Below are 143,093 nucleotides of genomic sequence, written 5' to 3' on the forward strand. Positions count from 1 at the left end.
ATTTAAATAATCTGATTTCAGAAATAAATTTGAAAGGGATGAGGGAGAGGGAGGAACTCCAGGAACAGGAGGATTTACAAGTTAATTCTGTCCAATATTGGGGGAAAAATTCCAAAATCAGATAACCTGTTAACAAAAATCAGGACACTACTAGACTATGATAAAAATACAGTTTTGATACCTAAAATGGGGAGAGATGAAGCAGAGAAAGAAACCTATAGACCACTATCCTTCATGAATATTGACACAAAAATAGCTTTTTAATAACAATATCCCAAAAGAACTTTGAACCAAAATTCCAACAACTTCTAGTTATTTAGATATTTGCCTGCACAACATCTCCCTTTTGCAAATTGACAGATGGTTGGTTTTTAGAAGATGAGCAGAGAAAAATCCCATTTCACTTTTGTGGGGAGCCATTTCAACGTGGTGGAAGCAAAGGTTTTCCTCATCATGTCACCTGGAGCAATGCACCAACAAACCATAACCCCCCAAAGACTATATTGTCCAGGTATCAGTTTTAAAGTGGGAGGCATCCTTATAAGAAGGCTAGCATTTAGACAGGGTAATGACTAGGGAGTCAGATTTTGTTGTGTTTGACATCTTGGAGAAGTAACTTTCCTATTCATGAATCTCACCGAGTGTTCTCAGTTCGAGTTACTTAAATAGACAAAAATCATGAACAAGTTAGGGTTTGAACCATGCAAAAGGAAAAATGCTTACCTTACCACTTTTAACATCAGCTTGTATTAATACTAGTAGGGATTGGGTGGAGGCAGGGAGAGTTGGAGCCCTGTCAATTATTTTTGAGGTTTTCGTGTCCTTTATTTAGATTCAACCCTAGAACAATGGAAAGAAAGCCATGTTTGGAATTAGGATCTAGGTTCAAATTCCAGATCAGCAACTAACTAGTTTTGTTACTTCATGCTTCTGTCTTTAACCTCTCTTGGCCCCAGTTTCCTTATTGGAGGTAAGAAGGGCTTGGAGTAGTTCAAAGTCAAGTTCAACTCCTATGACCTTAAAAAAAGAGGCTGAGAATCCAGTTACCTCTACTGAATGCCCCCATCTCATTCACTCACACATACACATACACATACATACACACACACATACACACACACACACACACACACACACAGAGATTACACCAGAGATGATATTCTAACACTGATACAAGTCGCTCATCTTTGCCCAATATGTTTGCTCCTAATATTTCCATGATGAGATTTGCCCCTCCTCTCTCATCCATGTTTTCTGTCTTATTATGGACTTGCTGTAACCATACTCTGCCTCATTTTCCACCAAGACCTTTTCATTGTATTCATGTGGTCGGTCACTCTGAAACCCTTATGAGAGTGATAAGAAAAATGGCTCTGATTTCCACCAAGGTCCATAAACTTGCTAAAATATCTTCCAAACACCTCATAGGCTCAAAAACATTTTCCACTCCACCCCCCAGCTGGTGTTCTGTAGTTTGTGAGGATAACCCCATCAGTGGGTGGGGAAGTAGGGAAGCCAGCATTCTATACTTGCAGAGTGTGATCTCCTTGGTGGCAGGGATAATCCCTTTGCCTTAATTTTATCATGAGCCCAGGAGAGAAACTAGTAAGTTTGGGGTCGCTAAGTGAACACTGTTAAACCTTTGTTAGTACAAAGAATCCATTTTAATCTTGCTTTGTCAACACCAGACCTGTTCTAAAATGCTGTGAGGTTGCCACATTTGTTCACCTCTACAGAAAATGTTCTCTCTTTCCATAACTGGAGAAGGGCTTTCATGAAGGTCCAGTCTAATCGATTCTCTTACCTAAAAGAAAAAGGCTTTCTATGGCTTCCTTCTTGAATGACTCTTCAGACCCTGTTGGGCTTCTAGTAACCGCGGGTTGTGATCACACCCTCCCTCCAGCTTTTCTTCCCTGGGTTTGACTCTGACTCTGCTGCTTCAACCTCTTTCAATAGCACTGAAGCTCCCGATCTCAGGCTTACTAGGTGCCCTCCCCCACAACAAGTATTTGAAATGCCCCCCCTCTTCGAGACTGGTTTTTTTACATTTACTCCAGAATGACTGAGTCCGGCATTAAAAGAGAGAAACAGTTTAGACCCAAGTCATTCTGAATGAAGAGAACCTGGGCCCTAATCCTGGCACTCATCACCTGGGGAAATCAAAGTGATTTGGGAGCTCCCAAATCTCGTTTCTCATTTGTGAAATAAAAGCTAACCACCCCTACTAGAACCTTCCTTGCAAGCAGTAGTCAGTCAGATGATATAAAATGACAGGTTGTGTCAGCCAAAAGCTCTGTGGTCATCCAAGTCTAACCTAGCATCAAAAGGGAGAGGAGGGGAAGGGAGAGGGAGCAGAGAGACAGAGACAGAGGCAGACAGAAGAAACGAGACCAGAGAAAAGACAATATCTCTCCTACAGTTAAGGTTCACAAAGCTTTAGTCATTTTTTTATTCTGAGAACTCCCTCTCACCCAGACATTTCTTCAGCTTTTCAGATTTATAGCACCTTTTCATCAGCTCTCCCAAGGGGCAGAAAGTGTCGCGTTGTATTGAATTCTTTACAAAAGAGCAATTGGAGATTTGAGAAATAACCTTAATTAGCAATACTTGGGCTCTCAAGATTTACATCTCAAAAAAAATGGCAAGGTTTCATTTATCATTTTTAAATTGAAAGTGAGAAAACGTAAGATCTAGAAAGATGTGTAAGGTGAGGCCTCCCAGTAGCAATGCTTCTGTGGCCCCCTCAGTCCTGATTTCACACCAGGACTCCTTCCCCCATTCCCTTACTATGTCCTCTGGAAATGCAATTATTATGTATTGGGGGGAAAAAAGAACATTTTTGTAGGAGAAAGCAAAAACATGGAAAGTTTTTTAAAAATAGAAATCACTTGACAGGACTAATCTCAAGGAGAGAAAATTCTTTAATATTTCTGAAAGAAAAGAAAGAAAAATAAACAATTTAAAAAAGATATTTTGTCCATAATTAACTTTTCATGCAAAGAGAGCATAAACCTAATCCTGCCCTATAACTAAGGAGCTCATCCAGCTTCCTTCTATCTGGTGGGGAAGGCTGGAGCATGTTCACTGGGATCTGCTGACTCAGCACAACAGCCTCCTCAGTGTCAGCCCCTCCCCCTCCCACACCTGAAGTGGCTGAGCAGGGTGGGTGGAGAGAGGAGGGGAGGGAATGGACATCACCTGAGGACAATATACTGGATCTTAATTTTTTTTAATTTGTAAAAATTCCTTCCACACTATAAATCAAGCCTCATTCAAGCTGCCTGGATCACTGCCTTGTTGTGGTAGAGCAACTCAGGCAGCTCAGTGAGACAAAGAGCTTTGTCCTCCAGGGTTGCCCAAGACAGGGCACAGGGGAGAAGTCTGCCAAAAGGTGACCCACGGAAGAAGGAAAAGGCAAGTCTCTCTATCTTTGCCAAGAATGCCCTATTAAAGGCTTATTAGAATGCTAAAAGATATGACAACAGGAGAAGGTGATGTGGACCAGGGGGTAATGAAGAGTCAGACATGACTGAATGAATAAGAAGTTAATTCAAGCTCTCTCAGAAATGAATGGCTCTTGAAGGTCAGTTTCTTAGTAAAATTGAAAAAGAGAGGGTGGGAGCTTGGCTCTCTCTGGGGGCTGTAGCCAAGAGTGATGCCCTTGGGGCCCAACTTTGAGGAGCTAGGCTAAGCAGCTCAGTAGGCTGGAGGGAGAGGGCATTTTCCTTTGTTTTGGCTGTCTTGGGGATACTGTGGGGGTCGCTTCTCTCTCCCATTTTTAGGGACGTGAAATGAGGAGTTTAGAGGGGGAAAGAAAAGTGCCCCCCCCCATGTAGTCATCAGATGGTCCCTTTCAAAAGGAATGCTAGAACTGGACTGAGTGGTGCATGCCCAGTAGCTTTCTGGAGGGTGGGTGAAATCACCCAAGAACACAGACTTCTGACTGAAGTCACTGCTTGTTAGAAAAAATAGCATTTGATGCAATTAGGGTTTAAGTGAAAGTTAGCTTGAAGGTGGCAGTGTCCACAGGGGCTCTCAGGATCCTTTTCATATCCTAAGACTATAGACTTCAAGTTGGGAGGGGCCTGAAAACAGGTACAGTTATGTTACAGAACAAGGAGTCTTCAGTTGGCAAGAGACCAAAGAGATGATGTTTCTTTTTATTAGAGGGTAAACTGAGGCCCACAGAGTTTAAGTAGCTTGCTCTGACATAGAATACTGAACTCAAAAACAATATTTCTTCATTAGAACAATATGAATGGAGAAAATATCCAGCATTCAAACTTTTCAGACAAACTGAGGGCAAAATGTAACTTGACCAAGTTTGTCTTTTTTAAAAGGCATTTTGGAGGAAGATTTTTTTTTTTTAAGTCTCTTAAGAAATCAAAACATGGGTTCAATAGATGAAAAAAAATTTATCTTACTTTGCCCTCCTGTTTCTCTGCTTGATGGCAAGGATTTTCTTGTACTCTTGGCTTTTTTTTCCTAATGAAATATACTTGTCCTTCTGCACCTTGTTCCCATTAAAGTGCTTCATAGGAGGTCAAAGGCATCTGGTTCCAGGAACAAAACTAAAGCTGGGGCTTTTCAGTCAAGCACTGGGAGGAGGGGAGGTGCAGCAGGTTGGGGAACATTTTGTCTTGACCTGGAATTAATCTGGTTCAAGCAAGTGCTTAACTGGTCCTTTCAATGAACGGAATTTTTGTCCAAAGATGCAAGCTGGGAGGTATCCTGGAGCCAGACTTTGTCAGTGTTTATGGCCAGGAAAACTGGGATCCACCAGTCTGCACCTTGTTTCCATCTCTCTATTAGCAAGTAATAGCCAAGTCCCTGGAAGCCAGGGCTTCAACAGTTAAGAAGGTTACTGAAAAACACTGGCTAGGACGGTAGACCAGCAGTCTTATACCCAGGCTTTTTCTTTCAAAGCCGATCACAAGAGCAAAGTTAAAAGCACTTTCTTTCTGACTACCTACACTGTTTTATTTATTTATATGTATGTGTGTGTGTGTATGTATGTATATATGTATGTGTGTGTGTGTATATGTATATATATGAAAGTGATTGCAGAACACTGAAAACAAATTAAATAATTTAATTTAAAAAAAAATCTCTGCTTCTGCCTAACAAAGGGTGACCAGAATAGGGCCAAGCCTTGCTTAGTTTCTGTAGAACTCCTCTAAGAAAAGCATGTGGCTGGTTGACTTCAAAGGGTGGGAGTGGGAATGAGAGTTGAAGTGCCTTGGGCTGTTTGGCTCCCATGCGGCCAAGCTAGAAACCCTGTGGTTCCAAACCAGTACTTAAACATGACACCGGGAAAATCTTTGGGAGCTATTTCAAAGTGGAATTAGTTTCTTGGAGAGGTGGAGTCTCCCTCCCCTGCCCTCTTTCCTTTGATTTGCATGGGTCTCCCTCTTCCTTCAGGCTTTCCTCCTCAAGCTTGTCTGGCTCTTACTTTGTCTTTACCTATGCTTCCCCTCTCTGCTCCTCTGGTAAATCTCCCTGTGCATTTCTGTCTATGTTCATTTGCTATCCAGTATTTCTCTCTGAAAGGTCTTTTTTTTCCCCCCAAAGTGTGCCTTTAAAAAAAAAAATAGTAATGAGGTCTAATGGAAGCCTTTCTTTTGCCACAGGAAGCAATGGTGACCCAAGACTTGCTCATTTTTTCCCTTGATGTGGGACCCAGAACAACTCTTTCCCAGACTTTACAATGAACCTGATGTGGAAGAATTTGCAAACTGGCAAGCATCTAAACAATGTTCCAACTTGGACAGCGAAGAGGGAAGTTCCAGAATCTCAAGAGCCAGGTAGGCATTCCTCCAATGAAGCCTCTTGTCCAGCACAGGGAAGCAAAGCTCCTGGGTCCTTTGGACTTCCTGCCTGACTGGTGTCTTTCTTTCTTTCACACATCCTTGGTTTTCTCCCTTCTCTGTGGAGCTCACAATTCATGGAGGTGAATGAGATGGTTATTGCTAAACACTGGGGATACAAAGAAAAGGCAAGAGTCAGCCCCATCCCTTAAAGAGCTTACAATCTACCGAGAGGAACAGGCAAACAAGTATAGACAAAGCAGTCTATAAACAGGAAATAATTAAAGAGGGAATGCACTGGAGTTGAGAGGTTGCAGAAGAGTTCTAGAAGAAATTAGGATCTTAGTTGGAAGTTAAAGGAAGTTAGGGAGGTCAGTAGCCAGAACAAAAGTGACAAAAAGAGTAGAATTTAAGGTTGAGACTTGGATGGGCGTACTTGGGAATATGGATAGGGGCTTGGGATTCAAGACAGGAGGACAGCGTAGAGGTGAATTGTTTCACCAAAGAGTCAAGCAAGAAGAGAGAGTGGCTAATGGAGGAGAAATGACCTCAGAGAAAATTGAGGAGTCAAGGGATTAGAGGTCATAGTACAGATGAAAAGTAGGGTTATATAGGCAGAGGGAATGGTGAAAAGCCAATTAATTATGGGATTTCAGAGTTCTTGAACATGAAGGTGGTACATTTGTGGGTGATGGCAAGAGCAAGGGTATGACCATCTTTGTGTGTGGCTATGATGGGGTGGGGGAGTAGCTCATGGTAAGTGAATAGATTGAGGAACTGAGTAGTAAGAGTATTTGAGGAAGAATCAATATGTATGTTGAAGTCCCCTAGGATGGTGTGTGTTAGATGTGAAAAGAAGGCTAACAATGAAGTGTCTCAATTCACTGATAAACCACTTATAGCAGATATCTACAAGAGCACTGAATATATTTAAACAAACACTGATCTTTCACCCATCTGGTCCTTAATATCTCTTGGTTCTTTCAAATACCAAATAGTAAAACATTTGGTGACATAATACATCTTGATAACCTCACCCTCTCAAAAATAAATAAAAATAATTTGGCTAGATATCCCTGAAGGTGAAGCGGAAGCTGGCAAGAAATCTCTCAAAATTATTGGCATTTTTAAAAAAATAATTAGTCTATTTTTATCACCTTTGTTTTCTAACGTCTTTCCTCTCTAACCCAGAGAATTTCCCCTTATAACAAAGAATAAAAGTGGGGAAAAAGTCACTAAAGTTAAAAGTATCCACTGAGTCTGAAAACATAATACTAAGTGCTTTAAAGTTTACCAAAGACTCTAAATATTTTATTTCCTCCCCCCCCCCCCAACAACTCTTTGTGGGTGGTATTCATATTTTACAGATGAGGAAACTAAGGATGAAAGGTTAAGTGACTTGCCTGGGGTCAAACAGCTATTTTGTTTGGGGTGATGTTCAGATTCGGGTTTTCCCAACTTCAAGTCCAGTCATCTATTCTGACACTATTTCACTCTCCAAATTGTTCAAAAAAGTGGTGAGGGAAGCAAGTTCTATTCCTTCTTTGGGGCCAAGTCTGGTTATATTAATATTATTCCATTTCTGTGGTGTTTTTCCGTTTATATTGTTCAAGTAATTGTGCATTTGGTTTCTCAGATTCTAGTCACAGTATTTCTAGAAGTAAAGGACATTATTCCTTAGAACTGGACCTGCTCTTGCTCACTCCCTCTGGTCTTCCTTTTTTCAGGCTCCGGACTTCTGCCTCACTACAAGTTTACTCTGGTTACCCTAAAAATTTGTGTGAAGTTCCAAACAGGACATAGAGAAGGCCAAGGGCAGAAACTTGGGGAAGGCTCAACTGAAGGGCTTGGGGAAAGAAAATATTCATTAAAAATCTACTTTATGCTGTTTCATACATGAACTATTTGTGCTCGATCTGTAGTAGGATATTCCAAGCTCATGTTGGTCTGACCAGCAATAGCCACGCTGAAACTGGACTCTAGCAGTGATGTCATCTTGCTGCTTTTCGAGAACAAAGGACAACGACCACCGTATGCCATGGACTGTGCTAATAACTTTGTCAGTATTCTCTCATTTGATCAAGACAGACCCAGTAAAGATATACTAAACTATGAGGAAGGAAGTGGACAAAGCATGATGTCTTGGAAGATTAAGGCGAGGTATGTAAAAGCCTAGAGCGGTCAAAATACTTTAGAGAGGTGCCTATGCACCTCGGTGGTAAAGGGGATAGAATATTGAACCAGGAGACAGGAAAAAGTTGAATTTGAGTCTCATCTCATTTACTGAGACCTTGGCAAATTACTTAAACTCTCTCATACTTCTCTCATCTTTCAAATGGAGAGCATTACAACACCTGGATCACAGGGTTACTATGAACAGCAAATGAAATTTCGCAACCTTGAAATACTATATAAATGCTATTATTATTTTATCAGGTAAAACAAAGAGACTGACTAATGAGGGCCCAGTCCCTGAAGCATGTGCAAATATGCTCTGCCTTCAGTTAAACCAACATTTGAAACTTTGGATGTGGTTGAAGCCATGGTGACCCAGGATTAGTAATATGTGATGATGAAAAAGGCTTCTAAATGACCTCAGCTGGAAGGACTGAGTCCAAGAACCTGAACTGAAAGGGAGTGTGCACACAAAGTCCCAGCGGCTGATCTCTCTCTCTCTCTCTCTCCCATTCACCTCTCATGAAAGTAAGGGCAGTTGGAACAAGGATACCTGCCCTATCTCCCACCTGGTTACTGTGTGTCCAAGAAGACATCTGTTTATTCTTTCCTGATTTTAAATGAATATCCTGAAATGGAAATTCATGCCTGATGAGACAAATCTATTAGGGGTCCCACTGACAACCTGAATCCATAGCAAAAGTCTGCTACAAAAGTAGTGGCTGGTGACAGAGGAAGTGCCTACAGATGGAAGGTATAAATAGTGTCTCACACAGGAAGGTAGCTTCAGCAATTATGATCCCTCAGGCCAAAGAGAAATGCTGGCTATGGATTCTTGGAAGGATCCACTGAGCTCAGAGACCTACACTTAAGGAGGATGTTGTGACTCCACAAAGGTATAAAAGGATTTAAGATAAGAACTGAGAGGTATCTCTTGGTTACATGTGTACATCACTCCATTTTACTTTTAAGATTGGGCCCATTTCACAAGGGATTTGATGGGTTTGCAGGATGGTATACCCTGAGATTGGGGGGATCTTTCTCAGTAAAAACCATTTTCTATAGGTTAATCTATTTCTACTGGTTGACATGTCAGGGTAGGGTGAGCACCCTGAATGGGGACTTGGATATTAAAAGAGACTTCTATATTGCCACCTTATGTCCCAGCAGAAGGAGTTGAGCTTCACCTTCACTTGCCCCAGCCTCCACGCTAGTTTCCCATCATGCTGCCTGTACTCTGACCATCATCCTCATTCCCTGTACTCTTACCTCTGAGTGCTCCAGCTCTTATAGGTGAGACTTTGCCTTCCTTTGCCCCCAGAACAGTCACTTCCTGCCCCTGGCTCCTCCATACTCACTTTCCAGCTCTGCTTTATGTACCATCTTTCCCATTAGAATAGAAACCTTGATTGCCCTTGTCTATGTCCCCAGCACTTAGCACAGTGCCTGAGACAGTAATCCATTAATATTGTCTCTCAGTCTGCTTTCGAAGGCAGAGCAGCAGCAGGGCAAACAGAAGGGGTGGAAGCATAATGGCTATGTTAAACAACTGAAGGGTTGCCATCAAGAGATGAAAGGACTAGATATGGTCTGCTTGGCCTCAGACAGCAGACCTAGCAACAACAGGTGGAAAAATTTGACTTGATGGCAGGAAAAGCTTCAACAATAGACTGGGCTGCTTCAAGAGATGTTGAGCTGGAGAATAAGCTCCTCTAAGATTATAAGTTTCAGTGTATAGTTTGGGGGAGAAAGCTGATGAGAGTCTTGAAGAGAGAAGAAAAAGTTTGCAAGTGCTACTGTTAAGAATTAAATAGGGATCTATTTAATTGTAGGGTTTCCCTTCTATTTGAATTCTCTAGCTGAAATTCTCCTCGTGGTAAGGCTTTACCCATCAAAGGCTTCGATATGAATTCTACAGCGTCAAATGAGGCATGTGCTCTAACCATAAGGCTTGCCATCCTCTTTACATTTATAAGGTTTCTTTCCAGTATTGAGCATTATGAACTGAATGAAAGCCTTACCACTGTATAACATTCACAAAGTTTCTCTCCAGTGTGTTTTCATGTAGAGTAAGTTGGGAGAACTAGCTAAAGACCTTTCCACAATTATTGTATTCATTATTTCTTTATAGCATCAATTTTCTGATGTTGCATAAAATCCGATCTGGGCAAAAGCCTTTCCACATCCTTACATTAATAATATTCTTCCACAATATGAATCCTCTGGTGTAGATAAATATTCTCTGACTGAAGGTCTTCTCACATTCTTCATATTTATAAGATTTTTCTTCAGTTTGTCTCACCATCAAACAATGCAGTTGTAAACTGTCAAGGCAAGATGGTCTTGCCATATTCGTTAGGCATTAATAAGGTTTTTCCTCTACTCTGACTTCTTTTGACATTGAGTACGTTGGGAATTTTGGATCACAGCTTTCCTACATTCAACTGCTTATTCTCCAGTAGGAATACTCTGATGTAAAATAAGCTGTAAGCTTTGGTGAAAGGTCTTTCTAAATTCATTGTATTCATAAAGTTTCTCTCCAGTATGAACTTTGATGCCAAGTAAGCTGGGAAGTCTTATGGAAAGATTTCCCATGTTCAAAATACTCATAAGGCTTCTCTCCATTATGCATTCTGATGTTGAATAAAATCTGTGATGTGGTTAGTCTTTTCTACACATTCAAAACACTCAAAGATTCTCTCTCATATGAATTCTCTGATTTTCGAGTAGGATCTGAAATTCGACTGAAAGCCTTCCCACATTCATTATATATATTTAAGGCTACTCTCCTGTATGACTTCTCTGATCACTGAGCTCTCTACTACATTTGAAGGATTTTCTACATTCATAGAATTTGAAAGGTTTCTCTCCAGTATGTATTCTGACACAAAACAAGTTGTGAGCTTTGGCTGAAGGACTTTCTACATTCAATACGTTCGTAAAGTTTCTCTCCAGTATTCTATGATGTCTAGTAAGTTGTTCATTCTCATGGAAGGCCTTCCCACATTCATCACATTCATAAAGTTTCTCTCCAGAATGAATTCTCTGATGCCAAATAAATTGTGAGCTCCCATGGAAAGTCTTCCCACATTCAAGACATTTGTAAGGTTTCTCTAGTAATGTTGAATAAGAACTAGGATCCAGCTAAATGCCTTTCTACATTCACTACATTTATGAGCTTTCTCTCCAATGTGACTTCCCAGATGTAAAATTGTGATGCCCCTCAGAAAATCGTCCTATATTCTTTACATTCAATGAGGTTTCTCTGAAGTGTGAATTATTTTGATGTCAACTAGGTAAAGATCTTCATGTATCCATTACATTAATAATTTTTTCTCTCCAGTATGAAATCTCTGATGCAGAGTAAGCCCTATGATCTGGTTGAAGGCCTTTCCACATTCATTACTTTTGAACCCACACAAGAGGAAATTTAGAGGGAATGTGAGATGCTGGAATGCAAAGGAAGGCCCATACTTGATTTTCTTTGCTTAGACGGCATAATTAGAAGCAATGGATGGAAGTTACAGGGATGTAGATTAAGGCTGGATGCTGTGGAGAAACACGGTTATAATTAGAACTACCTAAAAGTGGAACAGGAGGAAGAAGTGAAGATCTCTCATTGGTGGTCTTCAAATGCAAGCTAGACAGCCTTATTTCAGGGGTGTTATAGAAGGTGTTTTTGTTCATTTATGAAATATTTATAAATTTTTAAACATAAAATCACCTCCAATTCTTGAATTTTGTTGAGTAACTTTGCATGTGTCTCTTAAATCTCACCTCATGAGATTTGAACCAGTGTTCCCACTGTCGAGATCTTTTTGGAACTTGGCCCTCATCCAATCTGTGAGCTAATCCCTCAGCCTTGTGTCATCTGTACAATTCCCTTGACTTCCCAATTCACATCACTGGGGGGAAAAACATTTTAAATACAAAGCTAAAGATGACAGATTCCCAAGGACACTCCATCAAGAGTCTTCCTAGAAGTTGACACTATCCAACTGATGACCTTAGATTAAGTCACTCACCAGCTTCAAACCACCCAACTATACTATCATTAAATCCATCTTGTCCAAAGAGCACAAAAGACCTGTCAAATGGCTTACTAAAGTATAAGTAAAGTAAGCATTCATCTGACTTACCAGCCTTGTTATGTTGGGGGGAGTGGGGGGAAGCAAGAGAGAAAGGAGGTAGACTGAGGATGACCTGGCCTATTCTTGATAAAACTATGCTTCCTTTTAGAGATTGCTGCCTTCACTGATAATCTCTCACCAGGATTCCTACAGGCAGTTCTTATGGGTTTCCATGCCTTAAGTGTCCTTCCCCTCTTCAAACCATCCTCCACAGAGCTACTAATTTCTTCCTAATGCTAAACATAGTGCCTGGCACATAGTAGATGCTTGATAAATATTTAACTAACAAAACACTAAAGAAAAGACACCTCTAGAGACAAAACTGAAGCCATTGAGTTTTTTTAATCACTTCTGCTTTCTATTTAATATTTATTAGTATTTTTTTAATTTTACATCATTTTTTTCCTCAGTTGATCCTTTCTTCCACCAGAAAACCATGTGTTATAACAATATATGGAGCTGTTTCACAGAGGGAAGGGGAGTGGTGCATCCTTGTGTCTCTTCTTTAGGGCCAAACTTGGTCATTAAAATTGTACAAGTTTCAGACTTGATGAATTTTTCTGGTTGTTCTTATTTACATTATTGCAGTCACTGTATAGTTTTCTTAGTTCTACTAAAATATTCTCTAAGAGTAAAGGTGATTACTCTGTAGAATGAAACTTACTGTGACTCAAACTCAACCTATCCTTTCTTTTTCCAGACTCCTACTTTCTGTTCTAATTTTAATTCCCTAGGATGTATTGTTGTAAATAACACATTAGTTCTATCAGGGTTTCAAAAAAATTCTCAATAGGAGAAAGCGGGGGAAAAAGGCCAACAGCAAAACCGTTAGAAGCAATCAATTTAAAAGTTTGGAAAAGGACAAGCCCTAAAGAAGAGAAAAAGATAAAGCTATGGGGAGGGGAAAGCCTGAGTTCTGAGAAGGAAAAATGTGGAGAGGATGGGGGAGGAGAGGTGTGACACCATCAAATACTAAATCAAAAGGAAAAAGGAGTAAAGGAAAGCATGAAATGCCTGGAATTTTCCAGGAAAAAAAGGTCTATGCCATTTGGAGATTTGGGGAAGGGAAAGCAAGGAGAGCTAGAGCTAGCCCTTGAGGGGTAGTAGCCTTGAATGGTATGTGGGAGAAGAGTGCTAGTGAGATCTAAGCATGTTTAGAGGAAGCTAGATTGAACATGCATAAAGAGAGGAAATGACTGCTCCAGCTAGGTCCTAGATGGGCAGAAAGGGAATAGATAAACAAGGGAAGACAGAAGATTTGCAACTTAAAGGAGAAAGGATATTCCTTCCTCAGTAACTGGAAGAAAGTGGGTAATGATTTCTGAGCATGTTAAAAGGGAGTTTGAAAGACGAAGCTCTGGTTAGATTGCCACAATATTCTCAATGAACAATTATAAGTTTCAATGTGAGACAGAAGGGGAGTGGCTAGGAACTTAAGGAGAGCAGGTAAAACCATTATGAGAAATTGTACATGGAGTTCTTTCATTTATAGGGTTTTTCTTGAGTTCTGTTTCTCCAAATTTCAGTACGTTATAGATAAAATCTTTCTCATTCATTTCCTTCATAAGACTTCACCTGTCAAAGGCCACTCTCCAGTGGGAATTATGTGATTGTTGATTAAGTTGCATACTCTGACAAAGGGCCTTCTCATGTTCTTTGCATTCATTAGGTTTCTTCCCAGCATGAATTCACTGATGAGTAAATCTAGCAAACTGACTAAAAGTCTTCCCACATTTATTGCATTCATAAAGCTTCTCTCCAGTATAAATTCTCGGATGCAGAATAAGTTCTAAGTTTTGGCTGGAGGAATTGCCACACTTGTGGCATTTGTGAGGTTTCTCTCCATCACAAATTCTTTGATGTATGGCAAGTAGTTCATTCTCATGAAACACTTTTCCACATTCATTGAATTCATAAAGTCTCTCTCCAGCATGAACTCTCTGATGTCTAGTAAGTTGAGAACTCCCATGGAAAGCCTTCCCACATTCATTACATTCATATGGTTTCTCACCAGTCAAGTAAGATCTGTGATTTGTGTAAAGGCCTTCTTACATTCATTACATTCAAAAGATTTCTCTCCAGTATGAATTCTCTGATGTCTAATAAGATCTGGGATCCAGTTGAAAGCCTTCCCACATGCGTTACATTTATAAGGTTTCTTTCCAGTGTGAATTCTCTGATGATCTGCGAGTCCTGTGCTCCATCGGAAGGCTTTCCCACATTCGCTACATTCAAAAGGTTTCTCTCCTATGTGAATTCTCTGGTGATCAGTAAGTCCTGTGCTCCTTCGAAAAGTCTTCCCACATTCTTTACATTTGTAAGGTTTCTCTCCAATGTGAATTCTCTGATGTAACGTAAGATGTGTTATCCAAGGGAAGGCCTTCCCACATTCGTTACATTCACAAGGTTTTTCTCCAGTATGAATTCTCTGATGTTGAGTAAGTTGTGAGCTCTGGGTGAAAGCCTTCCCACATCCAAGACACTCATAAGGTTTCTCCCCTATGTGAATCTTGTGACATAGGGTAAGTTGTGAGCTCCCTCGAAAAGCCTTCCCACATTCTTTACATTCATAAGGTTTTTCTCCCATGTGAATTCTTTGATGTAGAATAAGATCTGTCATCCGGGTGAAGATCTTTGCACATCTATTACATTCATAATTTTTCTGTCCAGTATGAAATCTCTGATGCAGAGTAAGATCTATGATGTTTGAAGGCCTTCCCACACTCAATACATTCATAAGGTTTCTCTCCAGAATGAATTGTATGATGTAAAAAAAGTTGTGAGCTCTGGTAAAAAGCCTTCCCACATTCATTACATTTGTAAGATTTCTCTCCAGTATGAATTCTGTAAAGGGAAGTAATGGATGAAATGTACTTAAAAGCTTCCCAACATTCATTACATTTATAAGTTTTAAGTATATACCTATAATATTGAATTGGGTCTGAATTTTAACTTAATGATTTCACACACTCATTATCCATAGAAAATAATTTTGAAGAGATTCTGCTGTAGTCACAAAGAGCTCTAAACAGACTCTGAAACTTCCTAGATATCATTTTTACAGAGAGCTTTCTATAAAATACTCTGCTGTGGGAAAAGGATTGGCCCTAGGCTCAAGATTCTACCAGATTTACTCATTTTTTTTCAACTTTATTTTTTGTTACATTTTAAGTTTCAAACTATCTCAGTTTTATAACTCTTTGGCCATAATTCCATATTGTTCTCCAGAATGGTTGGATCCGCTCATGGTTCCTATGTTTACTATTTCATGGTCTCTCACTTCATTGGGTTTTTATCAGGTGACTTTTTAAAATTACCTAGAATGTGTATCCTCATTGTTCTGCAGTCTCTTTAACACAGCCTCAGCTTCTGAAGTTTCACGCAAGTTTGAGACACAAGGAAGTTCCCTTTTGATTCTCTCCAGAGATGATTCTTCCATAGAAATACTGAGCTTTGGAACTGACTCCTTGGTTTCAAACATCACCTCTAAATCTGAAAGACATAAGGTGTAATAATCCTGTTTCCCTTGCAAGAAAAAAGGTAACTTCTGCTTATTTTGGTCAGCCTTCTGTCTCCTCTATGAAGAAAAAGGATTGTAAAAATGTATAGGGCCAAATAAAGAACACTACCTTAGGTTTGTAAAGCTATTTACAATTCCTAAAGACTGTGGGCACTGATTCTTGTATCCATTTTGTGAGGGAAGGCAATCCATTATTCTTTATCCAAAGAAAACAAGGCTAAACGTGAGTGACTTACTCAAGGCTACCCAATAAGTATCAAAGCTAGGATAGAATCAAGGTCTTTGACACCAATTCAGTGCTTATTCTACTGTACTACATCTCTACAAAAAGCAGAAATCACTTCTATTAAGTTCTATGATGTAGAATGAGGACAACTTTGAAAAAGCTCTATGAAGTCTACTTTCTGTTTAACATAACTCCTATTCTATCAGAAACTGAGAGGATATCCATCAGTTGTGGAATGACTGAACAAAATGTGGCATGTGATTGATCGAACACTATTGTGCTATGAGAAATGACAAGCAGAATGCTTTCACAGAAAACCTAGAACTTTCTGAACTGATGCCAAGTGAAGTGAGAAGAATCCTACAATCACCATACACAGTAATACTGCACAGTGATCAACTGTGAATGACTTAGCTCTTCTCAGCAACACAATAATCCAAGGGAATTTCAAAGGACTCATGATGAAAAATGCTATCCACGTCCAGAGAAGGAACTGATGGAGTCTCAGTGCAGATGGAAACATATTGTTTTTCACTTTTTTTTTTGATCTGCGTCCTCTTTCACAACATGACTAATATGGAAATATATGCTACAAGATTGTACATCTATAACCTATATCAAATTGCTTACTATCTCAGGGAAAGGAAAGTTGAGGAAGAGACCAAAAAAATTTTGGAACTCAATTTTTTTTAATGGATATTAAAAATTGTCTTTACATGTAATTGAGGAAAAACATTATTTTAAAAACCTCATTCTAACAGTGAGCACTGTCTGTTGTAGGGCAGAAGAGAACTGAGATCATCTAGTCCAACATCTTCATTTTACAGATGAAGAAACTAAGACCCACATGAGGTCATACAATTAATTTGCAGCAGATTCAGGACTCAAGCCTTTCCAATCCAACAGTCATTTCACCACCCCATTCTGCCATCCCCTTTTATTCATTTCAATCATATGGGAATGAATTTACTGTATGTGGACATATTTAAGTAGACAGAATGATAATCAGTTCAGGAAAATGATGAGAAAATTATACTGTTGCATCAGTCAATATGCATTTAAAAAGTACTGTAATGGTACTTTTAACTGGGAAGACCTTTCCCATTCATTAGGCCCATGTGGAAGTCTGAGTCACAGGGAGCCTATGGTGGGAGGAATTTGCTGAACCCGTGGAACAGGAAGGGTGGAGGAGAGCTGAGAGGAAGTTGGTCAGAGCAGTCAGAACTGAGGGAGAGAGAAAGGCAGACAACTAGACTTGTGAGTGTATGTGAGAGGCCTGATAACCTGTACACTTCTTGGTTACTGTGATGGATTTCTCTGCTATGATGGATTTGGCTTTCTGGTGTCTGAATAAATGTTTTGCTTCTGTCTTCAAAGTGGAGAGTCTGTCATGTTTCATGATTCAGAATTGCATCAGCATGTTCATGGCTGCTGTTGAGGCTGTGAATATCGGGTTGGCACTACAAGTCCCTACTATGTGCCAAGCACTTCTGCTAAGCACCGGAAACATAAAAAAAGGAAAAATAGTCTCTGCTTCAGAGAAGCTCACAGCCTAATGAAGGGGAAAACATGAAAACACCTGCATATAAACAAACTATAGAAAGGATAATAAGAAAATCTACAGAGGGAAGGCACTGACAGTAAGGGGGATTGGGAAAGGCTCCTTGAAGGTAGAATTTTAGCCTCTTCTCTGATAACAGAATCTCTGAAGAAGAGGTGGGGATGAAGGAAAGAATTTCAGAACAGGGGGACACCTAGTGAAAATTCTTGGAGTCAGGAAATGGAGTGTCCAGTTCAGGGATTGAAAAGTACAGGCCTGAAGCTAAGAATGGTTTTTATATTTTAAAATAAGGTTGTATTACATACATTAATAAGGGGCTTATATCACTGGTATTCTTATCCTTTTATAATTGTGTTATGGGGGTGTATAGGGTTTAAGAAGGACTGGCATCTCCAGTGTGATGATGCTCGTCCACTTTTGGCATCCACCTATCACCAACTCTCACCTGTGCCTCCAAGAAATGCAGCAGCCACACTCTGTTAGAGCCATCTCAGGAGAGAGCTAAACTAGGCTGAGGGTAACTGACAGGCCTCAAACCCATTACCGTTACCCCCAAGAAAATGAAGACTTCCCCCAGCAGAATGGGCAGATGAGAACAATATTCCAATGGCCATGAAGGTGGCTGAAGCAGGCACTGTGGAGCACGTAGAGTTTGGTCAGACATCCAAGTCATCAAGGTCATCCACCGCATCCCAGGCCATCACCACTCTTGTCTTTTGTCAAGCGACTGCCTGACTTAGATCCAATTCCCTTGCCAGTCAGAATATAATCTGTGATGTCATTGGCCCCCTTCAGAAATGAAGGATGAGCAACAGTTGTTGCGCCTTTGCCGAAGCAGAGTTTACATCTAAGAAGCTCATAGTCTTGAGAAGCATCAGTGTCAACAATTAGGACTTTTACCCAGCCCTACTGATGACGTTTTTCAGACAAGCCAGAGGTCCAGTCACTTCCCTTAATTTAACTATTCTATCATGTGTTACCCTAACGGTGCACAAACTTTGGTTTCTTCTACTTCTTCCGTTAATCCCTCCTGCATTCCCATTGTGTCGAACTTCTTGTGGTAATTCAGGCAACAAGACTTGTCTGCGTCCTCCCATCCTGAGGGAGAGTTTTGACTTGCCTCAGATTTCTTTCCTTTCTCAAGTTCTTTATTCATTTGGGATTGCCTGTTTTGCTCTCTGCACTCCTTATATCACGTTAACTTTATGCTTTTAATAGCTGATTAAAACAATCTAGAATTTTTAATAGGTTTTTTTTTAAGATTCTTTTCTGAATTTCTTTTTAATTGAGAAATGGGACATTCTATCAAGTTTCCCCACATTATATTGATATAATCTTCCAATGCCCTTCCACAAATCTTCAATAGCTCTCTTAAGCTGCTTCTGCCCTGGGGAGTGGGGGGGGGGGGGCTTGCTATCTAACCTGAAGAGTATTCCTTACAAGTCCCCCTTTCCTCCTTGAGTTCTGATGTGCAGGTCTCACAGTGCGATTACACTTTCTGTTAAACTTTGGGAGAGGGTGTAGGCAGTCATGATGGTGAGAGCAGATGCAATTTTTTAATTACTGTTTTATCATAATGGGTCCACTAGTTCAATTAATGCGATGTAAGTCAAAGAAGGCTTTTTGTAATTTCAGTTAAGGCATCTCCTTTTCAAAGGATCCGAGTGCTGTATTCAGTGCTGAATTTGCCTTGTTTCATTACTAGGGTTAATTTTTTTCATTAAGTATAATTTCCAGAGCTTTTACTAATGGAAGATTTTCAATGAACTCAGTCTTAAATCTTTCACTCTTCAAATATGAGTCACCATTTGATTTCCTTTCTTATTTTGTCTAACCTCAGTTTAGAGATGTTTTTTGTGCCTGTCCTAAACGGCAATATGTTACTGTGTGAATTACAGCAGGAGACAGTCCTAACAGAGAGTAATATGAAGCCCTTGCTTTCAAATGATAAAATATTTGCCATCTGATACGTAATAGAGTATTAGAGCCCTGGTTCTGGAGTCAAAGGAACTGAGTTCAAATCCCACTTCTGATGCTTACTACTTATATGGTCTTGGGTAAGTCACTTATCTTCCCATTTCCTCAAATGTAAAATGAAGGGGCTGGATTAATTTCCAATTTTAAATCTGTTTATTTCCAAGAGCTGTGAGGAAAAGATGAGGTGTGGTAATGAGCAAGGCCTTGATGTAGTATAAAAAAAGAACAGGCACTTGTTAAAATGCTTGTTGAAAGACACCTAAGATGTACTGATCAGGAATACACATAGTTCAGCTCACAAAGATAAGCCCGGGCTGGGTACAGAGACTACCTATTCCTTCTCTTCACGGAACATGGGCAGCATTAGCATGTGCTATGTAGATACTGCATGGTAGCTAGGTGGCGCCATAGTGAATAGAGTGCTGACTCTGGACTCAGGCAGAATCCTCTTCCTGAGTTCAACTCTGGCCTCAGACACTGTGAACCTGGGCAAGTCACTTCACCCAGTTTGCCTCAGTTTCCTCATCTGTAAAATGAGCTGGAGAAGGGAATGGCAAACCAATGCAGTATCTCTGCCAAGAAAACCATAAAAATAGGGTCAAGAAGCGTGGATGTGACTGAAAAAGACTCAGAAACAAACAATGCCCTGAGGATAAATACTTAGCTTCTAAGCCATTAAATCTTTCACTTCTAGTTTCCTCCAGGACAGAGGCCTGGCCACATCTCCCACACAGTAAACTGGTGAAGTTGATTCTTTGACCTTTAAGAGAATTTGTATTCATCTAGTGCTTTTAGAGTTACCAAGTACCTCACATGGATTCTCATGTGATCCTCCCATTAACTCTTGGGGGAGCACTCTTATGCTCTTCATTTTACATATGGGGAAACTAAGGCAAGCAGTGGTGAAGTGACTTGCAGGATCACAATCACGGTCATAGTCCAGGTCCAAGACTCTCCAAAGGGGAAGTTGCCTACTGATGATTCATGTACTGAAGTTTCTTTCACTCACCTGCACAGCTGTTCTGGGGAGCATCTCCCTCTGACTTCCAAGGACCTTGTCCTCTCTCCAACTGGCAGATAACATCTGTCTTGGAAATTATAAGTCCTATTCATTGAATATGGAAAATTATTGTAGTCATGGAGCCACCTCTGAACTCCACTAGCCCTGCTCTTTTAAAAAGCAGGCATGCTGGGAAAGCCTCAGGAGGATGCTGCCCAGAAAGACGACCAGCTCATCCCAACTATTACCGCCTAAATGGATCGGGGTTGTGGGTGGGTTTAGATCCTGGAGGTGAAAGCGGAGGGTCTTGGGACAGGGGGTATATGAAGTGGGGGAGGGACAGCGGGGGTGAGAGGGGACAACATGCCCAAGCAGCCAAAGACCCTTCACTTCGTAGCGGGAGAGGGACAAACTCTGCTCGGGGCAGAATGGGGGGGGGGGGGGGGGGGGCTGGGGAGAGGGGTGGACCTCACCCAGGCAGGCCAGGTGCCCGAAGTTTTCTAGCATCACCTCCCGATACAGCTCCTTCTGGGGAGCGGCCAGGCGCTCCAATTCCCCCGCTGTGAAGGTCACAGCCACGTCCTGAAAGGTCACGGAGCCCTGGAAGACCAAGAACACCGGGACTCGCCCAGAGGCCATCACCCACCAGGCTGGGAAGTGACACCAGCTGGCAGAAGCTGCAGCGAAGCAGGGATTCCGAGAGGCAAAGGCGCGGAGGGTAGGCACTCAAGGCATGAAGACGCCACATACGGAGGGGATGGGCAATGGGGGTCGGGCTGGCCGGCTCGCTCACCTCTGGCCCGGGGGCCATGCCTCGCTCCGCTCCAGGCTAGGAGGGCCGAGTTCTCCCGGGCGGAGCTGGAGACCGAGAAGAAAAAGGACCCTTGACCATGTGACAGGGGGCGTGACCGAAGGAGATCTGACCCCATCCCGGGGCTGTCCAATGGCCACGTTCCCTCCCACAGGGGCGTGGCTTCAGCAGGCCCGGAGACTACTGCGCGTGCGCACACGCCTGAGTTGCTGTTCTCCTTCCCCAAGTTTACACTCTTTGGAAGAGGCTTCGGCCCCTCCGCCCTCCTGGCCGCCGACTTTCACCCACCCAAAACTGGGACGTAGGGCACCGGGCTCGGCCCCGATCCCAGTGATAGCTGAGGACAAAGCAGAATCGAAGAGGCAGCGAAAGAGAACCCTTAGGCGCAGCGTCCCCATGGAAATCGCGCCGAAACCCCTCCTGGAGCCGCCGGACCCTGCCGCAAGTCCTTCTGGGAAGTGTAGTCGTGAGACCGGGATGGCTCATCCGCATGCCCAGCGTCTCCTGGGGCAGCTATGGCTTATCTGGGGAGACTGGATTGGAGAGGGGGCAAATTGAAGACCCAGAGACCAATTAGGTCCTTTTATTAGGATATTATTCCTGATAGTACCGGGAAGAGGTGATACGTTTCTGAGGAGGGGTAAGCGAGAGGAGATGGCAAGAAGCATTTATTATGCACCTACTGTGTGCCAGTTCCCTGCTATGCTCAGTGCTAGACTAGGAAGAAGTAGGGGAATGTCGCTGCGTCCAAAGGCGGGTGCTGATGAGAGACACTACAGGCAACCACCTGGGTCTGAACACCTGACCCATACTACCCTGGCTGGGAGACTTTGGTCTTGGCCGGTTAGAAATAACCAAGAATCCTAGCTGGCCATGAGTGAATTTAGAAAACAAGAGTTTTATTTTATGTCCAAGGAGACAGGGGCTCTTGGCCTCCTAGCAGAGCCCGGCCCAAGCCCCTGTAATGCTGGTTACAAGAGACTTATGATTCATCCAGAGTTGAATCTCACGCCTTGAACCCCATTGGTCAGAATTCCAGGGTTCACTTAACTTCACCCCTTGATAACATCTTTAATCTTTATATTTTTAGTCTTGTTGTCTATGCCTGAGAGCAGACAAACGGAGAGGAATTTTCAATTGCCAAGGGAATTGACAAAAACGGTGAGTCTGAAGATATATCAATGACAAAGGTGGGGTTTATGACCCTTATCTCTATCATTTGTGAATTAGGTCAGGCCTGGCACCTGCCCCTGACGTACAGGAAGAGGCCTTCTCAGTAGCCAGCATCTCCTTCTGCTCTCTCTCCACAAGCAGTTTTTTTGTCTGTCTCTGACATTAGCCATATACATATATACATATATCATACATAGTATATATATTATATATAATAATTTTATATAATTTCTGTGGAAACAAAATTCAATCATATCTTACATGCTGACCAAAGGGATGGCTTGGAAGAACCCCAGACATCCACCCGCACAAACTCTGTTAGGTCTATTCTCCTAGGATTGAACAAAAATTCCTCTGTGTGGCTTTTTAGCTGCTCTTTCCTCCCTTGTTACATAGTATCCATGCCCTTGCTACATAGTGTCTACCTGTTGTTACATGGGGGGAGGGGCTGTGCCCTTGTTACATAGTATCCATTCCCTTGTTACATAGTGCCTACACCCTTGTTACATCGGTCTGCACCCTTTTTACACAGACTGTGCCCTTGTTAAATAGTATCCATACCCTTGCTACCTAGTATCTATACCCTTGCTATATAGTGTCTATACCCTTGTTACATGGCGGGGGGCTATACCATTGTTACATAGTATCTATGCCCTTGTTACATAGTATCTATACCCTTGTTCCATTGGGGGTCTATACCCTTGTTATATGGTGTCTGTGCCCTTGTTACATAGTGACCATGCTTGCTGAGTGGGGGGGGGGGGTCTATACCCTTGTTACATAGTATCTATGCCCTTGCTACATGTATCCACACCCCATTCACACACTGCAGTCCAACTAAATTAGCCCTCCTGCTCTCCCTCACACACAAGATTCTCATGCCTTTGCACTGGCCATCCACTATGACTTCTCCCCTGTGTCTTCCAGTATCTTTGGTTTTCTTCAGGGCTCAGGTGCCACATATAAAGAAGCCTTTCCTGATACCCTCAGTTGCCAAGTATCCCATGCTTTAGAAATCTTTCCCTCTTTGCCTCCCTGGCTTTCTTCAAGTCCCAGCTAAAATCTTACCTTCTACAGAAGGCTTTTCCCACTCGCCCTTAATTCTAGTGCCTTCCCTCTCAATTATTTCCTTTTTATCCTGTATATAGCTTGTTGGTACATATTTATTTGAATATTGTCTTATTTGATCAACCTCAAGGGCAGGGACTGTCTTTTGCTTTTCTGTATTCCCAGAACTTAGAACAATACCTTATTCATAGTTGGTGCTTAATAAATGCTCATCTGACTAGTACCTTTCCTCTAAAATAAGATTCGAGCTTGTTTTTGTGCCATGGATCCCATGGGCGTTTGGTAAAGCCTATAGACCCTTTCTCGGATTAATGTTTTCAAGTACAAAAAATAAAATTCATAGGATTAAAAAAAAGCCAATTATATCAAAATGGTTATGAATTTTTAAAACCAGCTTTACAGAGCCCAAGTTAAGAAACTCTACTCTAAAATCACCTTTTATCTATTTTTCTTGTACATATACATATATGTATACATACATATATATGTACATGCAATATATATCTATATATATATTGTCTCCAGAGGCTAGAGGGTCAGGATGCATCCTTTTTGTCACTATTTCAAGATGGGCATGAGGCCTGGCACATAGTTGGCTGAAGATGACATTGATCTAATTCTTCTGTGTTATTTTCTGCAAATAAGTATTATGAGGTGATTGTGTGATAAACTAATGACTACACCCACAGAGTAAAGAAAGGCTAGCTAGACAAAACTTAAACATCCTAATCAGGTCTACAGAAGGAAATTTCTGTAGCCAACAGGGTCTTCAGAGGGGCTAGTGACGGTGATGCCATTTCTTGATCCAGGCTTGGGTCTCTACCACCTACCTCATCGTCAGAATGCTGCCAGCCTAGATCATCTGTGATGGCAAGCAAAATAGAATCTTTTGCTGTTTTTGTTTTAGCATAATCAAGTGCCTCTGATAAAGGTAAGATTCAGTCAATGAAGAGTCTTTACAAGGAATAAAGTACAGAAGAAAGAGTTTCTTTAACTAGAAACAGTATATGTATTTGTATTGTTAATTATTTTAATATGATTAAAGATCTTCCCCACCCATTAATGGGCCTACCCATTAAGAGGAATTTGATTAGGAAAGATCTGTGGGAAGGCCCAAGCCTTTTGTTAATGAGGCACTGGTTCTCTCTAGGGTTGTGATGCCCTCTGGCTCTAAAAAAAAAGTATATATACTCTGAGTTGAGGTTTTACTTTGGGACTTACTGATTGGAAGTGTTTGTTTGGCCAGAGGAGGTCTCTAGGAAGCTGCTAAAGGAGGCTCCTGGCTTTTAAACCACCGATGTTGGTGCTTCCCTCTCTGGTAACCATGCTCAGATAGTTGGACCTGTCTGCTGAATTTAAGCAGAGGAAGCTATGTCTGTTGATCTTTGATTTCTCTGTATTTGAAGTTCAAGGTGCTGAGTCCCCTGAACTAAGTGAATGATATATGTGCTTGGTTAAAGGAATGATACATGTGTTTGATTAAAGTGATTGCTAACCCCTCAAAAGTTGCCTTTCCTTTTATGAAAGCAGATCTAAGAACTTGTGATAGGTCTCCCTGTGTATGCTGGGGTACTTACTAATACATCACCTCATAGGGGTTACCAGTTCTTAGATCTCTCATGCACCAGAATTTGGGTGACATCCTCTCATATATGGTACTAGCCCCATGAAATGATTATTAACAAACCAGCTATGGGGAAGAACTTGGCTTTTTCCCTGTCCCATTTCCTTTCAAATTCCATGTTTGAAGGATATTAACTGACCTCTACCAAAACTTTACGCCACCTAGACGATCTCCTTTAAGTGAATTCCTGCCCATTTCATTCTACTTAAGTTTGGGTGGGAAATGATTCTTTGATTAAATTGCCTAAGGCTGGGGGTGATTTAGAAGTGCATGATCAAAGTCATGTTCCCCCAACTCATTAGAATGGGTCTACCTGTCACTGCAATATTCATTTTCTCTCATTACTTGCTAACCATCAGAGTTGATTGCTACCCTCAGGAACATCCACTCTTCCAAGGGGAGAGTGTCAATGACCCCTTTTTATTATTATTAGTTCAATTAATAAAATTATTAATTACCCAGAAAATATATCTCTCAAACACTTTAAACATTATACCTAGAAACTGTCCAACATCTCTTTTCATATAGAAAATATTCTCTCTCTGACTTGATGTTTTGAGTTTTTGACAAAAGTGTAGCCAGTGCAGTGGTGATGTCAGTGAGGAATAAATGAGGGGTTAAGGGACCCTTAATCCTGTATGTATGAAGAGCAGAATTTGAGGTTTCAAGGAGAGAGAGATAAGAGTGACAACAGATTGTAATTAGAGAAGGGAATTTCAGAATTCATGAGCACAAAAGAGGTCGATTTGTGGATTAGAAATGGATAGTATGATCATTTCTACATAGCTGAGGTGGGCTGGAGGAGTAGCTCATGGGAAACAAGTAAGTTGACAAGCTGGTAGCTTAGGGTCTTTGAGGGAGCATCAATAGAATGTAGACTCCTAAACAGATAGTCTCAATATGTATGTCGAAGTCCTCTGATATGACAGCAGAAGTTGTGCACTGAATTCACTGAGGAAAGAAAGGGAATGTCCTGGAGGTTGAGAAATGACAGGTACCTGAACTTTGATTGAGTGGTTGTTGTGTTTGTCCTTCAGTTTTGAAGAGGACAGTGACATCAAGGAAATGATGACATGACTTGCAGTTGACTGTGATTTGAGTGAGGGATGGCTGTGCTAGGTCACTAGCCTCACTTTCTCCTCCAGAGTCATCTGGATCCAGTGGCCAGATATTCATCAGCATGATGGATGGAGATAGCCCAGGATGCAGTGGGAGACCCTGGCCCTTTTAGGCTAAGGCCTTTTCCAGGTACTCACTTAGAGTGAGGTAACGCCCATTCACTGAACAGGTCTCTTTAAGAAATGAGTCAAGGGATGGCCCCTTTAATCAGGAAAAAAAAAAGAAGAAGAAGAAGAAATCAAGCTGGGAGGGGAATATACTCAGAGTTGCTGTTCCAAAGAGAAACAATTACTGTTGACATTCATTCTAAAATACAGCCATTAAGTGGAGCTTGGGCAGGGACCTATTGTGGTCCAGTCTATGGGCTTCAGAGTGAACTGAGTGTAAGGTTTTGTGGAAGGAAGGGAGGGAGAGAGGGAGGAAGTCAGGGAGTCTAGCCAGTAAACCCCAAGTTAACTGGGAAGCTTCTAGCCATCAAAATTGGCCAGAGGAAGAGAGAGACAGGGAGAAGATGAGCTAAGTTACCCAGTTAGCTGGGTTTCCATTCAGGCAGCTTAGTCTACTCATAGGTTATGTTTGTCCTTCCTTTTTGAAGAGGACCATGCCATCAGGGAAATGATGACATGACTTGCAGCTGACTTTGATTTGAGTGAAGGAGGGCTGTGCAGGTCACCAGCCTCACTTTCTCCTCCAGAGAGCCATCTGGATCCAGTGACCAGATATTCATCAGGATAACTGGAGACAGCCCAGGATGCAGTTGGAGACCCTGGCCCTTTTAGTATTTCCTTTTCTTTCTCTCTTTCTGTCTCTCTCTCTGTCTCTCTGTCTCTCTGTCTCTCTCTCTCTCTCTCTCTCTCTCTCTCTCTCTCTCTCTCTCTCTCTTTCTCTCTCTCTGTTTCTCTCTCTCTTTCACAAATTTATTTCACTATTTCTCTTTGGAACAGCAAGCAACCCTGAGGGTCTTCCCCTCCCAGGTTGATTTTTTTTCTTTTTTCTAATTAAAGGGGCCATCCCTTGACCCACTTCTTAAAAGAGGTCTATTTACATGAAAAGATTGTGTGGTAGACATGGACTGAGTGGACCTTAAAGGAGGGCTTACTGAGTGATGGCAATAGAGGGAGAGCCTGTAAGTGGCAATGGAGAGTCAGGAGTATTCCAGTTCCCCCCATAGGATCAATGATGGAGAATAAGGGTGATGAAAGTGTAGCTAGTGCTGGTGACCAGTGATGATGTCATCGGAAGGAGATAGTTCAATTTCATGAGTTTAAGAAGATGGGGTGGGAGAGTAAAAGGTTTAACATGGGACAAAGTTTGTGGATTCTGTAGCACAAATTAGGAAAAACACAGTGGAAGGGACAGGTAGATCTGAGGGTAAAAAAAACTGGGATATAAAGTTGAAAGGGACAGGAATGAGGAGCTAGCCCACAGTAGAGGAGGGCATTTACTCTTTGATAGTTGGGGGTTCGACATGACTGAGATGGGGAGGATAAGGGTAGTCCACCAGGAAGGGGCAGCTCATGTGAGCCCTGAAAGGACCTAGGGAGGAGACGAGTCCAGGCCAGAGTGAAGACATCAACTAATCAACAAGCAGTTAAGGCCCTACTATGTACCAGACACCATTACATCCTGCTCCTTCTTATCTCCTGGCCTATAGAACAATCACATGAAGGGATGTCCTAAATCACTAATAATAAGAGAAATTCAAATTGAAAAAATCTTCTGGTTCCACCTCATACCCTACAAATTGCAAAGAAGACAAAAAAAATGGTACTAGTCAATACTGGAAGGGTTGTGGGACAACAAGCACACTAGTGCATTGTTGGAGGAGCTAAAAATCAGTACTTTTATTTTGAAAAACAATTTGGGATTATCCAAATAAAGCAATTTAAAAGTTCACACCCTTTGATCCAGTGATTCCATTGCTAGGTTTATACTCCAAGGAAGCCAAAGAATTGGAAACCAGTGAGATGCCCATCAGTTAAGGAAGTGTAAATAAACTGCAAGACATGAATGTGGAGTATTACTGTGCCGTAAGAAATGAATATGACTGCAGAGAAGTGTGGCATGACTTACATAAAGTGATGAAGAGGAAAGTCAGCAGAAAACAATGTCCAAGAAAACAATGGACAGCACAACAAAGTAAAGGGAGAGACCCAACACACACATCCACCAACACACCTGAAAGTGAATGTTGCCAAATTAGAAAGAACAAGCGGGACTTGGAGACCCTAGAAGAAAGTCCTCCTGACCCTTTCTCACAGGGTCACAGGGATGTACCATTCAGTGACTTTTTTTAATAGAATTCCCAATTGTTTTCCAGAACATTGGGATCAGTTTCCAGTTTCACCAACAAGGCACCAGTGAGCCTGTCTGCCCACTGCCTCTCCACCATCTGCTCTTTTCATCTTTTGTCACCTTTGATAACTTGAGTGTGAAGGGAAACTTCAAAATTAACAGGTCTTGAAGGAAAGGTTAGGCGACCACTTGGCAGGCAGAATGGAAGGGGAATTTTTTTCAAGATCAAATTAGCCTAAAGGACCTCTGATGTCCTTTGCAACGCTGTGAAAGAGATTTGTAAGTCTCAGTGCACAGTAAAAGTGAGTATGTATTATTAATATAGGAAAAGATGTACCTCTGAGTTGTTTGAATTTGTATTTCTTTGATTACCAGAGAATCTGACCATGTTTTTCAGGTGCTAATTATCTATACTGCTCCTTTCAAGGGTTTCTCTGTCATATTCTTTGGACACATAACTATCATCCATCTGTCAACAGATCTAACGCTGAGAGAAAATGTGTATCACATCCTTATGTAATTTTTATGTCACATTTTTATCAGATCTGGACAAAAGCAGCAACAGCCCCAAGAATTCTCTATAGACCCCAACAGCAAAAACTCAGGCAGGAGTTTGAAACCCCTGCCAATGTAGCAGGGACAAACATGACTAGGGTTTTCTGTGAGCCCTCAGCTAAAGATTTTCCTACCACTGTTCCTTCAGTGTTAGGAATCATAGGTCACTCATGGGGCAGCCTCAATCTCAGACAGAATACTGGTGGAAGAAGAAGTAGAGAAATCACAAACTATTCCATCCATTAGGAAATGGGATTTGGAGGGATATTACAGTAGTTCAAAAAAATTACAGGGCAGGACATGAGAGAGGGCTTTATTTAAAAGGTGCTGACGATGTACTCAGCATTTTCTACCTTAGCCAAAGTCTTCATCTAAGGAGAGGAAGGGGACACTATTTGTAGTTCCACAGAGGGACTAAGAAGTACAGGTTTCTCCATATTATGAATTCCAGGATGGACTTTACTCTCCATATAGAAGCTGCTTCCTAGCCAATTCAAGTCAATAAACATTTATTATCCACCAACGGAGTACGCAGAACTATACCTGGTGTTGGGGGAAGCACAGAGTTTACATTCCGTGGGAGAACATGTGGATAAATAAAGTAAGCTGGGGGTGAGGGAAGTTCTAACTGCTGACTGGATCAAGGAAAGTCCCCTGGAGGTTTCCCATGAAGCAAAATTTGAACCAAAAAGACTGGAAAATGTGCAGGTGAAAGAGATGTATTCCAGGCATGAGAGAAAGTCAGTGAAAAGGCCCAGAGATGGAGGATGGAGCATCCTGTGTGAGGGGTCCAAGTCCATGTAGAGTTTGAATTCCATCCCCAGGGCAACAGGAAGCCACTGTAGGTTCTTGACTTGAAGGCCACAGTCAAATGTGCTTCAGGTCTATCACTCTGGTGGCTGAGGATGAACTGGAGAAGGAAGAGTCTCCTGGAGCCAGGGAGATCAATTTGGAGGCCACTATCATAGTGTGGGTGAAAAGTGAAAAAAGCCTCTACTAGGGTACGAGTAGAGGGAAGGGAGATGTGAGAGATACTGTGGAGGGCAATAGACTAAAAATGGCAGTAGACAGAATATGTGGAGTGAGGGGAAATGAGGATTTGAGGATGACTCACAGTTTGGGAATTTAGGTGACTGGAAGGATCTGGGGGCCCTTGGCAGAAGTAGAGAAGACAAGAAGAGGAGATTTGGAAGAAAGAATGGTCCCCAGAAATGACTGTCAAAATAGGAAGTAACGAATGAAACATAAAAAAAGGATTTGATGAAAGTTTTCATTGAATATTTTTCTATGTAATCAAAAGTACAATTTTATCTCAAAATGGCAACATTTAATATAAAAACCCACCAACACATCTATTTTAGACAATAGATAGTGAGGAGCATTAGTCCTGGATGTGAAAAGAATTTGCATCATGGATTTGCTCTCTGGAATTACTGAAACTTCAGCAGTTATTGTAATATTCACAAGGGCAGCAGACATAGCTAAATTAATATGAATTTTCTGTTTGATCCCTAGCATGTTTAGTCCTTGTAAGGACAATTCTGAAGGGACATAAAAATCTTCAGTGCCATAATGAAGATATTATATCCTTCCTTTAAGTTCCCCCTCCCCTAAAAAAAAGAAGAGAAAAATAAAGAGGTTAGACATGAAGTCAAAGAGGGAGCTAAAAAAGTCCAATTCTTGGCATGAACCACTGGCTCCAGCTCAAATTTCCCCTCTCCTTTCTTTGAACAGACTCTGGCCTTCTGTTCTCCTTGACATTGTTTTCCTTTTTTAAATACCTTGGTTACCTGGAGAGGGTTTCATGAGATTCCCAACCACGAGAGAGTAAAGGATGAACAAAGAGGGCACCAAGAACTCTTGAAGAACCCCCAAAAGAATGGGTCGGGTGAGGGGGAAAGACCCAGCAAAGAGAAGAAGGGATAGAGAGAAAGGAGGAGAGCTAAGTGTGAGGTCTCAAAGAGAGAGAAGAGGGAAGGGAGGGAATGGCACTCAAGAGTCAAGTACTTAATAGAATAAAAATCCCTAAAGGAAAGGAAGGAACAATATGGATTTCAATCTGTGGTAATTGGGAGGTCCTTAGAGACCTGGGAAAAGATGCTTCAATAGAACAGCTGCTTCAGTAGAACAGTTGCAATAGCAACTAGGGCCAGAGGGGCACACGTAGCTTTGACATTTTTTTTAAAACACTGGTGAGATCTGTACATGAACACGTATGAACTGAGTCTAAACTTCCTCAGGCTCAGTTCCCTCATCTGTAAAATAAGGCTCATCTCCCGGCCTCTGAGAATCTTCCCTCTCTGCATCTGGAGATTCCATAATCCTCCATTTTTAAGATCATTGGCAAGGAGTAGAGAACAACTGATGGAAAAAGGATGAGAGTGGAAAACGTCTGTTGCTTTTCTTGGTTCCACTTCCAGCATTAGCACAGTGCCTGCCATGCCATGAGCATTTATGGAAGCACTCCACTAAGGTTCTGCAATAGGGTAAGACTGGATGAAGTATGGAGGCAGATAACTTAGGGTTATAATTTATCATATAAGGGAGGGAAGAAGGCTGTGAGACAGAGATGCTTTACAATTCTCAAATTTGTTGATTCTGTGATTCTATGATTTTATGAATCATCTGATGAACAGCAAATTTTGTACTCTGACTGAAGACTTCCCCACATTCTTTACATTCACAAGATTTGTCCCCAGTGTGAATTCTATGATGAAGAGTAAGTTTTGACCTCTGACTGAAGGCCTTCCCACACTCATTACATGCATAAGGTTTCTCACCAGTGTGAATTCTCTGATGTTCAATAAGTCCAGGTCTTTGTCTAAAGGCCTTCCCACACTCACTGCATTCATATGGTTTCTCTCCAGTATGAATTCTCTCATGTAGAATAAGTTCTGAACTCCGTCTGAAGGCTTTTCCACACGCATTACATTCATAAGGTTTCTCTCCAGTGTGAATTCTCTGATGAACAATAAGTTGCGAGCTCTGACGGAAGGCCTTCCCACAGTCATTACATGTATAAGGTTTCTCTCCAGTGTGAATTCTCTGATGTACTGTAAGACCTGTGCTCACACTAAAGGCCTTCCCACATTCATTACATTTATAAGGTTTCTCCCCAGTATGAATTCTCTGATGCTGAATAAGTTGTGAACGCCAGCTAAAAGCCTTCCCACATCCACTGCATTCATAAGTTTTCTCTCCAGTGTGAATTTTCTGATGCACAATAAGTTTGAACCTCTGGCTGAAGGCCTTCCCACATTCATTACATTCATAAGGTTTCTCTCCAGTATGAATTCTCTGATGTTGAGTAAGTTGTGAGCTCTGACTAAAAGCCTTCCCACAGTCATTACATTCATAAGGTTTCTCTCCCGTATGAATTCTCTGATGTCGAGTACGTTGTGAGCTCTGGCTGAAAGCCTTCCCACATTCATTACATTTATAAGGTCTCTCTCCAGTATGAGTAGTCTGATGTCTAATAAGTCCTGTGCTCCATCTGAAGGCCTTCCCACATTCTTTACATTGATGAGGTTTCTCTCCAGTATGAATTCTCTGATGTACAACAAGGTATGACCTCTGGCTGAAAGCCTTCCTACATTCATTACATTTATAAGGTTTCTCTCCAGTACATAGTCTATGACATGTAATAAGTTGTGAGTTTTTGAGCAAAGACTTCCCATACTCATCACGTTTGGGGGGTTTCTCTCCAGTATGAATTCTGTGAGGGAAAGTATTGATCTGTGGTTAAAGGTTTCCCATGTTCATTGCTTTCTAAGTTTTTTCTTAAAAACTATGATATCAGTATCAGTTTATGAATTACAACTTGTTATAAATTTTTAATTATAAACTTAATTGTAACTTAAACTCTCTCTCTGGATATAACAATTATGGAGAGCTCTTTCCTACAGACACTCTCCAATGGGAAAAAAAAAAAGTACTGGCCCTAAACTGACAATTAAGTCAGGCTTGTTTCTTTTACGGTCTCTCACTATAATAGAGTTTTCCTTGGGGGGGGGCTTTTACTTGCCTAGACTGCATCTCATCATGCTGCTTCCCTTTTAACCTGCTATTAGGTTCTGAAATTTCTCTCCACTGAGAGATGCAGGAATAACCTCTTGTGAGCCGTTCAGGAGAAGATTCTTCCATTGAAGGGTCAGGCACTGGAGCCAACTTCTTGGGTTCAGGCATTGCCTCCCAATCTGTAAATTTAAAAAATTATATATACTGAAATATGATTTCCCCTACTGGAACAAAATCACTTGCCACTTATCTGGCACTGTCTTCTGTCTCCCACCTCAAGAAACATGATTGCCAAAGGTTATAGGGTAGAACAAAAGAGATAATGTCTTACATTTATAGTCATTTTCATATGGTTGTGTGTGGTTTGCAATATTTTTGAAAAAGATTTGTATGTATCCTTTGTCCATTAATCTATTGGATAACAGCTCTTTGTTCTGACATATTTCTGTCAGTTCTATCAGTTCCCGTTATATATTGGACACTAGATATACTTTAATTAGAGATCACAGATGTGTGATGCAAAGACTTTCCTCTGCCTAATTCTTCATTTCTTAATCTGGCTATACTGATTTTGTTGATATGATACATTTTAGATTTTCAATAATGAAAATTATCTTTTTTAATTTTTCATTTATATGATATGAATACAAAGAAGCCTGGAAAGCTTTCCATGAACTGATGCAGAGGGAAATCAGCAGAGCCAAGAAAACAATTGACACAATGACACAACCACTCAAGAAGAGTTTATTTAGGCCTACTGGTGTCAAGTTAGGGCTATGGGCCACAGGTACAGAGAGAGGCAAAAAATGCTCACCTGCAGGGAGCTCATAAGCTCATGGGGAGTTCAACAAGCAAATGCATATATACAAACAAGCAATTGACAGGGTAAATTGGAGACAATCATGAGAAGGAAGGTTCTAACATTAAGGTGGATCAGGAGAAGGTCTCTTGGAGAAGGTGGGATTTTAGCTGAGTTAGAATGTAAGAACTATGTCCCACCACCTTCCTTATCTTTACCAATTTGTCACTGACTTACCTTGCCTTACCAAGTACCTTCTCGTGATCTGAGATACACTTCCTCCTTGAGTCCTTTTCCTCCTTCAGAGTGGATCTTATTTCTCCTCCTTTACTTCAAATCCACCTCCTTCAAGTTCTCCCAAATTTGTGCTTCCCCAGTTCAGTCCCTGGCCTTCTACACAGTTCCCAAGCCTCCCAAGTCTTCTTCACAAGTCTCTGCTCTTTATTCAGCCTTTTATCCATTTCCTTCTCTAGCCCATAACCTTCTCCTTCTACAGCCTGAAGTCAAAAGCAAACCAACCACATAGACCAAGAATATAAATGTTCACACCTCTGACTCAATGACCCCACAGGTGTGACTATCCCCTAAGGAAGGAACTGAAAGGAAATTAAAACCTCAGTCTACAAACATAGTTTTGATGGTTGGATGAGAAAGGCAAAAGCTCTAGAGAGGGCCAAAGTGTTTGATGGGCAGGTTGTGACTAAACAAGATTTTGGCCTACTCGTGCATTCTTGACCCAGAGGCTTATCGCTGAAAAACACAGTCATGAAGGGGATGGGCAGTTAGTCATAGAGATGGGAAGAAAGCAGAATCAGAGCATGTGCAATGATTATAACTAGGAAAAGTAACACAGCCACAAAACCTTAACACCCAGAAGAAAAGGACAGAAACACCCAAAAGGCCTTTTGATTACTACTATTTATAGAACATACATGTGTGAAGAGAATGACCTGATGAAGGGAAGGCCAGAGAATGGACAGCCCCAATGTTCAGTCCAAACTGAGGCACAACCAAGGAGGGACAAGTCAGGAGAGGAATTTCCTTCAGGGAAGAGGAGACTCCCAGGAGAGCTGCCTGGCCAATCATTTAGAAGGGCTTCCCCCACAAATGATCAATTGTTGGTCACCATGACTCACCTGCACAGCTGCTCTGGAGGACATCTTCCTCTGGCATCCAAAGGGCTTCCCCTCTCTCCAACTGGGAGATCACATCTGGCTTGGAAATGGCCAGGCCTATTCATTGAAAAGATCTCTTGTCAGAGAACTCCTCCTAAGAGCCCAATCCTAGTCCCTTTGGCCCTTCTGGGAAAACACAGCATGCTGCGAATAGCCACAGGACCACTGAAGGATGTTCTAGATCTGGTACCTGGAAGCAGGGAGGAATGGGCCCCACCGTGGAGCTGGGTTCAGAAAGAGACTAGATTATTTGACCCAATCCCTGCTAAGAGGATGGAGACTGTTGATGTGCTAAAGATATCTGGGACAAGAAGGGAGGATCTTAGCCCTGAGGGAACACAAGAGTGGGGATGAGGCAGCCTCAGGGACAACACAATACAACAGCCAAGACTGTTCACCTGGGAACAGGTAAGTAGTAACTTAGAACCTCTCTCTAGGTCACATAGGGATTAGGGAGCCTGCAATCCTCACCCAGGCTGACCAGGTTCTTATAGTTCTCCAGCATCACATCCTGGTACAGCTTCTTCTGAGAAGGGGCCAGGTGCCCCCACTCCTCTTGGGTGAAATCCACAGACACATCCTTGAATGTCACTGCTTCCTGAAACTAAACACACATGTGCTTACCCAGGGACTGGTCCTCTGGTGAATCTCACGAGATAAAGCTGGTGGGAATTGTATGGGCTCCTTCTTGTAGGGGTGAGGATTCAGGGTATTCCACGTTAGACATTTATGGCTAGCAAATTGTATTAGATTCCAAATGATACAACAAAATGATAATTTTCATATCATAGAATTATGCTGAACTTTTTGGTTCAGTGTCTTCCCTCTGCTGATTATCTCCCATTCATTTTGTCTACAACTTGCTGATACACAGGTGTTTGCATACTGGCTTCTGTGAGACTGTGAGCTCCTAACAACAGGGACAGTTTCTGACTTTCCTTGTATTCTTGTATTCTGGGACTGGCACATAGTAGGTGCTTAAGAAATACTTGCTCACTGACTGTTTAACAGATTACTTGTGTTCTAGTAGTTCTTCAAGGCAGGAACTACAAGCACTATCACCCCCATTTTACAGATGAGGAAATGAACCCAAGAATCACAGCTTCTCAGACCTGTAAGCAATTTAAGAGGCCTGGGGTATGTCATGGCCCCTGCATCTTCTCTTCTCTCTGCTAAATACACATTAACAATCTTTGATCCTTATATGGCACTTCACCATCTCCATCACCCTTCTTTGCCTGCTGTCCAACTGATCCATGTCCTCCCTGAAATCCAATGCTCAGAACTAAACAAAGTAAATATTCCTGATGTGGTCTGATGACACAGGGCCAAGCAGGATCATTGCCAGACATTAGACCTCTCTGTGAATGTAGCCATCTCGCCTATTGAGATCCAAGTTTTGTCATCTACAAAGTTAACAAACATGCCTTCTAAAACAATAAGGCCTAGTGAGAGATGTCCATACCACCACATTCGCTCTCCCCTGAGGATGCCATGTGACATACACACTCCCTAGCCACTTGCTCTCTACTTGTACAACTTCAGCTAACTAAGAGATGTTTGTTATTGTAATTGTTCCTGAAAAGAGAGTCAATCTAGTTCCCATTTCTCCCAATACCACCATACCAGTAACTTTCTGAACCTGGTTTAACCCATCTGCCTATAGGGTTTACCAGAGTGAGACCATGCCCATGCTCCAGCTTCTTGGAGACATAGGTGAGAGTTGGGTGAATGAAGGGGACAACCAATGTGGGCAAGCAGCCCTGAGAAGGACTCAGAAAGCTCTCACTCCAGAGGTGCTAGTCCTCCTGAACATGCCATTGTATCAGTAAGCACCCCAACATACACAGGGGAGCCTGCTATCACAGGTTCTTTCATCTGCTTTTCTAAAAGGAAAGGCAACTTTTGAAGGGTTAACAATCTCCTTTAATCAAGTACATATATCATTCACTTAGTTCAGGAAATCAACAGACAGCACTTCCAAACTGTCTGACATAAACAATACATATATCACAAACCAACAGAAAGATCCAACTGTCTGACCACAGTTCCCAGAGAGGGAAGCACCAACATCTGGGGCTTCAAAGCCTGAGGACTCATTAGGGGCTTCCCAGAGTCTCATCTGGCTTCCAAAAACTAAACCCCAAAGTAAAATCTCACCCTCAGAGTATTTATACCTTTGTTTAAAGCCAACCCTTGAAAACCAATACCTCATTAACAAAAGGTGCAGACTTTCCTACAAATCTTCCCAAATTAAACTCCCTTTAATGGGCAGGCCCATTAATGGGTGGGGAAGATCTTTAATCATATTAACAATACAAATACATATACTGTTCCTAGTTAAAGAAACTCTTGTTTCTATACTTTACCCCTAGTAAAGACTCTTGGTTGATAAAGGCAAGATTCAATTAGAGGCACTTGATTATACTAAAACAAAAACAGCAAAAGATCCTACTTTGCTTGCCCTTACAATCCACCCTTCCAGGATCTTTGGCCTTACAATCTAAATGGCCATGGATCTTGGAAAAAATAGAAGCATTATACTTTGCAATCCCAAATCCAGGTGATTTAAGCAGGTTACATGGGCAACTGGTATCTGAATATGCACTAACATTTCTTTAGTAAATACAACATAGTTCCCACAAAATAAACACTTCATGGACTTCACATTTCAAGAATACATAACAGCAACTCATTACCAGGGTGGCCATATGACTTTAAACAAGCAAAAAGGTATGTGCATAACAATATCATTCTTTGATAAGACAGCAACCAGCTCCTCCTACCTCCAATCGCAAACAGAAATGTCCGAGCAAAGTCCTCCTGGAGGGAGGTGTTCCCCTCCCCACTGTGCCATTGCAGGCACTCTCAGATGTAGGCTCTAATGAGCCAAGTCACAGTCTTAACAATGTTCCAGCCCCTGCTTCCAAGTCTGGGGGGAGGGGGGAGGATGGGGGGAGGCTGAGCAATAAAGTCACCAGGGTGGTGTCCATGGGGTTAGAGGGCACTTCCCCCCACCCACCACAAGTAACTCCACCCCATGGGTCCAAAATGTCCCAAGAGAACGCTGCAAAAAAGCACACTCAGTGTCTTGCTGTGCAGTCCCCATATTGCCCCAGGGCTGAACTCTGAGTTCCTGTGTTCCTCCTCCTCCAGCAGGAGCCAACTGCTCCCAGCCCCTGCCTGCATCTGCTCATAGGCAGCTCTCCACTCCTATTCCTCTCACCTCTCCAAGGTTGGCACACTGGTAGTTCTCCACTTTTGCTCTCATCTTACCAAGATTGGCACACTGGCAGTTTTCCACTTCTGCTGGATCAGTATGAAGGCAGTTTTCAACTCAGATTGCAGTCAGGAGCCGGGCTAATCTACTCAAGCCCAGTCCCTGGTCATCCCCACCACCCCAGGCTCCATAGAACCATAGCCACAGGCGGGAAAAAACAATTACCCCAGTCCCACAAAACCTATACTTTCCTTTTAATTTATGCAGATCCTACTGACTATGCCATACTGTATTGGTGAGCACCCCAACGTACACAAGGGAGCCTGTTGTCACAGATTCTTTCATCTGCTTTTCTAAAAGGAAAGGCAACTTTTGAAGGGTTAACAATCTCCTTTAATCAAGTACATATATCATTCACTTAGTTCAGGAAATCAACAGACAGCACTTCCAAACTGTCTGACATAGGAAATACATATCTCACAAGTCAACAGACAGTTCCAACTGTCTGTCCACAGTTCCCAAAGAAGGAAGCACCAATATCTGGGGTTTCAAAGTCAGGGGACTCATTAGCGGCTTCCCAAAGTCTCATCTGGCTTCCAAAAACTAAGCCCCAAAGTAAAACCTCACCTTCAGAGTATTCATACCTTTTTTTAGAGCCAGAGAGCATCCCAACCCTTGAAAACCAGTACCTCGTTAACAAAAGATGTGGGTCTTCCTACAACTCTTCCCTAAACAAACAAGAACTTTAATCACATTAACAATACAAATATATATACTGTTTCTAGTTAAAGAGACTCTCGCTTCTAAAGTTTACTCCTAGTAAAGACACTTGGTTGATAAAGGCAAGATTAAAGCAGAGGCATTTGATTATAATAAAAAAACAGCAAAAGATCCTACTTAACCTGCCCTTGCAGCCATACAACCCTCAAACCCATCAGTGAGCTAGGGAATGGTCCAAGCATGTGAAGACCTCCCCTGATGGAATGAACCAATGAGAATAATTTGTTCTAACGGTCATAAAGGCAGCTGAAGCAGGTGCTGTGGAGCACTTGAGCATGGTCAGATATCCCAGGCCATTGCCAGTCATTTCCACTTTGCCACTGGACTTTGATGATTCAGGGAGAGTGAGGCCTCGTCCAGCTCACACCAGTCAAGCCATGTTCCTGTGATGACATTTGTCCTCTTCAAAAATGAAGGACAAATGACTTTCCAAATCAACATGCCCCCTTCCAGGCCACGATCCACCACTAGAGAGCAGGGACTCTATCTCTACAATACTGACATGCAGTACATGCACGCTAAATGTTTCTTTCATGTATTCACTCATTGCTGATTCCAAGTTCAATCTCCATAGTATACACTGCGATACCATCTAAGAAATCTGTCTTGCACTACCTTTTCTCCTTTCCCACTCATCTCCTAGCCTGACAATCTACATATAATCTGTGAAGGGTACAACTGTTTTACATCACTAGTGGCAAATGCAAACTGAAATGAGGTCGACTCAACCATATATAAGGATCCCTGTGGGTTACATATTGACTTAGAAAATCACCTCTCAGTATTATCTATGTTCTACTGAATTTTTATGTTAACCATTTCTCTATGGCATTTTAATCCAGTCCTGACAGCACTCAGGAAATGTTGTGGGCTACAGCACATTTGAGATCTTTGTTCTATACTTGAGAATTTTTTTGATTAATGGCCAACAGAGATGGGCATTTTCCCTCTACTAGCCTGCCCCTCCCGCCTCCCCAATAATCCTAAATAAACGCAAGGGAGAATGATACCTGGGAAAAAAGGAATTATACCAAGCTTCTATTCAATCTTCCTTTAATGAATGCTTAATACCTGTACCAAATTACCTGCAGTCTAGGTTTTACTATTCAACCACTAATCTTGGTCTCTTTTGGTTATGTATTTATATGGTGATGAAAAAAGAGGGAGTTTCATAGCAAGGAGAGAGCAGCATGATGCATGAGGCCAACATAGTATTTCATCTTGGAAGACCTTCTTCTACTGGAATCAAGCAACTTCAGCTCCCTGGGCAGCACTTTTCTCATTTGCACAATCAGGAGCTTAAATCACAGCAATCCATCAACAAACATTAAGGATCCTGGTAAATCTTTATTGACTTTGACATCACCTTCATTTTCCAATGTTTCCCTTTCTCCTCCCCTCCCAAGCAGCGAGTCCTGATAATAAAGAATAGGTCAGCAAGATTAAACAGCACATCCCCAAAGCCTGCCATCATGTGGAAAGTTCTGTACTTAAAGTCACCCACAGCTGCAAAGATGCTCCCCATCTTTGATGCCTTTCCAATCTCTTCTAGGGCATCAGCAGTCAGTTTGGGTTGTTTTATGGTTGTAGTCACTGTGTTTACTGTTTTCCTGGTTCTGCTGACTTCACTTTGCATCAGTTCCTCAGTCTTCCCATGTTTCTCTGTATTCCTCATGGTCACTTTCTCTTACAGCACAGGAATGTTCCCTCAGTCACATACCAAAGCTTGTTTCACCACATCTTAAATAACATGCATATCTTTTATTTTCAGTTCTCCTACTGTCATTTACTAAGCAGTTATGAAATGCAAGTCTCATGCTTTTTAGCATGATGTTTTCAGCCATGTTGACAAATGCTTTCAATGAGGATGAACATGGCATCAAGGTCAACTACCATGATTATGGCAATTTCTTCGATTTAAAAGGCTACAAACCAAAACCAAAGTGAAAGAAGTGATGGTGCATGATTTTCTGTTTGCAGATGATTGTGCACTCAATGTAGCCTCTGAAGCTGAGATGCAACAAAGTATGGATCAATTCTCTGCTGCCTGAGCTAATTTTGGCCTAATAATTAACACCAAGAAAACATAGGTGCTCCATCAGCCATCACCACACCATCCATACATGGAACCATCAGTTACAACAAAAGGAGAAGTTTTGAATGCTCTAGATAAGTGTACTTTCCAGGGATGTACACACTGACAATGAGGATGATGCAAGCATTGCCAGAGCTAGCTCAGTGTTTGGGAGGCTCCAAAGAAAAGTTTGAGAGAAGAGGTATTAGACTGACTACCAAAGTGAAGGCATTGTCATATGCCTGTGAAACATGGACAGTCTACCAGTGCCATGCCAGGAAACTGAATCACTTCCATTTGAACTGTCTTAGAAAGATTCTGAGGATCACCTGGCAGCATAAGGTATCAGACACTGAGGTCCTTGCTCAAACTGAACTGGCAAGCATTCAAACTATGCTACAGAGAGCACAACTCTCTGTTCGAATGTGAAATGAATGCTGTCAAAAAGACTAGTTTACAGAGAACTTGCATGGGGCAGGCAATCATATGGTGGCCAAAAGAAGTGATACACAGACACTCTCAAGATCTCTCTCAAGAACTTTGGATTTGATTGTACAACATGGGAGACACTGGCAAGGACCTCTCAGCATGGCGTGCCCACATCAGAAAGGGCACTGTACTCTATGAACAAAGCAGAATTGAAATAGCACAAAGGAAACATAGGATGTGCAAATTTGGAGTAACCACCCCAAATGTTCATATGGACCATCTGTGCCCAACCTGTGGTAGAGCATTCCGAGCTCGTATTGGTCTGATCAGCCACAGAGTTGGACACACTGAAACTTCACTTTATCCTGGTGATGTCATGTTGGTCCTCTTCTAGAAAGAAGGACAAGAACCAACCACCAGCTAAGTGCCAAGAACCAGGCAAAGCAGCCCCTGCCCTTGGGCAGCTCAGGAGAGACAATATCATTGTGTGGGTCTGTGTTTTGTGTGTGTGTGTGTGTGTGTGTGTGTGTGTGTGTGTGTGTGTGTGTGTGTGTGTGAGAGAGAGAGAGAGAGAGAGAGAGAGGGAGGGAGGGAGGGGGGGAGAGAGAGAGAGACAGAGAGACAGAGAGACAGAGACAGAGACAGAGAGAGTGTGTGTGTGTGTGTGTGTGTATGAGAGAGAGAGACAGAGACAGAGAGAGACAGAGACAGAGAGACAGATACAGAGTGTGTGTAAGTGTGTGAGAATGTGCATACTGTATTTATGAAGCACTTACAGCGGGCCAGGCACTAAGACAGCCCCCAGGATGCTCTCCCCTTCATCTCCACCCTGCAGAATACCTGTTTCCCTTCAAGTTCAACCTCCACACAAGGCCTGTGCACATCCCCCCAGCTGTCTAACCCTTCAGACAATTAACCCCAGATGTCTTTGATAGGGACTCCATCTGTCCCTGGGAGGTGCTTTTGTCTCTGGATGCATACGCTCCAGCACAATGCCAGGCAGAGGGTAAACCTTTAATGAGGAGTTGGGGAACTAAATGGAATCTGTTACTATAATTTACTCCATGACCCAGGTCCCCAGAACTCCAGGGCTCACACAGCCTGGATTTGATCTCAGGCACTCTCTTTGGCTCACTGCCCACTGTGGGAGCTACTCTGGGAAATTTTCTAAGAATAGCTTTTAAGGGTGCTGATGTCTACATTTCTCCAAGTTTGGCCTAACAGGGTTCCAGCTCTATCCTAGGGCCTCAAAGTGGCAATGGTTATGGGCAAGGCAATCTTTACTCCAGGCTTCAAAGGAGCCTATCAACTGATAGGAAACATGCCAAGCACTCCAGAAGCCCAATTCATTCCAAGAGAACCAGACTCCCTTCACCAGGCCGATGGATCGCTATCTCCCTACAAGGTCTCACAGCACTTGAAGGTTCACTCGGTCATCCTTCCCACTGCTCAGGAAGCCAGTGCTGGCACCTTCTTTCTCCAAGGAGCAACAGGAAAGCATCTGCTGTCTCTAGGTCTGATTCCCAAACTCACCCTTAGGAATTCCCAATGGCCCTGGATTGGTGTTGTCCAGGACTGTCAGGCTAGGAGGCGATATTATGGGATGACACTGCTGAGAGTAATGGACACTCCGGGCTTCCTCTGCACAAGAAGCTGGGTCTCACAAACCCTGTTCATGACTCAGCCTCTCAGGCCTTTGGGCACAGCCAAGAGCCCCTCCTGTGTGCTCAGGCCAAAGCAGCAGCTCCCAGGCTGCTGATGAGATGCTTCCTCACAGCTCCAATTCCCAGGGCTCCAAGGGGCCATTTCCAGTTCCCTGGGAGCAGAGAATGGGCACAGGCACAGGCTTCCCTCTTCACCTGGCCCAGGCCTGCTCTGCTCCATAGTGCTCTGTTTTCTGATGGTACAAAGGCAATGGGTGGTCTGTCATCTCCCTTTTGGAGTGCTTGAAGAGTGGGCCATCCTCCTGGGTCCTTAAAGGCAGCCACAGCCTCTGAATAACAATAAGGACTCCTCTCTCTGTCCTCTACACAAGGCATCTTGGGAGTCTGCTCATATTCCCAGATCAGGGGCCCTGTGATGCCTCCAAACAGAGGCCCCCCCCCCAGCCTGGACTCTCACTTAGGTGATTGGAGAATCAGCATCAATGATTAAGAATCAGCGCCAGCTCAGCCTAAGTAGCATTACCCTATTTCTTTTGTAACGTTCACAATATACAATTAAATATGTTTATATCACGTAGTGTGTACAAGAAATATGGTGTCTCCATCAGACTGTGTACTCTGTGAGAGCAGGGAGTAGTTTTGTCTCTCTCTGTATTCCCAGGCTTAGCACGGTGCCAGCCCCACAGTACTGAACATACAGCAGCCTCAGGGCCAGTAGCCAGGAAGCCTGAAATCATTGTCCAGAGATGCCCCTCAGAACCCTCTTTGGACAGTGGCCCTTCAGCCTTTGCTTCAAGACCTCCAGAGAAGGGAACCCCGCTATCTAACCATCCCTCTCTAAGCCACCTCCTGTACATTTGGACAGATCTATGTATTGGGCCTTAACATCCCTCCTGACCTCCAGTCTTGCATCTATGTCTACTTAAACTTATATCTTAAACTCAATAAGTACAAACAGAACTCACTGTCTTTCCCCTATTACTGTACCCGCTTCCCACTTCCCTATTACTGTCAAGGACATCCTCATCCTCCCAGTCACCCAGGCTCAAAGACAGGTGTCACCCTTAGCTCCTCAGTCCCTCCAATCCCCATTCCCATCTCCACTCAGTTCTCAAGTCTGGTCTTTTCTACCTTCATACCGTCTCTCCTCTGATGCAGGCACCCCACCTCTCTCAACCCCATAGTGGAGGTCCTCATCAGCCCCTTCCTGCACAACTGCAGTAGCCTCTGGGCAGGTCTGCCACCTCCAGTCCTTCCAGCCTTCGTTCAGTTGACAAATCAGTGTTCCTGGGAAGGACAACAGGAGGAAGTCCTGCTGAGCTCCCCTTCACAACTCCTACAGAAAGAGCTAGAATATGGACCAAATCAAGTCTTCACAGGAAAATTCAGTGGAAAGTCACCATAAGTCATTTCTCCAGCCCAAGCTGGCACAGTGAGAAAAGCTGAGAGAAATCCATGGATGTTGGGGCTAGGGTCTGTCTGGAAAGGAGGTCACTCCAGCACAAGGAGAGGTCCAAGGTCTAGAAGAGTCTCTGGGCAGAACACAAGAACGAGTGCCAAAGGACAGCTCTGTGGCTCCCAATCCAGTTCCCAGTCACAGATGCAGAATGACCTGTATCAGGAGATAGAGTTTAAGCATCAGGAGCTCTTGCAGGCTTTAGGCTGCAGACTGATGGAGGAATGAGTTCAGAATTTGGCGGCAGCAGCACAACTCCAAGCCTAGGAACAGGACTGCTCTCAGTTCCGGACTCTAGACCAGTCTGAGGCCTGCAGCACAATAACTGGGGAAGGAATTCCAGACCTGTAGTGCTGTTCTTTTGAACCGACAGCGCCTCCTAGAGGGCCGAGAGAGAATGAACCCAGCAGCAGGCTCCCAGAACTCCAAATGGGAGGAGTCCACAGATATGCTGCTCAGAGTCAAATACAGGTCAGAAAATGGCAGAGCTCAGACCAGCAGGGTACAGATCAGGCTTTTTCCTGATCATAACATTTTGAAAGCACCAAAAGCTTGCAAGAACCTACCCCAAGCTGGTCTCTGAAAGCCTAGACATTCAATATCACAAGAAAGAAGCAGACAGACCTAAGAGGACACAAGCTCTGACCAGTCATTTCTTCCAGGAGCATGCAGACCTTGGACCTAACATAAATTCCTGATGGATTGGAAGAATGAGAGAATAAAAACAGAATTCAACCATAAAAAAGGATTATGGTGACAGGGATGGTCAAGACACAAACCCAGAAATAAATAGTAACTCCATAACCTCTCGAAGCAAAGTCTCAGAGAAAAAACAGCTCGGGCACAAATTTAACTAGAATTCCTGGAAGAGACTGGGAAAAAAAGTTTTAAAAAATCTTTTTTATACATAAAAAGAAAACACTAAAGGAAAAAAATGGGAAAAGAAATGAGAGCTACAGAAGAAAGAATTGTAAAAGGAATTAACAGCTTACACAAGGTACAAAACCTCACCTAAGAAGCAAACTCCCTGAAAATTTTAGGATGGTCCAAATAGATGTCAAAGACTACATGACAGAGAACAAGAAATATTAAAACAAAATCAAAGGACATAGAGCAGAAGAAAATGTAAGGTATAAGGTTAGCTCAGAGTATGAACAATGGCTGGCATCCATATAATGGTTTAAGATTTGCAAAGCAAAGTGCTTTGACAGGTGACAGTTCATCTGATCCTCACCAGAACCCTAGAAGGTCAATGCTATTATAACCCTCATTTTACAGACAACGAAACTGAGGGTGAGAGAGGTGAGGTGAAGTGATTTGCCCAGGGTCACAGAGTCTGAGGCTGGATTTGGATTCAAATGTTCCTAACTTCAAGCCCAGCACTCAGTGCCTGCGGTGCCCCACCTTCCTATTAAAAATAAATGACCTAGAAACAGATCAAACAGATAATTTAAGAATCATCAGACTACCTGAAAGCTATAACCAAAATATCTTGCCAGTTATAGGCATTATAAGAAATCATAAAAGAAAACTGCCCAAATCTCGTAGAACCAGAGGATAAAGTAGAAATAGCATGTACTGGTCACCTCATGAAAGAAATCCCCCGAATGACAACTCTAAGGAATATTATATCCAAAATCTAGAACTTTCAGGTCAAAGAAAGAATACTGCCAGCAGCCAGAAAGAAAGAACTCAAGATCTGAGGAGTCCCAGTCAGGGTCACACAGGATTTAACAGCCACTGGTATAAAGGAGCAAAGAACTTGGAAAATAATATCCAGGAAGGTAAAAGATATAGGCTGACAGCTAAAAATTACTCAACAAAACTGAGTGTAATCCTACAGGGTAAAATTCGATGAAATAAAAGACATCTAATACACAACCTGCGTACACTGGCTTCCTTACTATTCTGCAGAAAGGCCACTCCATCTCCCAGCATTGTCAATGGCTATCCCCCGAGCATGAAAGTCTCTTCCTCCTCATGTCTGCCTTCTGGCTTCCTTCAAGTATTAGCTAAAATCCCTTTTTCTGCAGAAAGGCATTCCTCTGCTTGCATGCGTCTTGTTTGTTCATGGTTGTTTCATGATGCCTCACTTAAGACTCTGCCAGCTCCTGGAAAGGAGAGAACCTGGTGTAATGCTAATGAGACTGAAGATCTTCCCTACCCATTAATGGGCCTGCCCATTGAGGGGAGTTTGATTAGAGGAGATCTGTAGGAAGGCCCACACTTTTTGTTAATGAGGCACTGGTTCTCAAGGACTGTGATGCCCTTTGGCTCTGAAAAGTCCATAATTACCCTGAGGAGAGGTTTACTGATGGAAGTGTTTATTTAGCCAGGTTGGACTCTGGGCAGCCCCTAAGAAGACCTCCCACACCCCAAATGTTGGTGCTTCTCTCTCTGGTAACTATGTACGTATGTATGGTCAGACAGTTATCTGTCTGTTGATCTGTCACAGTTGGAAACTTCTCTTGTTGGTTGATCTTTGTTTCTCTAAGTTCAGGGTGCTGACTTTTCCCCCTGAACTCAAGGAATGATACACGCACCTGTTTAAAGGGATTGTTGACTCCCCCAAAAGGTGCCTTTCCTTTTAGAAGAGCAGATCTAAGAACCTGTGAGGGCAGGCCCTCCTGGATAAGGCAGGTGCTTTCACACCTGGTTCTGCCTTTCTCTGTATCCTCGGCACTTAACGAGAGAACAGGAGAGCTTCATAAATGCCCCTTCACTTAACCCGAGCACCTCTCACTGGGAATCCCAGCCTTGGCTCGCCACACTCTCCGGGTCAGCGGAACCGGTCTCCCTCGTGTCCCTCACGGGTGGCCCACGTGCAGCTCCCTCCTCTGCTCACCTGCTTGGCCCCCGGTTTGCCCCAACCCTTGGCCCCGGAGCTCACCTGGGAGGTGGATGACACTGAGGGCCTGGGGGCCATCCCTCGTGCTCCAGGCGGAGGAGGCAGAGCTGGGGAAGGAGAGAAGGGCCCTGTGAGTGGCAGCCCCGGCCTCAGGGCCCACAAAGGTTCTGGCCCCGCTTAAGTCCCCAGACCCGGTACCTGGGACAGCCCCCAGACCCAGGGCTCCTCCAGAGGAGGCAGCCACCGCCCCCAGGAGGGACCCCAGCTCTGCCGAAACCCCGGACCCAGAACCTCCCCCGGAGGCCCCGGCTCCTACGAAGCCCCCAGTCCTGCCGAAACCGCGGGTCCAGCACCGCCCCGCGGACCCCGGCCTGGGAAACAGGCCAGAGCCCTGGATGTGGCCAGGGGTAAGCTTAACTAGAAAGCTCAGAACCACGCATGCGCAGGAACACGCTGAGACACGCACGACACAGATCACAGCCGGCCCAAGAGAATACGCATGCGCCTCTACAGACCAGCGAGGCCGCTGATTGGCTGCAGGGCGGTGGCCCATCCTCCCTAAGCCTGGATACGCCATTGCCCTGAACGCGGGGCGTGGCTGCGGGCGGCCAAGAGTGCGCACGCGTAAACATCTGCCTCACTAGCGCTCCCACCTTTACCCGTTAACTCAGACAAGCCAGGCACTGGGGCCCCTCCTGCCCCGCCCCCTCCGCACCCGGCCCTCCCTGCCGGACTATCACTCACCCGGGCAGAGAATAGGGCGGAGCCGGGTGGACAGTTCCTGAGCAGTAACGGTCAAAAAGGAGGGGAGTTGGGAGGAGCGGAAGTGACGCCAAGCTTTGGAAGCTGAGCCGGAACCCCGCTCCGAGCTCAGGCAAGTGTCCGGATGGCCTTCTGGGAAACGTAGTCCAGAGCACGGCCTCCTTGTGCGCATGCCCACAATCACACCCAAACGCCAAACACGTGGGGTGACCCTTCGAGTTCCTTTTCTCTTCCCTTCATCTCCTCGCCCAGCTCAGCTTCTGTACCTGGCCGCGGCCCATTGTGGCTCCTGCTCCTGGACAACTTCCAGGCCTGACCCTCGGCCCCTCCCAGGGCTCCATTGGACTTAAGAAGCACTGCTTAAGCGCCTGCTGTGTGCCAGGTTCGAAGTTAGATTCCGGGAGACAAAATAACGAGGAGCAGCCATGCAGACCAGTCTGTACAAAGCACGCGCCAGACGAGGTCTAGCCCAGCAGGTCTAGTTATCACAGGGGAGGGGCTGGGGAAGGTCAGGAGTTGGGGTGCAGTGGGGAGAGCATTCCAGCCATGGGGTGAGGTCAGAGAAATTGACCAGAGCCTGAGATGGAGGGTCTTGTTCTTGGAACAGACCGGGCCTGGGTCTCCCCATGGAGACTTCTGGAGAGAGAGGTGGCCGGGACAGGAAGTGCTTTGGATGCCCCACCATGTTGCTTTCCAGACTGGAATCAATGGGAAGCCTGGAGCTTGCTTAGTGGGGGAGGTGACCTGGTCAGAGGGGAGCTCTGGAATCAAGAGACCTTACCCCCACCTCCCCAAGCAGGTATCCCCCTGGTCCGTGTGTGAGTGATGGGGGTCTGCACCAGGGGGTTGGTCCCCTCAGATGAAATAGGGGGTACATAAGAGATGCTGCAGAGGGGAGACCTGCAGACCTTGGTACCATATTGGATCTGGCCATGAGAGAAAGTGAGGAGAGGAGGAATCCTAGGTTCTGTGAACCCTGAGAACAAATAACCAAAGGGTCACAGAGGTTTTGCATCTGCTGTTAACTCTAAAATACCAAAGAGCTCACATAGGTTGTGGCCACCACATTTAACTCCAAAAATTTAAAACAAAATAAGCACCAAAACCAAAGAGGTAAGAGTAGGCATAAGCAAAAAGTCATCTTTATTCTGTTGGAAGAGGGAAAGTAGACACATGTCCAGGGACTTCTTCTAGTAGGCAACTGCTTTAGTGTGGGCAAATCTCAATACCTAGACATGTGGCTATGGAGTGAGTTATGGAGTGTTACCCCTGATGATGAGGAGTTACAACCACAATGAGACAGCTTTGATTCATAGCAGGGCTTCAAAACCAGGACATAGGTACTATAGGACCTTGTCGAAGCTCAGAGAACACCTGGTGCTGGTGTGAAATGATTCTAGGATTTTGCTGAGTTCCTCCAGAGGGTGAGATTAAAGGATTGTTGTTACGTCAAACTCAGGGCACAGCTCGCTTGCTGGGAAATGCTCTGGAAAATGAGATGTCTCTTAAATAGTAAAAAAAAGAGTCCATTGTCACCACTGTTATTCAGTATGGTACTAGAAATGTTAGCTTTAGCAATGAGTAGAAAAAGAAATTGAAGAAATTAGAGTAGGCAAAGAAGAAACTAAGTCATCACTCTTTGTAGATGATACGATGATATACTTAGAGAATCAAGTAAAAAAACTACTTGAAATAATAAACAACTTTGGCAGAATTGCAGGTTACAAAATAAACTCACGTAAATCATCTGCATTTCTATATATATTACTAACAAAGCCCAATAGCAAGAGATAGAAAGAAAAATCCCATTTAAAGCTATGGTAGACCCTATAAAATATCTGAAAGTCTACTCTGCCAAAACATACCCAGGGACTATATGAACACAATTACAAAATACTTTTCGCACAAATCAAGTCAGATCTAAGTAAGTGGAAAGATATCAGTTGCTTGTGGGTAGGCTGAGCCAATATAATAAAAATGACAATTCTACCCAAATTAATTTACTTATTCAGTGCCATACCAATCAAACTACCAGATAATTATTTTCTAGAGCTAGAAAAAATGTCAAAATTCATCTGGAAGAACAAAAGGTCCGGAATATCAAGGGAACTAATGAAAAGAAATGCTACGGAACGTGGCCTAGTCTTACCAGATCTCAAATTGTATTATAAAGCAGCAATTATCCAAACCACTTGGTACTGGCTGGGTAGACCAGTGGAATATGTTAGATACTCAAGACACAGTAGTCAATGAATATAGCAATCTACTATTTGATAAACTCAAGGATCCCAGCTTCTGGGACAAGAACTCACTGTTTGACAAAAATTGCTGGGAAAACTGGATAACAGTGTGGCGGAAACTGGGCATAGACCAATGTCTGATACTGTACGCAAGAATAAAGTCTAAATGGATACATGATCTAGGTATAAAACCTGATACTACAAGATGGTGGAGTAGAAAGACACACATACACATAGCTCCGAACCCACAACCCATAGAACATCTGTATAAAGTAACTCATGGTGAATTCTGGAGCAGTAGAGGCCACAGAACACTGGAGCGAAGGAGATTTCTGTTCCAGAGGGACCTGCAAACCTCTCACAAAAGGTCCGTCATGCTGCGGACACGGAGCCCAGCCCAGCCCCGCCCCGGCCCGGCACCAAAAGGAGCAGATCCGAGCAGGCTTCAGGGACGGGATCTCGAGCGGCCTCACGAGACCCTCCACCCACAGGTGATGGGGGTCGGTGAGAGGGTCTCTTTGGCGGGTCGAGAGGGGAGTGGGGTGCCCCCATAACTCAGGCCCCCTTGGGAGGCAGAAGCTGAGGCAGAGGCAGACCAGGGCTCCCCAAGCAGGCAGGAACCTGGATCTATTGTTGAAGGTCTCTGCATAAACCCCCTGAAGGAACTGAGCCTGAGAGGTGGCCCTGCCCCCACCTGAGCACCTGAACTTAATCTCACACTAAATAGCAGCCCTGCCCCCGCCCAAAGCCCTGAGGCTGGGGAGCAGCATTTGAATCTCAGACCCCAAGTGCTGGCTGGGAGGATCAGGAGGTGAGGTGGGTGTGAGGAGAATATTCAGAGGTCAAGTCACTGGCTGGGAAAATGCCCAGAAAAGGGAAAAGAAATAAGACTATAGAAGGTTACTTTCTTGGTGAACAGGCATTTCCTCCCTTCCTTTCTGATGAGGAAGAACAATGCTTACCATCAGGCAAAGACACAGAAATCAAGACTTCTGTATCCCAGCCCACTCAATGGGCTCAGGCCATGGAAGAGCTCAAAAAGAATTTTGAAAATCAAGTTAGAGAGGTGGAGGAAAAGCTGGGAAGAGAAATGAGAGACATGCAGTCAAAACATGAACAGCAGGTCAGCACCCTGCTAAAGGAGACCCAAAAAAATGCTGAAGAAAATAACACCCTGAAAAATAGGCTAACTCAATTGGCAAAAGAGGTTCAAAAAGCCAATGAAGAGAAGAATGCTTTCAAAAGCAGAATTAGCCAAATGGAAAAGGAGGTTCAAAAGCTCACTGAAGAAAATAGCTCTTTCAAAATTAGAATGGAACAGATGGAGGCTAATGACTTTATGAGAAACCAAGAAATCACAAAACAAAACCAAAAGAATCAAACAATGGAAGATAATGTGAAATATCTCATTGGAAAAACAACTGACCTGGAAAATAGATCTAGGAGAGACAATTTAAAAATTATGGGACTACCTGAAAGCCATGATCAAAAAAAGAGCCTAGACATCATCTTTCATGAAATTATCAAGGAAAACTGCCCTGAGATTCTAGAACCAGAGGGCAAAATAAATATTCAAGGAATCCACAGAACACCACCTGAAAGAGATCCAAAAAGAGAAACTCCCAGGAACATTGTGGCCAAATTCCAGAGTTCCCAGGTCAAGGAGAAAATATTGCAAGCAGCTAGAAAGAAACAATTCAAGTATTGTGGAAATACAATCAGGATAATACAAGATCTAGCAGCTTCTACATTAAGGGATCGAAGGGCATGGAATAGGATATTCCAGAAGTCAAAGGAACTAGGACTAAAACCAAGAATCACCTACCCAGCAAAACTGAGTATAATACTTCAGGGGAAAAATTGGTCTTTCAATGAAATAGAGGACTTTCAAGCATTCTTGATGAAAAGACCAGAGCTGAAAAGAAAATTTGACTTTCAAACACAAGAATGAAGAGAAGCATGAAAAGGTGAACAGCAGAGAGAAGTCATAAGAGACTTACTAAAGTTGAACTGTTTACATTCCTACATGGAAAGACAATATTTGTAACTCTTGAAACTTTTTAGTATCTGGGTACTGGATGGGATTACACACACACACATGCACACACGCACACACACATAGAGACAGAGTGCACAGAGTGAATTGAAGAGGATGGGATCATATCTTTAAAAAATGAAATCAAGCAGTGAGAGAGAAATATATTGGGAGGAGAAAGGAAGAAATGGAATGGGGCAAATTATCTCTCATAAAAGAGGCAAGCAAAAGACTTATTAGTGGAGGGATAAAGAGGGGAGGTGAGAGAAAAACATGAAGTTTACTCTCATCACATCCCACTAAAGGAAGGAATAAAATGCACACTCATTTTGGTATGAAAACCTATCTTACAATACAGGAAAGTGGGGGATAAGGGGATAAGCAGGGTAGGGGGGATGATGGAAGGGAGGGCATGGGGAGGAGGGAGCAATTTGAGGTCGACACTCATGGGGAGGGACAGGATCAAAAGAGAATAGAAGTAATGGGGGACAGGATAGGATGGAGGGAAATATAGTTAGTCTTATACAACACAACTATTATGGAAGTCATTTGCAAAACTACACAGATTTGGCCTATATTGAATTGCTTGCCTTCCAAAGGGAAGGGGTGGGGAGGGAGGGAGGTAAAGAAGTTGGAACTCAAAGTGTTAGGAACAACTGTCGAGTAATGTTCTTGCCACTAGGAAATAAGAAATACAGGTAAAGGGGTATAGAAAGTTATCTGGCCCTACAGGACAAAAGAGAAGATGGGGACAAGGGCAGAGAGGGATGATAGAAGAGAGGGCAGATTGGTCATAGGGGAAATTAGAATGCTTGGTGTTTCGGGGGGAGGGGATAAAAGGGGAGAAAATTTGTAACCCAAGATTTTGTTAAAAACTGATACTATAAGCAAATTAGGAGAGCAAGGAATAGTGTATTTGTCAGATTTATGGAGAATGGAGAAATTTTTGACCAAATAAAAGATAGAGAACATTATGAAGTGCAAAATGAATAATTTTGACTACATTAAATTGAAAAGTTTTTACATAAACAAACCCAATGCAGCTAAGATTAGGAGAGAAGCAGAAAACTGGGAAAGAATTTTTGCAACTAGTGTCTGTGATAAAGGCCTCATTTCTAAAATATAAAGAGAACTGAGTCAAATTTACAAGAATACAAGTCATTCCTCTATTGATAAATGGTCAAAAGATATGAACAGGCAGTTTTCAGAGGAAGAAAGTATAGTCATATGAAAAAAATGCTCTAAATCACTATTGATTTGAGAGATGCAAATCAAAACAACTCTGAGGTACCACATCACACCTATCAGATTGGCTAACATGACAAAATAGGAAGATGATCAATGTTGGAGATGTGGAAGAGTTGGAACACTAATTCATTGTTGGTGGGACTGTGAGCTGATCCAACCATTCTGGAGAGCAATTTGGAACTATGCCCAAAGGGCTACAAAGATGTGCATACCCATTGACCCAGCAATATCACTTCTAGGACTGTATCCCAAAGAGATCATAAAAATGGGAAAAAGTCCCATGTACAAAAATATTTATAGCAGCTCTCTTTGTGGTGGCCAAGAACTGGAAATCAAAGAGATGCCCATCAATTGGGGAATGACTGAACAAGTTGTGGTATATGAATATACTGGAATACTATTGTGCTATAAGAAATGATGAACAGGAAGACTTCAGAGAGACCTGGAAGGGCTGAGTGAAAGGAACAGAACCAGGAGAACTTTGTACACAGCAACAACCACAATGTGTAAGGAATTTTTCTGGTGGACTTAGTCATTCACAGCAATGCAAGGACCTAAAAAATTCCCAATACACTCTTGAGGCAATATGCCTTCCACATCCAGAGAAAGAACTATGGAATTGGATCGCAGAATGAAGCAGACCATTTTCTCTTGTGTTATGTTTTGTTTTGTTTTATGGTTTTACTATTCATTTTATCTCTTCTATGCAACATGACTAAGGTGAAAATGTATTTAATGGAAATGAATGTGTAGAACCTATATAAGATTGCACACCATCTGGGAGTGGAGAAGGGAGGGAAGGGGAAAAATCTAAGATGTATGGAAATGATTGTAGAAAACTGAAAACAAAATAATTTAAAATGTTAAAAAAAAAAGAAATGATGAAAGCAAAAAAAGTAAAAAGAGAGGTAGTCTTAGCATGGGGATACTGACATTTCTGAGCCTGAGGGACGAGAAGGATGCTGTTTGCCCCTACGGTAATAGAGAAGGGGTGGAGGTGGGGTTAGGGTGAAAGATATTGAGTTGTTTGGACACTTTTGGACACATTTAGTTTAAGGTGTTTAATGGGCATCTGTTTCTCTATTTCTGAAAGGCAATTTGGAGGTCAGCAGAGGTTAAAGTGAGTAGATTTAAGAATAACCAGCATAGAGATGGCTATACAGCAAATTTTGTACTCAGACTGAAGGCATCCCAACATTTTGACATCTGTGGGGTTTCTCTCCAGGGTAAATTATGTGATGAAGGGTAAGATTTGAGCTCCAGCTTATTATGTTTATGTGTGTATGTGTCTGTATGATTTTTTCTGATTGACTATCCTTTCAAAACAGTTTGTTCCATCTCCTTTGATCATGAGTTTATTAAGGAAGGGCTTTTAGCCTGATATTGATCTGTCATTTCCCATCATAAATGCAAAATTGGAAATTGAATTTTAATCAGAGATCATAGGTATTCAGGGTAAAGACTTTTCACTGACCTATAAATTCTAATTCTAGGTACACTGATTTAGAAGTTATTCTGCCTAAAGAGTTCTCAGGAAAAATAAGAAGCCCCTGAAATTCTCCAACAGGCTTAAGAAGCTTGCTTCTATCATATGCTTGCCTCCCAAAGAAAACCTCCAATGACAGTATTCTCTCAAAGGAAGATATCCTGAACTGGGCAAACCCAGCAAACAAGGGTGTGCAGTGTTCAGGAAACACTGGTATCTCTGGTGTGAGAGCTACTTTCCACCTCTGATGTCCAACTGGTCATCCAACTCTCATATTTGGCTCCAACACGCTGTAGCATATGTAGTGGCCACACCCCAGTAAACCATTACAGCAGATGGGCCAAACTAGATTGAGGGTAGTCGAGGGGTCTCAAACCATCAGTGAGTTGGGGGGTGATTACCTCAAGTGTATGAAGACTTCCCATGTGGAATATGTGGAGGAGAACAGTTTGTTCCAGCAGCCATGAAGATGGCAGAAGCAGACACTTGTTTAGACATCAAAGCCACTACTATATGCTGAGCCACCACCATTTACCTTGACTGCTGTCTTGCTACTGGACTTTGATGACTCTATAAGAGAGAAGGAGGCTGACAACTTCACACAATTCTGCCTTACTTAAATTTATGCATGAATCAAAAGACGATTTTACCATTTTTAAAGTCCTGAGGTGAAAGACAAGTGACAAAGCAGCAGGTGTAGATACACTGGGAGCTATAGTTACAACCCTATGCACAGGCAGCCCAGACCACAGGATCATCTTCTCACTGGACTGAAGCAACTTTGGGATTCAGCAGCCCCCTGGGTGTCTGCATAGCCTTTTTTAAGGACTGCATTGCTCACCTTCTAGCATTGAAAGGGGACTAGAAAAAGTACCCTAAAATTTGTCTCCTTCACACAACCTTGGTCAGCTTGCTACAGCAGGCAGAGGTCCCAACCTGTAGTCAAAAAAAAATGTACAAAAACGTTTGTGAAATGATTCCACTCACCATCAGTACATGGAATATGTGCATGCTTATGGAAAATGGGAAATCCAGTAGACCTGAAAGACAAACACATAATGTTGAGAGAGAACTCTGCAGTTATCACATCCAAATAGCAGCCTTGAGTGAAACAAAGCTTGCAAATGTTTACTGGAAGTTTACTGGAAGTCAGAGCTGGATACATGTTTTTCTGGAGTGGCTGCAGGGATGAGAAGTGCTGCAAAGCTGGGTTAGGTTTTGCAATCAAAACCAATCTAGTTAAGAAGCTTGTATGCCTCCCAAAAGGAGTGAGTGAAAGATTCATAAAGATGCAATTGCCCCTTGTATGAAAGCATCACACCACCATCATTAGTGCATATACTCCCTCCATGACTAATCTTGATGAGGTCAAAGAAAAATTTTATGAAGCCCCGCATCACCAGTGTGCTGAAAGAGGACAAGCTGATATAATTCTGCGTGACTTTAACACCAGAATAGACGCAGACCATCAGAAATAGTAGGGAGTCCCTGGGAGAATGGATTCAGAAATAGCAACAGTAATGGCCACTTAACTCTTAAAGATCTGTATGTCTTGTGACCTTCTCCTCACCAACATTTTCATGAACTTACCTAAACCCAATAAAATCTCATGGATACACCCTTTTATCAAACATTGGCATTTAATGGACTATATCATTATAAGGAGGTGAGACAGACAGGATATGAGAGTGACGAAGGCAATGTACTGTTCAGAATGTTGGACTGGTCATAGACTTGTCCTCTCCAAGATAAACATTCAAATTCAACAAAAGTGGTGGTCCCAAAGCAAAATGATTACCAGAAGACTTATTATCTGAGCATTCTCTGAGCATGTACAAGTTGCTGCTAACTTGGAGGGAAAGCTGAGCCAACACATGGTTGGCAACAGTGGAGCAGGAAAGGAGTGGGAGCTTTCAAAGATTTGGTGTACACCACTGCATTTACTGATCTGGGCCAGCACACTTACAAACCTTAAGATTTGTTTCATTAAAATGATAGGGAAATGCAGAAGCTGCTAAATGACAAATGAGAACTCTGTAGAGTTTACCAGCAAAATAGTTCATCCATCTTTAAGAAGTGAGCATTTAACTCCATCAATAGTAAACTGCAAGTGAAGCTAAGAGAAATGTAGGATTCTTGGCTCAGGAAGAAGCCAGATGAATTTCAGTTTTCCACTGATGGTAACAATCCCAAGCGCTTTTGTGATGCCCTGAAGGCTATGGGCCAAAGATCTACAGAGCAAGTCATCACTGATGGAGCCGCATTGATTGGTGATAAAGACACGATGGTGCAGAGATGGACTGAATACTTCCATAGTATTCTCATCTATATATTGTCTATCAATGCTGACGTCACTGACCATTTACCTCAGCTTGAAATCAGTCCCTCTCTAGCAGAACTTCTGACTGAAAAAACAGTTTTTGAATGTCATTAGGCTTTTCCCATGTGGCAAAGCACCTGGTGCTGATTCTGTTCCAACTAAGATTTGCAAGGCAAGATGTCCACTGCTCAGACAAAAGCTGACTGAAATCTCCCAGGTTATATGGCAAGAGCAGGTTGTCCTTCAGGAGTTCAAAGATGCCTCCATTGTCCATCTCTATAAGGATAAAGGAAATAGATTGTCCTGTGACAATCACTCTGTGTGTTTTTTGGGGGGAGGGGTTGGTCTCTCTCTTAGTCATTGTGGGCAAGATTCTTGCCAGAGTCCTCCTTAATAGGCTAGGAAGATGGTCATCTACCTGAGAGCCAGTGTGACTTCAGAAAGGTCTAAAAAATGGTCGAGATGATGTTTACTGCCCGACAATTCCTGGAGAAATGCCTGGAGCAAAGTAAAGATCCATACACAATGTTCATCAGTTTAACTAGGGCCTCTGATGTTGTTGAATGTGAGGGCTTATGGAAAAGTAGGGCCAAATTTGAGGGAGAACTTCATCTGTATTGTATTCAGTTTCCTGAGATAATGCTTGCCTAACGGATGATGCTCTAGCACCTTCCCACCTTCAAATAAGTAAAGCAGGGTTATGTACTTGCTCCCATGCTTGTTGGAATATTTTCAGTAATTTTGTGAGATGCCTTTAACAAAGATGAAAAGTACATCAAGGTCAGCTATATCACTGATAAATTATTTAACTTGAAAAGGCTACAAGCCTAGACTAAGGTGGAGGCAGAACTTTTGGTTCATAGATGGTTGGTGTGACTTTTGGTTCATAGATGATTGTGTACTCAGTGTACCTTCTGAGGTTGAAATGCAACAAAATGGGAATTGATTCCCTGAGCTTGTGCTAATTTTAGCCTAACAAAAGCAGGGAAATGGAGCTTTTCCTTCAGATAGCTCTACACTATCTATACACGAAAGCATCAGTTACAGTAAAAGGAGAAATTCTGAATGCTGTAGAAAAGCTCACTTACCTTGGCAATATACCTTCCATGGATATACATGTAGATGGTGAAGTTTAACTTGCACATTGTTAAAGCTAGCTCAGTGTTTGGGAAGCTCCAAAGGAAAGTGTGGGAGAGAAGAGGTATTAAGCTGCCTACTGTGAGAGATGATTAGTCCTCTGTTGTATTAATAACTATTCAATCTGAATGAAGGATTTTCCTCATCCAGAAATCAACTAGTGTGGGAAATCAGAGTGGGGGTGCGGGAAGGAGATAATTACATGCCCCCTCAATTAGGAAAGGCTCTCATTGCTATGCTCTAGCCACATGAAGCCAATGCCAGAACACTAGAAAGGCAGAGAAACAGAATCTGGACCAACTAGGGTTTATTGTTTGCCGGTATGGGAGGCTCAGACGCCCCCAAACAAACAGCAGAGAAGAATTCTAAAGGTATTATCAGTGAGGAACAGGAAAGAAGACTGGGCAAAAGTTGATTCATCCCTGTTGCTGAGACTCAAGGCTGGTCTGGTGCAATGCCCCTTTTGCCCACTTTCAAGGTTGGAGGGTGGTGGTATTCTAGTCTGTTCCCCAGACTAGGTTGCACAACAGGATACCATGGCACATCCTATTTGGGCTTCCCTCATTGCAAGCACTAATGGGAGAAGAAAGTCATACATGGAGGAACAAAATAGAGTGATTCTCAAAATAGAGTGATCCAGGCAATAGCTCTGGATCCACATTAACCTGCTGGATGCTCCTTGAATGGCTATTCTGGGACCCCTTCCATACCTTTGACCAGTCTTGCTCCTAGCCCTGGAAAATCCTCCCTCCACACTTCTATCTCCTGCAACCCCACAGGGCCCTTCCAGGATTAGCTCCTCTGCTCCCTCATACCAGACAAAAACAAAACCCCATCTGGGCTGCCCTCTTCCTGCCACCGCTCTGTCAGGGACATGGATATCTTCCCTTTGGCCTTTGCATTCCCAGAAAGGAGCACAGGGCTTGGAGCCTAGTAGGTGCTTTTCGGTTGCCTAGCATTGACTGGATGGAAGGCTGAGGCATAGGTGACTGAGAGGCCAAGTTTGGAAGCTCTATCTCCATAGTACAGGCCGAAGGGGAAGACCAGGAGGTGCTAGGGAGGGAGAAGACTTGGCACTGGGTTGGATGGAGCTGGGAGTGGGGTTGGGGAACAGAGAGGGAGATTGTGGGGGTGGGGAATCAGGTAGAGATGAGGAGGGGAATGGGCATGATTGTGATGCCATTCAAGTGGTTCAGGGACCCCCCAAAGACCAGAGTACAAGACAGCATAGGCTGGAATGATTCACAAACTCAATCATTCTTTACATCAGTGTGGCAAAGGTTTATTGTAGTGCCAATATGGGAGCAGAGCTCCTTAGGGAACTTGCAACTTAACAGGAATGATGCTAAAGCTTAAATAGGAAAAGTGGTGGATTGCCTGGCAGATATGCTAATTGGGTGATGCCAGGCAACCTTGGTCACAGGCATCATTCACTACTGGAAACCAGGGAATGGGCTTTCTGAGAGGTGTATTTTGGGTCTGTTATGTCTGTGGCAAGATAACTTTGAAAAGCGACATTGATAGCTTGATCTCTGGATTGAGTATTGTTTGAAACATACCATTCTCATGAAAATAATTCAAAGACAGTGGGCAGAGAAAGGCAAATTTGGTTACACGTCGGGCCGGGCACGTCCGTGGAGAAGCAAAAACAAGTTGAAATCGTTTGGGCGATCGGACTTGCCCTTAGTCAGGACACTTCCATCCCATAACGGTCCTTGGGGTGCCCTCCTCCCAGACGTGCTCCCACATAGATCCCAGGATCAGAAAGTGGAGGCGCCCTCTTATGCCGGTGTGTCAGTAGGCACGAAGGTCATGAAGCAAGCGCAGCGGAGGGGCTGCCTTGGCCTCAGCTTCCCCTGTGTGTGGGCACTCCCGCCAGGGTGGGCACTCCCGCCAGGGTGGGCACTCCCGCCAGGGTGGGCACTCCCGCCAAGGTGGGCACTCCCGCCAGGGTGGGCACTCCCGCCAGGGTGGGCACTCCCGCCAGGCCTTTGAGCAGCACGCCCCTCCCGTCACTTAGCTACTAAAAGTTTCCTTCCGCGGAGGACGAACAAACCTTATTCTCTTTCTCACAAGATCATAACTTTGGGGATCCATGCCTGGTCATTCTGCGGGTAGGAGACCGTCCTGGTTCTACAGGAGAGCTTCTGCAGAGGGCAGCTGGTTCTTGCCATGGGGAGAGATGGGCTCACTGCGGCTCAGTCCCGAGCCATTGCAGGCTTAGTGTCCTGGGCCGGGAGGACACGGTCAGGGAGCGTTCTGAAGCTGGGGAGAAACGTGATCTTGGAATTGGGGTCCAGGCACAAGCACCCCATCAGTGGGGGAGGAAGGTCTGAAATGGACCGAGACCCGAGAGATGGCGGGGGGTCGTTCCCGCACAGGGGGACCGAGGGCCTCGACCAAACGGAAGGGCACCCAGGGAGGGCATTCGCGGCCCTATCCCAGCACGGATTGCACGAGGGCCCTGGGGGCCAGGAGGAGAAGAGAAGCCGCCCGCTCCATGAACTACAATTCCCAGAAAGCGTGGCGGAAGCACCTCGGAGCTGCGTGGGGGGCGGAGTCTGAAGACTTTGCTTCCGCTCCCTCTGGCGCACACCCAGGCCCGCCCCCTCCCGCCCGCTGCCCAAGAGAATGCGAGGGTTGGTCCGGCCAGAGGGGGCGGGGAGGGGTAGGAGCCAATCAGAAGCTCCAGTGCCAAACCCCGCCCTGCGGTGCCACCCCGCCTGAGCAGAGGCAGGCCTGGCCGTTGGCAGGGCAGAAAGAGGAACCCGGGCGTGGCCTGCAGTGGGCGGGGCGGGCCTCCCCCTCCCAGCTCCTCTGGGTCTCCCTGTCCCTCAGCGCCGCTCCTGCGTAGAGCGTCCGTACCGTTCCCGAGCCCTGCAGGGAGCATGGCCTCCCGGCCTTCAGCGGCCACTTCCCGGGAGGTGAGCCTGAGGTGGGGGGAATGGAGCACGAAGGGGGCGGGGCTTGGGAACTCCCTGCCGAGCTCGGGGGCTGCGCTTCAAAGGAGGCACGAGGGGTAGGGGGACGGACTTTGGGGGTGCCCAGCCCCGAGAATGTGAGCAAGGGCCTGCCCTCAGGGAGCGCCCAGTTTATGGGGTGAGACCGCCGAGACCACCTGCAGACAGCCCTGGGTCAGCCTTGGGGTTTTAGCTGCCCCTGGAAGTAAGCCTGAAGGCAGATAGGGAGGGTAGGCATGCCTGGCATGGGGCACAGCCAGAGACAAAGCCAGGAGTCTGGCTGTGGAAGGGCAAGGGGCTGGGGTCACCGGCTCAGCGAGTGTGCCAAGTGGCTGATGTCGAGGGTTGAAACAGCGGGGTGAGGGACTTGGCAGGGAGGGAGCTTTGACCACTGAACAACATCCTCCATCCCGGGGAGGCAGCAAGGAGACCCAGGAGGATTGAGTGGGGTCGACGTGGTCCCACCTGCCCTTGAGGAAAATCATTTGGGTGCGTGAGTGGAGGGTGGGTTACAGGGGGTGACCCCGTGCCCTGGGCCAGGTGGGAGGTGATGAGGGTCTGCCCCAGGGTGGGGGCAGGGTCAGAGGAGAGAAATGTTGCCAAATGTGGCAGAGGTGAAATGGACAGGACACCTACTTAGTGAAATGGACAAGTCCCGTGAAAGCTGCGGGGTGAGCGAGTCCCGGGTGGGAGTGAGGAATCCCAGATGATGCCTAGGTCCGGAGCCTGGGGGGTGGGAGGGGAAGGAGGAAGAGGATGCCCTCAGACAGGGATGGGGTTGGGGAGACAGAACCAATCCCGGTGTGGACACGTTGCGTTTCACATGTCTACTGCACATTTACTTGAAGATGGGGGATATGGGAGCTCAGCACAGAGACCGAGCTAGAGATGATTGGAGAATTCTCAACATAAAGATGGGAAATAGATCCATGGGAGCTGACCAGGTCACCAGGTGAAGTGGGGTGGGGTAGAAGAGAAGAGGGCTAGGGACAGACCCCTGAAGGATGCCTGGGGTTAGAGCCTGTGAGCTGGGTAAGAATCCAGTGAAGGAGACAAAGGAGGAGGGGCTGGAGAGGGAGGAGGAAAACTAGGAGAGAAGGGGGGGGTGTGCTGAAAATCCAGAGAGAAGAGAATACCAAGGAACAGAGGGCCACTGACAGCGTCCAAGAGTGCAGAGAGCTCAGGGAGAAGGAACTGTTTATGTTTCCTAATTCTCTTAGTATCTATAATATTTTTGGTCTTATTGATAAGTAAATGTCATGTTTAAGATCTTAAAATGTCGTCATCATGAGGGCTTGGTTGTGTCAATGGCTCAAGAGCTGGTAGGACAATTAGGGCAGTGTACATCCCCTCAGCAGGCCTACCCCTAGCACTCTGAAAGTAGGGATGTCTCCATATTGTGGCAGGGACCTATCTCTGGGAAGGTAGCCACGGTCATGTGAAAGTTGATTGGCATGAGTGTGCACACCCAGTGAGAAATGAGCCATCTCCTATGCCTGAGTGAGGGCTGTGAGGCCCCCAGCTAGTGTGGGCTCTGACTGGACTCACTGACTACCCCCTGGGGTAGTGACCAACTCAGGGGACAATTTTCTCTGGGTCAGATCTGTATAGGCTGCGTTGGCAGGTCCTGGATCTGGGCCTGGGAATGTAATGGTCTTGTGGCCTCTGCTTTCATCAGACCAGATATGGTGGTGCATTTATTGTGATCAGAGGTGAAGGAGGTCTTGGATCATTGTTGGGGTGGGAGCAGGGCCTCAGGAACATGCCGTTCAAGGATCACTTGAAGGAAGTAAAGATTTAGGGGCTATGATATCTGCCTTCAAGTATTTGAAGGACTCTCTGGTGGAAGGGAGAAGAGGCTTGCACTGTCTGTGTCCATTAGCGTCAGAGTGGCAAATGGAGCATGAGGCAAGGAAGGCTCGTCCATGGCTCCAGCTCTTGGGCAGTGGAGTAGGCCACGTCAGCGCCTCTGGATTGCCCTTCAATGGGGACCTTCCCCTGGAGCCTGGAAGGCCCTGACTGGAGACAGCAGGGACAGGACACTCAAGAAGGTGGAGGCTGGGCCAGGTGGCCTTCTACCAAGGCCGCTTCCAGACCTTAAGATGCTGGGAATTCTTGGGTTCTTCTTTTTCATCTTTACAGCGGGGATGATGAGGAATGTTTGCAGATCCCGCTTCCCAGCTTTGTTAAACAGAAAGGTCAGCTCATCAGAAATGCAGTGACAATATTCTCATTTGGTCGCATCATTAAGAATCTCGTACAAGCTCTGCACACAGTAGGCCTCCATAAATGTAGGACTTGGAACACTGCCTTCCTAATCCTGATTACACAGTGTCAGCTTCCCCAGGCCATTGGAAGGATAGTCCCTGAGCAAGTCCTTACTCAGCTATTTGGTTTTTCAGGAATCAGTGACATTCCAAGATGTGGCTGTGGATTTCTCCTTAGAGGAGTGGGGGCAGCTGGGCCTTTCTCAGAAGGAGCTGTACCAGGAGGTGATGCTGGAGAACTACAGGAACCTCATCTACCTGGGTGAGGATGGCAGGCTGCCCCATGGGGGGCTTTCTTTACTCTTGATTAGTGCTGTGGGATTTCGTGAGTGTTTGCTACTATCTGGCATCCAGAGATTAGAGAATCTCCATCCCTCTGTGGCCTAGAGAGAGCTTATAGGGTTACCTTCTTACCTCTTCCTAGGTGAAGTGTTCTTGGACAGGTACAATCTAGCAGCTGGGTTGTGGTGTCCCTGAGGCCTCCCCACTCCATATCCTCCCTTCTCATCCCAGATATCTTGAATAGCAGGGATTGGATCAAATGACCTAGTCTCTTTCTGAGCCCAGCTCCATTCCTCCATTCCAGGGGTCCGTTCCTCACTGCTTCCAGGTGCCAGATCTAGAACATCCTTCAGTGGTCCTGTGGGTATTCCTAGCATGCTCTATTTTCGGGGTGGGGGAGGAGATCTGGGGTAGGGGGAGGGAGTTCTCTGACAACAGATCTTTTCAATGAACAGGCCTGGCCTTTTCCAAGCCAGATGTGATCTGCCAGTTGGAGAGAGGGGAAGCCCCCTGGATGCCAGAGCGAGATGTCCCCCAGAGCAGCTGTGCAGGTGAGTCATGGTGACCAGCAGTTGGTCTCTTGTGGGGGAAGCCCTTCTAAATGATTGACCAGGCAGCTCTCCTGGGAGCCTCCTCTTCCCTGCAGCAAATCACTCTCCTGGCATGTCCCTCCTTGGTTATGCCTTAGATGAGACTGAGCATTGGGGCAGCCATTCTGTGATCTCCCCTTCATCAGGTTATTCTCTTCACACATGTATGTTCTATAAACAGTAGTAATCAAAAGGCCTTTTGGGTGTCTCTGGCCTTTTCTTCTGGGTGTAAAGGTTATTTTCTTTTTTTTTTTTTTTTTTTTTTTTTTTTCTTTTTTTCTTTTTTTTTTTTATTATTAAATTTATTTATTTAACTTTTAACATTCATTTTCACAAAATTTTGGGTTACAAATTTTCTCCCCTTTTATCCCCTCCCCCCCCAAACCCCAAGCATTCTAATTGCCCCTATGACCAATCTGCTCTCTCTTCTATCATCTCTCTCTGCCCTTGTCTCCATCTTCTCTTTTGTCCTGTAGGGGCAGATAGCTTTCTATACCCCTTTACCTGTTTTTCTTATTTCCTAGTGGCAAGCACATTACTCGACAGTTGATCCTAACACTTTGAGTTCCAACTTCTCTTCCTCCCTCCCTCCCCACCCCTTCCCTTTGGAAGGCAAGCAATTCAATATAGGCCATATCTGTGTAGTTTTGCAAATGACTTCCATAATAGTTGTGTTGTATAGGACTAACTATATTTCCCTCCATCCTATCCTGTCCCCCATTACTTCTATTCTCTTTTGATCCTATCCCTCCCCATGAGTGTCGACCTCGAATTGCACTCTCCTCCTCATGCCCTGCCTTCTATCATCCCCCCCACCCTGCTTGTCCCCTTATCCCCCACTTTCCTGTATTGTGAGATAGGTTTTCCTACCAAAATGAGTGTGCACTTTATTCTTTTCTTTAGTGGAATGTGATGAGAGTAGACTTCATGTTTTTCTCTCACCTCCCCTCTTTATCCCTCCACTAATGAGTCTTTTGAGTGCCTCTTTTATGAGAGATAATTTGCCCCATTCAATTTCTCCCTTTCTCTTCCCAATATATTTCTCTCTCACTGCTTGATTTCATTTTGTTTTAAAGATATGATCCCAACCTATTCAATTCACTCTGTGCACTCTGTCTCTATGTATGTGAGCGTGTGTGCATGTGTAATCCCACCCAGTACCCAGATACTGAAATGTTTCAAGAGTTACAAATATTGTCTTTCCATGTAGGAATGTAAACAGTTCAGCTTTAGTAAGTCCCTTATGACTTCACTTTGCTGTTCACCTTTTCATGGTTCTCTTCATTCTTGTGTTTGAAAGTCAAATTTTCTTTTCAGCTCTGGTCTTTTCATCAAGAATACTTGAAAATCCTCTATTTCATTGAAAGACCATTTTTTCCCCTGAAGTATTATAGTCAGTTTTGCTGGGTAGGTGATTCTTGGTTTTAGTCCTAGTTCCTTTGACTTCTGGAATATACTGCTCCATGCCCTTCGATCCCTTAATGTAGAGGCTGCTAGATCTTGTGTTATCCTGATTGTATTTCCACAATACTTGAATTGTTTCTTTCTAGCTGCCTGCAGTATTTTCTCCTTGACCTGGGAACTCTGGAATTTGGCCACAATGTTCCTAGGAGTTTCTCTTTTTGGATCTCTTTCAGGCGGTGTTCTGTGGATTCCTTGAATATTTATTTTGCCCTCTGGTTCTAGAATCTCAGGGCAGTTTTCCTTAATAATTTCATGAAGGATGATGTCTAGGCTCTTCTTTTGATCATGGCTTTCAGGTAGTCCCATAATTTTTAAATTGTCTCTCCTGGATCTATTTTCCAGGTCTGTTGTTTTTCCAATGAGATATTTCACATTATCTTCCATTTTTCCATTCTTCTCTCTTTGTTCTGTGATTTCTTGGTTTTGCATAAAGTCATTAGCCTCCATCTGTGCCATTCTAATTTTGAGAGAACTATTTTCTTCAGTGAGCTTTTGAATCTCCTTTTCCATTTGGCTAATTCTGCTTTTGAAAGCATTCTTCTCCTCATTGGCTTTTTGAACCTCTTTTGCCAATTGAGTTAGGCTAGTTTTTAAGGTGGTAATTTCTTCAACATTTTTTTGGGTCTCCCTTAGCAGGGAGCTGATCTGCTGTTCATGCTTTGACTTCATGTCTCTCATTTCTCTTCCCAGCTTTTCCTCTACCTCTCTAACTTGATTTTCAAAATTCTTTTTGAGCTCTTCCATGGCCTGAGCCCATTGGGTGGGCTGGGACACAGAAGCCTTGATTTCTGTGTCTTTGCCTGATGGTAAGCATTGTTCTTCCTCATCAGAAAGGAAGGGAGGAAATGCCTGTTCCCCAAGAAAGTAACCTTCTATAGTCTTATTTCTTTTCCCTTTTCTGGGCATTTTCCCAGCCAGTGACTTGACCTCTGAATATTTTCCTCACACCCACCTCACCTCCTGATCCTCCCAGCCCGTGTTTGTGGTCTGAGATTCAAATGCTGCTTCCAGCCTCAGGGCTTTTGGCGGGGGCAGGGCTGCTATTCAGTATGAGATTATGATCTGGTGCTGAGATCGGGGCAGGGCCACCTCTCAGGCTCAGTTCCCTCAGGGGGTTTATGCGCAGACCTTCCGCAATGGATTCAGGCTCCCGCCCGCTTGGGGAGCCCCTGTCTGCAGCCGCCTCTCAGCTTCTACCTCCCGGGGGGGGCCTGAATTATGGGGGCACCCCACTCCCCTCTCGACCCGCCAAAGAGACTCTCTCACCCACCCCTGTCACCTGTGGGTGGAGGGACTTGTGCGGCCGCTGGAGATCCCGTCCCTGAAGCCTGCTCGGATCTGTTTCTCTCGGTGCTGCAGCTGTGGCCGCAGCAGGTCTGGGCTGGGTTTTGTGTCTGCAGCGCGACGGACCTTTTGCGAGAGGTTTGCAGATCCCTCTGTGGGTGGAGGGACCCGTGTGGCCGCTGGAGATCCTGTCTGTGAAGCCTGCTCGGATCTTTTCCTCTCGGTGCCGCGGCTGCGGCAGGGCTGCGCTCAGCTCCCAGTCCTGGCGCCCAGTCCGCAGCGCGAAGGACCCCCCGGCGAGAGGTTTGCAGGTCTCTCTGGGACAGAAATCTCCCTCGCTCCAATGTTCTGTGGCCTCTGGGTGCGGAATTCGCCGTGAGTTACTTCCCTGTAGCCATTCTATGGGTTGTGGGTTCAGAGCTATGTGTATGTGCGTCTTTCTACTCCGCCATCTTGGCTCCGCCCCTAAAGGTTATTTTCCCTAGTTATAATCATTGCACATGCTCTGATCCTGCTTTCTTCCCCTCTCTATGACTAACTGTCCATCCCCCTTACGTCTGTGCTTTTCAGTGACAAGCCAGTCACTGAATGCTCGAGTAGGCCAAACTTTGTTTAGCCATAACCTGCCCATCAAACACTTGTCTGTAGACTGAGGTTTTCATTTCCTTTCAGTCACTTCCATAGGGGATGGGCTCATTGAGTCAGAGGTGTGACCATTTATGTTGTTTTTGGTCTATGTGGCCAGGTTGCTTTTGACCTCAGGCTTTAGGAGAAGATTATGGGGCTAGAGAAGGAAAAGGATGGGAGGCTGAATGAAGATCAGGGAATTGTGAAGATGCCTTGGGAGAAGGCCAGGGACTGAACCAGGGAAGCACAGATTAGGGAGAACTTGAAAGAGGTGGATTTGAACTAAAAGAGAAAAAAGGAGATCCAGATTGAAGGAGGAAAAGGACCCAAGGAGGCAGTGTATCTTGGGTAAAGAGAAGGTAGTTGGTAAGGCAAGGTAAGTGAGAAACACATTGGGAAAGATAGGGAGCTGGTGGGTGTGGTTCTCCAGGGGTAATGAGAAGATACTCAGCTGGGAAAGAAATGTGTGTGTTCATCCTTCGTTGCCGAAGAAGACCATGCCATCAGAGAAATGATGACATGACTTGTACTTGACTTTGTTTTGAGTGAGGGAGGGCTGTGCAGGTCACCAGCCTCACTTCTCCTCCAGAGCCATCTGAAGCCAGATATTCATCAGGATGACTGGAGATGACTCAGGATGAAGCAATTGGGGTTAAATGACTTGCCCAAGGTCACACAGCTAGTGAGTGTCAAGTGTCTGAGGTGAAATTTGAACTTAGGTCCTCTTGACTCCTGCACTGGTGCTCTATCCACTGCACCACCTAGCTGCCCCTGGGAAAGAAATGACATGACAGAGAGGGTAAAGGGTGTATTACCTGAGCGGTGAGAACATGACCAGGTCGTTTGCAGTGATTTGCATGGGTTTGCTGCTTTTTACTGCATATGTGTCTGTTATGTTGCATACCTGTTGCTAATGCCCTCAGTTAGTCTGGCCTCCCTCGGGAACACTTACTTGTTCACATTCCGGTTTTCCTGGGTGATGATATCTTCCTCAGAACTGGAAGGAGCCCGCGGACGAGTCAGAGAGGAATCTTGACTTAGATTGGAAGGTTGGAGGGTGGACGAACGGTCAGCAGAGAGAAGGGAAAAGAGAGGCCACTGAGCCACAACAGAAATGTGAGACTGCCATCTTGCAAATCCAATCAAAAGTCTGTGAAAATGGAAAGGAAGCATGAGCGAGACAAATGCCTCCGTGTAAGCCCCAAACTGGAGATGCCGCAGTGTAGGAAGATGGATCGCTGCTGTCGAAGTACCCGAAAGTTCACCAGAGACGACCTCCCAGAACAGAGTCATTTGTGAAGCTGAAGGCCTCAGGTGTCAGCGCAGGGTCGCAAAGGCTGGGCTTTAAACAAAGTGACCTAGAGAGTCCAACACCAAGACGGAAAGTTGATCTTCACGGTGACCCTCAGATTGTGGAACGAGACCCATGATTGCCATGGATCTGGGGAAGCGTCTGCTTCATTCAGAAGAAATGAGAAGAAAATGTAGAGGTGAGGGAGCTTCGTATATGAAGAAAATATAACTCACAAGGCAAGAAACCTATGAACCCATGGGACAAGCCTAGGAACTGGTGGGAAGAGCCTCTGGGTGCAGGTCCAGAGGGGGATATACAAAAGTGATGTGTTTTTGTGACATTTCATGGGTGACACATTATGTAGACAAAGGCAATGGGTCAGGCATCCAGGACACTGCCAGAAAATAATGATGTCGTACTAGGTTTAACCATTCCAGTGCCCTTCTTAATGAGCTCTCAGTAGCTCTTATTTATGACCAAAACAAAAACAAAAACACCCTCCTCAGGTGGGGCATTGAAGGACTTTTAAAATTTTATAATATGGTTTAAAAAGTACATAGCTAAAACTAAACCTGGTTTTCTTTATGTGCAATGGGGAAAGACTAGAATTTTTCCCAGTAATTTCAAGAGTAAAGCCAGGATGCCCCCTTTTCTTGGGATTACTTGACATAGTTCTAGACCTACTAATGATAAGGAAAGGGAAAGAAATCCAAGGCAAATTATGGACGTAGAGAAAACACATTTCTGCGTTTTTGCTGGTGGCATAGTGGTTTTCTTAGAAAAAATCAACAAAGGAACTAAAGGAAAGATTTTTGCTTCATCAAGTAGCAGGATACAAAACAAATTCACCAATAACAGCATTTCCACACAACAGTACCCAAAAGGAAGAAACAATTCAAAGGAGAAATCCCATTCCAAACAAGGACAGAATCTGTACATCATTTCCTGTGTCTTAGTGCCCCCTCTTCTGTGGATAGAGCATAGGACCTGGATTCAGGGAAAACCGAGTTCAAGAGATGCTTCTGACATATGTGTAACTGGGCCAGTCAAAGCCTCCTGGTGCCCCTGACAAGTCTCCAAAGAGTACAAACTACAGAAGGAACCAATCAGTTCTCTCTTCTCTTGTCAGTTATTGTCATCCTGTTGAGCCAAACAGCAGTCTTGATCTTCCTTAATCTTTCTCCCAATGTAGCTAAAATTTTTTTTTGTTACCTTAGCCCTTCTGACACTATTTTTACAGGACAGTCCCATGTTCTTACAGCCGTCCAGTGTTGCCTGCCCTTCCTTCCATCTTCTGTACCTTTTTTTTTTTTTTAAATCTTGCTTGGTTGGTGAGTTTCCACTCCATCCTCTTTGATCTTTTCAGGCAGCGGTCAAGGCTGATTTTCCTCAGAGCATTTTCATTCTTACCTAGAAATCCTTCCTCCAAAAATCTAGACCACCCAAAAGATGGTTTGCAGATTCCATCACCTTTTCCATCACAGACTCTAGGACAGAAGTCTTTTTTTCTTCCCAGTTTTCCCTATTATTTATACCCTAAGTACCCAGTTCTTCCTGTTCAGTGAGAATCCTGTCCAAAATAGAATTTTACATTATTGGTTCCTGGAGCATAGAGATGTGCTCCTCAAACCTGTTTACCTTCTTTTAGAAGGATGAAATGGTCTTTCAGACAAATCAAAAGATTAGCTGCTCAGCTTTTGGCTGAGAGAGAAAACTCTAGAAGATGTCTATTTAATTGAAGGTTCCTGTCCTTTCTATTGGGCAGTGAGGTGGCGTAGTGGTTAGAGCACTGAACCTAGAGTCAGGGAGACCTGAATTCAAATCTAGCCTCAGATACTTAAGCTGTGTGATCCTGAGCAAGTTACTTAACCCTGTTAGCCTCAGTTTCCTGATCAGTAAAAGGAGCCAGAAGAGAATATGGCCAACCACTTCAGTATTTCTACCAAGACACCCCCAAATGGGGTCATGAAGGGTTGCACATGACTGAAACAACTGGAAAAGGACAAAGTCATTACCATGTCATACCTCTGAACCAGGTTTGTTATGCTTCTCAAACTTATCTGTTGTTTTTTCTTTCTGTCTAACCAGTCTGTATTATACCTCAGTGATAAAATCATTTCTGTTTCTGCTTCCTTTGATCTTCACCCACATACTTGCCACCAGGCTTCCCTCTCCCATTTCCTCACGTAACATGGCAGATGGTGGTTCATTGGGTAATGCACTAGGCTCAGAGCCAGGAAGACTTGAATTCGGATCCAGCCTCAGACACTTACTAACTGCATGACCCTCAGCAAGTGACTTAACTTCTTTCTGCCTCTGTTTCCTCAACTGTAAAATAAGTCTAGCACCTATTCTGCAGGCTTGTTCTAAGGCTCAAATAAGATAATATCTATAAAAGTGCTTTAGCACAGTGCCTGGCCCATAGTAGGGGCTGTATAAATACTCATTCCCTTCCCTTCCTTTAATATACACTGAGCACCCATTCCCTCTTTGACCTCTCCTGTTTCTTTTTAATAAGATTCACCCCTGACAGCCATATTCCCATCACAGGGCTCATTTCAACAGGACTTAGAGAGGTCAGATTTGCTTCTTTATCTTAGACATTTTCCCAGATAATTTGTCCTTATCCTAATCATTTGAATCTCCTCCTTTCATTTCCCTTTTCTGTTGTCCTTTTGTTAGTGACATTTGTGTCCTTGTTTTGTGGCCTCCTACTTTGCTGTAGTTTTAATCCCCTCAATTAATTTCTTTAATGATTATTTGTTATAATCAAGTTGGTTTTGTATCAGGGATGCAATCCTTGCATCAAAAAAATGCAACTTTGATGCAGTCATTGCATCAAAAAAATAGAAATAATAAAAATAAAGACCAGATGATAATGTCACTAGATATTGGAAAGGGCTTGAATAAAATAAACTACTTATTTCAAACCTCTCTTCCCCCCCCAAGCATAGGCGTGGAGTTTTCAGTCTTAAATATGATCAAAAACATGTACCTAAAACCAAGAGCCAGTATTATTCTGAAGTAGAAATATCGCACACTTCCCCAAGTATTGCAGGGAATACAGCAAAGGTAACTCCTTTCTGATTTATTACTTGACATAGTGTTGGAAACATTAGCTGTGGCAGGGAGCTGTGAGAAAAAAAGGGAGTGAAGCATCAGCGAAAAGGAGGGGTGTTATCCCTAGTCAAAGACATAATGGTTTACTTAGAAAATCCAAGAGAAAGAACAAAGAAATGGAGAGACTTCGTAACAGAGTAAATAAATTCATTAAAAAAAAAATAGTAGTTGTATGCATTACTAATAAAAAAAACCAGAAAGATGATTGAGAAGATTTCATTTTCCACAAATGAGTTGTGCTAAATAACAATAAAAATGATGAAACTATCAAGAACGCTTTACAATTTTATGGCCGTATAGACCAAATGATATGGGGGTTACTGAAGATAACTGGAGGGGAGGGGGATTCATCTGAAAGAAGAAAAAGTTGAGAATTTTCAGGTAAGTAAGGAGGGGTAGAGAATGAAGATTTATCATTGCCTTATCTAAAACAATATTCTAAAGCAATACTTACCAAATACTTGGGATTGATGAAAAAAGGAAAATTAGAGCAGCGGAATAAGGAAGACAGAAAACCCATGAGCCAGTTGTTCAACATGTGAGATAGTGAGAAAGTACCTTGGTGGAGTCACATCACTTGACCCAGCCGAATTGCCTCCTTGAGTCTTGAAAAAAGTGGCTGAGTCATTGCTGAGCTCCTTCTGGTGATATCTGAAAGAATACTGAAAACTGGACAGGCTTCTCAAAATTGGAGAAAGGTCAAGGTCCTCCCAGTTTAAAAAAAAATGTGCTATAGGCTAACTACCTTGACTTAAGTTCTTGTGAATATTCTAGAAGATTCTGAAAGACATGGCAGTGACCTTGTAGCCAAAGAAAGCAGTGATCCCCAAGAGCCAGCAGTACTTCATGAAGAGCAGTTTGTGTTAGCATAGCCTTATTTCCCTTTTTGACAGAATCCCTAAACTGGTAAGTCAAGAAAATGCTGAAGATGTAGTTTTCTTAGAGTTTAGCAAAGCATTTAGTAAAATATTTTTTCCTCTTCTCATGGAGAAGATGTAGAGATGTCGTCTGAATGGTCGTGCAATTTGTTGGATTCAAAGCTGGTTGAACAACCACGCTCAGAGGGGCCTTTAATAGGTGAATGAAATTTGGCAGGACATCACCAATTTGGTTGCCGGGAAATTCTGCTTGACCCTGTGCTAGTTAACGTTTTTTTTTAAAAAAAACTGACTTGCATGAAGGAACAAATTGTATGCTTCTCAGATTTTCAGATAACTGAAATCCGGGGGAAATGGCTAACACACTGAATGACAGAATTAGGGTCGAAAAGGAATTGAAGTTAGTAAAAGAGAATTCGGGAGGAATAATTTTGATAAAGCCTTTCCCTTTTTCTTTCAAAAACTGAACCTCGCATTACTGGATGGGGGAGGCCTGTTAGATGGCAGATTATCTGAAAAAGCTCTGGGAACTTGAGTAGACCACTCCTTCATAATGACTCAACAGTATGGTGTAGCAGTTAAAAAACCAATAGTATCTTGAGCCATAGAGAAAGAGATACAGCTTTCTGAAATGAAGACTTATTTATCATTTCCCTCACTCGTTTCTTGCCCCATATTTGCCATATTTTCCACATCTAAAATACTGTATTTAGTTCTGGGTGCCACAAATTAAGATGTGTCCCAAAGGTAGCCAGTATAGTGAGAGACCTTCAGATCATATCATATGGGGTCTGACTGAAAAGAACTGATTAAAAAAACTCAAATATGTTTAGCCTGAAGATGAGAAGAATCAGACCTAAAAGGTACATTTGAGTCAAATCCATGAATTTAAATGATGAAAAAGCTGGGTGTCAGAGAGCTGATTTGCTCCAAGGCACACAACTAGTAAGTATCCAAGGTCAAGCTCAAGGTCCAATGCCCTGTTCTCCAAACCACACTGCCTCCAAGTATTTGAAAGGAATTGACATGTTCTCCTTGGCCCCAGAGGCTAGAACCAGGATGACTTGATGTCAGGATTAAAGGGGCAGATTTAGGCTTGCTGTCAAACAGTGACAGCTATCCAAGTGTAGAATTAACTGTCTCTGGTGGTGGTAGTTTTCTTTTCATTGGAGTCTTCAGGTAGAGGCTGGATGGCCACCAAAGTCCCAGAGAACTCTGGGTTCTGGGATTCTTTGAAACCCAAGAACACAAACTGCTGGAGAAGAATTTTCTGTATGACAACAATGGCTGGGCAAACTGGCAAGCATCCTACCCCATGGAAGCTCCAGCTGGAAAAAAGGAACTTAAATATAAACAATCACTTAAAAAGCTTTGAGACAAGAGAGCTCAGAAACTTACCAAGCTTTCACTTCTGTGCTTATGAGAGTGATATACAACCAAACCAGTAATAGAGCCTTATCACAAATGGACCAAAAATGGAAAATTGCCATCATAAAGAAACTGAAAGGCTTTTACATGAAATAAATCAGTGTAGCTAGAGTAAGAAGAGAAATTACAGAATGAGGAAAATCACTCCCACTAAAATGTAATTATTATTCTTAGTATCCAATTTATATTAGGAACTGTCAGGCTAAGAGCCATACCACAGTAAATAAATGATTAGAAGATGCTTTGCTACTGAGTCGTTTCAATCATGTCCAGCTCTTCATGAATCCGTCTGGGGTTTTCTTGGCAAAGATACTAGAGCAATTTGCTATTTCCTTCTCCAGCTCATTTTACAAATGAAGAAACTGAGGCAAATGGGGTTAAGTGACTTTCCCAGGGTCACACAGCTAGTAAAGATGTGAGGCTAGATTTGAACTCAGGAAGAGGAGTCTCTTCCTGACTCCAGGCCCAGCGCTTTATCCACGGGGCCACCCAGCTGTCTTTGAAAAGATACAAGTAAACTGTTTTCAGGATTACAAAGGAATGTGACAGCAGTTGTGGGGCTGGGTGGCAGATGATCATCCTGGTCTGTCCAGTGTGATGGGAACAGTGGCACATCATGGTAGTTCCAGATCAAGTTGAAGAACTTGTTTGAATAAACAGTTTTTTATTCTAAATGAGCTTTGTGAAGAAGCAGAAATGCTTAGGAACTGATCCAGTCATATTGTAATGTCCCAAAGTCTTACTGTCTTTTTCAGCTCGATTAGCTTTAATAGCTCACAAGTACACTAAGACTTTTGGGGCTCCTTGTTTAGTCAGGAACAAAATGAGAAGCCAACATGCCCATGGATCTCCTTGTGAGACTCAACTGAGAGCAGATTGCCAGTTATCGAAGTGGTCATTTACAAAGACAGAAATCTAAAAGGTGGTATACAAACCATGGAGTGTATTTTGGATGATTCTTCTCTGTCCACTGACCTTTCAGTGTTCACTGTTCCTTTCCTTTTATTTGCTGCTAGAGCCATGGCACTATTTTGCTCCAAAAGATGAATTTCTAAAATCAAGAGCAACAAAGTTGAATATATTTTGGGTTTTTAAATCTTGTTGAATTCTAAAAAAGAAGCATATCTGCTGTTTTATTCCAAACGGTTTAATAAAATGAGCTGTGTAAGTCAGCCTAGGGCAGCTAGATGGCTCAGTGTAGAGAGCACTGGGCCTGGAGTCAGGAAGACCTGAATTCAAATCCAGCCTCAAATAATTACTATCTGTGTGACCATGGGCAAGTCACTAAACCCTGTTTGTCTTGGTTTCCTCATCCATCAGATGAGTTGGGGAAAGAAATGACAAACTATTCTAGTATCTTTGCCAAGAAAACCCCAAATAGGGTCATGAAGAATCAGACATGACTAAACAATGACTGAATGTCAGATTAGCCAGGTGAAAAGTTCATATTTCAGCAAGTCATACCCAAGTTTGGTCTTATTTCTCCATGGACAGAAAATACCCTTCCTTAAAGGAATGGCTTTTGGTGAGGAGCGAACCACATCCATGACTGCTCCTACATCTCCCAGACTTCTCCTATCGAGTTTCTTGTACCAAAGTTTGTTGGAAAGACAATGTATAATGCTCTTCCTTCCGGGAAAGCACTGTTGCTAAGGGAGTACTTATTTCATAAGCTTGTTTCTCCTTGGAAAATGTTCTATTGCTTACTAAACATGGTGAGGATGCAGTATAGGCACTTTGTTTTATTAAAACTACCCAAGCACAATAAAATGAGTGTTGAACCTCAGACTGATCTTTCAGCATCTGGGGGTATATTAACCCAGTGTAATATAGTTTTCTTTATGGCTTTATTACAAATATAACTTATGGGGAAAAAACAGGGTAGGAATAATATTCATGTGCTCATTTTTAAATATTGTGCTAGCAAAATTTATAAATCATTAGCCTTTTGTGCATGTTAAAAGTGCACATAAATCTCATGATTAGTGTAAGTAAAATAACCTGAATGTTTTTAGAATAAAACTCTCCAAAAAAATCCCAAGATTTTTTTATTTCACCTACAAATTATTCATGATATTGTCTCTGAAAAGCTTTAAATTAAAGCTCATCGTTAGGGTTTGTAAGCATTGTTTTTAGGAGAGGTAAGAAAAGAAGACTCTTAAATTTCACTTTCAGTGATATTGTAGGAATTAATACTGGATCTTACTTCCCAGATTGTCACCTAAGTTCCAGTGGCTATTTAACATTGTAATGATATAAAAACCCTTTGTTTTTGTCAGGCCTGTAAGAGCATCTTCATCTGCCTTTAACATCTGTCACAACTTGGAAGAAATGTGAATGCACTAGTAAAACTTTGTAAATAATAAGAATGACAAACCACTGACAACTACATAAAAAGTACAAAAGTCAATGTAAATAAATGGTGGTGTCTTAGTTGTCTTTATCTGTGACTTTACCTTTACCTATGTCTTTACCTTTACCTTTTGACCATGATTCTTCAGGGAGAAGAGAGAAGACAGAAATAAGACAGCAAGAAATTACCTTTCTGCTAGCCAGGGTAAAAGGGTTTTGAAGGTTTTTTTATACTTCCCTGACAGATGCAGAGGTTATCCCTGAACCGAAGAAGTCAGCTTCAAAGTTTGGCACTTATTCAGAAGAATCATCACCTGAACAGCTCCCAAAGGATCATCCCTGTTTCTCCAACTGGACAGAAGCTTCAGCACCTAATGAGCAGTTAAAAAGGAACTGGTGTGGTGAGGAGATCCAGTCTAGGCAAGTAGAAATTCTCCTAATAAAAATTCCTAATCAAGTGAGAGGCCACAAGAGAAACAAGCATGGCTTCATTTTCAGTCTAGGGCCAATCCCTTTTCTTCAGTGGACAGTGTCTTTAGGAAAGAGTTCTCCATAAATGTGATTACCCAGAGCGAGAGTTTCAGGGGCTATTCAGACCTATGCAAATGTAACAGAATCTGCTCCAGGAAGTGATATCCTAAGCAATGCATGTGTGAAATACTTACATTATAATATCCTTCTGGTTATCTTAGCATGTATTATGAAAAGAAACTACATGATGAATATGGGAACCCTTTTAACTATGATTCCTCCTCACTTCTCCTCACAGAATTCATACTGGAGAGAAACCCCATAAATGTGATGAGTATGGGAAGGCTTTGCCTAAAGTCTCACAACTGACTCCACATCATAGAATTCATGCTAGAAAGAAACCCTATAAATGTGAGGAATGTGGGAAGGCCTTTAGCCAGCGCTCACATCTTGAAGGACACCAGAGAATCCATACTGGAGAAAAACCTTATAAATGTAAAGAATGTGGGAAGGCCTTCAGATGGATCACAGGACTTACTCAGCATCAGAGAATCCATACTGGAGAGAAACCTTATGAGTGCAATGAATGTGGAAAGGCCTTCACACAGAGCTCACAATGTATTCAACATCAGAGAATTCACACTGGAGAGAAACATTATGAATGTAAAGAATGTGAGAAAGTCTTTAGCCAGAAGTCTCAACTCATTGTACATCAGAGAATTCATACTGGAGAGAAAACTTATGAATGTCACGAATGTTGGAAGGCCTTCAAATGGCACTCACACCTTACTCAGCACCAGAGAATTCACACTGGAGAGAAACCTTATGAATGTGATAAATGTGGGAAAGCCTTCAGTTTGAGGACAGGCCTTACTGTACATCAGAGAGTGCATACTGGAGAAAAACCATATAAATGTAATGAATGTGGGAAGGCTTTCAGACAGAGTTCACATTTTAATGTACATCAGATAATCCATACTAGAGAGAAATCTTATGAATGTAATGAATGTGGAAAGACCTTCAAATGGAGGTCAGAACTTACTCTACATCAGAGAGTTCATATTGGTGAGAAACCTTATGAATGTAATAAATGTGGGGATGCCTTCAGTCAGAGGTCAAAACTTACTCTTCATCGGAGAATTCATGCTAGGGAAAAATGTTAAAAAAAAAAAAAAAAAGACCTTGCACAGTTCTGTGTAGCCAGTTGATGGATAATAAATGTTTATCAATTTGAATTGACTAGGAAGCAGGTTTTATATGGAGCATAAAACACCCTGCGCACCCTCAAATTTGTAATACAGAAAACCCTAATGGAATCAGGATTCTAGTCCATTCCTATTGTGTTCCCATTGCTGCAAAGCTCTTCGGGAAGACTAGTCATTACCATCCTAAAGAGTCTAGAGGAAAAATTTTCTTTCTGATTGGAAACTTATGCTGAATGCATGTGGAACAATGAAAAGGAAGACCTGGTCACCTTGCAGCTCTCACTGGGTCTCTCTGCCCTGATGATTGCCCCTTCATCCGTCTGTAGATTTTCTACCTCCTTCTCCCAGCATCATACTATTCCCCCTTTTGTCTTTCAACTCTATACCAGCCTCAAAATGTTATTTGACTTCTCAGTTTCACCATAAATAAGTAGCCTTGCCCCGCTTAGAATAAGAGTGTCTGTGACACAAGGTTACTGTCTTTCTGTTGTTTGGCTCTTGCCTTGTGGCCACAAGTAATAATAGTCTTCATTACTCTGGATGTGCATCATAAGCACTGCTCTTTGGTGCCCTACTCTCTTATCTTTTCACTGCAGTTGTATCCCTCCAGATCCTCTGCTTAGGTGAAAGAAAGAAGTTGGCAACTTGTTTCCTGCCTCTTCCACCAGCCCCCTGCCTGGGATTCAGGCTGTATGTCTCCTGTGTCAGTGTGCCCTCTTCCCTAACACCAAAGGATGCAGTGTTCTTCCTTGGAGGATCACAGAAACCCTGGCTAGTTATGTGTGTCCCAGTCATATAGGTGGGGACCCCAGGCCATTGCTTGAGTTCTAGCTTTATAGGTTTGCAGGTGATTCTCAGGGGAACTGTCCCTTCCATCCAGGTCTGGTAAAAATGCTTCAATCAAAGCATAGAAGGATTTGATACACTTACAGGTAAATAAATATCCAAGGAATGTGACTGAGCAGTCCTTGGAAAAGAATCAATACAGATGATCAGCAAGTAACTGAAAATGTATTCAAATTCTCAGCTCATCAGAGATATACAAATTAAAACAACTCAGAGGTACACCTTTACCTCTCTTAATAACAGACACAGAGCTGTCTAGCATAGTGAGATGCAAAGCACTTTGACAGACTGATTTTCATGGGATGCCAGAGGTCATTTAGCCCAGTCTGCACACCTGACCAGTGGTCATCCAGCCTTTGCTTGAAGACCATCATTCTGAAGTATCACCCCACCCCCATCAAACTGCTAAAGATGAGATGAGATGAAAAGAGCAAATGGGGGGGGGGGGGGGGGCAGTGGACAGAGAGGCTCAAGGCACCCTCTTGGTGAAACTGAATTGATGTCTGTGTTCTGGAAAATAATTTGGAAGTCTTTGGGGGGAAAATCCCAAAAGAACACATCCCTGTGACCCAGTGAGAACACTACTAGACATATGCCCCCAAAGAGGTCAAGGAAAGAACCATTTAAAAAAATTTTGCAGTAGTGTCTCTTCTCTGCCCTCTTCAGTCCAGGTCCCAGAACAAGCAGCTCAGGGAGTCCCCTGGGACATCCCAGAGGCAGATTTCCATGAAGTTCTGCAGAGGTGATAAGAGAGACTTCAGATGAAGCAGTTCCAGCTGTGGGGCCTGCAGAAACCAAATTCTCACCCCACATAACCAATCAGTTGGCAAGTCTTGCCATTTCTGCCTCCACAGCTGTAATTCCTGTCCCCTTGCAGACCCACTTCTCACCCAGAGGATGGCAGTGGCCTCCAGGCTCTCCCTCCTCCAGTCCACTCACCACAGAACTGAGAAGCCCATCTGGAGAAGATGGCACCATAACATATCCCGACTCACTTCATTGACTTCCTTTGCCTGGAGGATAAAGGACACATTCACTTGAATATTTAGAGCCCTCACAACTTGGTCCCAGGCTCCTTCCAGCTTCACTGTACATGACTCCCCTTCCTCATTCTATGTTTCTGTCAAACGGGGCTCCCTCCCTTCCAAGAACCTTCACCACCCACCTCCTTGTCTTTACATGGACTGTCCCCCATGCCTTTGAGTGCACTCTCTGCTCATCTCAGTCTCAGAAGTCCTGTCTTCCTGCAAGACAGTTCAAGTATCATCAGCTATATGAAGTCTCCCCAAGCTGCTGCTCCCAACCTTCTCACGACTTGGAATATGGTTTGGTTTTCTGTATGTAACATATTTGTGTATATATTACATCTATATTTTTTGTATATTTTTACTTATATGTCTATTTTGTGTATGTTTCCATATTTTTATATAATACATATGTCCTTGTCTCCATGAGAATGGAAGCTGTTAGCAGCAGAAATTATGTGTACTTGTTTCCAGCACCTAGCATGGTGCTTGGCATGCAGTAGATACTTCCAGAAAGCCTTCACCTTGTCCTAGACTCCTCTCCTTTCCAGATACTCTGAGGATCTACGTGAATTATTTCTGCCACCTTTCCCTCTAAATTGGAGAAGGAAACTGGGGAGAAGGTGAAGTACCTAGTCCCAGCCTCTCCATCTTCTGTCTTCCACTTCATAGATAGTAGGATGAAAGAGGTGTTGATTCAGGTCCACTGGCCACAAGTCCCTTGCAGTGGCAGCATTGAGGATCATTCCCACATGGTGGCACAAGTACTTAGTTGCTGTCCTTCATGCTTGAAGAAGAACAAAATGACATAGCTATGTCAGCTCAAGGTAAGTGTTTCCAACTGTGGCTGATCAGAGAAGTATTATCAAAATTTGGGCTCAACTAGTCCATATGAACATTTGGAGCGGAGATGTCTCTAAATTTGCACATCTCGCGTTTCTTTTGAGCTGCTCCAATTGTGCTTTGCTCATAGAGCACACACCTTCTCTAATGCAATTATGCCATGCTAAGGAAAGTCCTGGAAGTGGTTATTTCATACTAGGCTACTAGGAAAATCAATTCCTTTCTCTCTGTTTTGCTAGTTTCAATGTGAGATCTTTACTGAACTGCATCCCAGGATGATATTGTTTGCCCCCCTCCTGTGAGGTAGCAGCATATTCCAGATCTCAGTTAAATGCATCATTCAATGAACTGCGAGTCTAAATACCAATTTGATCTCACAGGTATCAGTGAAATGTGGCTACTTGAATCCCATGATAGAAACACCAAAATATCACTTAAAATGTAAACAGAGGTGTGAACAAATTAGAAAATCTAGAAGAGCTAAATGAAGCACATGGATCATGGAATGATGTCCCACTGGAAATATACTGGGACTGGCTGATGGATCTGGTATGGCTAGTGCCTCCCTCCAACGTCACCTTTCATTTACATCACATAGATCTTACATACATAGGTATTTGTCTGCTCTTTTCCCCATCAGAATGTGAGTTCCTTGAGGGCAGGGGCTGTGTTTTTACCCTTCTTTGTATCCCCAGTGCTTAGTATACTTAGTGCCTGATACTCTATAGGTGTTAGTAAATGCTAGATAACTCACTGACACACCTCTGGGCCCATGTTTATGGTAGGGGGCCAGACTGGAGTTGAGATTCTAGCAGGAGACCACGTCAACAAGCCAGTCTAGTGGTGGTCCCTGCTAGAGCAGCGAGGACCATCTCCATCTTTCCACTTCTCTAGTGGCCAGACGACAAACTTGTAAACTTCTAACAATTGGAGGATTTGAACTTCCTATTTGCCTCAGTGGTGGTGTCTCTGGAGAGGAACCTCTGTATTCCTTCGGAGTTGAGAGATTCATTAAGGACAAACTAAACCCACCAAAGGAAGGCAACTTTGGGACTCTCAAGGAGAACCTGAACTCCAGAACCCAGAGGAGAGCTACAGCCAAAGGGAATTTCACAAGAACTCCACAAAGGGAAAAAAAAAGAACTTCCGATAACCAAGAGCCATGAATAAGCTCTCTACGTTTAAGGCCCGCGATCTTGTGACTGGGAGACTATACTCTGGTTTGAGGGGAATATTTTATACTATTTTTCCTGTACCACCTCAGGATATATCCCTTTGTAAAACTGAATTCACTCTGGCTGCTTAATAATCAATGGGGAGCACCATGGATGGGGGCTACTGAGCAACAGTACTAGAAACGGTAAACTAGAAACTACAGTAACAATAAAACAGTAAACAGAAACTAGAAACCTCCAGGCTTTCAGGGTCACCTCTAAAATTCTGAGGGGAGAAGTCAGCTTCCCTTTGGGGCCCTGTCCTAACAATTGAAGTGGGAATTAGGGAATTATTTCTAGAGAGAGTATTACATCTTACTAAACATAAACAAGATAGATAAAAAAGGGCTAAGACAGGAATTGGGACTGGACCTATGGTTTTGATTTCATTAGTATATGGAACTCTCCAGAGAGGGAGCCCCTTTTACCTAAAGTAGGCTATATCTGCTGTGGGGCAACTCGATGGCATAATGGATAGAGTGCTGGGTCTGGAGTCAGGGAGACTTGAATTCAAGTCCAACCTCAGACACTTACTATCTGTATGACACTTGGGCAAGTCACTTAACCATGTTTGCCTCCATTGTCTCATGTAAAATGAGCTGGAGAAGGAAATGGCCAACTACTTCAGTATCTTTGCCAAGAAACCCCTAAGTAGGGTCACAAACCCAGACAGGGCTGAAATGACTGAACAGGCTGTACCATCTTTATAACTTAGAGTTCCAAGCCATTGTCTGGAGAGCACCTGAGAGCTGTGACCTGCGTGGGGTCCCACAGCCAGTAAGTGTCAGACTCCCCTAACCCTATGCTGCCTCCCAGTAAAAGGGGAACGGTGATACTGAGCTATACTCATGTGAGGAAGTCTAGGAACCAAACAGTGTGGGTGAAGATCAACAGAGATAAAAATGATGCTGTCATCAGAATATACCAGAGATCCTCTGAGTTTGGGAAAATACAAAAGATTACAAAGGTAACCAATTATACTGAGAGGGCTAAGTGGCACAGTGGACAGAGTGCTAGATTTAAGAGTCAGGAAGACCTGAATTCAAATTCTCTGACACACTGACTAGCTGGGTGACCCTAGACCCAGATTATAAGCCTGGTAATAAGAGACCTAAAATTATTAATATGCCTATGGGACCACTAATAAGAGGAATGCAAATCAAAATAACCCTGAGTTTCCCTTTGCAGTCAATATTATGTAGTTATGGAAAGATGAGCAGGCTTGATGCTCATTGTGAGTAAAGCTATAGATTGATGAATATAATTTTACTTAGAAAAACAATTGAGAATTATACAGAGAAAGTAGTATGTGTGTACTCTTTGACTTAGAGATTCCAATTTTAGGCACATGCCCAAAGAAAAAAGAAAGCAAAAAGAAGCAAAAAAAAAAAAAAAAAAGCAAGAAGAAAGGCCCATGATGCAGCAAAAAATTTATAGAAATACTTTTTCTTTGGAAACAAAGAAGATGCTCGCTAATTGGGGAATGGCTCAACAAATGAATGCCATGGGATTTGACTGTAGAAGAAATGATGAATGTTCTGAACACAGAGAAGCCTGGAAAGGTCTCCATGAACTGATGCAGACTGAGATAAGCAGAGCCAAGCAAACAATACACACAGTTACTAGCTTGTGAATGGAAAGAACCACCACCACCACAAAATAATTTAAAAAATTCTTGATTTGCCTTGACGATAATTCAATCATTGAAAAAGTATTAGAAAACAACATGGAAAAATTCTTTTCTGATCATTGCAATGTGGCTTCCAACTTCATGATTTAACTGAAACTGCTCTCTCCAAAGTTATCAAAGAAATCTTTCTAAAATAAATTCTGTAGTTTTGTTTTATTTTAAAATCCCTTACATTCTCCCAGAAAGCTATCTAACAAGGAATTTTTTTAAAGAAGAAAAAAATATTCATCAAAACCAACTGATTGAAAATAACATAATATCTGAGTCAGTCAATAAACATACTAAGTACCTACTATGTGCCAAACACAGTGCATAGAGCTGGGGATACAAATAAAATTAAGGCAGTCCATGCTCTCAGGGAGATAACAGTCTAATGGAGGGCATGTGCAAGCAGCTATATACAAACAAGCTATGTGAAGGATAAATTGGAGGTTATCAACAGAGGGAGGGCCTAAGAATTAACAGGAGAGGGGAGAAAAACTGTAGAATAAACTAATTTATTGAGTCGTGTGATCAGACCAAAGCTTTCTAGGAAGATTTGGGCAACAGCATGGAAGACAAGCAGGGTCCAGCACAAATGACCTTCCCAGCAGTCATCAGGGCACCAGACCTGGGGATGACCAGATCAGGGGTCTCCAGAAGGCATCCAGAGTCCTGCAGTGACCCTTGCCCAGTACTCCCCTCTGGTGGGCAGGGAGGGAAGCCAGGTGCAGGGACAGCTGTCTCGAACCCAGAAATGGGAGAGAAGGATCACAGTCATCTGAGACTACAAGGCTCCTGTTGTGGTGCAGAAGATAATTCCATAACAGTTTTCATGGCCCAGTGTATATCCAGGATTCTAATCCAGGGTGGAGAAAACACTGCAGCATTAATATCACCAGGACCAGGATTAACTTGAATCCAGTCCCCTTTGCATGGGATCTTTTGTCTCCACCCCTCAAGGGGAAAGGTTCCTTGGCTCTAATGGAAATCAGAGCAAACTTCAGGAACTGGCAATCACACCCCAGATTTCTTCTTCCCACCATCCCCATCACCACCTTACCCTATCCCATCCCCCAATCTGTTCATGCCTTGGCCTCTAGCCTGCATATCCCCTTCCATTTCCTGTCTTCTCCCCACATTAAGCCACCCCTTCATATCCCAGGTCTGCCCCATCCTCTATTCCTTGTCAGAACCCTGGTGTAGATTCTCCCCCCTCCCATGAACTTCTGCCCAGACTCAGGCCACAGCCCCCTCTCCTGCCTTCTTGCTTCAAGGGCCTATCTCCTGAAGTCATCCTGGCTACAACAGCAAGAACCTTGTCTGGTGCCCTCAGCCCCTAGCCTGTGGCAAGGGTCTGCCCCCTTCAGTCTGGCCAACTACTGCATGCTCCTCCCCTCCTGGATCACTCTCAATCCTACCAACCCCTTACCTTCTCCAGGATGCTCCCCAGATGGACCCTATGCCCAGCTCCTTCCAGGAACATCCCTTCATTTTCCTCCACCCCCCTACCATCTGCTCTGAGGAACACTGACTTTGTTTGCATAGGCATAGCACAAGTCCACCACGAGGCTGGGAAATCCTGAGGCCAAGACTACTATCTCAATGACTCTGGCTTCTTCTCCTCCCCAGGGGTCAGGACAGGGCTCTGCTCTCAGAAAATACCACTCAGGCCATGGTGGTGACTGAGAGTGGATGGGCAGACATCCTAGGCTGAGGTACAGTTTGTCCCTTTCCTTCCCCTGGATCCGGCCACTCCATTTATGCCAGCTGTCCCATGGCTGAGTCATAACTAGCCTGCAGTCCAGAGATGGTCAGGGAGGTAGCTAGTAGAGATCCCTAAGCCAGTAGAGAAGCCAGTAGAGATCCCTAAGGGGGTTCTATGCCACCCACAAATGAGGATTTGGGGGAAAGGGGACCGTCCCTATGCTCTACTGTTAGGACCACCACATGGAATGATCCTAAGTGCTGCCATTGCAGAGGGCTGTGGCCAACAGACCTGGAAACCCTGAAGCGACACATCTGTTGTCCTGTGCAAAGTGGAAGACAGATACTGGACACCAAGAGAGAGCAGCTCATGTGGGCACTGAAAGGACCCTGGGAGGAGAGGAGTCCATGGCTACTATGTGCCAGGCGCTGGGCTGGGTGGTGAGGACAAGTACAGATAATTACTGCCTGCAGACAGTTTACATTCTCAAGGAGGCAAGTACGTATGTGAAATACAGAAAATACAGACACATACAATGTCCACAGAAATGCTAAACATATAATACACAGAAAAATCACTCTATTCAGAGCAGGAAGAAGGTGCTTCATGTAGCTGATGATACTTGAACTGTTTCGCAGGAAGACAGGGCCTCTGAGACTGAGGTGAGCAGAGAGTGCACTCGAAGGCATGGGGGACAGCCCATGCAAAGACAAGGAGGTGGGTGGTGAAGGTTCTTGGAAGGGAGGGAGCCCAGTTTGGCAGGAACATAGAATGAAGAAGGGGAGTCATGTACAGTGAAGCTGGAAGGAGCCTAGGGCCAAGTTGTGAGGACTGTAAATATTCAAGTGAAGTTGCCCTTTATCCTCCAGGCAAAGGAAGTCAATGAAGTGAGTCGGGATATGCTATGGTGCCATCTTCTCTAGATGGGCTTCTCAGCTCTGTGATGGGTGGACTGGGGGATGGAGAGCCTGGAGGCCACTGCCATCCTCTGGGTGAGAGGTGGGTCTGCAAGGGGACAGGAATTACAGCTGTGGAGGCAGAAATGGCAAGACTTGCCAACTGATTGGTTATGTGGGGTGAGAATTTGGTTTCTGCAGGCCCCACAGCTGGAGCTGCTTCACCTGAAGTCTCTCTCACCCCTCTGCAGAACTTCATGGAAATCTGCCTCTGGGAGATGCCAGGGGGTCTGCCTGAGCTGCCTATTCTGGGACATGGACTAAAGAGGGCAGATACTTTCCAGGCTAAATCACACGACTAGTAAACACACAGGGAGCTGGGACCACCAGGTTTGGGACATCACTCAGTCCCCCAAGAAGGGTGTCTCCACAATCCTGGTAGCCTCAAGAGTAGGTTCAACAGCAGCTGGGCAAATACTGCCATCTGAGGGTATGAAGTTGATGGCCACTTATCTGATAAATACTGAAAAGACCCTGAAGTTTATAAGTTTTTTTAAAATCCCAGTTACAAATGATGTTCATACACCATAATCTTTTCATTCCTTCCCTCATAGATGCCAGTCAGTAACTAGCATTTAGCACATGTGTATTATTACGCCAGGCAGTGTTAATGCAGTGCCAACATCGTTTCCAGTCCTTTGCTGCTTTCATTCTCAGGGGAGCTGTCCCTTCCATCCAGGTCTGCTAAAAATGCTTCAATCAAATCATAGAAGGATTTGATACACTTACAGGTAAATAAATATCCAAGGAATGTGACTGAGCAGTCCTTGGAAAAGAATCAATACAGATGATCAGCAAGTAACTGAAAATGTATTCAAATTCTCAGCTCATCAGAGATATACAAATTAAAACAACTCAGAGGTACACCTTTACCTCTCTTAATAACAGACACAGAGCTGTCTAGCATAGTGAGATGCAAAGCACTTTGACAGACTGATTTTCATGGGATGCCAGAGGTCATTTAGCCCAGTCTGCACTCCTGACCAGTGGTCATCCAGCCTTTGCTTGAAGACCATCATTCTGAAGTATCACCCCACCCCCATCAAACTGCTAAAGATGAGATGAAAAGAGCAAATGGGGGGGGGGGCAGTGGACAGAGAGGCTCAAGGCACCCTCTTGGTGAAACTGAATTGATGTCTGTGTTCTGGAAAATAACAGAAATCTGTAGGGGGAAAAATCACACATCCCTGTGACCCAGTGAGAACACTACTAGACATATGCCCCCAAAGAGTTCAAGGAAAAGAACCATTTAAAAAAATTTTGCAGTAGTATCTCTTCTCTGCCCTCTTCAGTCCAGGTCCCAGAACAGGCAGCTCAGGGAGTCCTCTGGGACATCCCAGAAGCAGATTTCCATGAAGTTCTGTAGAGGTGATAAGAGAGACTTCAGATGAAGGAGTTCCAGCTGTGGGGCCTGCAGAAACCAAATTCTCACCCCACATAACCAATCAGTTGGCAAGTCTTGCCATTTCTGCCTCCACAGCTGTAATTCCTGTCCCCTTGCAGACCCACCTCTCACCCAGAGGATGACAGTGGTCTCTAGGCTCTCCCTCCTCCAGTCCACCCATCACAGAGCTGAGAAGCCCATCTGGAGAAGATGGCACCATAGCATATCCCGACTCACGTCATTGACTTTCTTTACCTGGAGGATAAAGGACACATTCACTTGAATATTTACAGTCCTCACAACTTGGCCCCAGGCTCCTTCCAGCTTCACTGTACATGACTCTCCTTCCTCATTCTATGTTCCTGCCAAACTGGGCTCCCTCTCTTCCAAGAACCTTCACCATCCACCTCCTTGTCTTTGCATGGACTGGTCCCCATGCCTTCCAATGCACTCTCTGCTCACCTCAGTCTCAGAAGTCCTGTCTTGCTGCAAGGCAGTTCAAGTATCATCAGTTACATGAAGCTCATGTGCCCAACCACTCTCTAACTCCTTTGAACATAGTTTGTTTTTCTATATATGTATACACTGTACCCATATTAGCCTAGTATGAAATAACCACTTCCAGGACTTCCCTTGCATGATGACACTGTTGGGTGAGATAAGGATAAAGCTTGAACCATTAACACTGACCCACAGGGACCCTTAGCATCTCTGATCTCTCCTACCTTGACAAGCAGGTAAGAAAATGCCCAACAACGCAGGAAGACCTCCATAGCTCAGAGACACTGGCAGAGGCCAAGGCCATCTAAGGAGCCATCCAGGAGGATGTGAAGCTTGGCCTGAGGGTCTAAGCTGAGAATGAAATGCCCCCCCACCCCTTCCCTCAAAGCTGGAGATCTCCACTTTGGGCTACCTGGAATGTATGCCAGGGAATTGGTTTATTCTGTTCCCACCACTCACACTGTGAACCTGATGAAAAGCTGACTCAGCTTAGGATGGGCTGAAAGGGGGTCAGTGATGGCAGGGTTACTGGGAATTGGCAGTGAGAGAAGTCAGGGGCAGGGGTAGCTGTCCTTGAAGCCCAATGTTGCCTCAGGATCTTCATCAGAGACTGCAAAGCCTGGGAAAACTGACTGGCATTTGCAGCATGCCCCAGGCTTAGGAACATGCCCAGGCCTCCACCATAGAGCAGAGAATGCCTACTCCAGGCTCAGTGCCACCAGAACTGAGCTGAGCTTGAGTGCATCCCTTCTTACAGTCCACAGATCCCACTTGGGCTCCAACACTCATCCCCAAGAGATGGGTTCCTCAGCTGTCCCAGAGGGTAGAGGGCCTGCCTGCTCAGGAACATCTGGGGCCCATCAGCATCTGAATATTAGGTTGCAGCCTAAACTGGGCTACGTAACTTTTGTCAGGTCACAGGAAGAATCTGAACTCAGGACCTGAGCAATGGGAAGCAGGAAATTAGGGTTTTTCCTCTGGCCCCAGCTCTAAGTCAGTGTGCCCTTGGTGAAACCTCGACATTTCTACTCTCCCATATGATTCTAAGACAGAGGCTCTGAACCTAGAGTCTGGCAACTTGGTTCTCTTAAGTTTTTCATATCTGTCAATACAGTAACAGCTGGCATTTATATAGCACTTGACGGTTTGCAAAGTACTTTACCTTCTCACTGGATCCTCACAACCCTAGGAAGTAGCTCTCATTATGACCCCATTTTACAGTGAGATGACTGAAGGACAGACAGGTTCAGTGACTTGCTCAGAGTTAAGGTCTGAGGCAGAATCTGATCTCAGATCTTCCTGACTCTAGCACTCTATCCTCTGTGCTGCCTCAATTATGAATTTAAAATGTTATTTTGAAAAGGGATCTGTTCCCCTCACCAGATTGCCAAAGGTATCTATGACTCAAAAAGGTTAAGAACGTCCACTCACGGTGTCAGATGGCCTCAAGGGACCTGAGATAGTATGCTGGCCCTGGCTGGAACCGTACTATATCCATAGACAGAAAATATGGGAGCTCAGGGAGCCAAAGACTTCATTCAGTAGGTGCTCACATCCAAGGCAGCTGAGGGTCTCTACAGCACCCACATCCTTGTATGTCAGAGTTCAGACAATCCCTCCTAGCTGTCTGAATGTGATGGAAGTGTGGAGACAAGGGGCAACAGCAGTATGTATGCTGTATGTATGTATACTCTAAGAATGTGGCCCAGGTAAAAGTCCCCAAGAGAGCATAGAGGGGGGAGGAAAAGGAAATGTCAACATCTCCCCCAACTGTCCCCGACCTCCTCCCCAGTCAGCATTCTGCTAGTTCCCCAGTCCATGCTCTGCAGTCCCTTCCATTTCCTCTCTTCTCTCCACATCCAAGCCCCAAGTCCTGATTATTTAAGGGTCCCATCTCAGATCTGCATCACTCTTGATTCCAGCCAGAACTGTGGTGTAGACCTAATCATCCCCTTCAAGACTAAAGCCAGTCACCTCTGCTGCCTTCCTGCCTCAAGGACCTGTCTCCTGAATGCATCCAACATACAATGGCAAGGAGTACCTTCCAGTCACAGTCATTAAATATTTGTTAAGCACCTATGTTCTAGGGACTGGGCTGGTTCTGAGTTCCTAGTCCTGGACAATGGGTCTGCCCTCATCAAGCATCATGACCCCCTAAACTTGGTCTTCCACTTCAATCTGACCAACAGACCAGACTGGTGGTCTTGTTAAAGATACATGGGGTCCAGTGTTTTACTAGTATGAATACTGCTTTAAAAGGTGGGCTTCCTGTCTCAGTCCTCCCTCCAACAGCATCCTCGGATACACCTCAGAGTCTATAGAAAGTGGGAAATAGTTTTGTGATGCATCGGATGATTCTATATTGCTTCCCAAGAGCATGGCACCAATTCCCATATCCCCCAGTAGTGTAAGAATCACTCTCTTTTCACAGCCCCAACCAGCACTGAATATAATTAACTGTCTGGCAATGTAACAAGGCAGTATGGTATAGCTCCTGAAGCCTGGATTGAAATCTTACCTGAGTAGCTGTATAATCCCAAGCAAATCACTTCCCCACTAACCAGGACCTGTTTCTGATTGATCAGCAATCCTTAGAAGCAAATGGTGCCTTTCTTTTCAAATGTTTTATTGATGCCCCTCTTGTTTTAGTTCACATCCCTTCCCACCCTCTCCCTCTTCCCAACAGTAAGCATCCCTCCTAATAAATAAATACAGCCAGGAAAACACATGGCTGCTGCTTCTTCCCCACCTCTGGTCTCTGCCAGAGGCCTCTAAAGTCAGAATCGGGCAAAGCTTTGTCAGAATCACAGTCATTAATGCAGCTGTCCTTGCCAATACCACACTGAGTTTGTTGTCTCATTTCTGCTTACTTCACTCAGCACCAGTTCAAACACATCTTTGAAGGCTCTTCTAAAGATTTGTCATTTCTGGGAATGGAATTGAACCTGGGGTTTCCCATGTGTAAGGAACTGCAGTGAGGACAATGCCTTTACCAAGGCAGCTACACTGTAGTCTAGGAGTATTGCCTCAGGAATTCAGAGGTGAAGGGACTTGCCCAGGGTCTCAGGGCCAATTATCAAACAGAAGTGGTACATGAACCCAGACCTTCTTGACTCCAAAGATGGCTATCTGCTACACAAGGCTGCCTCTTCATATACTCATCCCCTAAGTGATGAGCACAAAGCAGAAAGTGCCAGGAACCTTAAAGACCTTTGATCCCCTTGAGGCATACACCTACTGGTAATGACAGACCTTTACAGTAGAGCTCTAAGTGGCCTGCCCAGACATTTGGACCAACAGGGTATTACCATGCCTGCCATTCCTTCCACGTCCTCTGTCTCCACCACATGCCATTTTTTGGTCATCTTTGTCAATATGATGGGAGTGAAGCCCTCTGGGATTTCACTGTAGGTCTTGAAGCAAACGCTGGAAGGCCACTTGTCAGTTGCATTGAAGGGAGATTCTTGTTTAGGGACAGCTCAGGATGGCCTCTGGGACCTCAAAAGGCTTGAGTCTGTGAAAGTGCTTTGTGGAGCTCAGTGTTGTATAACTGAGTTGTTTACATTTGCATTTCTGATGAGAATTTAAACAATATTCAGGTGCTTACTGATAATTTGTGCTGTTTCAAGACCTGCTTGTTCAACATGCTCTGATCACATGGCCAAGGTTTTCTAGGAGTCATTAAGTCGACAGGACATTTCCTTCTCCTGGGACATTCGGAACCAGGGATTGTAAACATCAAGGTCCTTCAAGGGGGAAGCCTAAAGGGGATAGGGGAACATGACCAACTGTTCCATCCTTCAAGGAGAAGACTTGGAGGGCGCAGCAGAACACTCACTTTGACAGCCCACCCTGGGCTGGCCAGATTCCTCCACAGATCTCCCTCATTCCCACTTCCTCCAAAATCACCCCTTGTTCCTTCGCTTTTCCCGATCACCTCAACCATCCCCTAAGTAATGGTGAAGGCAGTTTTGGGAAGAGATGTTCCCTGAATGGGAGACTATATCACCAAGGCAATATTCACAGCAGCAAGGGCAACTATGAATATGTCCGCATAATTCTGAATCACAAAGTATAATAGACTGTCCATATAGAAGGCAGAAGGAAAAACATTTATTCGGACACCAGAAAGCCAAATCCATCATAGTAACCAAGAAGTTAATACACATTAGCACTGCAGGGGACAAAGGCATTTGCAAGCCTTCTCACAAACACTCATGAGCCTAGCTGTCTGCTTGCCTGTGTCCTTCCCAGCTCTGACTAGCCTGACCACCTTCCTCTCTGCTCTGCTCCACCCTTCCTGTTGCATGTGTGCTGCAAGTTCCTCCCACCACATGTAACTTAAGCTTCCATGTGATTTAAGCAGGTCACATGAGCCTGTTAATGAATGGGAAAGATCTTCCCATTTTAATTACCATTACAGAGACTAAAGCTATAAATATCCTTTATATTTATCTCAGGACAACTTAAACATGAAAAAATGATCCAGGTATATAATATCCTGCTGGAGATTTCAGCCCCTGAAGTTTTTCCCTAATTAGCTAACACAGACCTATTACTGCCCACATCTATACGACAGACTCCCTTTTCCCTTATCACCTCCCCCACTAATCCTGCTAGCAAGCAAGCTTGGATGAAATCAGAGCAGGACTGTAAATACTACTCTTCTGTGACCTGCACCTTGGTTCTCAGCCCAGCCTAACAGCACTGCGACCTCTCAGTTACAAAGAAGTTCATTTGGACGAATGTGGAAAATGCTCCTGGGGAAGTTCAAATCCCTTCATTCTAAGAAGATGAAAATGCTCTACTTCATGCCACACTGAGTGGCTAGTGCCTTTCATGGAGCCAGAGGGAGTTGATATGAACTATGAAGCACTTAAGACGTCAAGGCTGAGCAGGCACTCAAGAGGGGCATGGGACCCATTTCCAGGTGACCTTGCACTACACATTCAGTGATGTTCTGTAAAGCCTGCTTCACAATCAAGTCAATCAACATTTATTATTCAGCAGCTGAGCACAGAGCCTTGTGCCAGATTCTGGGGGACATACAAAGGTTAACTAAAACACAAGCCCTCTCCTCATGGACTGACGCGGACACAAGGGACTGCATAAGTAGAGACAAGGTGCTATGTAAGGTCTGGGGGGAAAGAAGACAAGGAAAGTGACATCCAGTTTGGCTTTGAAGGACCTGCAAGGATTCAGCAGGTGGAAGGGAGGAGAGACAATGGTCCAGGCACAGAAAGCACCACAAGCAAAAGCAAAGAAGCCCCAAAGCGGAGGGTGTGTTTGTGGGATAGCAACCAATCCAGTGGAGCTAGACTATGGGGGAAGTCGAGGGGAACATGATGAGACAAACCTGGGTAGGTTGCTTGGCACTACATTTGGGAAGACCTTAAACATCAGTCAAAAGGAGCTTGACAGTTACTCTGCAGGCAACAGGAAACCGTCAATGACTTCTGAGTGTTACATGATGAGGTCACTAGGAACATCCAAGTGGCAGTGGAGAGAAAAGGCAGGCCAAGGGGAAGACCTGTTAAGTGGTAACTGCATAATCCGACCAGGACCTGAGGAAGGGAGTGGCCAGGTGAGAAGAGAGGAAAGGACTTGTATCAGAGAGACCACAGAGGTAGAATCAGATCAGAAAAGAGGTAAAAATAGCACCGAGGTTTGAACCTGGGAAGGAAGGTGAAGGATGGTGCCCCTGGTACACACCAGGTGACCAGAGATGTCCTGGAGCCAGCTGGTGCTCCAAGATGAGTCAGGGCTGGAGTCCAAGGGTCATGGACTTTAAGAGGACACTCAAAGCCTTGGAACTGGCTGCTCTTTGACATTCACTCAGTCCAGGCCAAAGAGTAATAATCCACATAGCTCTGGCTGGTAGTTATGTGGAAATAGCTACACACACACACACACACACACACACACACACACACACACACACACACGCACGCACACACGCACACACGCTAAAATCCCCCTTCTTTGATACAGGACATATTATTCAGCAAGTAAGGCACCTTTCTCACTCCTTCCATTTCCCCTTCATGCTCAGAGATCCCCAGAAGTCTGTCCAACAATGATGCAGGACATCCCATCCCTGTTTGTTTACCCTGCCCCCTTTTAAAATATTACTGTCTTCCACTGCATTGTCCTGCAATGACCAGTCCAGTTTTCTTGTCACCCTGATGAGTCTTATTTCACTAACCAACTTCCTGGTCACCAGAACCTTATCGATGATAGCTCTGACCCTCTAGAGCACTCCTGGAGATCAGCCTCACTTCCTGCTAGAGTCTCCAGTTAAAGAAGTAGCATGCATCTCTCCTCCTCTATGCCTTGAGATGCCGCCCTGTCAGCCACCCTCTGGAGCCAGCTGGCTGGCTTCTAAAAGCGCTGGTCAGTAGGGGGAGCAGGAGAGGATGTGTTCTGCTCCTGCTTCCCAATCCCATCATGCCCTCGCTTTCCCTCCAGCTCCTGGTTTTTGCTGCTCTTTCTGAGAGAGGTCTTCCAGCCCTTGGTTTCCATCAAAGGACTATATAAGACTTTCACCAGAGAAGTGAGCCCATGGAGACAGAAAAGCAGAAGCTGAATTCTGTGGGAAGATACAAGTGCTGGCAGGGAGAAGATTAGGTAGGAGGGGACTCACCAACCTCAAGATTTCAAAGAAGAAAAGAAAAAAAGACCACTGAATTTGGTGATCAGAAGAAAACCGCTGCCTTCTGAGAAGGGTTTCAACAAAGTGACTGTAACAATGCAGGGCAGCCTTTTAAAACAAAGTACTGGTGAGACACAGGCATGTTTCTAAGCAGCAGGTAGGGAGTCAGTGAAGAGTTATGGACTGAAATGCCTAAGGGAGATAGATGACTGCTCAGGTGAGGCTTTGGGAACAGGTGAGAGAGGCTGAGACCAAATGTACAGGGAGGGGATTTAGTCTTAGCGAGCAGTAGGACCCACTCTTCTGAGACTTGAAGGAAGGAAACAAGAGCAGGTGACAACTCACAGAAATTTGAATGAGTAGAGTTGGAGGAACAAGTTCTGGTCAGATCGCCACTAACTTTTCTAGGGAAGTGGCAAGTGACAGACTTTGGAAGGCTGAGGTGACAGCCATTGCTGGGAATGTGCCTGGGATTGGATCTTTTAGGTGTCACTTCAGTTTAGCTTCTCCAAATCTCAGTGCTCTCTGTGTCAACTACACCTCATGTTCATTACTTTCATGAGGCCCTACCATTCAAAAGGCTTCATTCTGTTATGGATTCTCTGGTGTTGAATAAGTTGTGTGCTCAGGCAGAAGGCCTTTCCACATTCAGTACATTCGTAGGGTTTCTCTCCAGTATGCATTCTATGATGTCTGGAAAGTTGTGTACTCTGGCGGAAGGTCTTTCCACATATGTTACATTCATAGGGTTTTTCTCCTGTATGAATTCTGTGATGGGAAGCAAGTCCTGTGATCCACCGGAAGGCTTTCCCACAAACATTACACTCATAAGGTTTCTCACCAGTATGAATACTTCGATGTTGAATAAGATGGGCACTCAGGCGGAAGGCCTTCCCACATTCACTACATTCATATGGTTTCTCTCCAGTATGGATTGTGTGATGGGAAGTAAGTTCTGTTCTCCAGCGGAAGGTCTTTCCACATTGATTGCATTCATAAGGTTTCTCTCCAGTATGAATTCTCTGATGATCAGTAAGTCCTGTGCTCCTTCTGAAGGCCTTCCCACATTCCTTACATTCATAAGGTTTCTCCCCTGTGTGAATTCTCTGGTGTTGAATAAGTTCTTTGCTCTCACGGAAAGCTTTCCCACATTCATTACACTCATAAGGTTTTTCTCCAGTATGAATTCTCTGATGTTCATTAAGTCCAGTTCTCCGCCTGAAGGCCTTCCCACATTCATTACACTCATAAGGTTTCTCCCCAGTATGAATTCTCTGATGTTCATTAAGTCCAGTTCTCCGCCTGAAGGCCTTCCCACAGTCTTTACATTCATAAGGTTTTTCTCCAGTATGAATCCTCTGATGTCGAGTAAGTTCTTTGCTCTCCCGGAAGCCCTTCCCACATTCTTTGCATTCGTATGGTTTCTCTCCAGTATGAATTCTCTGGTGTCGAATAAGTTCTTTGCTCTCACGGAAGGCCTTCCCACATTCATTACATTCATAAGGTTTCTCACCAGTGTGAATTCTGTGATGTACAATAAGTTGTGAGCTTTGTCGGAAGGCCTTCCCACACTCATTACATTTATAGGGTTTCTCTCCAGGACCAAGTCTGTGAGGGAAGTAATGGAGAGGCTGTGGTTAGTGGCTTTCAGGCATACACTGCATTTCTAAGGTCTCTCTTCAGTATGAATCCAATAATACTTAAATGGTCCAAATCCTAATGAAGATTTTCCACTTTCACTGTCCTTTAGGGCAGCTTCTACAGCATTTATGACTAAAGGGCCTCTGAGGTTTTCTCCAGTCTGAAGCCTTTCATTCTAGCTCTAAATCTGTGATCCTGTATCTATTGTGAACCCAAACTAGATGTGTAAATAGCCCTGGTTCCCTTTCACTTAGCAAGCCTTTTTTTCTATACTTTTTCTTTCCTGTGGAAAATTGCCTTAGGGTAAGTTTTACTTACTTACCTGGGATGTCTCACTACTTTCCTTGGCTGCTTCTCTATCCTGGCATCACATTCTGAAGTTTCTCCCAAACTGGAAACACAGGGACGATCCCATGTGAGTATTTCCTGGGATGACTGTTCCATAGAGAAGCCCAGGTTTAGAGATGACTCCTTGGTTTCAGGAGCCACCTTCCAATCTGAAAGAAATAACAAAATGTAAGTATCTCTGCTCTTCCTGCTGGAAGACAAGCAATTCCTGCTTACTTAGTCCTGCCTTCTCCATCAGCCATTAAGGAACAGCATTGTGAAACTTCACAGGGGAACATGGTAATATCTTAAGTTTGTACAATCCCTTTTTGGAGAGGTAGGGGAAAGGATAGGACTTGTGATTTTATTGTTTCAGAGAACCATCAGTGGACTGAGGAAATTCCCTCCCCCCAGTGGATCAACTAAGTTTGAAAAGAGTTACCTGATGTTAGGAGGCTTGCCCAAGTATGTCCAGCTTGTATGTGTTATAAGCAAGAGACTTTGTGACTCCTAACTTCATCTTAGCATACCCCATTAAACCTCTATATCTATATTACCCATGTATGATTGACAAAAAGCTTTCTCACTAATCCTCACACCAGCCATGATGGAAGGCAGGTTGGTCAGTTATTCCTTTTACAAATGAGGAAACTGGGACTCATAGTTATTTAGTTAGTGACTTACCCAAGGTTACAATACTAATAAATGTTAAGCTGGTTATCATTTGACTCATAGAAACAAAGGAGCAAAAGACCCCAATGGCCTTAGTCCAACTCATCAAAGGAATTTCCCCTATAAGATACCCAACTAGCGGTTGCCCAGTCTCTCCTTAAAGACTACCAAGGAGCCTCAATAGATCCACTTTTGGACAGCTCTAAATTTTAAGAAGTTTTTCCTGTTATCTAGCCTCTAAACTAGCTTCTTTGCAACTTAAACCCACGATTCCTGGTTCTGCCATGAGGCCAAATGGAACATATCAAATCCCTATTCCACATGACAGTCCTTGAAATATTTGTCTGCAATTTTTCTCCCAGTCTTCTCTTCTCTAGACTAACCATGCCCAATTCTTCCAACCACCTTGAAAGCCCATGCTCCTTTCACCAGGTCCCACTGCTTCTCTGCCAAAGGCTAAGTAAGTTCACCTTCTATCATGTGGCATTTTAAGATACAGAGGTAGGCTAATGGGTGAAGACTTGGAGAAAGCCACATGGAGAGTATGTACTCTGGCAAGGAGCTCCTGCCTGAACAACGTGGCCATCCCATCTTAGATGCTTCTAAAGATCACCTGGCAGGATAAGATACTAAACACTGAGGTCCTTTCTCAAATAACACTACAAAAAATAGAATTCCCAACCAATACAATTGTCAGCGTTGCCTCCAAATGATGTATAATGAAAAATACTTCCTTTCCCTTAATTCATCAGTATGAGACCACAAATGTGGACTTCAGTTAGACTGTCAGTAAGACTAAGTTGTACTTCATTACCACGTGCTAGCTATCGTTCACTGCATTTCTGTGCGCATGCACAGAAGCATACAGTGCTATCAAACTATAGACACGGGATCCCTGCCCATCACACACTGACTTCGAAAACCACAAACTAACATCATGTTGCATTACAGTTTCATTTATTTTGTTAAATATTTCCCAATTACATTTTAATCTAGTCCAGCCGCACTCCCGGGTTTTGCAGGTTGACGTCTCTACACGTATGCATGTACTTAGGGTAAGGAAGACTCCTGGGCAGCAGAAAAAGATTCATTGAGAATTGAGGTGTAAAATACAAAATGCATCAAGACACCATTTTTTAAAGGGAATACTCAATTGTCCAGAGTGGCAGTCTACAAAGTGGAAGCCAAGGACAGTGAGGTCAACCAGTCAGGGGGAACAGGAAGACAGATCATATGCTGCCAATCTTGGGCTTGTCTCCAGTGTTGTTGTTCACCCTTCATTTCTGAAGAGGACCGATGAGATCACAGGGAGATATCTTGACCTTGTGGTAAACTAGACTTAAGTGAGGCAAAGCTGCACAAAGTCATCAGCCCCCCTCTTAGTTACAGTTACCAAAGTCCAGCAATAGTACAAGAATCAAGAAGACTGACTATGGTCTGGGATGCAGTAGATGACCCTGGCATCTGGGATGTCCGACCAAGTTCTAAGCACTCCAAAGCACCTGCTTCATTGAAACATATTTGCCCATTTGCTGGTGGAAATCTTCATATGCTTGAGGCAGATATTCCCCTAAATCATAGATGGGTCTGGGGCCTGTCCATTCCCCCTCAACCTGGTTTAGCCTGTTTGTCATGGCAGTTTTGCAGAGGTGTGGTCACTGCACACAGTACAACTTCTTGGAGCCACCAGTGACAGTTGGATGACAGGTGAACACCAAAGGCAGATGAGCAGCCCTCACCTCTGAGGTAATAGCCCTCTAACAAAACTGCATCAGCTCTTTAATTCATCCCAGTTCAGGGCAGCTGTGACTTAAGCCAGGCACCTGAAACAGCACAGCTGGCAAAGCTGATGTCCTCTCTTTCTCAGTTTCCCCTCACCTTGTTCCTTTGTGGCTTCCACAGGTGCCCCTCCATAGGAGAGTTCCAAAGCACTGGTTGGTGAGTAAAATACCCCTAATCTCCTTTTTGTCCCCAGGGAGAGAGAGTTAAATAGAAGAGAATGAGTAGGGGCAGACAAAATGCAAAAAGCTATTGATAAATAAGATACATATGGGATAAACTGGAGATAACCAAGGAAAATCTACTAGAATTTGCTCTCTACTGGCAAACTATTTGAAAATGAGAGATTCCCTCCATGCAAAGAGGAAACGTTGAAGGAAGACTTTAAGGGAAGGAGGATCCTAGCCCATCATTGTCCATACTGTTTTGTCCCCAAAGTTCCCCTCCTTCCCTAATACAAGATCTTACCTTTCCTAGCCCTTATCTAGCACGTCCCCACCCCCAACCCCCACCCTGTTGCTAAGGCCTTTCCCTTCCAGTACCCTCATATATCTGTACCTACAGATTTACATACTGTCTTCCCCCCAAGAGTGTGGCCTCCCTGAGGGCAGGGACTTGCCTTTCTCTGTACCCCCAGTACTCAGCCCAGAGCTAGTGCTTAAGCACATAGTAAATGTTTAATACATGTTTTTTAAAGTTACAGTATATGAATATGATGGTATGCTACTGTACTGTAAGGAATGATGAAACAGATGGTTTCAGAAAAATCTGGGAAGATTTATGTGAACTGATACAAAGTGAAATGAGCAAACTTAGGTCCAGGAGAACAATGCAAACTGTAACAGTAATATTGTAAAGATACTCAGTTGCAAAGGATTCAGTAACTCTGACCAATCCAATGATCCACCACAATTGCAAAGACTCGTGATGTAAAATATTGTCCGCCTCCAAATTAAGAACTGATAGAGAGTGAATATTTTGCTTCCATTGTTTATTTTTCTTGGGTTTTTTTTGGAGGGGGGGAATATGGTCAATGTAGAAGTATATTTTAAATGACAATGTGTGCTATTATATTTCTTTCCATCTCAATGGGTGGGGAACGGAGTAGAAGAAGGAAAATTTAGAACTGAACTTAAAAAATAAATAAAAATTTTAAAAATAAAAAAATAGAAGAGAATGAGTAGGCTTGGAAATGCTGTGATTGGAATTACTGACAATCTTTCCCCTACATCCACCCTCTTCCAAACATCCCTACTTCCTTTAAAGATTCTACTCTTCCAGATTCTCAACCTCCTCAATCAAACTGTTCCCCTCACATTACCAATGATCTCCAAATTGCCCCATCCAATGGCCAATTCTCATCCTTTACTTCTTCCTGGAGACTCACCCTCTGGCCTCCACATGGCTAAAAACAATTGAAGTCTAGCATCTACAAAAACCCTCTCTGTACACTTTAAAAACTTGGAGATGATCTCTTAACCTGCTTAAGAATCTTCCAGATGAAGAGTTCCAGTGGGTTTTCAATCCATCTCTTAAAAAATGAAAACTTTCCAATTAGTTTCCAACAAAAGAGATTTGACTGATACAAAAGATGGAAATTTACTAGCCAAAAGTCAAGCATGCCATCTAAACCTTCATCTATACTACTGATAAAAATGTTGAACTAAGGATGGCCTCTGGAACCCTTGCTTGGATGGCACTTCTTCTGATCATTCAAGTTCCAATCCATGGAACTCTTATCAGCTCATCCCAGTCTTGGCCCTGGAACAGTCATAGCACCTAAGGCTTTTTCAAAGTCATCCTGTCGATTAAGGAAGTAGGGTTCGTCTCCCATGAAATGTTCCTGAAAAAGTCATGCTGACTAACACTGATTCGCCACCCCACCCCCACAACATTCTGGACTTTCCAATAACATCATTCTTACTAAGTAAAACATGACTATGACCACAAATCTGAAAATATGACCTGATAGGTTTAATTTTAACACATATTCCAGTTAACACTTCAGAAATCCAGAAAGAAAGCCTCTTCCCCACATCCGAAGACACCTGTCTCGCCACAAATTCTGACCAAGCCTTTTTCTTTCTACTATAACAACATCTAATGTTTATTTTACATTAGGAGCAGCTAGTTGACATGGTGCACAGAGCACCAGGCCTGATATCAGGAAGATTCATCTTCCCGAGTTCAAATCTGGCCTCAGATACTTACTAGTTTGTGACCCTGGGCGACACTTATTAACCCTTTTTGCCTCAATTTCCTTATCTGTAAAATTAGTTAGAGAAGGAAATGGCAAATTACTCCAGTATCTTTGCCCAAAAAACTTCAAATGGGGTCATGAAGCATGGGACGTGACTGAAACAACTGAACAACAACCACACTGATGAAGGACATTTAAGGTTTGCCAAGCACTTGGACTCGCCATCCCTGTGATCTTTACAACTCAGGGAGAACATCCCAAGGTTGTGACCTCATTTTACAGATGGCTCTGGGAGCTTATTCGATTGGCTCATGTTGATATTAATTAACACCAGGTTAAGTGCAGAATGTAGAATCAAATCCAGTCTTTCTTGACTCCAAGTCCAAAAATACTTCTAGCATATTCTGTTGCCTGATTTATTTTCCTATCTGGTAAGTTAAATCCATTTCCAATTATGCTCAGGCTGACAACCCTGGTTTATGGTTTCCTGAGTGGGGATTATCTTATCCTCTACATCTTTAGGTCTTTTTGATCCAGGATCAACTTAAATGGTCACTCCCACCCACCAACACTGGAGAGAACCAGCTGACAAAGAAGGATAAATTGATTGATAGCAAACATTTAATAAATGCTTGTTGTCTACCTTATCCCACCCACTCCCCTTTCCCCCAAAATCAGAGACTGCAACAAGGTTCTAGCTAATCACCTGGCTGTTGGTCTCCCCACCACAAGTCTTTCCCCACTACAATTTTTCTTCCACTTAGTTGTTCAAGTGATTTTTCTAAAGTATGGATCTGACCATATCCCCCACTGCACTCACTGGCTCCCTATTACTTTCAGTATCAAATATAAAGTCCTCTGTTTATCTTTTAAAGCCTAGCCTCTAGCTAAATTTTCAGTCTTTGTATATAGACTTTGCTACCCTTTATCTGATACAGCGACACTGACTCATGGCTGTTGCTTACCTCAGATACTCTTATTCCCTGATGCAGGGCCTTTGCACTGGCTGTCCCCCCATGCCTGGAATGCTTTCCTTGCTTTTCTCTTGACTTTGGGCTCAATGCCCACTCCCCATTCCCAACTTCCCCACCTGCTAGGACTTTCCCTCTAAGGTTACCTTCTACCTACTCTGCATGTTCACACTGTCTCCCCCATTAGAATACAAATTCCTGTATTGTGCTTTTTCTTTATATCTCAGTACTTAACCTAGTCCCTGGCATACAGTAGGCACTTCATAAATCTTTGCCTGACTATCTGAATGCTGAGTTCCTAACTCACTTGAGAACTTCATCTAGTACTTAATTCAATTTTTAAAAATACAAATATTCCATCAATGTATTTATTAAGCACCTATCATGTGCCAAACTTTGTGCTAGATTCTAGGGATATGATTAGTCTTTGTTCTCAGGAATTCCAGGGGAAGAAAGGGAAGAGGAATGGAAGAGACTACATTTCTCATTTGACAAGCAACAACCATTTAAGCCTCTACCATAGCACTGCCAGGCCGTAGGTGTTCAAACAAAAAAAGTTGAACCCTGCTCTCAAGGGATTTATATTCTATTGGGAGAACCAAAATATCAACTATACAGAGAGATAAATAAATATAAGGTGATATTTTCAGAAAGCAGGGGAGAGGGGATGGGGCAGGGAGAAATCTGTCCAGAAAGACTTTATGAAGAAGGTGGTAGGAAAAGGAATCCTGAAGGAGACTAGGGATTCGAAGAGACATGGATGAGGAAGGAGATCATTTCCAGCATGGGGGCACTGCTTACAAAGACTGAACAAGACAGGAATGGAGCACCATCTGTGAGTAACTAGTTTGGCTCCACTATAGATGGCAGGAATGCCAGGGACAGGGAAGTAACTGGACAGGTGAACTACCTAAGGCTAGAAAAGCAGATTGGAAAGGAGCTAAAACACCCTTTGAATGAAAGTGGTCAGTCACTCATGAGGCATGGGAGAGTGATGGTTCCTTTGGGATATATATTGGACTATGTGGCCTACTGAGGTTCCTTCCAACTGCGAAATTCTATAATGCCTAATAAAGGCCAAAGGATTTGCCAATGAAGAGATCATTGGTAACTTTGGAGAGGAGAGTTTTAGTTGAGAGATGGGGTCAGATGTCAGGCTGCTAAGAGTTGAGCAGTAGAGGCAACAAATATAGAACACTGACTCGGACAGGCTGACTATGAAAAACACATGCAATAAAATACACAGGATTACCAAGGAAACCAAACAGAATTTTTTTTAAACACAAATCACAGAACCCAGGTGAAGCAGCTACTTACATATGGGGCTCCATTTTCTGTCTCCACACCTTTGTTGCACCTTCTCCCCATGGAAAAGCTCTGGGCTCACACCTGAAGGGCCCAGATGTCATTTCAGGAAAGAAGCTCCCACTCACATACTGGGCGGAATGAGCCCTAGCTGTCAGGATCGTAGGGGTGAGTCTATCTATATCAATGGTCCTGCCAAATAAGGAAAGGCAGCATCCTCTGGGGAAAGAGCCAGGGAGAAAAGGGCACATGAGAGAGGCTACCTTGTCATGCTTGAGCTCCCAAGATTCACAGGTCAGAAGTCCTGATGAGGTGATTAGAGGGAGATCACAGATTGTTTCCAGCATTCAATTTAATAAAAATAGGGACAGAACCTTTTCAGCACCCTCTTGTCTTAGAGAGTTAGTTGCTTTATAGACTAGCCCAAGGTCACTTCCCCAGATGGGTCAGAGGAAGGTCTTGAACCCACCTGGCTTAGAAGCCAACTCTCTATCCAATGCCTCCCATTGCTCCTCAAAGCTCAATAAATTATCCAATAATTACCTAATATGGACAAGGGTTTGCAGCAGAAGCAATGCCTCACATACCCAGCCAGCTCAATAAAGTCCCATAAATGGAGACAAAGCCCTTCACAAATGAGGACGGGGGAGAGGGCCCTGGGAGGTCTCAGAGCATGACGGTCCAAGAAACGAGCCTGGAAAGCTAATGAGCAGGGCTCAGAGTCCAGAACCCAAATGGCCTCATGCAATTGTCCACACACTGGAAGGGAGACACTGAGATCAAGAAGCAGATAGGAGGGAGTTGGGCTCCCTCAGGGCAGAGGGGTGTGAGGAGGAAGAAGAGAGATGAGCCAGCCCACAAAGACCCTCCAGCACCAAGCCAAGGCCTATGCCAATGTGAGTGAGGGGTCTGCTCCCTTTGTTCCTGACTCTTAGAGATGGAAGGGACCTTGGCAGTCAGCTTGTCCAAGGAGCCCATGGTCATTCACCATGGCAGAGCTCCCTGGAAGAGATTCTCTAAGACAAGGAAGGAGAGGAAAAGGAAAGGCTCAGGAAGCAACAAAAGCGAAAGGGATCAAGAGCAGGAGGAGGAGGAAGATTCAAGTTGTGAAGTGCCTGCACCAGGCCCAGGTGGGGCCAGGGGTACAGAGAAAAATGAAATGATTCCTGACCTCAAGGAGTTTACACTGGGGGGGGAGGGGGGGGAGGTTGGAGGAGAGGGACACAATGTGTACACAACTAAGCCAATACAAAGTATTTAGAAAGTACATACAAGGTAAATTGAGGAGAGGGGAGATCAGAAAAGGCCTCCATGACCTAAGCAAGACTGGAAGGGGATGAGGAAGGGAAGGCTCCTGGCATGGGGGACGAACAGTGGCAGTCACAAGGCCAAGGTGCTTAGAAATCTCAGAGCAGCAAGTCATCCAGTTTGGCTCAAAGGAAAAAGACAAGGAGCATACAGTGAGCCTCATCCCTGAACTGAAGCCAGCCAGTGAACCACAGCAGCTGGCATTTAATCCTAGAGGCCACAAGAATCACTGAAGCTCCTTGAGCAGGGAAGGCCCATCAGTGTGGCAGCTGGGACCAACGAAGGACCAACAGGAGAGGGGGGAGGCAGGGAGACCCAGCAGGAGACTCACTGCTGCCAACTGAGTCAGGAGACAGAGGCAAGAGTCAGAAGGGAGCAGCACCAGGTCAGAGCAATGTTGAAAACTCCCTTGGGGCTGATCACCACTGTAAAATACTCTAGAAAGGTCAAAGAGGAACACTGAAAGAAGGCCAACTGATTTAGCCAGAAAGAGTTCACCGGCATCCTGAGGGAGCACAGACCAAGCCAGGTGGGAGGGAGGAAAGTCAGCTCCCTCGAGGTGAGAATGGAGGCCATGCTTGGGTAGGAGCATGGCACAGAGCTTGGAGGGACAGTGGAGCAAGAGGAATGACGGCAGGCTGTGGGCAGCAGAGCCAAGAAGAACCTGAAAGGTCCAAGCAGCTGAACTAGGCTGCCAGCCTGGGAGCTGGGCTGAATGGCTGTTTGAGCTCTGAGAGGGAGGAGAGTGATGTAAAAAGAGAAGACAGCAATAAAACACAGCCTATTGAGTCTTTGTTTTATGACACAGATGTCTGGAAAGAGAAGAGAGAAGACAACGGGAAATTGAAAACAGAAGTTTTTAAAATTCAGGAAGAGGGGATGAGGGAAGGAGGTGTGAGGAGGGATTGAGCCCCTAAACTGGTCAAAGATGGAAGGAAAGGCCCCAAATGCAGCAGCACACGGGTGGGTCCCCAGCAACTGGGAGGAGGCTGACAAACGGTGCTGCTATTTAGATCTCTAAATGCCCCCCATCTGCCATGAGTGAGCACATACGTACTGCCCCCCCTCACCTCCCCACTGACTACAAGCACAACAGTGAAGAAGGGAACACATTCCCAAGTCCTCCCCGCTCCCTTCCTGGGGTGAGGAGTGGTACTGTCCAACAGGGAGTGCTGCTGTGGGCTCAGGCCCAGGCCCTGGCTCCCAGGCTGCTTGGACTGAACTGCTTTTTCTCTTTGTTACAATCCCAGGGGAGAGGCTGGGAGGGAGGCAGGCAGGGAGTCCAGAAGTGACTGATAGAAAAACAAAAGCTATCAGTATAGGGAAAGAGGGAAGGGGAGGAAGAAGGAAGAGGATCAAGGTGACAGCTGGAGGGAGTGGAGAGCAGAGGAGAAAGGCTCTTTCCTTCTCTGGATTCCGGAACCTTCCGGGCAGCAAGTAGGCTGGGGAAGCAGCCTATGGACAGACCCCATCCATGGAAAGAAAGGTTCAATTTCAGCTAGAAATCAGTGGGAATGGAGGCCACTTCCCTCCATTCAGGTTCACAGACCCCCCCCTGAAGGGGGAGGGGGCCCACAAACTCCTTGGAAGTTGTGGTTATGATGTTAAGAACCCTGGACTAGAGAACAGGAAGGAGAAGGTACCAGAGGCAAGAAGGGAGAAGGAAAAAGGCCAAATGTCTGAGAAGGCAAGATGGAAGGGCAGGAGTAGGCCAGAAACAAAAGGCCTCAGAAGGAGAGGAGAAAGGCTATGGGAAAAGGGGGGAGGAGTTTGAGTGACTAAAACCAAGAACCAGAGCATAGCAAAGGGGCCAAGGACCTGGGAATCCAGACAACAATGGCCGCCCAAAGAGCCATTCCCCAAACAACTATCCATCTATTAACAAGCACAGGAAGACTGTTCCAGATCACACTGAGGAAAGATGTGCAAATCCAAACCAGTCAGAGGCTTTGCTTTCAAACACCCAGAAAAGTAGGGAAGACAAAACCAGCAAGACAGGGGGAAACGGGGAATGAGGCCAATGGCTCAGGTGTTCAGACCTTGGGCCCCCACTGCTGGGCGTGTTCCCCAAGAAGGCAAAAGACAGAAAAGCCCCACATGGAGCCAAACTTTTACAGGAGTCAATATATCAGTACCAGGTGCTGTCCTAAGTGTCAGTCCTACTGACAAGGTATTCAACACAGGGAAAGCACTAGAAATGAGAGGGATCAGAAAAGGTTTCCTAGAGAAGAGGGGATTTTAGCTGGAATTGAAGGAAGCTAAAGATTAAACAGAGATGAGAAATGAGAAAACACCAGGAGTGAGGAGAGGGGAATGTTGTATGTGAGGTACAGCCAGGAGTCCAGAGTAATGGAGGGGAGTGGTATAACGAGACTAGAAAGGGCAGGGTATTGGGTGGGGAACAGTTTATAGAGGGCTTTGAATGCCAGAGGACTTTGTATTTGCTCTTGGAGGCAGTAGGGAGTTACTGGAGTTTATTGAGTAGGGAGAGACATGGTCACTTTGGTGGCAGAATGGAGGATGGAGTGGAGTGGGTAGAAAATGGAGGCAGGTCAACCCCACCCCCCACCCCCAGCAGTTACTACTTTATCCCAATGTGAGGAGCTGAGGGTCTGCACCAGGGGGCAGCCCAGACAGAGGAGAGAAGGGAGCATATCTGAGAGATGTGACACTCCAGTAAAAAGAAACCAGAAATAAAATGAGTGCCTACCGACTGGAGGGAGGAGTTGTACTAAGCAAACTAAAGCAAGAATGGGGCAGGGATCAAGACAAACCCAAGACATTCCCCAATGAGAAGAGATCAATGGGGCTAAATCGGGAGCTGTCAAAAGAGGAATCGTAATCCATTAAGGCTCCAAACCTCCAATAAGAGAGGCCTTCCAGCTCATACCCAGTACACTGGCAAAGACAAAACCAGCAGCGGGGAGGGGGGAAAATGACTGCACTGAAAGATTATTGTGCAGCAAGAAACAAAGTCTATGAGGAAATCTGGGAAACAGGAGGGCTTGTATGGACTGGAAGAGAGGGGAAGGGACAGATGGAAATAATCCGCTGATCATAAGAATGGCAATAGTAGCTAGACTATTGAATCCTAAGGTTTACAAAGCATTCTGATCAGCAAGACCCAAGTTCAGATCTTGCTTCAGATCCTGGAAAAGTTACTCTCTGCCTCAGTTTCGACATGTGCAAAATGGGGCGAATGATAGCACCTACTTCTAGGGTGCTGATGAAGGTCAAATGAGATATGTGTACGAGGCTTTGCCAAATTTCAATCCTAATACTATCAGGGTCCTTTGGTGGTACAGTGGACAGAGCACCAGCCCTGGTCTCCAGAGGATCTGAGTTCAAATCCAGCCTCAGACACTTGACACTTATTAACTGTGTTTGCCTCAATAAAATAAATTCTTATTATTACTACTGTAGATGAGAAAAATGAGTCTGAGAGAAGTTAGATGACTTGCCCAGGGTCATACAGTTGGTAAGCATCTGAGGCAGGATTTGAACCCAGGTCTGAGAAGAGAGGAAACAATGCAGCAGGTGGGGTTTGGGGAATGGAGTGTTCCATAAACTGTACCACAAGAGATGCTTGTGCGGGCGACACTCTCGGGCTGTCTCCCATCTTTTCCCATCTCGGCCCCATCCGTAGCTTCTTCCACCTCCTCTCTTCTCTAGGAAACCTTTCTAAGTGGTTCTGTTCATTAAGAGAAATCCACTTTAAAACTAGAGGGGGGAGGGGCTGCTCCAGGCACCTGCTCATGGAGTCACAGGAACTTTTACTTTAATTGTTTTACTTTCTTATCAGAGCTTTCAATGGTAGCGAGGAGGGAGCCTGGACATGTCTGCAATGTCTAAACCAAACATATCAATAAAACTTTCAAAAAGAGCCCCCAAGACCACTGGGGATAGGACTACATGTATCATTACCAATGAACGGAATCAATTCCCCTCATGTTTCCAAAAATAAAATAGAAAGCACAGGATGGGCAGAAGACATGAAGGGCTGGATGGAGGAGGAGGAGGAAAAGGAGGAGGAAAGGGGCCACAGACAGGGAGAGGAGAGAGGGGGAGGGAAGGGGAGGACTAGGAGGAGGAAAAGGAAGGGGCCCAGGAGGAGAGGTTTAGGGAAGGAATAGAGAAACAAGGGAGGAGGATTGTGCAAAGAGGGCTGCCAGAAAAGGCCATGGTGGGGGGAGGAGGAGGAATAGATTTGGGTTTTTTTAGGGGGGGGCAAAGGGAAAAAGGCCAGGGCCTAAAGTAAGAATGGGGCAGGGATCAAGACAAACCCAAGAGCCATTCCCCAGTGATGAGGTCAATGGGGCTAAACCAGGAGCTGTCCAAAGAGGAACTGTAATCCATTAAGGCTCCAAATCTCCAATACTCATACCCAGGACACTGGCAAAGACAAAACCAGCAGGGGGAGAGGGGAAACAAGAGGGAGGAAACTGGCAGCTGGGGAAAGACAGGCCCACGGATGGACAGAATGGTGCCAAATCCGGTGGCTGGTCCCAGGCTCGAGCCTCTTAAGCCCTTCCCAAGTTCCAATATTCCCAACTGGAGCATTCACTCTGCCACTCTTTGGGGGAGAAAAGCACGGGAAATAAAGCAGGTGCCCATCAAATGGGGGCGGGAGACAGCTGGATGTAATGGAATATCTCCTTGCAGCAAGAAGCAAAGGCTAGGAGGCCTTCCGGAGGCCCCTCTAGCCTGGCCAGGACAATACCAAAGTGGCTGCAAGGATGCCGGACAAGGGGCCACTCTGATGCCGCTGCAGCCTGAGTCCAATGACCAGCCTGGGTTCAGAGAAGCCACAGGAGGAAGCACAGCCACCTGCCCCAGCCTGCCTTTCCCTGGGAAGCCTGGGGATCAGGTGGGGAAGGTAGCCTGCCTACACTGGGTGGTTTGGCTTCACTGCTTTTTCTTTGTTACTAGAGAAAGCTCACAGTGGGGGAGGAGGGAGGATAGATCCGGAAACTGCGACAAAAGGCATCCATAGAGTTAGAAAACAAAAAAAGAGAAGAGGGGACAGAGTGCTGGGCTGGACAGCCACAGGAAGGAGCCAGCAGTCTGAGGAGGAGGAGGGGGTGGGAGGGTGGGGAGAGAAGGAGGGGCTCTCGGAGTCTGAGACACTCCACCGCCCTCTTCTCTAGGGTAGTGGGTGGGCCTCCTTCCTGGTTCTCCTCCTACCCCTCTGACCACTCCTCCATCAGATCACTGCCTCTAACCCTAGGTGTCCTCAGGGATCTGATCCGGGCTTTCTCTGCTCCCTCCATACTGGGGTTCTTACTAATCTCCCCGGTATTCTGCTCAGCTCCCAGGGATTTAATCACCAGCTCTATACTAACGTCTCTCAAATGCCCCATCCTGACTTCCAATCTCTATCTCCGCCTGCCTTTCGTACATCTCTAACTGAACTGTGGCCAAATAAAATCCACCATCTTTACCCCTAACCCTCCCTCCTACCTTCCCTGTTACTGTGGGATGAAGGGGGGCCGGCTTCACCCCTTCCAGTCCTCGGGCTCCCGACCTCGCTGTCTCACTCTCCCCCTTCCCATATCAGCCCTTCTCTTCTGACCCAGCCCCCCGCACTGTCTACACCTCCACAGCTCCCCCCCTTACACCTTGGCGCACCCCCCCAGACTGTCCAGTCAGTGACCCGCGTTGCGTTAAGCGCTTTACAATCATCGTCCTGTCTGAGCCTATTACGAGTGCGGAAGGTGGCTGCTGGCGTTACTCCCATTTTACAGACAAGGAAACTGAGGCAAGCAAAGGCGCGGTGACCCGCCCAGGAAGCGTCTGTGGCTGGATCTGAACTGGACCTCCCTGACCCCTCTGGCCGGGGCCCCGCCCCCTCTGGCCGGGCCCCCTCCCCCTCAGGCCGGGGCCCCGCCCCCTCTGGCCGGGCCCCCTCCCCCTCAGGCCGGGCCCCCGCCCCCTCAGGCCGGGCCCCCTCCCCCTCAGGCCCATCCCCCTCCCCCTCAGGCCGGGCCCCCTCCCCCTCAGGCCCGGCCCCCTCCCCCTCAGGCCGGGCCCCTGCTCCCTCAGGCCCGGCCCCCTCCCCCTCAGGCCGGGCCCCCGCCCCCTCAGGCCCATCCCCCTCCCCCTCAGGCCCGGGCCCCCTCCCCCTCAGGCCCGGCCCCCGCCCCCTCAGGCCCGGCCCCCGCCCCCTCAGGCCGGGCCCCCTCCCCCTCAGGCCCGGCCCCCTCTCCACACTGCGGTGCCCTCTCTCTGATGATTCTCTCCGCTGGCCCTGACTGCTCGGTCTGGGATCTGCTCCGTTACACTGGGGGCTCCCGGGCCCGGCGCACAGTAGGTGCTGAATCCGTGCTTCTTGACTGACAGGACCAGAGCAAGGGGACTGGGATAGTAGGGGACCGAGGGGGGTGGAACGGGACCGGGAGAGGAGGCTGGGGAGGCGGGGAGGGAAAGGAAGCGCAGCGGAGCTTCTGATTGGCTCTCAATCTTTGCCCTCTCCCATCCTGACCAATAGGCGAGTCCGCTCCAGGGGGGCGTGGCCCTCGGCCGGGCGCGGAGTGGACTTGCGCGTGCGCGTCCCTCAAGGCCGCACCCCTCCCCCTCCCCAGAGGACCAAGGACCTCGGAAAGCTCCGAAACCAGGCGCTACCAGGGACAGCCGGCCTCGGCCTTCCACTCACCCCGGCCCAGGACGCAGGGCTTGGGCACTGGCACTGGCCGAGTAGGTGGCGGAGCCGAGCAGGCCGCGAGCATCCGAAGTCGGCAGCGGTCCGGACCGGTCTGATGGCGGAGCCGCGAGGAGCGAAGAAGGAAGCGGAAGTCGCCTGGGTGCCGCCTGTCTTCTTTATGGCCCCGCCTCTCGTCGCCTCCTGGCCAATCCCGTGAAGGCTCTTCTCCCCAGGCTCCTCTTGGGCCCCGCCTGCCGCTGTTGCCATGGCAGAAGCCATCCTGGGCCGGCAAAGCCTTCTGGGAAATGTAGTGCGGCGTGGCTGGCCGGGGAATGTGCAAGCTCCATGCCCAGGCTGGCCTCGCCCGGGTTCTGGCCGATCTCTGGCTCCCAGCGGTCCCACTTCATGCTGCTGCTTCCTCGAGCCCCGGAGCAACTGGAGGAAAGAGGGAGGGACTCTGGACCCCGGCTTCCCGCAACCTCCCCTTCCCCCAGGCTCACTCAGTTCAGGGCCGCCTCCTCCGAGAAGCCCGTGGGACTGCGCTCTCACAGACCTCTCCGGAAAAGCTGCCTAGCATTTCCATGGCACCTTCAGGCTCTCCAGGGCTCTGGGTCGGGGTCTCCTGTGGGCCTCACCCCTTGGCAGGGGGTGCCTTTGACGATTTTACAGACGAGGGCGCCGAGGCTCCAGGGGCGGAGGGCCGTCCAGCCCCGGACAATGTCCGGCGTAAGTCAGGGGCTCATCGGTGGCAGGCGGGACTGACCCAACGCTGGCTCGGCTCCCTCGACTGCCCTGGGTTCATGGGTCCACACCTAGAGTCCCTCTGGTCCCTCTGGGTCCAGGGAGCTCTCCGAGGTGCTGACTCCGGGCCCTCCTTGGGCTGCAGAGGGGAATCCAGCCCTTCCCTAAAGCTTGATCCCCATCCCTAAAGTGCCCCAACCCCTTTGTTCCCAAAAAGTAGTCTCCAAGCCATTCATGCGCACGTCCTGTCACCCCTGGGAATCTGTGCCTTTACAGCACTTGACCTTCTGTCCCAGAATGGGGGCAGGGTTATGTGTGAAGTGTTACATGTGAGTCCTAAAAGTCAGCTCCAGAAAGCAGGAGGGAGAGACAGGCCTAGGTTCAGCTGCATCTGAAAAAGAACTGGAGGTCCCAGTGGACCGAGTACAAGTCAGCAGTGTGATGTGGCAGCCCCAAAAGCTAGTCTGATTTTCTGCCGGGATTAAGAGTTGGAGAACTCCCAGGCATGGGGAGTGAGAGAAGACCTGCTGAACTTACCCTCATCAGCTCCCCAGTGGAGCATGGTGTCCAATTCTGGGTGCCACCATTGAAGAAGGGCAGCAATGAGCTGGACTGTGGCCAGAGGGCAGTCATTTGGTGGCTAATGGGCCTCAAGATCACTCTACTGGGGAATCACTGAAAGAGTTAGGAATGTTTAGTCTGGAAGCTTGATAGCTGTCTTCAGGTAGGACTAGAAAAAGGCATTAGACTTGTTTTGTTTGGCCCAGAGAGTAGCACTGGGAAAACGGAGAAAAGCAACAAAGAGGACAATTGAGGTTTCCTGCAAAAAAAAAAAAAGAAAAACCCAGGGCTGCCCCAAAGTGGAAAGGGTTCTGCCTGGATGTTAAGGGCTTCCTGGCCAGGGAAAGGGGGAAGGGGAGAGATCTCTAAGCAGAGGCTGGAGGGCCCTGTGTCACTAGAAGGGACAGATCCTTGCTCAGATCTGGTTTGGGTCTCTGACCACAAATTTTTCTCTAATACCAAGAGCTACTGTTACTTATAATGTGAGAAGTTCTGGAAGTTTTCCTGATGAAATCAAGGATGAATCAAGGAGGAGGCCTCTGTCTCCATTGTTACTTGACATGTTTCTAGAAAGGCTCTCTATGGCTACAGGACAAGGAAAGAGAAAATAAAGGGAAAGTGATTGTAGAAGACTGTGCAAACTCCCTTTAGTTTTACAGCATAGTTTATGCCTGGGAGTTCTCCAACTCTTAATCCCGGCAGAAAATCAGACTAGCTTTTGGGGCTGCCACATCACACTGCTGACTTGTACTCGGTCCACTGGGACCTCCAGTTCTTTTTCAGATGCAGCTGAACCTAGGCCTGTCTCTCCCTCCTGCTTTCTGGAGCTGACTTTTAGGACTCACATGTAACACTTCACACATAACCCTGCCCCCATTCTGGGACAGAAGGTCAAGTGCTGTAAAGGCACAGATTCCCAGGGGTGACAGGACGTGCGCATGAATGGCTTGGAGACTACTTTTTGGGAACAAAGGGGTTGGGGCACTTTAGGGATGGGGATCAAGCTTTAGGGAAGGGCTGGATTCCCCTCTGCAGCCCAAGGAGGGCCCGGAGTCAGCACCTCGGAGAGCTCCCTGGACCCAGAGGGACCAGAGGGACTCTAGGTGTGGACCCATGAACCCAGGGCAGTCGAGGGAGCCGAGCCAGCGTTGGGTCAGTCCCGCCTGCGTTTATGAATGTTTGTTGCTGTACAATCCATCCTGCCTGGAAGGCACTGGTGATGCGCCTGGTTACTTTGTAGAGGGTTGGATTCGCCAGTCCTTCTGGGTGGTGAAGGGGTGGCTTCCCCCCAGAGCATTCTTTGCTATGTTTTCCTGGTAGGACTCTATCCCCAGATCATATTCTAGTCTGTGGCTGGTTTTCCTCTGATCTCTTCTGAACAGAGGCCATAGTCTAGCAGCAAAGAGGTCTCCTCCACGTGTTCTCTCAGCCAAGTGCTGTATCTCCCTCTGATATTACCATATCTTCTCAAACATTGTGCATAGAGTCTAGCCTGTGATGCCCTGTGCCCTTCTGCCAGAGGTTCCAGGGGGCCTGGCACATTCTGTAGGGCACCATGCAGGTGCTCATGGCGAGACTTCATCATTGTGCTGGGGTAAAGCTGAAGCCTTGAGGATTCTGTCGAGTCAAGCACCAACTTGAGTAGTTGACTCTCCAAATAATGTCCTTAATGAGAATAACCCAAGCAGGAACAGAACACACCAAGAAATGCCCTACTAGGACACTGGCTGCAGGAGTGCCCTATACTCACAGGGAGCTGGAGTCTGTGGAACCCAGGGCCTGTTGGCATAATCCCAATTCCTGCTGCTGCTGCTGCTGCTACAGTGGAGGGTCCCTTGGACAGCTCAATTACAGGGCCCCCTATTCAAGGCCTGAAGTGGCCTCAGAGTTAGGAGAACCTGGCTTTGAGACTTGACTGACACCCATTGACTGTGTCACTGAAGCCCTCAGTGCTCTAGGCAGCTCTCAAGTAAGAAGAGCCATATGTCACTTGTAAGGGGTTTTGATCCTCACACCCCTGGGAGTGAGGTGCTATTGTTAACCCCACTTCACAGATGAGGGCAAAGGCTGACCCACAGTAGGCACCTTAGAAATGTTGGTTGATTGATGGTCAGGGCTCTTGCCATAAGTGAGGTGGGATTCCACTGAAAGTCTTCCTGACTCCAGCTCCATCATACCCCATAACTGCTTCTTCAGAGACCATGCCAACCTGCACTGATAGAGGAAGTTTCCTTCCCTAAGAGTTCTGTGGCAATGAAATCCCAAGACCTGGTTCCACATCAAACCTTGTGCAGCTGTCTTCCCTGCTCCCCATCATCCAGCACCAGCTGAGGAGGATGGTCCAAGACCATGACATCTATACCCATGGATGGCTCACTCTGTGAAGCAGGCACCAGGCTGGCAGCTGGGCCAGATTAGGTGAGTAGCCAGGCCCTTTCCATGGCCCAGGAGGACATCAGAAGGATGAGCTTTGAGCCTGGAGGGCAGAGAATGAGAGGCTGACTCTCCTCACCTCCTTTGAGTACCTTCCTGGCTTCTTGTCTGCCTTTGACTCACATCCAGTCCACAAGGGACAGAAGGATTGAATCCCTTTCCCTTTTCTCCTGGTACTGGACCTTGAGGACCTCTGAATCCAGCATAGGCTCATTGCCTTCCCGGGACTGTTTCCTTTTCTCTGCAAATGCCCATCCTTTTGCCTTTCATCTTACGTGAATGACCTGGCTGCCCAGATACAGACTCAGAAAAGCAGTTGATCTTCAGAGGGGGAGACCCAGGGAACAGCTTCTCTACAGAGCACTCCAGGTGTGATGTCCTACAAAGGACCTTCAAGGTTCTCTGGGAAATGTTCCAACAAAATGTGACTTCTCCCCTACCCCCTCACCACCTTCCTAACCATCCCCAAGCGTGACATGCTCCTCCCTCCAGCCTCTGCCCCAGGCTCCCTGCAATCCTACCCTTTCCCTCTCCCATCTCATACTCTCTCTGAAGCATGAAATTCATGCAGTCCTTAAAGGAGAATTATCTGGGGTTGGGCTATGTCTGCCATATCAAAAGGAAACATATCAATAGAATATGCAGATAAACCAAAATAACGTCAAGGGAACATGGGCCAAAATATGAGAAGGAGGCTTGGGTTCTGCCCTTCCCAGACCAGTTCTAGTGCAGAGCTGCACAATGGGTGTTTTACATTTCACCTTGCTCTGCCCAGTCTTTTGACAAGCGAGGTCAGAAGTTAAGCTCTTCCCCTCGATGGTGCTCGATCTCCCCTGTTCAGAAGCTCTCCCCACTGCCAGTCTTTGAATTTCACCCTCATAAGGTTTCTTCAGAGGCTGGGCAAAGCCACCTTGGCATGAACGTTCAGTCACCTCTGCTCAGGAAAGAAAGAGATGGCCAGTCAATAAGCATTTATTAAACATCTCATGTGCCAGGCCCTGTGCTAAGTGCAGAGGATACAAAAAGAGCAAAGGACAGTCTGTGACCTTAAGAAACTCATAGTTTAATGGGGAGACAAACAAACAAGCTATCTATGATGAATAGGAAATAATTGAGGGAAGTCAGACTGGAAAAGGCTTCCTGTGGCAGCTGAGATGTAGCTGGGCCTTAAAGGAAACAAGAGAGGCCAGTAGTCAAAGTAGAGGAGGGAAAGCATTCCAGGTATGGGGAACAGCCAGAAAGAGTGCAGAGCTGGGGGGGGGAGGTCCTTGTCCACAGAAGAGCTAGGAGGCCGCTGTCTGTCTCTGGGTCAAAGAGAACATGTCCAGAGGAAGGTATAAGGAGATTCGTTTGGAAATCGCTCCAGAGCAGAGAGTGGCTTTTGCTTTTTTGTGTATGCCCAGCATTTTGCACATACCTACATATATTAGGTGCTTAATAAATGTTTATTTTTGATTGATTGATTGGCTGAGGGGGCATTATGTTATGAGGGACTTTGAATACCAAAGAGGGCACTTTGTATTTGATCCTAGAGGCAATAGGAAGTCATTGGAATTTATTAATGGGGAGTGACAAGGTCAGATTTGTACTTTGGTGGCAGAATGGACCAGAGTCCAAGGCCCAAGACCAGGGGTGGGGAACCAATGTGGCCTTCTAGGTCCTCAAGTTTGGCCCTTTGACCAAATTCGAACTTTGTAAATCTTGAATGTGCTTAATGACTTACACATCGTTTCTTTCACTGGAATGTAAGCTCTTGGAGAACATAACAGCTTTTGCCTTCTTTGGATGCCTGGTTTAGCATGGTGCCTGACAGTTATGAAGGGTCTAATAGATGCTTGTAGACTGATCGATAATGAGGAAGTGAGTGAGAGAAAAAGCCTGACTTTTCTCTTTTTAGGATCAGCTTCCCCAGGTCCCCAGAGCCCAAAGGCCCTCAGAGGAGTCCTCTGGGCTCCCCCAAAGTGCCACCCACGGCTTAGCAGAGAAGAACCAAAAGGGGGAGCCAGGAACTTGAGGCTTCATCTCAGATCCACCTAGGCAAACACATGGGCATCTAGCCATGTCTAGGCAGTCACCACATGGAGCCACATGGAGAAGACAGGGAGAAGAAAAGGAAAGGAAGGAGGTGGAGAAGAAGATGGGAGAGAGAGAGAGACAGAAAGAGAGAGGTTGTTTCTCCTTTTAAAGCTTTGTGAGTGGGTCAATCTTCCTGCTTAGACACAGTCACCAAAGATGGGGCCCAAGAAGGGCTTGCTCTGGTAGCCCAAAGCATTGTGCCTGGACTTTAGCCACCTAGTCATGGAGACCAAAGAACCAACTGGGAAGCTTTGCTTGTACATGTCCTTTAGCTAGGACCCACTGGGAAGGGGCAGGGCACAGACAGGATCATGGGAAATGGATTGTCTAGTGGATGATGGGAGAGGAGACTCCTCTGATTGCCCCCTGACATCAACATGAACTCTCTCCTGATGAGCTCAGTGCCAATTCCCAATCTCTCCCGCCATTTTTACTCCCCCATATTGTTCTTCTGTTCTCTGATGTCACAGGTGGCGTGGGGGAGGGAGGGGAGATTTGAGTGGGCTGAGAGGTTGATTAAGAGGATGGGGCCAGGAGGCTGAGCTTTCTCAGGGAATTAGATTTATCCTGAGCATAGAGGAGTGATGGGGAAGGGAAGGGGATCAGGCTCTCCCATCTATTTTCTCCTGTTATTTGGTCGTAAATGCTTTTATAAATGGATGTTGTTGTTTTGGGTGACAAATTAGCAGCAGCCAAACTATCAAAGGAAAGAACTCCTGCGTAAAATGTGTATATTCTAATGAGGGATATTCCTTCCAGGCAGCCAGGCCTCAGGAGGGTCCCAAGTCCCAGCCCCTCATTCCCTATCACTCCTGTCCCGCTCTGTGCTCCCCTTCTTTTGTGTTCTTTGGAGTCCCCATTAACAAGGGGCCTGACATATTATCATCATGTCCTACCCCTGGAATTACTCAGTATATTATCGCATTTGGTTTTCTATGTATATGGTGTTTGCCCTCAATAAAACCGACGTAACACCACCTACGTTGGCCCCGTTGTCTGATGGCCAGGTACGTTACATCTCCAGCCTCTCCCACGTTCTCCACTACCCTCAAATGGCTCCACCCTGACTGATCATGTTCCCTGGCTGGTAGGGGAGGGCCCTGCTTCCCAGTTCCATTTAGCCACTAATAGGCATATTAACTTTTACAAAGGAATGTTTACTTCAAAAGGTACAATCACAAACATACAAACTAACACATAGGAGACACGATCCTCCTTCATCTTTTCACCACCTCAGTGTCTGGGGAGGTGAAGGGGGTTAGGTTCCTAGCTTAGCTCAGGTCTCATAGAGCACAGGCCCAACTCAGGCTCGGGTCCCAGGTTCCCCAGCTTCTGTGGGTTTCCCTGGAGGGTTAGCTGGCCAGCTGAAATCCTGACTCGAATGTCCAGGTCTGCTGGGATCACCACTGGTACCTAAAACTGAGAAGGGCAAAGGAAACAGAACAGAAAGCAAGACTGTCCGACCCATTTCTTGAAGCCTCAGGTAAGAGCGTGAGCAAGAGGACAGTGCCCTTTCTCAGGTTCAGTTCCTGGTCCCTGCTATGAGAGAACTTTGTTCTTGCCCCTCTGGCCACAGCAAAGAGCAAGAAAAGAGACTGTCAAACTGGCCAGGTTTAAAGACAAGCTGGCTATGCAGCTAACTGAAGGAGGCCATCCCTGCCATGTGCTAGGAAAACGCAAGATGCATGGCGACTCCATGTTGGGAGATGTGGGCATGCCCAAGGCAATCACCTCACACATGAACTCCTTGAGGACAAGCAATGTGAGCCGGCGCTTTCCACTGATGCTGGGTGCGGCTTATGGTGAGAATGTTTTACAGTTACTCTGCTTATAAGGCCATGCCAGTACAATGCTTTTGATTTGAGCTCCTCGTGCACTCTGGCTGACTATGAAAGGTCAATGCACCAGGTGGATGGTTTTAGATGGTTTTACCTCTTTTCTGGGGCAGTCACACTAAAAGGGATCCAGCGCCTACACCTAGGGCCAGTGAGCAGCATGGTCAAGGAAAGAACAAGGCACAACACTGACATGGATAGCAAGCAGCTACTGAGGTCAGAAAGAGACCTACTACATGCAGTGATTGGCGACTCCTCCAGGGAATGTCCAATTTCATGCATCCCTCTTGTGACACTAAAAAATACAGTACAATAAAACACTACTTGGTTTTATTCAATTATTCATGGAGGGCATTTACCCATGGAGCAATTTTCACCTCTGGTGACAATCACCAGGAGAGAAAGAAACATTCCAGAGGACCAGGAAGATGCCACTGGAATACATAGCACAAGCATTCTCCAGCTGATGTTTACTGGGATGCAGCGTTTCCTCCTCACCACCATGGCTGTGATCAAAAAACTTGGTTTTACAACTAAGCAACAGCACATTGAAGAATAGTTACCTCCAAGCAGCACTGAGTCGCCGCAATCAATATCACTGCAGGCCATAATCCCAGTGATCACAGGACAGAGTGCATCTGGAATGCTATAGGACATGCTGGGAGAGTCAGAAGGGGAAATCCCAATGGAAAAACCAAACAGCAAATCCTAGGCTCAGAAGAAAATATTCCCAATGAAGAAAAAAGGAACATAAGAAGTTTTTTTAAAAGTGAAATAAAAAATCGGGTGAAAGGAAATATCCTTAAATTCTAAACTGGTAAAACTGAGAAAATAAAGTTCCAACTGAAGGCCTTCTTTCAATCATAGGAGGGTATTCTCATCCACAGGGGTGTTTGTGTGACATTGGAATGGAATTGCCCCTTTAGGGGGCTCAATTGGGCTAGGATCCTAAGCCACTAGCTGCCTGTTTGGACTTGTGCTGTTTGGTTTTTGTCTGATCGTAGGGAGCTGAACAGGGATCCTGAGATCAAGCCTTTAGGGGTATCTACTTCAGGTGCCCCCAAAGCTCTCGAGTTCTCTGGGCTGGACTTCAGAGGTACCTTCTCTATATCATCTCCCAAGCTCCTCGGAGGAAATCATCAGCGATGAGAGGATGAACCCAAGCCCTGACCTGGCCAGCCAGAAGACACTGGCCTTGGAGAGGATGGATTGTTGGGATAGTGCTCAGCCAGGGTAAACAAGTTCTACAAGCTGCATCATGTTCTGATGTCGGAGTCTCAATCTCCAGAGGAAGTATAATGGTAGTATGTAGTATGTCATTAGCAGCTAGGTGTCGAAGTGGATGGAGTGCTGGCCCAGAGTCAGAAAGACCCATCCTTCTGAGTTCAAATCTAGCTTCAGATATTTATTAGCTGTGTGATCCTGGGCAAGTCACTTAATCAGCTGAAATGACTCAACAACAAAGCACGTGATAGAGTTGCAGTCGTTCAATGGTTTCAGGCTCTTCATGACCTCATTTGGGTTTCCTCAGCAAAGGCAATGGAGAGCTTTGCCATTTTGAGGCAAACAGGCTCAAGTGACTTGCCCAGGGTCACATAGTTACTAAATGTCTGAGGTTAGATTTGAACTTGGGAAGAGGAGTCTTCTGGCCTGACACTCCCCCAACCCCCCAGCTACTCCATGTAATGGAGTGGTTACTGCTCCGGCTGCTTACTGCAAGCCTTTGTCAGCACCTCCTGTGTTCAGTATGTCTTTCTGGTGAAGGGAATAAGTAGCTTTACATTGTACATTTAATACCTTCTGACTCTGTTTTGGGGAGACCCTGGACCAGAACCAAAATTGAATTTTATGATAAATTTCCCCAGGGCTCTTTGGAAGGGATTAAAGAGCTAAAAAATGTGAGGGGGAAAAAAAACAAGAAAGCCTCTCTAAAGGACAGGCGTCCCCAGAACAACCAGTTCATGGCAGAGCTGCCATGGTGGAGCTTGTAACGTGTTTTAATATCTAGAAAAGCATATCCCCATGGCAGCCTTCTCTTCCCAGTATGCCCTTGAAAATCCTCTCCTCTGTTCATCTACATCAATCTCTTGGATTCCCTCAGAAAGAACTTGAGAACAGCTGTCTTTTTGCCCGATGGAGAGGGACAAAGGCGGGTGTCAGGGCTGGAGGGAAGGAGGGGAGAGAAATCAGACATTCTTGAGGGGAGGAAACGATTCCTCACTGACTGACTCCTAAGTTGCTTGGACCTTGCTCTGGAGAGACGGGATCAAGTTTGTCAGCTTTGGTTTACAATGCTGCTGTTGAACTTAAATCTAACTCCTGGATGAATGCACACACCCACACCCACACACACCCACACTCACACCCACACCCACACACCCACCCACCCCCACACATGCACACATGCACATATGCACACACCTACACCCACACACACATCCACATACACACGCACATGCACATGCATGCATGCACACTCTGGTACGCAAGTATGTGTGCACGCATGCACACACATAGCTGGTTGTATGGTGGATAGAGTGCTGAACCTGAAGTAAAAAAGACCAGAGTTCAAATGTGACCTGACATATTTATTAGCCGTGTGATACTGGTCAAGTCACTTCACTACTGCCTGCCTCAGTTTCCTCAACTGTAAAGTGAGGATAATAGCACCTACCTGACAGAATTATTATGAGATAGGTAAGAAGCATTTAGCAGTCATGGGGTACAGTGGATAGAGTGCTGGGCCTGGAGTCAGGAAGCTTCATCTTCCTGAGTTCAAATCTGGTCTCAGATATCTACTAGCTGTGTGACCCTGGGCAAGTCACTTCTCCCTGTTTGCATCAGTTTCCTCATCTATAAAATGAGCTGGAGAAGGAAATGCCAAGAAAATCCCAACTGGGGTTACAAAAAGTTGGACACAATGAACTGAGTGAACAACAGCAACAGTGTTAGGACCCAGAGAGGTTAAATAAGTTCCTCAAGGTAAGTAGCAGAACTGGTATTTGAACTCAGGTTCTGTGAGTCTAGACGTAGTGATCTTGCTCAACCATGGTACAGATTTATCTAAGGAAGCCTTTGTGGCTTTGTATCAGCTGCCATTAAAGTCCATGGCAGCGGGGTGTGATAGCGTGATGGAGCCAGAGAATCTGCTTTCAAATCCTGCCTGTGTGGCCTTGGGTGGGTCACTTAACCTCTGCCTCAGTTTCCGCATCTCCAAAAATCAAAGGGTTGAAATAGATGACTTCTGAGTTCCCTTCCCATCCTGACCTGAGCATGCAGAGGGTGTGCAAAATGAGTGGGAGGAGAAGATATAGAGGCAATGAGAGAATGTTCTAGAAGTCTGGTTGGGAAATAGAAGCATTTTTTAGAAGTTTATTGATACCTTTATTTTTTAATACCATGACCTCTCTTGGGGCACGTGCCCTAGCACTGTCAAAAGGAAAAGGCAAAGTAAGCTTACAGACAATGCCCCCTGCCTCCAGACCCTCTTCCACCCTCAGCCCCTCAAAAGGGGAGAGTTCCATGGTGGTGTGGCCAAGCCCCTGACTTCCTATAATCCCTCCTCTTTTTTCATCTTTGACATTTTGCTGGTTGGTGAGGTGAAACCTCAGGGTTGTCTCACTGACATTTCTCTTTCTCTATGTGATTGAGAGCATTCTTTCATGCGGTTGTTAGTAGCTTGTGCCCATTCTTAGCCCACTTATGCGTGGGGGAATGGCTCTGAGTCTTAAATCCTTGCATTTGCATGACCCATTTTGGATGAAGCCAAGATGGCGGTGTGGGCATTACTTCTTTCCCACAGTGAATAGAGCACTGGACCTGAGTCAGGAAGACCCGGCTCCCATGGAACCTCAGAGAGCCACCAGCTGTATGTCCCTGGACAAACGACTGAACCTCTTTCAGCCTCAGTTTCCTCATCTGTAAGATGAGCATAACGATAGTGCCTGCCATTTAGGGTCGTTGTGGGCATCAAATGAGAAAATATTTGTGCAGGACTTTCCAAACCCTGCGGCACAATGTAGGATCCATATTGTAGATGCTAGCAACTACTGATAACTAAAACCCCTTCTAGAATTTTGCCAGAAAAATTCAAGCTCCTAAATTCATAATTTACAGACCATTACCTTCCTTTTTAAACAAAAAAATAATGCTTCATTGCTGTTCTTGTTCAAGGCTATCATGTCCCAAGGACTCTTCCTCATTTGCCCCATCCTTCCTTCCCCCATAAAATCTTCCCTTGGAAGGAGGAATTGCAGTTAATAAGCCATATAACTATTTCTGACAATGTATGCCTCACTCTGGACCAGTAGCTCACCACCTCTGGGCGTCAGTCTTCCTCCCTGCCAGTCCGAGGTACAGATCAGTCACTGGATTGAGGGTTTTCTTTACTTTATTGTTGTCCTCAGGCCAGTGGTTCTCCTGGTCCTTTACCTTCTTCTATCCATATCAGTTTATCCAAGTCTTTCTGGGTTCCATGTGGGGTTGTGGGAAGAGCACCAGCTCTGAAGTAGGAAGACCTGGGTTCAAATCCTGCAAGTAACTTAATCTCTATGGGCCTTAGTTTCCTCATCTGTGAAATGGGCCAGAAGGCCCCCAAGGTCCCTTTCAGATGGATGATCTTTTGTTCGAAAGTTTCACTGATGCCTGTGACATCCTCTTCATTTCCAGATATGTCCCTCCCTCAACCAGTGAGCCTTTCCTTGTACCAAAGATTTAATATTTAAAGACAAAACAAAAAACTCACCAAACAGTTCAATAAAATCAACCCTCCATTGACCTTGTCTGACAGTATGTGCAACATGCCATTCTCTCTGCCACTTTAGCGGGATACTTTGCGTAAGGCCAGGTCACCACAGGGAGGTAGCCTTGTTCCTAAGGTAGACCTGTCTATCTAAGTCTGGACTCCTACAAATACAATGTTGACCTTGAGCATAATGTCTGAAAAATGTATCCCTGGAGAGATGACAGATCCAGAGAATGAGGGCTTTGTTGTTCTGCCCCTGGGAGCCAGCCTCAGGCTGTTCATCCCTGTGGGCAATGGGAACAATCACTCCTCAGGATACTTTGTTTTCCCTCCCTACCCAGGTTATTACAATGTCATTCTTGTTTCATTCTTCTCCAGTGTAGGACAGGGCTTTCACTATTTTCAAAATTGTGAGAATGCTGGGGTCAGCCCAAGTCCCTAGCTCCTAGCAATAACAGATCTCTGCACGTTCAGCAGAGATAAGGAGATTGAGTCTTCTCATCTCACACTGGCCATCCCAGGCTGTCAATCCAGGAGAAAAGTGAAGGGTGTGCTAGAGCCAGCTGGAACCACTCCTGAGAGCAGTTACCATTGTTAAGCGTTGAGCATTCCCATCTGGGAAATTGGCAAACGCTATCAATTACGACTTGATTTTTATCTTGAGTGACTGTCTAGACTTAAGAAAGTGATGAAGAAAATGTCCCATGTACATTATATTTTGGTGAACTAGTTAAAAACATCTTTATCAGCACACATCTGAGCTGCCTGCCATCTTTCTCCCCACTCTTCTCCCCCTAGCTGATCCAAGACAGAAGGCTTTTGCACTATCCTGCTAGCTGATGGAGACCTAACATGAGACACAAAGCTGAGGGGTGCCCCCATCTCATCCTCAGCTTCCTAAGATTTCCCTTTGTACAGTGGTGAGTATATCCTAAAATCACTCATTCAGAGAATTCTTATAGTTAAATGTAGGGGATAATATAAATAGGGAAGTCATATGACCTCCTTGGGCCTTGATTTCTTCCTTTGTAAAAATGAGGGGCCTGGGCTACATGACCTCTGAGGTTCCTTCCAGCTCCAGAGCTATGATCCCTAAGAATGTTCCCAAAGAAGAATCTGATCAATTCTCTTTCCCAATTATTTTCTATGAACCCCCAAATAACCTTGATTCATTTGGGAAAGGGAAGATGACCCCAAAAAGTCTCCACGTCCCCAAGGAGAGACAGAGTTTTCCTCTCTTTGGTGACTATAGTCCCCAAGAAGGCCATCTTTAATCGGGGCCTGTTCTTACCTCTCTCCAGTCTGGCTCCTGACCTCATCAACCAACTGAAACAGTTCTCTCCAAAGTTACCAAGAATCTCTTCATTGTCACATCTAATGACCTTTTCTCAATACTCATCCTACCCATGTGACAGCACCTTCTCCATCTCTTTTCCTGGATCCTTATCCAGATCATGCTCATGGTAGGTATTCCACTGGTTGGCTCTTTCTCAGGCCTCTTTTCTTCTCCCTCTAGACTATTTCACTTAATGATCTCCCCAACTCTCATGGATTCCCTTATCACTCTTGTGCCAAGGATTCTCAAATCTACTTCTCCAGCTCCCAGTCCCCCTGCTGATTTCCAACATCACATCTCCCAGTGCCTGTTAGACATCTGGAAGGGGATGTCCTGCAGACATCTTCAATTCAACACTTCCAGAACTGAACTCATGATCTTTCCCCCCAACCCTACCCACTTCCAAGCTTTCCCATTACTGTCCAAAGCATCAGCATTCCCCCAGAGACCCAGGCTTGTAAGCAAGGTGTCATACTTGACTCCTCACTCTCTCTTAACCCTTCCCCCACCAATGTCCAATCTGTTGCCAATCTTTTACTGTGCTATATCTCTCCTCCTGTGTTCTGATAAGGCCTTTATCACCTTGTTCTTGGACTTTAGTAATATTCATAATTATAATCCTAACTAACATTTAAACAGCATCTTGCTATATGACTCACACTGGGTTAAGTACTTTACAAATGTCATCTCATTTAATATTCATGACAACCCTGGGAGGTGGGTTCTATTATTAACCCATTTTATAGATGAAGCAAACAGAGATTAAGTGACTCACCCAGGGTCACATAGCTACTAAAGGTCTGATTTGAACTCAGGTCTTTCTGACTCCAGGTCCAGAGCTCTATCCCACAGTTGCTGCCTAGTCTATACAGCACCAATAGTCTGCTGTGGAGTTGGCCTACCACAAATCTCTCCCCACTTCTTAGTTGCCAAAGCAATCTTCCTAAAGTGCAAGTCAGACTGTGCCAACTCCCTACACAGTAAGTTTCAGTGATTCCCTATCACTTCTAGGATAAAATACAAAATCCTCTACTTGGCATATCAAGGCATAAACTAGCCCCACTTCTTCCTTTCCAGTCTTCTTACACCTTCCTCCTGGCAGGTAATCTTCCATCCACTGACACTGGCCTGTTGGCCTCCATGAAAAGATGCTCCATCCCAAGGCATTTTCACTGGCTATCCCCTGGACCTGGAGTGCTCTCCCTCCTCATCGCCACCTCCTGGTGTCCCTGGCTTCCCTTGAGTCCCAACTAACATCCCATATCCTACAGGAAGCCTTGCCTGGTCCTCCTGTTTATTGTCTCCAATCCATCCTGTAGGTCGCTCATTTGCATATAGCTTGCATGTTGTCCTCCCAATAAGATTGTAATTCCTCCAGGACAGGAACTGTCTTTTACCTTTCTTTGTATCTCAAGCACTTAGCCCAGTACAGGCCTGGAACATATTGGCATATGAGATTTACAAGGTAGGGGGACCATTGCTCATACAAAAGCTGACTGAGATCAGGTTATATGACAAGAGGAGGTTACCCCCCAGGAGTTCAAGGATGCCTCCATTATCCTTCTCTTTAAAAGTAAAGGAAGGGGCAGTTAGGTGGTGCAGTGGATAGAGCACCAATGCAGGAGTCAGGAGGACCAGAGTTCAAATCTCACCTCAGACACTTGACACTCACTAGCTGTATGACCTTGGGCAAATCACTTAACCCCAACTGCCTCATCCTGGGTCATCTCCAGTCATCCTGATGAATATCTGGTCACTGGATTCAGATGGCTCTGGAGGAGAAGTGAGGGTGGTGACCTGCACAGCCCTCCCTCACTCAAAACAAAGTCAATTGCAAGTCGTGCCATTATTTCTCTGATGGCATGGTCTTCTTCAGCAATGAAGGATGAACACACACAACATAAAGGTAAAGGAAATAGACTGTCCTGCGACAATCACATGGGGGCCTTAGTCACTGCTGGCAAGATTCTTGCTAGAATCCTCCTTGATAGGCTGATCCTTCACCTGGAAGATGATCTACCTGATCTCTACCTGATATCCACTGTGGATTCAGAAAGAGCCAAGGAGCAGTCGATATAGTGTTTGCTGCCTAACAACTCTAGGACAAATGCCAGGAGCAGAACACAGGTCTGTTCACAAAGTCTGTAGATCTGACCAACACTTCTGACACTGCTAGTCATGAGCGCTTATGGGAAATTATGTCAAAATTTGGTTGCCCAGAGAAGTTCATAAGTATTGTACGTCAATTTCATGATGGCATGTTTGCCCAGATTCTGGATATTGGACAAAGCTCTCATGCCTTCCCAGTCACTAGTGGAGTGAAATAGGGCTGTGTGCTTGCTCCTGTGCTTTTAGCATGATGTTTTCAACCATGTTGACAAATGCTTTCAATAAGAATGAACACGGCATCAAGGTCAATTACCACACCAATGGTAAGTTCTTCAATTTGAAAAGGCCACAAGCCAAGACCAAAGTGGAGGGAGTGCTGGGGCATGATTTTCTGTTTGCAGATGATTGTGCACTCAGTGCAGCCTCTGAAGCTGAGATGCAACAAAGTATGGATCAATTCTCTGCTGCCTGTGTTAATTTTGGCCTAATAATTAACACCAAGAAAACACAGGTGCTACATCAGCCACCACCACACCATCCATACGTGGAACCATCAGTTACCACAAATGGAGAAGTTTTGAGTGCTGTGGTAAGTTCACTTACCTTGCTAGTGTACTTTCCAGGGATGTACACATTGACAATGAGGTTGACACATGTGTTGCCAGAGCTAGCTCAGTGTTTGAGAGGCTCCAAAGAAAAGTTTGGGAGAGAAGAGGTATTAGACTGCCTACCAAACTGAAGGTCTACAGAATCGTTGTGCTGACCTCATTGCTGGACAGTCTACTAGCTCCATGCCAGGAAACTGAATCACTTCCACTTGAACTGTCTTAGAAAGATTCTGAAGATCACCTGGCAGGATAAGATACCACACACTGAGGTCCTTGCTCAAACTGAACTGCCAAGCATTCAAACTATGCTTCAGAGGGCTCAGTTCCAATAGTCTGGCCACATTGTTTGAATGCAAAATATATGCTTGCCAAAAAGACTTTTATGGAGAACTTGCATGGGGCAGGCAATCACATGGTGGTCAGAAGAAGCAATACAAGGACACCCTCAAGGTCTCTCTCAAGAACTCTGGATTTGATTGTGCAACATGGGAGACAGTGGCACAGTACTGCTCAGCATGACATGCCCACATCAGAAAGGGTGCTGTGCTCTATGAGCAAAGCAGAATTGAGATATCATAAAGGAAACGTTGGATGCGCAAATTTGGAGTATCCACCCCAAATGTTCACACAGACTAGATGTACCCATTCTGTGGTAGAGCATTCCAAGCTCATATTAGTCTGATCAACCACAGTAGGACACACCGAAACTTTATCATAGTGATGTCATTTTAATCCACTTCGAGAATGAAAGACAACAACCACTGACTGACTGACTCAATGAAAGAACAGCTCACAGCTGATTTCTGAAGAGGCAAAGAAAGGAGTTGATGGCGTTTTATCACATGGCCAGTCATTACAAAATATATGACATTTCATGGGGCATTTGATCCACTGGTTCTGCAGCACTAATGCTTAAGGAGTCACACAAATTCTACATGAAAATCTTTACAGCTGGTGCACAAACATCCCTTCCAAAATCAACATATACTCTGATACTTGGCGACTTCAGTGCAATAGTGGGAAACATCCCCACAGCTTTGTCATTTCTATCTCTCCTCAGGATTCTAGGGGTAGAGCTGATGGGTTGGGGGTTATCTTCTCACTGAGTTTTGCCTCACAAGCCCCCACCAATATGCTTCCTACGGGGATTGTCAGTTGACGTCAACTAGTCAGTAAGATTTCATTAGTTGTTAAAAAAAGGAGTATTTACTAAAATGGTATAGTAAGAACCATTAGTACAACATATCTTCTCCAAAAATAAAAATCTGTGACACACTTTCCCACAAGTACATATTGAGTCTTGGGAAAGCAGGCTCAAATTTAGAGCACATGATATTATAAAGGGCAACTCATGGTTGATGGGAGTCCTTTTCTGACCCTTTGTGGAGCACTCAGGGAGTTTCCCTTGACTTTGGTCTTGTGTTTCTCCTAGGTTCCTTGGAAGACCATTCTTAGCTCCTGATGAATGCACTTCAATCAGCTACTTCTGTGTCAGGAGATGATGCCAGAACACTGATGGGAAGATGAAAAACTTAAAATCCTCTTGACCTTTTGAAGCTTGAAAAGTCCTCCTTTGGCCAAGGAGGGAAGTGAATGAGACCAAGGCTGAAATTGTGGTTCTCTCTTACCACTCCCCACCTTTTCCAAGGTGTCTTTCTCTCATCTCTGCTACATTAGATCAACTCTGAATCTCTTTGTATTTCAACTGGCTTGATGTGTTATAAATAACCTCTCCATGGTCAATTCAAACATTCTTCCCTTGCAGCATCACTCCAATTGATCAAGGACTCTTCACACCTCCTTTACAGCAGTTGGTTGATTGACTGGGACATACCTCATTGAGATATCACTTATAAATAGAGTGGAGTGATTTCATTGATTTGCCAATCAAACCTTACTTTTATATTACAAGGAGCCCAGAGAGGTCCTTAGTGATCTAACATTTGACTTGCTTGCTAAGTGGAAAAAGAGATGACTGCCAAAAGCAACATTGGGTAAGAACATAAAATCACTTGTAAACTATTACATGGAATGATGATGGGCACTTAATACACAGTATCTTCTCATATAATAGAGAAAAGCAGTTGAGCATTAAACCAGACCAAAGGAAGCTTAGCAAGACATCCAGATAAGCAGAGTCATCCCAAGGACATTCAAGAATGAAAATAGAAAATGTAGATAGAAGAAATAGGAAAACAATTTGTAATAAATATTTCAACAAACGTTTTTTCCACTGAAGATGGTCGACCCACCACATTTGGACCATCACATAACCATCTCAAAGATGAAGACATGCTAAAATCCCATTGTACTTGTCATTTGTTGATTATGAAAATGCTTTTGACATCTTAGAGCAAGATGCTACCTTACAAGCTCTTTTCCAGCAGGGTTTCTCTTATGCTTTTATGGAGATCATTCAAGATTCCTAGAAAATGTAAGAATGAATGCTGGTCAATGAGGCTCAGATAACAAGCATCCACAAGCAAACAAGGAGAAGCCTCCGGGCCAAAATTTCTCACCATTGTGAGGGAAGAGATCCAACACAGAGTCCAGCTCAAAGTAGGATTTCGTGGGAATGTTGAAGTCCTCCTATACAGGCTCCTGTTTGTGAATGACTTTGCAAATTTGCTTCAAGCCCTAATATTTTGTGGAGTCTCCTAGAAGAGATCCATGATGTTGTTGTGCTGCAGAAGAGTTTGGTCTGCCCATCTACACAGTAAAGAACAAATGGATGAACAATGTCTATTGACCAAATTTCAGCTACATCTGAATGGACACCCTGGAAAGAACCTGTGTGTTTATTTGTGACAGACAAAGCAGATGGAAAATGATCTGGGTCCACTCTTGACAATGAGGAGAGCATATTTGATTGATTTTAAGAAACTAAAAGATACTTGTAAGTATCTCAAGCTTCTCATAACAGCAAGAATCCATTTTCTGATAGAGACATATGTTGTTGTATGGCAGCACTGGGATCCTGCTACCTCCAAAGAGCTAAAGGTGAGCCTCTCAGAGAAGGAAATGAAAAGGCTCATGGTCAGGGTGAGCACAATGCAGCATAAAACCAATGAAGAAGAAAGGAATCAGGGCAAAAGTGTCAACAAAGATATATACAAAAGAGAAGATGCACTGGTCACCATTTGGTGACAATGAAAGCCAACTGGCATATGGTCAGAGTGCTCCACTGGCTAGGCCTTGGTGATGTTGGGAGAAAGGGAGAAGCCTTCAGCACTACTGGTGAAATGCCTGTGCTGAACCTTGGGGAGCACATAGCTGAGAGTCCCACAGGTTGGGAGTTTGATCTTCATCTTTAGAGGGAATTCCCAGTGATGAGATCACAGTATGTTGGAGTACACATGTACTACTTTTAAAATAATAATCTGCATTATAAAACTGACTAAAATAGGAATTTAAAAAGGATGAGATTAAGATAAAATAATAGTTGTTCTTGGGTGTCAAAAGGAGCCACTGGAGTTTACTGAGGAAGGGGTGGCATGGTCAGATTGGCATCTTTAGGTAGATCACTTTGGGAACTGTGTGCAGGAAAGACTGGAATGGGGAGAGACCCGAGGCAGGAGAATGAGTTTAATAGTCTAGTCAAGAAGTGATGAGAGCCTGGACCAGCGCAGTGGCTATGCAAGTGAAGAGACGGGGACAGATGGAAGAGCGATGATGGCAGAAACCAACAAGATGCAGCACCTGGCACTATGTGAAGGGTGAGAGACACTGAAGTTGTCAATGGGGGTAACTGGAATGATAGCAGTGCCCTTATCAGTAATGGGAAAATTGGGAAAAGGGCAGAGGTAGGGGGAAAGGTAAAAGAATGCTATCTGCTATGCAAATCACCACCTACCCATGCCTGCTCTCCCTGTGTGATCCACTTGATCGGCTGAAAATTAAAAAAGAAGCAGGTATCTTACTCACTGGTCAATAACCCAGCACCCTTTCAGGCTGACTGCTGCAGCCACGAGGTAGGTGGAGGATAGCAGAAGGGGGATGGGATTTCCAATGGAAAGCTCCTCCTATAGATGCAGAAGATCACAAAGGCTGATGCCTGGCTCAGAAGAGGGCTGGATGAGAACTTGCACAGTGGAGGCAGGGAACTGCAGGTTGTTGGGGGATTAGAGTCAGTGTGGTTAGGTTGGAGAAAAGTCCTATGCCAATGTAGGGAGAGAGGGATATGACCCTTCTTCCCACCCTCTGCTAAGTTGATCAGATACTTCCTGGGGCCAGTCCATGGCCTCCCTGGGCCAATGACACAGACTCAGGTAGCTCCTGCTTGGAGACCACTTTCTGAGGTGACCAGCAACCTGTGTCAGCAGTTAGGGACCAGCCCCTTTATCATTAAGTGCAAAGGACAATTTCCTTGCATTTTTACGGAGAAATCTGCCTGGCCTAAAGGAAGTGGATGGTATTCCTACCAGACTGGATGACCTCTTTCTAATTCATTCAAGGGGCTTGCCCACTCTTCAGAAAGGAGCTGTCTAAGGCTCTTTCCTGCATTAAAAAATTTTTTTGGTATTTATTATGTATTTAATTTTTCCACAGTTACATGTAAAAACAATTTTAATATTTGTTTTTAAATTTTGAGTTTCAAATCCTCTCCCCCTCCCCCCCATTGAGAAGGCAAGCAATTCAATGTAGGTTATACTTGTATAGTCATGCACAACATATCCATAATAGTCATGCTGTGAGAGAAAACATGGGCAAAAAAAAACTTCCAAAAAATTGTTTTAAGAACAGCTCAGTGTGGATTCAGACAGCATCAGTTCTTTCCCTGGAGATGGAAAGCATTTTTCATTCTAAGTCCTTCAGAGCTGTCTTGGATCGTTGCATTTCTGAGAACAGCTATGCCATCCCCAGCTAGACCGCTTACAGTGCTGCTGTTACTTTGTACCCAGCATACTTCCCTTTGCATCAGCCCATGCAAGTCTTTCCTTCTGTATTTTTTCAGGTGACTTAACACCTCCCTAGTGGCCCCTTGTATGTGACTGGGTCCTTGGCTTTCAAAGACCAGTGTCTTTCTACTCAGAGTCACCAGAAAAGGAGTTAAGACCATCTTATTTTCATTCTAGGGCCGAGGAAATGCTATCTGAAACATGAAGTGATTTGTCCATTGTCACACATACAGGGACAGGACTGAAACCTCCCTCCAAACATAGTGTGACAGAGATTTCACCTCACTGCCTCTCATTGAACAGGCCGGTCTTTTCCCAGCCCCACTAACAATTCTTTTTGTCTTTTGTTATCTTTTTATAGGCGACTTTCAAGAAGTCTGGCAATGAAGGAGAGGAGAGAGAAGCGAGGGTGACCTGATGGTTAAGAGCCAATGAGTCCATCAGTCAACAAGTATTTACGAAGCACCTAGTATGTGCCAGATTGGAGATACAGAGACAAAAAGGAAGCAGTCCCTACCTTCAAGGGCCTTGCCTCCTGTCAGGACAAACAAGTCCATAAATAAGAAAAGACAAGAAAACACGGGGTTATTCCTGTGGTGGGGTCAAGGGTTGGGAGAGAATAATAATGATAGCTAGCATGTATATAGCACATTTAGCTTTATGAAGCACTTAGCAAATATTACCTCATTCTATCATCCCCCCAAACCCTGGGAGGCAGATGACAGTATCCCCATTTTATAGATGAGAAAACTGAGGCACAAAGATATTTAGGACTTGCTCGGGGTCACACCACTAGAAAGTATCCAAGGCCAGATTCGAACTCTGGTCTTCCTGACTTCAGGTCCACAATCAGGTTGGGTTTTTTTGTTTGTTTGTTTGTTTACGTTTTGTTTTTTACCTGAGCTTGTTTGCAGAGAGCTGGGAAGGAGAAGGAAGATAGCCAAGGGGGGAGGGCCCAAGTTGCTCCAGGAAAGCCCCTGTGGGGTACAGAGGAGATTTCAGCTTGGAGAAAGCCTGGGAAGATTTCCCTCCCGGTCCAAGAGTTAGCAGGTGGATGGGGATGTTTTGTGAATTTCCCAGGAGGGGAGTCAGAGAGCAGCACCCATCAGATGGCCCCATCTCTGAAATCTCCTGCTGTTCAGTGAGGGGCCTAAAGGGCCGGGGTGGGGGGGGGGAAGGAGAAAGAGGAGGGGGAGGAGGAGGAGACCATCAGTCGAGGCTCCATCCACAGGCTGCTATCTCTCTTAGCCTGAAGTCTCTAATCGTCAGTCCAGGCTCCTGGCTCCACACCTCTTCCAGATGACCCCCACTCTGTGAGAGTTGCAAAGCCAACAGCTCCCATCTGCAGGTGCCTGCAGCATCCCACACCAGTTTTAAAGGTTTTTTTCTTTTTTTTTTTTTTTAATATATAGAAGCCTATTTTCCCTCCTATCCTAGAACTATCTCAGAGGATCCTTTCAGGCCAAATCAGGCCGAAACCCAGAAAGAGGGATCCCCACTACTTGTGGGCTGCTCCCTCACTAAAGCTGTCAGTGACCCATTCCGTAAATTCCTTCCATCCCTTACAAGTGAGCGTGGGATATACCTTACAGGTCAGTCCAGGCTTCCAAGCCTCTCCAACCTACTCTCTCTCCACAATTAAATGTTTCGGGTGTGACGCCCTTTAAAGGAAAACACACACTTTCCAAATGCCCCCGATGGGAACTAATAATCATTTAATATTTTTGGACTTTAATAAGACCCAGAGTCTGAACTAATCAATCAGAGGAAGGGCCTGAACCTAACAGCCTCTTCATTCTCCGAAGTAAACTCAGAGAATACTTCTTCCTACGTCAACAAGGCCAGATGGGGCTGACTTAACGTACTTTACACGACCTTTAGCCCAAGAGACTATCTTGAATAATGGGACTTTTTCCTTCTCTTAATATTTTGTGGACATATACTATGTCATGGCCTGTCAATGGTGAAGAAAACAGATATCCTGGGTCATAATTTCAATTGACACTTTATGAGCTCTCTTATTATATTTACAACCTATTCAATTCAGAAAATTCCTTTCTCACGGTGTAGTTAAACACATACAGAGGCCATAAATCTGGGGGCCCAGACACCCTTGGACGGCAAAACGGATTTACACCAGGTCACTCTGGTACCAGTCAGTCAGAAGCTTCCTTCTGGCTCCAGATCACGTGACTGCTAACTCTAAGGGAATAAACTAGGAATTTAGCCAGTTTGCCTCCTTTAACCAGACTTTCAGGCCGACAAAGCCAAGCTGACCTCCTCCTTCTTACAATTTTAAGAACACAAGGGAAAGAGAGCCCAGAAATGGGGAGGAAAGGGGGGACGTGTAAGGGGAAGGGGGGGGGTGAAGGACTTATTCAGCCGCCCCCCACTTAAGGGATGAAGACTCAGTCAGTCCGTGGCCGTGCCCCCACTGCCGGAGAGCCTGGCAGCGGCCCGGGGCAGCGCCCTGCTGGGAGGGGCCCCTTCTCTCCGCACGGACTCCAGGCATGATTCCTGCCCTCCCTGATGCTGGGGCAGCCTCCCCTCCTGGTCACTTCGTTTTCCCCAAGGAGAACGTGCTTCCTGGATATTTGCCCCCATCAGACCGTAGGCTTCTTGAGGGCAGAGGCTGTCTTGCCTTTGGCTGGCACACAGTAAGCGCTTAATAAATGCTTACTGGTTGGCTTTTCTCACCCCCATCCCCACCAGCAGCAATTCAATGTAGAACCCAGGGGTCCCGTCCTCACCGCCCCCCACCGTGCAGAGGCAGACCCCTGGACAGCGGGGGGCTGGCGGATGCCCACAATCACTGGGGGTTCTGGGGGGAGCCCCGGTGGCAGAGCCTAGCACGAGCGCCCCGATCCCCAATCCCGCCAACAGGGCCCTGAGCGGTCCCAAAGCCTCTCCGCACCCCCCCTTTCTGGGCATGCGCACACACGTTCCTGCCGGGATACTACATTTCCCAGAAGGCCTTGCCGGGCAAAGCTGGGGTTACCGTGGAGACCAGGACAGGCACGGCCCGGAAGAGGCGGGGATCATGACAGGGATCTTCCCGGGATTGGAGCCGATCTGAGGAGAAGCGCGGCTACGCGGGCGTCACTTCCGCCGTCTCTTTGCCGACATCCTGGGGGGCTCGCGGCAGCCTTGGCTCCTCTCGACCCTCCGACCTCGCGTGGGCCTGAGTCGGGGTGAGTGTGGCAGCCTGCGGTCGCCTCGGGCCGGGGGACCGGCTTCTGGGAAGGGAGGGGAGAGGATGAGGAGCGTTGTCGTGGATAGTGAGGCGCATGCACTTGTGTCTTCCACGCCCCGCCCCTTCCCGAGGGGACACTCCCATTGGTGGAACCGAGGCCGAACTCGGCCCGTGAGCCAATCAGCAGCTCCGCCGCTCGCGGCTCGGGCTGCGCGCCTTTTGTTGGCTGGACGTGCTGAATGGGCGCGGGACCACGTTAGCTCAGGACCGCGTGTTCCTTACGTCATTCCGGCCGGGATGGGGTGGGGGGGGGGGGTGTGCGGTTGTGCGGTTGGAATGGCTTCCTGTAGGAGGTGACCCGGCTGGGGTTCCTTTGCAAAGGCATCGAGGTGGGAAATGGTAAGGGCCATTTGACGTCGTGCTGCGGCCTCCAGTATCCAGTGCAGGGCGCTGCCTTTGGGGGCTCAGGGCCTTCGCTCCCCGCCCCCCCAGCCTGCCCACCCACCTCCCCAGCTGCCTTCCCGTCCCCTCCACCATCCCCTCCTCCCCTTTTTGTGGGGCAGCCGGGGCCCCCCTCCCTGACCCCTGGGAGCGCTTTGTACAGGCGAGGAAACTGAGGCAGGCAAGGAGAAGTGACTGGCCCCGGGTCTGAACTCGGGAAGAGGAGTCTGCCCGACTCCGGCCGTAGGACGTTAGCTGGGCGCCGGTCCTGCCTCCAGACACTCCCCTCCCGTGCCCCACCTTAAGGCCTATCAGTTCATATCAATGAAGCTTTCCAGCCCTGATGGATCGATGAGATGGAAGCAAACCCACCAGCTCTACTTGGCCTGGCTGCGGGCACCCGTGGGTGTGGATCCCTCCCCGTCAGACTGGGCACGCGGGGCCTGGCACATAGTAGGTGCTTGTTCTTCCTCGCCTTAAAATGAGGGGTTGGTTGTCATCCTGTGTGCTCCCGGACCGAAATGACATCTCAGTGTTGGAGTCAAGGCCAGCGGATCCAGCTGTGGCTGCTCAGGTTCTACAACCTCAGAAGGCTCCAGCTCATGTTGGGCACCAACGATCCTTAGGAACATCTGGAAACGACATAGTCTGAATCTGTACATCCTGCCTTTCCTTTCAGCAGCTACAACTCTATGCTTTGCCCATAGAGCACAGCACAGCACATGGGCACGCCATGCTGAGAGGACCTGTGCCAGCGTCTCCCAAGTCACACAGTCAGATCATCCTTGTATCGCTTCTTCTGGCCACCATGTGATCGCCTGCCCCATGCGAGTTCTCCATAAAATAGTCTTTTTGCCAAGTGTACATTTTGCATTGGAACAACATGGCCAGCGCATCGGAGCTGTGCTCTCTGAAGCAGAGTTTGAACGCTTGGCAGTTCAGCACAGCAAGGACCTCAGTGTCTGGTACCTTATCCTGCCAGGTGATCCTCAGAATCTTCCTAAGACAGTTCAGATGGAAGCCATTTAGTTTCCTGACACGGTGCTGTACTGCCCAGGTTTCACAGGCATACAACAGTGAGGTCAGCACAACGGCTCTGTAGACCTTCAGTCTAAACCTAAAATTCTTCTCTCCTATACTTTTCTTTGGAGACTCTCAAACACTGACGTAGCTCTGGCAATGTGTGCATCAACCTCAGCAATGTGTACATTCCTGGAAAGTAGAGCATCAATGAGTGAACTTATCCACAGCATTCAGAACTTCTCATTTTGCTGTAACCAATGGTTTCATGGATGGATGGTGTGGTAGTAGCTGATGGAGCCGTCTGTGTTTTCTTGACGTTAATTGTTAGGCCAAAATGAGCACAAGCAGCAGAGAAATTGAACCCCACTTTGTTGCATCTCAGCTTCAGAAACTGCACTGAGTAACGCACAATCAACTGTAAGCAAAGCGTCGTGAACCAACTCTCCCTCCACCTTGGTCTTGACTTGTAGCCTTTTCAAGGTGAAGAGTCTGTTGTGGTTTGTCCTTCATTCTCGGAGGACCATCATCGGGGAGGTGATGACATGACTTGCAGTTGACTTTGATGAGTGAGGGATGGCCATGTAAGGTCACCAGCCTCACTTTCTCCTCCAGAGCCTTCTGGGTCCACTGGCCTGATATAGATCAGGATGGCTAAATAATTTCCCATCCGTGTGGTAGCTGACCTTGGTGCCGTTCATCCTTGTTGAAGACGTCTGACAACATCATCGAAAACATCATTCCAGAAAGCATGGACGCAAGCACATTATCGTTGTTCCTGATTGCCTCTTTGTGTTTCTTTTCCCTCCTGTATTGGATTCTGAAAGTTTCTTCTTAGCTTTGGTCTTTTAATGAGAAATGCTTTGAAGGCCTCTTTCATTAAATAGCCATTTACTCCCCTGTGCCGTTGTACTCAGTTTTGCTGGCTAAGTTCTTGTTGGTTGTGACACCATATTCTTTCCCTTCTGAAATACTGTGTTCCAGATTCTCTGCTTCTTTTTGCTGGTGGCAGCTAAATTGTGGGTGATCCTGACGGCAGCCCCTCAGTACTCGAATTCTTTCTGGCTGCCTCGAGTGTTTTTTCCATTGACCTGGATGCTCTGCTTTTTGGCCATGATGTTCTGAGGAGTTTTCATTTTGAGGTTTCCTTTAGGAGGTACCCAGTGAAGTTTTTCTACTTCTACTTTGCCCTTTTGTTTTAGAAGATCTGGGCAGTTTTAAGATTTGTTGAAGTAGAATATTTAGGGTTTTTTTTTTTGGTCACGGTGCTCAGGTAGTCCAATAATTTTTAATGATTTTTTTCCTCTCCTGTATCTGTTTTCTAGATGAGTTGTTTTTGCTAAGAGAAATTTTACATTTTCTTCTGTTTTTTCAGTCTTTTGACTTAGTTTTAATATTTTTTGTTGTCTCATTAATGAGCTTCCATTTGGTCCATTCTAATTTTCAGGGAGTTTGTTGCTTGAGTCAGGTTGTATACTTCCTATTCCAAGTTAATGATTTTCTTTCCAATTTCTTCTTCTGTACCTCTCATTTCTTTCCCCATTTTTCCTCTAGTATATTCATCTATTAAAAATTTAAACTCTTAAAAAAAAACTCTTCATCTCTTCTAGGCATTGTAGTTGATAATGTACACAAGTTGTCATTTTCTTTGAGGCTTTGCTTGTAAATGTTTTGGAATTTTTCTCTTCTTTTTTTAAACATCCCTGTCACTGTAATACTTTTAATGGTGGGGTTCTTTTGGGTTTTTTTTCCTTGCAGCCTAGTTCCTGACCTTGAACTTTATGTTAGGCTCAGGATCTGTGTACTTCTGGAGGGGAAAGCCTGGGCTGGTGCTGCTGCTTTTTGGGGGTATTCTTGGATCTCAGGGACAGCTCAGACTGGAGACCTGTTATTATTTAGTGCTCCCAGTGTGATCTGATCAGGGCAGAGTCAGATCTTTCCCCATTGTTGTCTGAGGTGTGCAAGTTCCTGACCTGAACTTGGGTCTTAGCAACACCGTTATGAACCTTAGCCCTGATGGGAGTTCTGGGAGCCTACTACTAGTCTCTGCCATCTCAGCAAGCTGGAAAGCCCACATGCTTCCTTTGAGTCATGGATTCCTCCTTGGTTATTCTGCTTTAGGCTTCACATTGAGCTGGAAGTCAGAACTCAGACCTTCTATAATGTTAGTGGAATAGGAAGATCTTCCCTGTCCATTAATAGGCTTATGTGACCTCATGTGTTCAACCAAGGATGTCTTACTGCTTTGAACTTTGGCCCAACTATGTGATTCATCCTGAGGCATATAGAGCCCATTAGGTGAGGAACTTGCTTAAGGAGGAGCTTGCTTAGGGGGAGGCTTGCTTGTAGGAAGGCTTTCCCACCTTTTGGTACTAAGGTAATCAGGCACTGAGCCATGTGGGTTGTGATGCCTTCTGGCCCTGAGCCTATTAGTTGAAAACTATATACTGGGAGGTTGGCATTGTACTTTGGGGGTTTTGCTTATGAGAAGGACGTTTTGATTCCCTGGATAGGACTCTGAGTAGGTGTTTGTTAAGAGCCCTCCAACTACTCAGAGGTTTGTGTTCTCTCGTGGTGTACATAGGAGGTTGTGTTGATTTGTTCATACAGTGAACCCTGGTCTGTTGATCTTTTCTCTGTATTTTCTCCACATTCAGGGTGTTGACCTTTCCCTTGAACTAGAGAATGACATATATGTATATATATATGCATATATATATACATATATGTGTGTGTATATATATGTATGTATATGTATATATGTGTGTGTGTGTGTATATATAAAAGGATTGTTAACCCCTTTAAAGCCGTCTTTCCTTTATAAAGCAGATCAAAGAACCTGTGTCAGCACGCCATCCTGGGGGTTCTTACTATTATGCCCTGCTCCCTGCCTGGGTTCAGAGTCACATGGCAGCTGCTTGCTTCTGAACTTGTTCCATGCTAAATCCACAATCCAGAGGAATGGTTACCAATCCTCACCCCAAGGCTCAGGTCCTCTCCTCAGTCCACCCTTACTCTGTGACCCAAAAATGGGGAGTGAATGAATGAGCTGCCACTTGGCACCTGTTCATTCCCCCCACAAGTTTAGGTCCCTTTGTGCTGGATTTGGGGCTCTTTTTTCTCTTGGTGCTCTGTCTCACCTTGCCATCTTGTTTCTATCTCTCTGACAAGTTGAATTTAATTCCGGAAATGCCTCTGACTTCCAACTCGGCAAAAAGCTGTGTAGACATGGCAGTTTCCTGGGCCTGGGAACTGCAAGGAAGGACCAGTTTTCAACTCAGTGTCCCCTTTTCTTCTCTAGTTCTGCCTTCTGATGAGTGCACGCCTTCCTAGGAGTGGGGAGCTTGCAGAGGATCCAATGGCCCCAATGCTCCCAACAGCTGGGACCCAGCAGGTGAGCGGATAGTCTCTCTTTGCTGAAATACCACCTTCATATTGCATGTGTTTTCTTAGTCGCTTTAATATCATTTGAATTGTTTCTATGAGATAGTCTTTAACCTGTCTTGTTATTTAGAGGGTCATTGTTTGTGTCCATGTCCACTTAGAGAGTAACCTTTCTTCATTTTCCCTTTATTGAGGCTATAAAGGATGTGTTTAAGATTTCCATCTTTCTCCATTGCTTTGTTCATTTTGTTCCCTAATGTGATCATTATTTCCAAAAGTTCCGTGGGAACTTGAGAGGCATATTTGTGTGCATATGTATATATGTGTGTGTATAGGTATATATATGTGGCAGTTTCACTGGAAAAATCACACTCAGCTGTTGTATCCCAGCTGTCTGCTTTGCTCCTGTATGCATCCCTTTGCATTACATATGTTTCTTATAAGCAACATATTTGGAGGTTTTGTTTTCTAACCCTTTCCACCCCTTAATTGTCAAGATTATGTTTAATTAGATACCACTTAATGAGTTCTAATTATTAGGTTCCAGTTTTTCATTTTATCAACATAAGGTATTGCGCTGCTGCCTTTCCCCCCAGTCATCCTTGATCCATCTCTCTTAATTTGTAATATTCCAGCCTTAACTCTCATCTGTCTTGCTCACACCTAGAGCAACCTTTTGTTGAGAAAAGAATTTTTAAAATTCTTATGTTATTTAGGTACTGTATCAGTTCAAAATAATCTTCCCTGTTTCCTCTGAAATTATCCATTTCTTTTGGCACAATAATATTGCATTACATTCCTATATTACAATTTGTTTAGCCTTTCCCCAGCAGGAAGACATCTTCATTTCCACCTTTTGATTACTATGAAAAGAAGCAGTGGACATAATTTTAGGCATGCATGTAGTATAGCTAGGTCAGAGGGGCTGTATATTTCAGTAACTCTCTGGGCCTAGCTCCAAACTGCTTTCCGGAATGTCTGGACCAATTCGCAGTTCCACCAGAAGTCTTCTCACAGCCCTCCAGCATTGGCCATTTTACTCACTGGTCATCTCGGTCAGTCTGATGGCAGTGAGGGGAAGCCCCAAAGCTGCCTTCATTTGCATTTCTCTAATTATTAG

General features: G+C 45.1%; 4 protein-coding genes and 2 long non-coding RNA genes across 10 annotated transcripts; 3 read left to right on the plus strand and 3 right to left on the minus strand.

Moving 5' to 3' along the window:
* Positions 1-3,184: 3,184 nt before the first annotated feature.
* Positions 3,185-10,669, plus strand: LOC140502806 (uncharacterized). The gene is made up of 4 exons (XR_011966569.1): positions 3,185-3,414; positions 5,631-5,804; positions 7,535-7,967; positions 8,244-10,669. It is a non-coding gene; the product is annotated as an uncharacterized lncRNA (long non-coding RNA).
* Positions 10,670-12,435: 1,766 nt separating this feature from the next.
* Positions 12,436-48,007, minus strand: LOC140502804 (uncharacterized). Its single transcript, XM_072606816.1, is given in 9 exon segments — positions 12,436-14,150; positions 14,153-14,811; positions 14,813-14,958; positions 31,667-32,756; positions 33,066-33,237; positions 34,994-35,089; positions 35,504-35,636; positions 47,546-47,610; positions 47,922-48,007. Coding segments are annotated over 9 exon segments (2,733 nt in total). The 5' UTR covers positions 47,944-48,007; the 3' UTR covers positions 12,436-13,800.
* Positions 19,531-21,668, minus strand: LOC140502801 (KRAB domain-containing protein 4-like). Of its 3 annotated transcripts, XM_072606813.1 has the most exons (5): positions 21,496-21,668; positions 21,190-21,254; positions 20,870-20,996; positions 20,406-20,501; positions 19,531-19,968 (listed from the first exon to the last, which is right to left on the minus strand). In XM_072606813.1, exons 1-5 carry the CDS (start codon positions 21,603-21,605, stop codon positions 19,896-19,898), a joined length of 471 nt encoding a protein of 156 aa, XP_072462914.1. In that variant the 5' UTR covers positions 21,606-21,668; the 3' UTR covers positions 19,531-19,895. The 3 variants fall into 3 exon arrangements, with proteins under 3 accessions (XP_072462914.1, XP_072462912.1, XP_072462915.1); XM_072606811.1 differs by lacking the exon at positions 21,496-21,668 and having other exon boundaries at positions 19,531-20,156; positions 21,190-21,452; XM_072606814.1 differs by lacking the exon at positions 21,496-21,668 and having other exon boundaries at positions 20,406-20,480; positions 21,190-21,432.
* A 13,406-nt stretch (positions 48,008-61,413) lies between the features above and the next one.
* LOC140502795 (uncharacterized) lies at positions 61,414-81,188 on the plus strand. Its single transcript, XM_072606803.1, has 5 exons — positions 61,414-61,655; positions 64,094-64,220; positions 64,696-64,791; positions 77,523-77,697; positions 78,047-81,188. Exons 1-5 carry the CDS (start codon positions 61,620-61,622, stop codon positions 78,909-78,911), a joined length of 1,299 nt encoding a protein of 432 aa, XP_072462904.1. The 5' UTR covers positions 61,414-61,619; the 3' UTR covers positions 78,912-81,188.
* LOC140502810 (uncharacterized) lies at positions 64,798-77,368 on the plus strand. The gene is made up of 2 exons (XR_011966575.1): positions 64,798-65,064; positions 68,050-77,368. It is a non-coding gene; the product is annotated as an uncharacterized lncRNA (long non-coding RNA).
* Positions 81,189-93,190: 12,002 nt separating the features above from the next.
* On the minus strand, positions 93,191-112,781 carry LOC140502796 (uncharacterized). 3 transcript variants are annotated; one of them, XM_072606805.1, is made up of 4 exons: positions 112,607-112,696; positions 104,659-104,865; positions 97,715-97,889; positions 93,191-97,359 (listed from the first exon to the last, which is right to left on the minus strand). In XM_072606805.1, the coding sequence occupies exons 3-4, from the start codon at positions 97,834-97,836 to the stop codon at positions 96,318-96,320; spliced, it is 1,164 nt and encodes a 387-aa protein (XP_072462906.1). In that variant the 5' UTR covers positions 97,837-97,889; positions 104,659-104,865; positions 112,607-112,696; the 3' UTR covers positions 93,191-96,317. The 3 variants fall into 3 exon arrangements, with proteins under 3 accessions (XP_072462906.1, XP_072462905.1, XP_072462908.1); XM_072606804.1 differs by lacking the exon at positions 104,659-104,865 and having other exon boundaries at positions 112,607-112,781; XM_072606807.1 differs by lacking the exons at positions 104,659-104,865; positions 112,607-112,696 and adding an exon at positions 99,376-100,646.
* Between the last annotated feature and the right edge of the window lie 30,312 nt (positions 112,782-143,093).

The sequence above is a fragment of the Notamacropus eugenii genome, chromosome 4, assembly GCF_028372415.1.
Source record: "Notamacropus eugenii isolate mMacEug1 chromosome 4, mMacEug1.pri_v2, whole genome shotgun sequence".
Classification (NCBI taxonomy): domain Eukaryota; kingdom Metazoa; phylum Chordata; class Mammalia; order Diprotodontia; family Macropodidae; genus Notamacropus; species Notamacropus eugenii.

Excerpts from the sequence above, each read along its gene's own strand:
- LOC140502801 (XM_072606811.1), bottom strand. Across the intron at positions 20,502-20,869 it reads CGGGCACCTGGCCTGCCTGG|GACTTATAATTTCCAAGACA; the intron begins GTGAGGTCCACC and ends TTCAATGAATAG. Across the intron at positions 20,157-20,405 it reads TCCCCAGAACAGCTGTGCAG|GTCAAAGAATCAACTTCACC; the intron begins GTGAGTGAAAGA and ends ATTCTCTTAAAG.
- LOC140502795 (XM_072606803.1), top strand. The coding sequence starts at position 61,620 with ATGGCCTCCCGGCCTTCAGCGGCCACTTCCCGGGAG. Across the intron at positions 64,221-64,695 it reads CAGGAACCTCATCTACCTGG|GCCTGGCCTTTTCCAAGCCA; the intron begins GTGAGGATGGCA and ends TTCAATGAACAG. Across the intron at positions 77,698-78,046 it reads GGTGAGGAGATCCAGTCTAG|AATTCATACTGGAGAGAAAC; the intron begins GCAAGTAGAAAT and ends TTCTCCTCACAG.
- LOC140502796 (XM_072606804.1), bottom strand. The coding sequence starts at position 112,679 with ATGCTCGCGGCCTGCTCGGCTCCGCCACCTACTCGGCCAGTGCCAGTG. Across the intron at positions 97,890-112,606 it reads GCCCTGCGTCCTGGGCCGGG|ATTGGAAGGTGGCTCCTGAA; the intron begins GTGAGTGGAAGG and ends TATTTCTTTCAG. Across the intron at positions 97,360-97,714 it reads AAAGTAGTGAGACATCCCAG|ACTTGGTCCTGGAGAGAAAC; the intron begins GTAAGTAAGTAA and ends CTTCCCTCACAG.